The sequence below is a fragment of the Carya illinoinensis genome, chromosome 5 (assembly GCF_018687715.1).
Source record: "Carya illinoinensis cultivar Pawnee chromosome 5, C.illinoinensisPawnee_v1, whole genome shotgun sequence".
Taxonomy (NCBI): Eukaryota; Viridiplantae; Streptophyta; class Magnoliopsida; order Fagales; family Juglandaceae; genus Carya; species Carya illinoinensis.
In genome coordinates this window covers 36,756,371-36,900,549 of record NC_056756.1, presented here as the reverse complement: position 1 = coordinate 36,900,549, position 144,179 = coordinate 36,756,371, and the positions used below count along the sequence as shown (strand labels likewise).

General features: G+C 37.2%; 3 protein-coding genes across 3 annotated transcripts; 2 read left to right on the top strand and 1 right to left on the bottom strand.

The window, feature by feature from the left end:
• Nucleotides 1–23,088: 23,088 nt before the first annotated feature.
• On the bottom strand, nucleotides 23,089–24,604 carry LOC122310308. The gene is made up of 2 exons (XM_043124203.1): nucleotides 24,317–24,604; nucleotides 23,089–23,352 (listed from the first exon to the last, which is right to left on the bottom strand). Exons 1-2 carry the CDS (start codon nucleotides 24,602–24,604, stop codon nucleotides 23,089–23,091), a joined length of 552 nt encoding a protein of 183 aa, XP_042980137.1.
• A 15,453-nt stretch (nucleotides 24,605–40,057) lies between these two features.
• On the top strand, nucleotides 40,058–72,429 carry LOC122308820 (protein ESMERALDA 1). Its single transcript, XM_043122067.1, has 10 exons — nucleotides 40,058–40,697; nucleotides 41,539–41,608; nucleotides 44,369–44,436; nucleotides 44,532–44,620; nucleotides 46,478–46,675; nucleotides 61,749–61,953; nucleotides 62,069–62,236; nucleotides 70,608–70,775; nucleotides 70,863–71,053; nucleotides 71,667–72,429. Exons 1-10 carry the CDS (start codon nucleotides 40,329–40,331, stop codon nucleotides 71,812–71,814), a joined length of 1,674 nt encoding a protein of 557 aa, XP_042978001.1. The 5' UTR covers nucleotides 40,058–40,328; the 3' UTR covers nucleotides 71,815–72,429.
• A 15,997-nt stretch (nucleotides 72,430–88,426) lies between these two features.
• On the top strand, nucleotides 88,427–98,372 carry LOC122311972 (phytanoyl-CoA dioxygenase). Its single transcript, XM_043126775.1, has 9 exons — nucleotides 88,427–88,589; nucleotides 88,674–88,795; nucleotides 88,902–88,962; nucleotides 89,327–89,395; nucleotides 89,537–89,655; nucleotides 96,387–96,534; nucleotides 96,634–96,778; nucleotides 96,887–96,973; nucleotides 98,150–98,372. Exons 1-9 carry the CDS (start codon nucleotides 88,535–88,537, stop codon nucleotides 98,190–98,192), a joined length of 849 nt encoding a protein of 282 aa, XP_042982709.1. The 5' UTR covers nucleotides 88,427–88,534; the 3' UTR covers nucleotides 98,193–98,372.
• Nucleotides 98,373–144,179: the final 45,807 nt, after the last annotated feature.

Sequence of the window (144,179 nt, the reverse complement as noted above, 5' to 3'; positions counted from 1 at the left end):
TTTGTAAGAGAATCATCAAAAGTCTCATTGCGTATCCCTAAAAGAGATCAAATTAGAAAGTTTTAGCCATGAGCCAGAAACATCACCAAATAAAACAAATTAGTTCATGACTGGCCAATGCTATGAATATTGTTGCGTTTGGAATTGAAAAGGGAGACTGAAACACCTTTGGATTACTGCAGAGGATCAAGAAATCCTAAAACAAAGTATGAGATTGCAGATTTGTCGCTGATGAAGACAACCTCATGGCCATGGGGCATGGGTGTCGTCGCTGCCGATGGGTTTGAGATCACCCAGTTTCCAAAATCGTAGTGTTAATATTCAATGGGGCATGGGTGTTGACACTGCTGATGGGCGAGGGAAATTTGAATTTCTTGAAATAGGCGTGAGAGGAAAATTTGAATTTCCTGAAATTTTGAGACAACAGTGCAGTTGCCAATTTTGAGGCGCTAGTTTTTGTTTTGATAACAATATCTTGAGGGAAATTACAGACTATTTGTATATGTAAGCCTTAATATAAAATTACCTTTTCGCCGTCCCTTTTTTCTAATTTCTTGACTAATATTAGTTCTTTCATCTAAATATTACAATCTTATTTGTAATAGTGTAATTGAAATGTTAATATAATATTTTTTTCATATTATATATAATTATATTATATAATATATCTAATAATACTTTATTATATATTATATATAAGATAATATTATTATAATGTTATGTTAATATTAAATATATATATATATATGATAATGTTATTATAATCTTAAACATAAATATTTAATTGATCATATGCTTTAAATATAATATATATTAATAACATTTTATCGCTTAATAAATTATCAATATATTCCTTTTAATAATTATATTAGTAAATTAGTAATACTAATATACATTAGTATATAATGTATATTGATTACAATCTATACTTTATGGTCTTATACAACACTCTATTACTATTAGTAATATACTTTAAGTGTATATATAAATTATTATATAAATCACTATATTAATACTATATCACTTATGATACTATTGACTATAGTGATATAGTAATATTATTATTATTAATGATAAAATACACTATCAACACAAACTTTTCAACACTGTACTATATTGCCAACCAAATTGTGGCCACCTAGCCAACAAATATATAGAACATGACCACCAGACCTTAAACAAACTCTTAATTCCAGGTTTTAAATAATAAAATGTAGTTAGATTATTACAGAAACAGACCCAAGTATAACACAGATATATAGAACTTGAACAGTAAAGCTTAATGTATGAAATGTAATTCACTTAAATTTACTAGAACCATTTGTTTGTCAAAAACTAAGTTAAGCCTGACTTTTTTCAGGAAATAAACCCTTATAATAACGCCCACTAAACTCTACTAAAGTATAGAAAATAAAGAAGATTCTCAAATGTTTCCTAAGTACAAATTTATTAAAATGTAAACCTAACATTTGAATAGTAGGTGGAAGGCTTAGCAAAGTGGCATTGTAGGTTGGCGTGAGGTTGCCAAGTGTTACTTCTATCTTCTTCCTTGCAAACACTCTCCGATGAAATTCCCTCAACTTTGGCTTCTACCAAACTCTCTTTTTCTTCTTCTTCTTCTTATTTATTTATTTATTTTTAATTTTTTAATTTTTTAATTTATTTCATTTCTTCCCATCTTTGGCAAAGTGGCATTATTTCTTGAAATTCCCTTAAAATAACTTTAGCTTCAAGTTATAATGTATAAAATGTAATTCACTCAAATTTACTAGAACCATTAATTTATTTGTCCAAAACTAAATTAAGCCAGCCTTTATCAAGAAATATAACAATGAAATTAAAGCCCACTAAGCTCTACTTATAGAAAATAAAGAAGATTCTTAAATTTTTCCAAAGTACAAATTTATTAAAATGTAAACTAACTTTTGAATTTGAAGCCCATATACCTAGCAAAGTGGCCGCATTGTAGGTTGGCGTGAGACTACCAAGTGTTACTTCTATTTTCTTTCTTGCAAACTAGAGGTGCAGAACAGTTCCCTCTCCTTTTTCTGGTCTAAAACCTGGAATTCGGTTACATCCGAGCAGTTATCCGCCTGGATTACACTCGAGCGGGTAAGATAAACCCAGATTCGGTTACGAATCCAGTCTTGAGACCCAGTTATCAATCACCAGATCCGGGTAATTTTTTTTAAAGTCTTAAAGTCTTTAAAAAAATTGGATTAAATTTGGTTATAATTTGGATATCTGGGTTTTAAGTCAAAATTCAAAAAAAAATCTAAATATCCGGTTACAATCTAGAGATCCGGATTGAATCTGGTTATATACTCCAAGCTTATTATTGTAAAATATTAATATTTTCTTCTTGTTCTTAATTTTTTTTAAAATAAAAATTAAAAAAATAATTGAAGGCTTTTTATTAAAAAAAATTATGAAGTCCTTTAAAGCTCACAGTCTTACGTACTACTCTTCCAATTGGATTACAACTCTAGAACCCTTGCCATTAAACATTTTCAGCCAAATTATCCTTCAAATATATATCCCCACGGGCCCATAGATCTTCCCCATTAACATAGCTAGGGCTACCGAATGTTTTGGCATTTCACAGATTGTGCATTACGTTCCCAAAGTTTAACGCCTCCACACATCGCTTGAACACCAGCCTTCCTCCCTCCACACATCGCTTGAACACCATCTCCTCCTCCACATAGCAATGTCCCCACACTGCAGTTAAAAAACACCAGCCTTCCTCCCTTAAACTCACTGCAATTCGCTTGAACACCAACTGACCACATTGTCCTCTGTTTTGCACCCTCAAAACAGAGCACTTCAACGACAATTCAGACCTACAGCCACGGCCCACGTCGCCACCAGCAACTGCAGTAGAAGGCGCCACTGAACACCTCTCCACCAGCAAATGATACCATACGTAAGATTATCTAACTCATTATTCCCTTTACTTTAACCATTACCATACATGATGTCCCTGCAATTTAACCATTATTCCGAACGGTATTATAATACAAACGCATATTAACTCTTGTTAAATCGTTATAATATAGCCCCAAAATAGTATTTGTTAAACGTATTTGTTAGAAATTACTTAAACGTACGTAAAAAGATCCTAAAAACAAACGTAGTCTAATAAAGATTTTATTTTTTCTTTGTATTTTCTTTTGTTAAAATATTGCATGGCATTCCTGTAAAGGGTTTCTCAATAGGTATAAAGGACTCATGTCCAAGTGCCTGTTCTTCACTTTATCCCACAAAGAACCACTGATGGGTAAATCCTATTGATTTTGAAACAACAGATATTATAGAAAAACAACTCAATATGAACTAATGGTTTACTTTGAACCAAAGGTAAAAATCTAGAGGTTGTTATGTAATTCCCAGAGAAAATAAATAACATTTCTAAGACGTGAATTAGCAATTTTGAAAGAAAATAATAATGTTAAAATTTATCACCGTAAGCATTATTGACTTGTTTACTCTTGTGGTTGTAATAGTGTTAAAATTTATTGGCTTCTACATTATTGGCTTGTTTATTCTTATGGTTGGTTTCTTAGCATAACCCTCCATACACTGGTTATATGCAAATTTATGCTTCTGATTATGTGCAAATTTAAGTTTTATTTTGCTTTACTCATACAATTAAATTATATTCCATACTATATTTTAAGTTATATATTGATGATCTTGCATTCTCATAGGTTTATGTTTACAGTATTATAATATAGTTAAGTTATGGACAAAAGTTGGATGAAAAAACCTCGACATACAAAAGAGTATGTCGATGGTGTCAATGAGTTTTTGAAGTTGACTGAATTGCGAAAATTAATAAACACATTCGTGCATGCACAAGTGAGCACCCCACATATGTTTAGTTCATATCAGTCAACCTTATTTTGGAATTTTTGGACCCTCATTTGAATTTATATTCAGGCTTCAGGACAAAATCAAAACGAGAATGAAGAGGAAGAGAAAGATGAAGAAGAGGAAAATGCTGAAGAGGAAGAAGATCAAGAGGAAGATGAAGACGAGGAAGAGAACGATGAGCACAATGATTGAGGGTCAGGATTATAAGTTAGACTATAATTGAGACTATATTTATGGTATTTGTCATATATTGGCGTTTACTCTGTTTAATGGTATTTGCAACTTTCCTTAATTAAGACTAAATTTATGGTTATGACATATATCGATGTTTGCTCGTTTTGCTAAGTTGGAATTAGGACAGATTATAAAAGGATAAGTGCTAGATTATGCATTAGTTTTACTACTCTTTTTGGAAGTTGTGAATCTTATTATGATGTTTAACATATTTTGTCATAAAGTTCACAAACGCCACATTTTAAAAAAAAATTAGAATAAATACGAGATCTATATTAAAAGATTAAATTTTTAATAATAGACTATTTTTTTTAAAAGGAATATTGTACAACACTTGCACAATTTTTAAAAGGAATGCACAATACTTACATTACTGTATTATACATTACTTATTAAATATTAAAGGAAAGAAATTGAACGGCGTCACATTAAGATCTTGACGCGCGAACTCTCTTCTTTAGTTCTATTTAGCCTCCCTCCCTCCAGAACTGGAATGTGATATATGGCATTTACAAGTAGGGCATCCTAGAAATTCAACTAAGATTTTGTGGGTATTTTCGTATCATTTAAATAAGTTTTTTTTATTATTTATTTTACTATCAATAAATTTATAATAGCCTTCATCGCTGACGCTATATATTATTACCAGCGTCACAATAAATACTTCGGCGCATTTATCAATTACCGGCATTTTATTGATCAATTTTCAACATTTGGTAAACGCCGCCAATGCTATTTAATTATTACCTACGTAACAATATAAATGTCGAAAAATTACTTATTTACCAACATAAAATTAATCAATGGCCTGCATTTGTTCAAACGAAATAAATGCCAAAACACTCAATACTTTATCGGCATAAACTCTATCAATTGTCGGGGTTTTGTGAAACGCCACTGATGCTATATATTATTACCGGCACTATGTTAAAGATGCTGGCAAACACGGTTAATATAACGGCGTATAATTAATAAAGTATTAGCGTTTGTGTAAACGCCACCAAAAATATATATTATTATCTGCGTAACAATCTAAATGTTGGGAAACTACTAATTTCCCGGCACATAATTGCTATCTTGGTGGCGTTGTTATAAATGCCACTAAACCTATACATTATTATCGGCGTAAAAATTTAAACGCCGGGAATCTCAATAATTTACAGGCAGAAACATTAAGCACCGGTAAATTTTTATATCTACCGGCGCATAAACAAACGCCGCCAATTTTACTTTTTTTTGTAGTGGGAAGAACACTCATCTCCACTAACACCATCTAGCTCAAATCTCCCAACCACGGTGTGTTATATTTTTTAAAAATTTGTTGGACTATGTTGGGTTGATATCCATGGATTTTGTACATGAATAACTTGTGTAATAACATGTTAGGGCATACCGTCAACTTCTCTAAGCTTTAGAAATTAAATGCACATGTACGGTTACTATGGAGAACTTCCTACATGGTCACCAGCTCTAATGCAACAGCCAGATGACTACCAATATCCATGTAATATTCAAGAGGTGATACAATTGTATTCTTGAATTTTTGTAAATTTTTGGTTTTATTTTTAAGATTAATGTCATATGTTTTTTAAAAAAATTTCTTCTTCTTTTAGTACAATGCTGGTTACCCAACTCCTGTTATGACTACTAGATCCGCCGCAAGCGAAAGAGGTGATATAGAAGACTTGTCTCCCAATTGGGCTGAAACTGATATCCCATCTACCTCCGCTAGAGTTAAAGAAAGCAACAAAGATAGAGCAGATTCTATGGAAACTAAGGATGAAATTGCTGAGACAGCTCAATTAGATGATGGAGTTGGTGCTGACCCGTCATCTGAGCATTCTACAACATATAATCCGAATGAATTCCCACAGGGTTGTGTATTGAAGGTGCAGAGTTTTCTTCAAAATTAGCTAGGTACGTGTAGGGAAGAATGTCTTGAATATATATGTAAGAGGTGTACGTAAGTGAATTAAATGGGAGTGCTTAAGTGCGTACCAGAATGCAAATTTGGTTGTATTTAGTGTTAAAAGGTCCTCATGAATTTGAGTCAGTCAAAGGTCCATGGATTGGTTGTATTTTGTAATGCAGGATTAGAGTTTTGAATAGCCCTATATGTTTTTCACTAAGTAAATAAATGAAAAAATCGGGCTGATTATTTTGGTGCTAAACCATAACTCTTGCTGACCCGTTGGGAGAAATTCTAACAATTAGATGATTTAAATTCTTGAAGATTTCTATCTTGTGCTAGCAGGCTTGTTATTTACAAGATAATAGACAATAAGGCAAGACACAATAGACAAGTTTACACAGGATGGTTACATTTGAATTAATATAACTTATTTCCAGCCTTGTTATTATACGCAGGATGCATGGAACTTGTAATAAAATACAAGTTGGCGTTTTTCAGCCATATAATTTACCAAAACTGAATGGTAAGTATTACATGTTTTGATATTAATAATTTACCAAAACGTCTTATTTCAGCTTCACGTACAACAGCCACCAACTCCTTCAGTAACTCCTCATTTCTATTGGATAGTACGAACTCGAATTCATCTACTCTTTTACGCAAATCAATAATGATCTTTTCAATATCATTGAGTTTTTTCTTCAGCTCTTTCTCCTTGCTGGAAAATTTAGTGTGAGTTTCTGGACAGTCCGACATCTTGTATTCATGGCCCTCTACCCATTTGAAATACTTACAATATGGTAATCCCTGTGATTTTATACACATTTCTTGCAAAAATGTTAGATGAACATCAAAAAAATAATTTAACTAAATATGAATTTAGTTACCTCTTTGTTGTACTTTGGACAACCTAAGAAGGGTCGTCCTGAATTATTTTGAATATTTAAGTATCTCAGTTGGGCTTCAATCTCACAGAAGCATAATGGATGACCTCTTTTTTGTTTGGCAAAAGAGGAAGAAGACGTTGTCGTCGATGATGACATATTCTTATATTAATCCAATATCACGAAAAGTGTTGTCAGAAAAATAGAACAACCATTGCCCTTATGATTAATTGATTAAGGTCATGCATCTATGAAAGAAAGTTTCCCAACTGGTAAAGCTACATGGGAAGAAAGCTTAAATACATTAAAATGTTGTCCCAGCTGGAATTTTCCATCTTTTAGCAAAAAGCTTTACATGTAACTAAGATCTTATATGATCTTAATGCCATGCATCTAATAGAAATGGGCTTCAAAATCTTACTAGTTGGGAAAAAATAAAGATTATTCTACAAAAAATTCATGACATTTCATAAACTTGGGTTAAGTTTCATTTAGAAGATCATATATGTGTGTGTGTGTGAGAGAGAGAGAGAGACAGATATTTCAGGAAATTAATTTTCAAACCAAAAACTAAAAGAGCTCACAAGTTATGATTAATTGACAAAATTTGTGCCATTGTCTTTTTTTGAATGTTCTTCGTGATCATGTTTAGCAGTAGGAATTAAGCAGCATATAATTCCTACATCCAGACCCCTTGCCAGCCTGGTTCATGTGTTAACTAAAAAGGAATGGAAAATTGGAAATCTGTATAAGTTCATGCATCTAATCGTCCCCTACTTATCAAGCCAAATTAGCAGCTAATGGTTAGGGAACAGAGAAAGGCTTCAAGCTTTGAAATTAAAAAGGGTTGATTGGTCAACAAGCAAATCACCAATTTTCAATTAACTCAATAAACCAACTACAATCTACAAAGACTGGGTGGTGTTCCATCATTTTCAAGCTATCTCCAGAGACCCATAAACTAGTTCTTCAATTTAAAAAAAATTGAGATATAGTTCTTCAATCATATCACACAGCATCATAAACTGGTGATTAAAAGATGATGAATAAGTATTTTCTACAAAAATACAGAGCATTCTAAATGGTGGTAAATAGAACATGAAATAAAAATAATAAGAAAGTGTTGCCCTTTTCTATATTAGCATTTTGTACAGAGACCCATTCTACTGTTATTTTCAAACTAAATATTATTAACAATGCTCTTGCAATCTAGTGATTTTTGGAATATGCAAACAATACAGGCCCACTAGATTGGTCTTGCCCACACGAAAATCGATTCATGAGTTAAAGATTTTTGGAATATGCAAACAATACAGACCCACTAGATTGGTCTTGCCCACACGAAAATCGGTTTAGGAGTTAAAGATTTTCGAAATATGCAAACAATACAGACCCACTAGATTGGTCTTGCCCACACTAAAATCAATTCAGGAGTTAAAGATTTTCAGAATCGTTTATTCAAAAATCTACTAGGATTTGAAGAAATGCAAAAGAAGATGAAGAATAAACAATACCTGAACAATGTAATGGCTTTTGGAATCGACGACGAGAGAAGTGTGAAGGAAGGGGAAGATTTTGTCACACCTGAGTCAGCCGTCGTCTAGCTTCTGCTATGAACTATGCTTGCCCTAATTTCATCCGGCTTCTGTACGTGAAGGAAGGGGGGAAGGCAGAATGAGGAAAGGGGAAATACACGAATAAAAAATGCTAGGAAGGGCTTAATGAAACGCAACGCACCTTTTCATTAATTTGGCCACTTGGACGCGTGTACGCGGAGAGTACGTCACGTCGTGTGCAAATAGCATTTTTGTTTTTAGTTTCTGTTTCTTTTGGCTTGGATTTTTTCTTCAATTTTAGTTTTTAGTTCATCATTTGCTGGGAAGCTGCTTCTCAATTTTGAACGATCGGCGTTGCTCTTCAACATTTTCTTTCTGTAGTGTTTTGTTTCTTTTTTTCCGCAGTTTTCATTTTTTTTCTCTTCGACTTATTTTTATTTTCTGGGCTTTCGTTTCTCGTCTCACATGGTAGGGTCTTCCTCATTAATTTTTTGGGTTTTACTTTGTCGGCTAGGGGGTGAGACGAGTGAGGCAGTTTTGTTTTTTTTTTTGGTTTCCCTTAGACTTTGTCTTTCAGTTCTTCACGTGGACGGCAATTTTATTTTCCATTCAGACTCATTTTCATTTTGCTGGTTTTTCTTTAGTTTTCTTTCTTTGGGACACGAAAGTTTCTTCTCCATTTTTATCCGGCTGGTGTTTATTTTTTTTCATTCATTTTTCGTTTACCGTGCTTGTTATTCATTTTATTCTTGCTCTTTTCTCTTTTGGTTGGACAACGTTAGCTTTCATCTCATTTAAGTATTTTCTCTTAGATTTTATAATGGCTCAACTTAAATTAATTTTTGTTACTAGAAATGTCATGTGTAGCTAATTTTTGAAATTTGGGTTGTGAAATGAGACTTGATTTGTTTTGGGTTATAGTTTAATACAATATTTTGTTGATAAATATTGATTTTACAATATTACTAGTCAGACTTGAATTGAAAATAAATTGCAACTCTTGCTCTTAATTTGTTGTTGACATAAGGCACAACAAAAGTTTGAAAATTATCGAGGCTTCTCTCAGTTGATTGTAAATGTGTGTTTGGCTAGCATAGTAGAGAATCCCTTAGGGAAATATTGTAAAACTTGAGCACAAATTTTTATCTTCTGTTTATTAATGCATTGGTTGGATTGTTAATCGAGAAAATTATCTAGGAACCCAAACAAAAAGAGTCTCGTACCCAACCCAAGTGTTTGTTAATTTACCCTTTTGATTAGAAACTCTAATTCCAGTTTTGATTAAATTTTTGCGGAAATTGAATTCATAATTTTTTTTCTTAACTCATCTTCAATATTTTTCACATTGTATTTCACTTTTTTTTTATTTTCATCTCTCATAGTCGATACATTTTTTTTATATAACAAAAATTTCACAACTGCTTTGATAACACTTCGTTCATGTGAAATACGATCCTGGACTTATCCTTGATACAACTTGACACTTTTACACTTGGAAGCACATTTGAGACCGAGTCAAGTTTTTGTGGTGTTGAGAGTGGGGTCTTCTACACAGCTACATTCTCCCAGACTGGGAGATGTGGAGGGCTTAGTAGATTTGGCCCTCTCAGATCTGGCCGCCACCTTCAAACTCAACCCCCCAACATGTCCAACCTTATCTTTGAATTTTCCATCTTCAACAACTTGGTGAAGGAGGGCAAGTTGGACCTTGAAGTCGCGGCTGCCCTTAATCTGGCATATGATGCGGGCAAGGAGATTCGCCCGCATGCGGTGGGAGATCATGCCCCTTTCCCACCTGAGAGTGTTCACAAAGGGACAGTGAATACTCACCCTACTAAAGGGATGGATAGAGCTCCTGCCCAGACAGGAGACTTGGGTGGCGTGATCGGGGGCTCGCCACCTTGACATGAAGATAGGGGTGATGAGATAGATACTACTCCCTCGTTGCTTAGCAGTAGTGATTACCTCTCACTTCCTCCTCCCTTGGCCCCAATTTTGGTAGAGATACTGAATCCCTCATTCTTAAGGGATTGGGTGGTGCATTGGGAGAAGACGCCCAACTACTTGATACCGACTTGGCGTACACTAGGACATTCCTCCCACCTATAAGCTTTAAGGATCCCCTAGAAGGGATGGCAGACTCAATGCCAAGGATCAGCCAGACTTTTCTACCTGGGGATACTCCTAACCCCGAAGAGATCTTAGACGGGGAGGTTATTGGTGGTGCCTTTTCTTCCTCTACCAACGCCCAAACTGAAGCCACTGCCCAAATTGCCAGCCACTTGAAGGATTGACTTTCTGAGATATCAATAATTGACTTGTTCTTTCTCTTTCCAAGTTCGCATGCAGTTTCTTACTTAAGCGCACTTTTTTTTTCTTTTTTACTTTCACAGGGCATTAATGGTTTAGCGGCATGGATCTTGGTGGACTGGGCCAGTCTTGAGAAGGAGGTCAGAGAGCGGCAAAAACTATGCTATGTCGCCAAGCTTGCTTACAAGAAATGGTGGGCAGACTGGTAAAAAATGGAGGCTCTGGCGGAGAGGTAGAAGGAGTTGAAGGAACTGCTAGAGCAATCGGGAGGCTACTCCCACTCCTTGCACGGCGACATGAAGATTCTAGAGGGTGAAGTCCTTGATCTCCGTGACGCCTTTTGCTGTGCCTAAGAGGTGAAGGCTAAGGACGACTTCACCTTAAGGCTTCTTCAATCAAAAATGGATTCTGCCAAGTCCCAACTTGCTAACGCTCGGAGAGGCTTCGAATCAGACCTCGCCCACCTTAACTCTGAGCTGCTTGCCTGCAACGAGGAGTTGGGTTCAACCCGCGAGGAGTTAGACCGCTTGCAACAACATAGCAAAGGGCTAGCTCAAGAGCTGGAGGTTACTGTGGAGAAAAATCGTCGCTCCGCTCTCGATCTTTTGAAGGCACGGGAGGCCTTAGAAGAACTCCAGAGGCGCCATCAGCAATACAAGGACTACTCAAGGATTTAGACAAGGAGCTTAGGAAGTCCAACCTGGCTTTCCTTGCTAAGGACCGAGAAGAGGGAGGAACTAGCTGCTACCCAAGTGTAAATTGCCCATTTGCACGACCAACTAGTCCTAGCCCCTGCTACTAGGGATCGTGCCTTCGCTTATGGTTATGGTGCTGACATCTTGAGGCTAAGGTCCCGCCTTCTGACCGACCCTGGTACAGACCTCAATTTTTTCTTTTGTGTGTCGATGATGCTCGTGACAGGTGCCTTAGGAAAGGGTGTGGTCTAATGACCGCTGCACCCCTTTTTCATGGCACCGTAAGCTGCTAAAGCTTGCCATAGGTATTTTAAGGGTGGCATGGTCCGGTAACCCCTGTGCCCTTTTTTTTTCATGACACCACAAGCTACAAAGACTTGTCATAGGTGTTTAGGGTGGCATGGTCTGGTGACCTCCACACCCTTTTTTCATGACACTGCAAGCTACCAGGTTTTGTCATAGGTGTTTAAAGGTGGCGTGGTCTGGTGACCTCTGGGCCCTTTTTTTGTGGCACCGTAAGCTACTAAGACTTGTCATATGTGTTTAAGGGTGGCATGGTCTGGTGACCTCCACACCCTTTTTTCATAGCGCATTCACTTAACTTTGTACAAATTCGTGCCTACATGTACTTACTTTTACCAGGAAACCACCAATAAAACAAATAGATGCAAATGCTACTGAAAACATGGGTAAATAAACGTAATAATGTCAACAAAAGGACATAAAATGAAAGTAAACAGAATCATTACAAATATTACTGATAAAATTTCCTAAAGTGCTTTGCATTCCACGGGTGTGGCAAGTCCTTCCCTTGGTTGTCTTTCAAATGGTACGATCCAGATCTGTTATTTGTGATTACCAAGTAAGGTCCTTCCCATCTTCAAAACCAAATCCCCTACCTTAAAAGGACTGGGTTTTACCCTTTTGTTGAAGTATTGTCTGGCCTTAGCTTTTTCCTGTAGCATTTTGGCTTCCGCTCTTTCCCTTTCTTCCTCCACTAAATCGAGGTACTCCTTTATTTTCTTATCATTTTGGGCGACTGAGAAGTGGCTCATTCGATAACTTGGGAGTTCTACCTCAACTGGGGGAACCGCCTCACACCCATATGCCAATACGAATGGGGACTCCCCTATTGAAATTTTTGCTAATGTCCTGTAGGCCATAAATTAGTGCCCATTATCTTACACTATGCTTTGTGGAATCCCGAACCTACAAACCACGTTTATCCACAAAAACCTTGTCACAGCCTTGCTTATCACGCTTGCAAGTGGCTCAGCCTCTGCCCACTTTGTGGAAAAATTAACAGCGACCACCATGAACTTTACTCCGCCTCTCCCTATTGGAAACAGTCCAACTAGATCGATGCCCCATTACACGAAGGGTCATGGTGCTGTCATAGATGTTAGTCCCTCTAGAAGGGCATGTGGTACCAGCGCGTACGTCTGGCACTTGACACACTTTTTAGTGAATTCCCAAGCATCTCTTAACGTGTTAGGCCACTAGTATGCTGCTCTTATTACCTTCCTGGCTAAATTTTTTCCACCAGAATGGTTTCTACATATCCCTTCATGTATTTCTGCTAAGACATACCGCGCTTCTTGTGGGGAAATACACGATAATAATGGGGTTGAAAATCCCCTTTTATAAAGAACTCCATCAATGAGCATGAACCTTGCTACCTTTCTCCTTACCCTCCTTGCTTCCTCCTTCTTCTCTGGTAACTTCCATTCATCTAGGTACTAGACCATACTATTCACCCAATCTAGGATATTGGACCCCAAGACGCCTACTTCTCTTCCAATAGTCAGGATCTCAACGACTTTTCTTTCTACTTGCCACAAGAAGGGTGCCTCCTCCATTCCTGACGTCGTGCACACCAATCTGTCAGCCACTTCATTATTGGTATTTGGGTTATATTAAAATATGAGAAGAGATCGCGTGCCTCCCAATTTCATGCTAAATATTTCTTCAATTTCTCCCCTTTTGTAGCGTATAAGCCCAAATTTTGATTCACGACTACATACGAGTCTAACTTTGCCTCTATCTCAGTTGCCCCTATCTTGGTGGCTATAGAGAGCTTCCCATGAGTGCTTCATATTCGGCTCCATTGTTGGTTACCTTAAATGCCAACTCCGGCATGTAGTGTCGTTCTCTATCGTCTGGGCTTAGTAAACGAATCCTCAGGCCTCCGCCCGCCTGGCAGGATGAACCATCTATGAAGAGTACCCATGGCTTTCCCATTAGAGCCACCGTGTCTTCTTGGGGAAAACCCGAAAACTCTACCACAAAGTCTACCGGCGCTTGACCCTTTACCGCCATTTTCGGTATATACTCTAAATTGAATTCACTCAATTCAATCAACTACCCTACCAGTCTTCCTGAGCTGTCAGGTTTTCTCAGAGTTTTTGCCAATGGGCCCTCTGTGAGCACCTTTATCGTGTGGGCTTGAAAGTATGTGCGGAGTCTTATTGCCACTGTTACCAAGGCGAAGGCTAACATCTCGACCTGATGGTACCTTATTTCTGCTCCTCTGAGAGCCCGACTTATGTAATACACAGAGTGTTGGGCGACTCCTTCATCTTTTACCAGGACAGCAGACACTGCGTGTGGGGAAACTGCTAAGTAGACACAAAGCTCATTGTCATTCTTTGGTTGCTTCAGGAGTAGTGGGATGGCCAGGTGCTGATTCAATTTTTCAGAAGCCTCATCACACTCTTCTTTCCAGGAATATGCCTTGCGTAGTATTCAGAAAAAAAAAAAAAAAAAAAAAAAAAAAAAAAAAAAAAGGCATTTATTTGTTAACCTGGCTATGAATCTACTCAGGGTGGCTCCCATGCCACCAAACATTGAGTTTCGTTCAAATTTCTTGGCAGTTTCATATTAAGTATAGCTCCTATCTTATTTGGAGAGGCCTCAATTCCTCTTTTAAATGCAATGAATCCCAAGAAATTTCTTGATTCAACTCTGAAAGTACATTTTACAAGGTTCAATCTCATTTTGTAACGACATAAGATCCCAATCGCCTCTTGTAGGTCTTCAAGGTGCCTGGCAGGTTCCTTATGTTTTACTAATAGGTCGTCCACTTATACCTCCATGGACTTCCCAATCTGCTCCTTGAACATGCAATTAACTAACCTTTGGTAGGTTGCCCCTGCATTTTTCAATCTAAATGACATAACCTGGTAGCAATACAACCCTCGATCCATTATAAATTATGTTTTCTCCTCATCCGTTGCATGTATTCTTATCTGGTTGTAACCAAAGCAGGCATCCATGAAACTCAGCATAGGGTGTCCCGCCATTGCATCCACAATAATGTCGATGCATGGTAAAGGAAAACTGTCATTTGGGCAGGCTTTATTTAGGTCCGTGAAGTCCATGCACATTCTCTACTTCCCATTCGCCTTTTTCACCAACACAACATTAGATAACCACTCTGGGTAATGAGTTTCCTTAACGAAGCCGGTAGCTAATAACCTCTCCATTTTCTCACGGTGGCATACTTCTCTGCACTGAATAACCTCATTTTCTGGCATATCGCCTTGTGGGTGGAATCCACACACAAGCGGTGTTCAATGATGTTGTTGTCTATGCCAGGCATGTCTTCATGACTCCATGCAAACAAATCTATGTGTTCTATTAGCAGCTGCTTCAGGGCTTCTCTATCCTTCGGTGGCACTTGAGACCCAATTTGTGTGGTGGTCCCGAGGCGGTTAGGATACAGCGTCACAAGTTCCAAGTACTCATTAGTCTAGGCATATTGCTACTTCTACTCGTCTCTAACGTCCACGCCTTTTTCCACAACCACCGCCAAAGGTGGTGGAAAGGGTGATACTAGCGCTTCATTCTATCCTGCTACAACATAAACTTTGCTTCGACTATCTCTTAACTCTTGTACATAACATTCCCATGCTAGAGCTTATTCACCTCGCAACTCTATGACCTCGCTATCCGTTGAGAACTTCATCTTAATGTGGTATGTGGATGTCACTACCCTAAGATGGTTGAGTGTTGGTCTTCCCAATATTGCATTGTAGGAGGATGGAGCCTTTACAATCAAGAAATCGGTCATGGTGGTGGCTATCCCCCAGTCCCCGCGGTTACAAGGAGTGTGATAGCCCCAATAGGTTGTATTGTATCTCCAGAGAAACCCTTCAGTGGTGTTGGGGAGGGCCTCAACTTATTGGCACTGATACCCATTTTGACGAACGCTTCCCAGAATTATATATCTATAGAGCTCCCGTTGTCGATTAGCAGCCGCCTGGTTGTGTAGTTTGCTATCACAAGGGTGACCACTAAAGCATTATCATGCAAATACAACACTCATTTCCTGTCCTCCTCCCCAAAAGACACTATCATCTGGTTACTAAGCCTCTGGTGCTTAGGGGCTTTGTTTGTCACATATACTTCTTCATACCTTGCCTATGTGCATACACCATCCTACTAGATATGGATACGCCTCCCCCAACAAAACCCCCTGCTATTTTCTGAATCTCTCTTATGGGTGTCCTATTCTTATCGCCCTTTAAGGGTGCCCTATCCCTATCATTTCGGTAGTCCTTAGTTTGGTATTGTCATTGTTGCTCAGGGCTGCTACTCCTCCTAGTATCCCACCAAAACTCCTAGCATCTCCTGGGTTTTGAGCGTTCTGCTACTATTCACTCCAACTCCCCCATTCCTGCCAAGTCAATTACTCTTTTCTTCATAATTGTGTAGTCCTCAGTCTAGTGTGATCATGTCTGGTGGTACTTGCAGTAGCGACTGCCTGCCTTAAGTTCATGTCGATCTTTACTCTCCTTTTCTTCTTCCCGTACATTTAAATTGTTATGCATCAATCTGGGGAAATGAGCTGGTTGCCTTTCTTTCCTCCTTACTTGCTGACTTGCACTAGTTTTTTTGTCAACCTGTATGCTCCTTCATTCGACCTTGTTGTCCTCTTTTTGTGAATCCACTAAAGCCTGAAGTGTGTCTTTGGCATTAACGAAGTCATTCGCCCTATCCATGAACTCCATAAGGTTGGAATGAGTCTTTCTAGCTAGTTATGCCATAAAGGGATTTCGTGGCCAAATTCCTCCTAGGAGTGCGGAGAGGGTAATTTTTTCATTCTGGTCGTCTGTTGTTAACCTTTCTTTGTTGAAGCGGGCAAGGTAGGTCTTCAAGTTCTCATCTTCTTTTTGTTTTGTTGTTAGCAGATAGGCGGCTGGGCGTCGACACCTCCTGCTGGGCATAAACTGGGTTAAAAATTGTTTAGCCAACTCCTCAAAACTGCTTATTGACCTTGGTTTAAGTCGAACCACCCTTTTGCTGTTTTCTTTAGGATCAAAGGAAAAGCTCGGCACACAATCTCCCCTGAAAAACCATGGAGCGTGATGTGGGTCTTGAAGTTTTTTGAATGGTCTACTAGATTTTTGGACGCATCATACATGTCTATCTAGGGTACCTTGAATTTTGGCCAAAGCGGCATGGCCATAATCTATTTGCTATATGGTAGATCAATTTGGTTTAGCAAGCATTCTATCAAGGAAGGTCCCCCCCCCCCCAAAATTCTCCTCGCCATCTCCTTGTACTTTCCCACTAGTTCTTTCAATTCATCGTGCATCTTCTTCTTTTTCGCCCTCCCTAGGCTTGACTCTGCATTACACTGCACCTCTCCCTTACTTTGCTCACTATGACTAGGTACAGCACCGCTATGACTGGGTGCGGTGGTGTCATCAGATTCACCATTCTTCCATCGCAAATCATCGTTTTCCTTCTTTAGGATTTCCATGGCCTCTAATGCATTCTTCAATTTTTCCTCAATTGCAGCTAGCCACGCTTCTATGGTTGTTGGCAGTGTATCCATCTCTTGGTTTGCTAAGAAATGGGTTACAGTTCGCATGTGAGAACCACATTGGTCTATAACAAAAGACCCAATTCAGATCCCATAGACGGCGCCACTATTAAGGACGTGTCCCACCACCACCTATGCAACTGTTTACCTACAAATGGTAAAAGAACTCTGGTGGGGTGCACCTAAGAATACTCCAATGCTTAAGTCAGTACATATCTCTTGAAAGTATATAATTCAGCTTAACTTCGTTCTTGGGAGTTACTTGGTATATATAGGGGAAATCGGTTGGCTAGATCATCCTTATACAAGATCATTATTCTGTGATGCTTATCCTGCACTGAGTTTATCCTTACGTAACTAAAGTATATTTGTGCATGAAACTTATCTCTTCCTGATAAGATGGGGTGTAGTATGCAGATTAATTATGCCCAAAGAATAACGTGGTAGTTATAACACAACTTTGGGGTGTCGATTTCACAGGAAGACAAATTAAAAGAATAGCAGAAGAAACAATGAAACTAAATAAAAATATTAAATGATTAATGGAGAAGAAAGATTAATTTTAAATGTAAATTAAAGTGAAGCAAAGTTACTAACGAAAAAAGTAATCAAATTGATAAACAGTAGAGTGTCGGGAGGTATAGATTTATAAGCCAAAATTAAACCAAATGTAACTATTTGAAAAATCATTCACCACTTTTAAAATACGTAAATTATTATCTCTATTGAGAAAATTCAACGACGACAATATATTTAGGGAGCAATATTGTAGCAAAAAATTAAATCAATATAGATAAATAATTGGTTCAAACATAATCAAAAAACCAATTCATTCAATAGAAAAAGCTTGACTGAATCCATAAACAGAATAAATTTTATGATTATTCGGAAAAGAAAACATCAACGATGAATTGAGAATAATAAAACAAAAGAGTTTTAGTAATTGAAAATCAAATACATAAATTAAAAATAAATTAAAAATATCATCTAATGTGCAAGTTCATTCCTAACCCTACTTGAGAATTTAGCTACCCATAAATATAATGAACAACAAAAATCTCAAGAGAAGAATGAAGTGAATGGCAGCCATGGAAGTGATTTTCTCTTCTCTTTAAATTTGCATCTTGTGCCTCTCCTCGTATTCTATGTCGTGCTAATGATATGCTTATATAGGGTAGGAAAGAAACCCTACTATCTTCATAATTTCTGCATAAAAAAATCGCCTAAATTTTAGGACACAACTTGATAGCCACGTATTTGTTTCAAGAGTTCGAATTTGGAAATCCTTATTATAGAAAAATTTATAGCCCTTTAATATATCTTTCTAATATATCAAGAATCATATCAATCCGATATGTGAGTAAAACATTACAGTCAAAATACTAAAGTATGTCCAGACTGTTTCCTAGTAAATTTCGAATTTGAACTTCTTGCAATTTCCTTTTCTGATTTTTTTTCTTTTTTTTCTTGATCCAAATTGCTCTCAAACCCCATGAATCTCCTCCTTTGAATTTGACTAGGCTTTGACTTGCTCTTTTATAAACTCTGAAATTAAACATAAAAAACTGCTTAGGAATATTCCAACGTAAATAGAAATTCAATTCAAGAATAAACATTAATTCCTATGATTTTTATTCACATGTTAGCATTTTAATCCAATAATAGGGTATTTAGAGTGCACTTTCACGCACTCATCACAAGATCCTTGTTGGGCCTTTCAATTCAAGCCTCTTTATAGAGGACCTTCATATTGGGCTTTAATACGAAATGTGGCCTCCAAGTAGGCCTGGATTTTTTGAAGAGAATCAATATCCTATTGGCTGCTCAACGTTCAACTTGTGTCCACAAAACACATCTCAAACTCGATCAAGAGCATTGATCTTAACCCTAATCGCATTCTTAACATTCCTCTAGAAGAATCTCACTCATTCCTTCTATTAACAATTGTATCAATGGACTTGATTTAGTTTATCCGAAAGAATGTTTGCATAATCGATTCTCTCAACTCCTTTAGGCTTCAGTGAATGGATCAACATCTATGTCAAAAGGACTTAGATTAATGAGAGTTGAACTACATCATGCATGGTTAGACTGATATCAAAAGTCCCATCCAAGAAAGGTGGCAAGCTCCTACTCCAAACACACCCAGTAACTTTGATGTAGTGCGCGATCAGGAGCAACTTCTCATGATGACAGTAACCATTTGCGACAAAGTGAAGGCAGTCCCCTCATGCATGCATTGACAATAAAATGAAATCCAGTTCACCTTACTCATCAAGGACATTGTAGTAGGACTCAAGCATTTCACACCCTGACCAGTCAGTCCAAAAAGTACACAAAAGGGCCAATTTCTCAACACACAACCTGGCCACTTCATTTTCTTAATTCCAAGGATCCAGACGGAACCATTCCCATTCGGAACGTCTCACCTCACATCAAAAATTTGTATCCACTTATTTATAATAAAAAATAGTAGAAGGTTAGCAATTAATAGGTCAAATGGACGAATGATGCAAAGATCTAGATAAAATAGGGTGTTTTGATATAGGCCAGAGTCTTGGATTTACCTGTGCTTGGTTAACTGATTAGACTGGATATTAATAATTGGTTACTTATGTTGTCGATGGGTTGTTGGTTTGTAGATGCTTATTTTTTATAGGATTATTTTACAAATAAGTCCAACATGTTAACTTTGCAATAATTATTGGGTGCTAGTTACATCTTCTCATAGGATGCCATGTCAATTTAAATTAATGTTTATATATACAATTTTAATTATATGACATGTAGTGATATGATAAGATCAGTATCACACAGAATGTCTAGTAGTTTTCTGATAACTTGTGCCGGTCTTCTTGAAAAATACTTTTTGACATTTTAGTGCAATGGAGGAGAGCCACCTTGAATAGAAAGTTTTCATATCTCTATTGTGGAGGTTTACCATTATCTTGAATTCTCATGTTAGACTTTAGGAATGCCCATTGAAAGGCAGACAAGTTTAGAAACTTTGAAACAACCATATCCAATATGGTCATCTTTTTTCAAAACTACATATATGTTTTATATACACTAGACAGAAGCCCATCTCATAAACCCTAAAGCCCCATGAACGCGCACCTAGAACCATATTTTCTTTAAAACCACATCCAGCATTCCTCGTACCAAAACTCCAAAAGAAACCCTAAAGCTTAAGTCTCTATCCACAAGGCAGAGATGACAAAGTGTTTAATTCTGACCTTCAACTGTGTCCTGGTCAAGAAAACATGTTAGGTTGTTGTACTGGGATTGTAGATGTAATCGAATGGGTGTGATGGAATGTAACTGTAATTACAATGCTGAGTAATCAAAGTGGATAAGAGCTGTTTGTGAAAATGACCCAAAGGGAGTCACAAGATTGTATTGATAATAGGGTTCTTCAAGGGAATCCCTAAACCGGCATACATTCAGACTTCAATAAAATTCCATAGTGATTCTCCCTTCTACTCATGTTATTTTTCATATACTCGAAAACACTACTAACTTGTAACTAACTCCCTAAGCTGATAAACTGACTTGGTAGACACAAAAGAAAATAACAGTAGCCTAAATGCAACATTTTGGTGCTTTTAGTCCTGAATGTTGCATGTTACAAGACAATACCCAGACCCTCACTACTAAATAAAACGTTGTGTATTACACTTCATAAGCCACAATCCAGCCTTTACTTAAACTCTCAGTTTTATTTAAACTTCAAAACAATGTGCTTAACTCAATCCAACAACGACCATCATTTCCAGTTCCTTTCTTCCTTCTTTCATTCAGCTCCTAGGATCTCCACTTCAGTTCTCATTTTCCCTTCTCAACTGTTGTCTTCACTTCTAGGGTTTACTTCCTCTACTGGAAACATGACAAAAACTCCCTCTCTTCAAAGCACCTTGCCCACAAGGTATGGGTGAAGGGCTTGAAGCCTCCATAGTATCTCCCAACTACTCTCTTCCTTTAGAAGTCCACACCATTTTACGAGCACTTCAGTCATTGCTCTGTCTCCTTGCTTCTTCATACGTTGCTCCAAAATTTATTCAAGCTCGGGCTAGATCTCTCCCATGGGCTATGTGGGAGGAAGATTAGGGAGAACTGAAATATGTGAGCCCAGTTTCCATTTGAGACACAAGATGTGAAATGTCAAGTGTATCTTAGGGCTTTCGGGTAGTTTCAAGCAATAAGCAACTGATCCAATTCTCTCTTCAACTTGTGTAGTACCTGGGGGCTAGCTTTAGATTGTGTCTCAGAGCTAGGGTTTTCTGTTGATACGGGTGGAGCTTTAGGTAAACCCAATCTCCCTTCTCAAACTCTCTCTTTGTTCTCTACTTATCTGCATAATGCTTCATTCTATGTTGAGCTTCTATCAAATTCTATTTCAGTAAGTTGATTATTTGATCCTTGTTGCATATAAGTTGGTCTGCTACCTCATTAGAAATTGTACTGGGAATATATGATAAAAGGGTGGGTGGTGGGTAGCCATAGATAGCTTCAAATGGGGTTATCTTAGTAGTTGTGTAGTAGGTAGTGTTATACCACCACTCAGCCATAGGGAGCTATTGAGACCAAACCTTGGGCCTAGATCCTGTGTAGCACCTTAGATAACCTTACATACACTAATTTAGGGCTTCAATTTGGCCATCTAATTGAGGATGATAAGCTGAACTGAAGTCAAGGGAGGAGCCTTGAGAGTGGAATATGGCTTTCCAAAATGTACTCAAAAAAATTGGGTCCCTATTTGACACCACTGACCTAGGGAACCTGTGTAGCTTAAACACATGTTTCATGAACTCCTCAACTACAACTTGGGCAGTATAGGGATGGACCAAGGTCATGAAATGGCCATACTTGGTAAAACGGCCTATCACCACAAAAATTACACTAAACGCCTTTGAAACTGGTAACCCTTCCACAAAGTCAAGCAATATGTTAGTCTAGGGTTGGTTTGGAATAGGTAGGGGTTGGAACAGCCCCACTAAATGTATAGTTTCATATTTCATGGCCTGGCACATATCACATTTCTTCACCAATCATTTAATGTCCCTCTTCATTCCCCTCCAGTAGAAATCACGTTTGGCTCTCTAATATGTCTTCAAATGACCATAATGTCCTACCTAAGGGTTATTATGAAAAAATTGCAACATTTTTCCTTTAAAATCAAAATCCTTAGCCAAAACAATCCACCCCTTTTTAGAATCAACCATTGGTTCAATGAGAAACCCCTTGGACTGTCCTGGTTGGACTAGAGTTGGTTTAACAGCGCAATTAGCTCACCAAAATTTTAATAACTCTGTTTCAACTCCTCCTCCATAAAAGGAGTAGGAAATTAGATTATAGCAAAACATGTAGCCCGTTGTAACTCTTCAATCTTCATCTTTTGGGAGAGTGCATCAACCACTCTATTCTCCTTCCCCTTTTTGTATTCGATAGAAAAATCATAGCCCATTAACTTGGCTACCCCTTTTTGTTGAGACTCTGTGCCTACCAGTTGCTCAAGTAGGAACTTAAGTACTTCTTGGTCTATCTTCACCACAAAGGATTGGCCAAGTACATATGTTCTCCACTTGTGTACAACTATCACAAGAGCTAAAAGCTCATTTTCATTCACTCCACTCCTTTAAGTGCCTTTCCTTTAAGTGCATGGCTCAAATAGGAAATTGGTTGTCCCGATTGCATTCACACCACTCCAAGTCCCATGCCACAAGCATTACATTTAATGGTGAAGGGCCTGTTGAAATATGGAAGTTTTAACACCAAGGGCTGTGAATGCAACCTATTTAATTTCCCCAAATGCCCTATTTGCCTCCGAACTCCAAGAAAAAGAATTCTTTTTCAGCAAGTTTGTCAAGGGGTCTGCTATAATTCCATAGCCATTTATAAACTTCCAATAGTATCCAGTTAGCCCTATGGATCCCTGTAGAGACTTCACATTTTTAGGCTCAAGCCACTCCAACATGGTAGCAATCTTAGAAACATCATCCATTACACCTTCAGAATTAATGATATGGCCTAAATGGTCAATTTCTTCAACTATAAACTGACATTTTCACCTTTTGGCGAACAAAAAATGTTGCAGCATAGTTAAAACCTATTTCAAGTGCTCCAAATGTTCACCTCAAGACTTACTGTACACCAATATGTTATAAAAAAATACGAGTACAAATTTTCTTAGATAGGTTTTGAATACATCATTCATCAACCCTTAGAAGGTGGCCAGGGCATTAGTTAGGCCAAATGGCATTACTAAGAACCTGTAATGCCCTTCATGGGTTTGGAAAGCTATCTTAGGTATGTCATAAGCTACTACCTTGACTTGCCACTACCTTGACTTGGTCATATCCTGACCTTAGGTCAAGTTTAGAGAAAATAACTGAACCAAACAATTCATCCAACAGTTCATCCATTATAGGAATAGGGAATTTTTCCTTAACTATTTATTTATTTAGTGCCTTGTAATCAACACAAAGCCTCCAACTTCCGTCAGCCTAACGAACCAGTAAAACAGGTGAGGAAAAAGGACTAGTGCTTGGCCTTATTACCTCTTATCTAAGTAATTCTATCACAATTTTTTCTATCTCTAATTTTTAGTAATAGGGGTATCGGTATGGCCTGCTTGCAGTGGGTTGGAGTATCCTCCTTGAGGAAAATTTTGTAGTCATGTGCAGGGGTGGCAGTAACCCGTTAGGCTCATTAAACACTTCTTCAAATTCACCCAATAGTTTAGCAACATCATCATCCACATTTTTCAAACTCTACCCTTTCTCTTCTTCAGTCACAATTTGTAATAAAATTCTGTTACCCTTAGCCATAGTGGCTTTAAGTAGCTTGTGGCCATCCTCTACCACAAATGGGTTTTTTCCATCAAATGCAAAACTCATTAATAACTTCAAAAAATCCCAAGTTATAGGGCACAATGTCTCTAACCATTAGATCCCTAAAACAATATCACATCCAACTAGGTCTAGTAAATGAAGGGATGGTTGAAATAAAGTAGCTTGCACCTTTAGCTTTACTATTTTGTATAATCCTCCACCCTTAAGGCATTGGCCATTAGCCACCTTCACCCTTAATGTAATAGAAGAATCCACTCGCAGCTTCCATTTTGGAATCAAAGTTGAGTCTATGAAGTTGTGTGAGCTACCTAAATCCACCAGTATCACCAACTGTTCACCCATAATACTTCTCGTCAACCTCATTGGTCTAACAGTAGGAGTGCCAGCAATGACAGCCAAAGAGATCTCTGGTTCTTCCACACTATCAAGAGGTCTTGTCACTTTTTCCTTCTCCATATTTTCCCCAAACTACTTGCAATCATCCTCTTATATTAATTCATCCTTACCTTGTAAAAGGTAGATTCTAGGGTTTTTGCAATTATGTGCTGGGCTCCACTTCTTGTCGCAGTGGTAGCACATCCCCTTCCTCTGCTTCTCATCCATTTGAGTGAATGTGATCTTCATTGTAGGAATTGAGGATCTTTGCCACTTGTTATAAACTACTGAATAGGTACTGTGAGAAGAACTCCCTCCAACAAATGCACTTGTCTTTTCCACCACTATTTTTCTACTTCTTTTTGTACTCAATAGGTATTCCTCTTGTATCTTGGCTAATCCATATGCTACGTTTAAATTGATAGGATTCAACATCCTAATGGGAAGGCAAATTTCATCCTTTAACTTGCTAAGGAAGCAACTCAACTTATGCACATCCAAAAGCCCTCTCAAACGATTGGAAAGAGCCTCGAATTGTGCCTTGTATGCTGCAACAAAGCTGGTATGCTTTAACCGAGTGAGTGCCTTCATGGGATCATCATAAGCAATTGGACCAAAGCGAATAAGCAACGATCTCGAAAGTGCCCCCTCTAAAAAGTCTTGGTACGACACGAGAGCCTTGCCCTCTATGTGATAAGAGGCCATGAGCATTATGTGGTTGATGGGAGTCTGATAGAAGTCAAAATACTGATTGGCCTTGAAAATCTATGCTACTGGATTGTCACCTTGAAAGTGGGGAAACTCAATACACACACCTCTGAGATTACCCCTTCTGTTATCATGTTGGTCCTAGTCCATGTTGAGATCATCATGAGACTCGCGGTGGTGGTGGGAACGAGAAGCTAGTATGGTACACATCATATCATTCTTCAGTTGCATACTAGCCTTCATGTCGTCAATGGTCTGTTGCTGATGTTCAACTTGTTGTTGGAGAGCCTCATGTTGTTGGTGTTTCGATCTGGTATTTTCTGACATAGGATCGTTAGGTTACTGATACCAATTGTTAGGTTGTTGTGCTAGGATTATGGATCTAATCGAATGGGTGTGATGGAATTAATGTAACTGTAATTACAGTGCTGTGTAATTAGAGTGGACGATAGGTGTTTGTGAAAAGGACTCAAAGGGAGTCACAAGCTTGTATTGATCATAGGGTGCTTCAAGCGAATCCCTAAACCTTCGTACATTCATACTTCAATAAAATTCCATATTGATTCTCCTTTCTACTCATGTTATTTTTCATATATTCGAAACACTACTAACTTGTAACTAACTCCCTAAGGCTGATAAACTGACTTGACATACTCAAATAAAAATAACAGTAACCTAAGTGCACCGTTTTGGTGTTTTTAGTCCCAAAAGCTGCGTGTTACAAGACAAGAACCAGACCTCCACTACTAAATAAAACGTTGCGTATTACACTTCATAAGCCATAACCCAGGCTTTACTTAAACTCTCCGTTTTATTTAAACTTCAAAACAATGTGTTTAACTTGATCCAGCATGGACGTTGTTTCCAATTCATTTCTTCCTTCTTTACTTTTGTTCGCAAGATCTCCACTTTAGTTCTCATTTTCCTTTCTCATCTCTTGTCTTCACATCTAGGGTTTACTTCCTCTACTCGATCCTTAACAAAACCCTCCCCCTTTCAAAACCATAGTCGACATTCTTCTCCCAGAAAAGAAGTGTTCAGATTAAATAGAGTTGTAGTGGAGTTTGAAGAGCACAATAATGTCGTGGATTTTAATTGAATAGGTTTTGTATATTTAATGTGTGATGGGTGTATGAAGCTTGTAAGCTTTGTGAATGTGCAGTGTATGTATAAATGGAATAGGCAGATTTCATGTGTTGGGTGTATTGATTTGGATTGTGTTCTAATTGATCCTATCAGTTTTGCATAGAAGTTTCATCAAGTACAATTATAGGCTAATGGTTTCCTGAGACGGCAAAAGATAAGTACATAATTTCTTGTTGTTGATACAAAACTACCTAGGCAAAAGTTGAGTAAACAAGGAATATTTATTCAGATGATAAAAAAATGATGTGAACTTATTGAGTAAAGATTTATTATTAAAAGAAGGGTAGAAAGTGAAGGGGAGGAGGTCAGAATTTTCTTTGAGATTTTATTCAAACTTTGGGATATAGTGCAGGAGGTCATCATGTCATATGTGAACAAAGATTGTGGGATGCTATCCCCATTTTTTTATTTTTTTTATTTTTTGCAAGAATATATTTAAAGAGATGCCTCACATTGTTAACATCGCATAATTTGATTTATAACAAAAGTTTAAGATTGAATTCAATTTTAAATCAATTCTTGCCACATCAAATGTGTGGAATGTATGTTTTCACACCATCTTACAAGTATAGTTTTTAATTTTTTTATATTCGGAAGTCAATTTGGAAAATGCTCCTTCCAAATTGTTGAAATGACAAGACTTAAACTGTAATATAATTTAATTTTAAATCTCTATTTCAAATCGAAATTTGTCATGTAGGTAGTATGGAGGATGTTTCTACACACCAACTTATGAGTAGAAAAGCCTTTTTTTAGTTTATCTTTGGAATACTGTAAGGGGTAAATATACCAAGTCCAAGATAGAGGCCAAGTCTATTAGAAGGCCACCATCAAAATACAAGAGGGAGAAAAGGACAAAAGTAAGAAAAGAAGAGACAGAGTGGACCAGATAAGAAAAAAAGTCAGACATGCAAGAGAGAAATGACAGAAAAAAGGAGAAGGTAAAGAAAAGGGTCAGACACGTAGTGAAGTCAGATAAGATAAAAGGGACGAAGTGACATAAAGCCAGGTTCTTCACCTACCACTAATAGAAACTCAATAAAAGGGATCAGATTGGCTGAAGAAAGAGGGAATCTGGGCGACTGTTATGGGAACAGAGAGATGGCTGCTTCTTCAACCTCCAGACAAAATCATTTTAGCTTCTCTAGGGGAAAGGGTTCAAACCCCATTTGTATGGTGAGTTACGAGAGACTGTAAAATACTCCTATTATAGTGTATTTGCCCCCCAAACTATCCATGGACGTAGTCCTTGTGCTAAATTCATGGGCCACCACTCATGTCTTCGGCAATTTCTGCCACCAATGTGGCACCCTCGACCCCAAGGTGAGTCCGTATGGTGTTCATCGCCACCGAAATCGTGTGGTGTTCCTCACCATCATGTGATTTTCATCACCACCAAGATCATGTGGTGTTCCTCACCATCGTGTGGTGTTCATCGCCACCAAGATCATGTGGTGTTCCTCACCATCGTGTGGTGTCCATCACCAACGAGATCGAGTAACCTTCCTCGCCACCAAGCCCACCACTACGATCCCGACCAGGTGTCCCTTGGCCTAAACTTCCTTAATTATGATGGGTCACTCAGCCATAACCACTCCTAGCCACCACCAAGCTCATTGGCATTTTTTATAGCCCGCCACCATTACGGAGGGCAACGGGACCCTAGCAACTCACTGCACGAGAAATAACCTTGTTGCCTAGGAGACACAACACCACTGTAACCCATGGCTGAACAACCACCCCACCATGACAGCCCAACCACATGCACCCTACATGGGAATATGCAACGTCCTCACCTTCCTCAACCTAAAAGCCGTGAGGAACTCGGGAGCACTTCACTGTGCACCCAACAACCATGCATGGAGGGCACAATGCCAGCCACCCTTCATGAAAGGCAATCTCTTGCCCGCCATGAAGCTTCCTCGCCCACAAAGTCTACTCACAAGTATCGGGCAACGTGCATAGGCAGGCAACCATCTAGACATGAATAGGTAAGTCTTTGCCCATCCCGACGAGACATGGGTTCCTCCCCATACAAGTCTTTATAGAGGGCAACCTCCACGGCACGTTGCACATTGCATGGCTCATGCAACATGCACCACCCACCACCACCTGCCTCCGTCAAAAAGCATAGTGCACTCAGACCCAACTTCCAGGCATAAAGAGTCTCTAGCCACAGCTTGACCAACCAAGTTTCTTGGCCACATATAGAGAGTGGGTCAATCGATATTGACTAAATCGCTCTGTGTCGACACCTTAAACCTTCACCACACTCAAATGAATGGCTCAGTTTTGCAAAGTCTCTAACTTATAATTCAAATTATCTACACTAACTCGTTTTGTTTTCTATGGAAATCCCCAGAATCGCGGTTGATCTCTAACTCCTATCGTAGCATCGTGGTCAAGCTTCATCTCCCACCCTAGTAGTGTTGTCGAGCTCTATCTCCCGCCTCAACAGCATGGTTGAGCTCCGCCTCTCGTCGCAGTAATGCAGTAGAACTCTGTCTCCTGCCCTATCAGTCCAATTGAGTTATGTCTCCTACCACAGCAGCTAGGATCAAGCTCTATCTCCCATCACAATAGTGTAGTCGAGCTTTGTCTTCCACCCCAATAACACGGTCGAGCTTTGTCTCCATCACAGCAAGGTAGTCTAGATCTGTCTCTCACCCCAATAGCGTTGTTGAGCTCTATCCCTCCCTACTAGTGCAGTCAACCACACCTGTCCTAAGTGTCCCATCCCTCCTTGACTCAACGCAATTGAGCATATCTCCTTCCAAAGCAGCTAAATCGATGCTCCGTACTCGCACCGATGAACAACTGAGGGAATACCTCTCCTAAGTGTCGCATCCCTCATCGCCTCAACGGGGTCAAGCACATTTCCCACCCAAGCAACTAAGTCGATGCTCTGCGCTCACACCCAAAAAACAAATGAGGGAATATCTTTTCTAAGTGTCCCATCTCTCCTTACACCAAGCGTGGTTATCTAAGTTGATGCTTTGCGCTCATACCAGCGAATAACGGATGGACCATCTCTCCTAAGTGTCTCATCTCTACTCGCCACCCAGCACAATCAAGGACATCTACCTCCTAGTTATCTAAGTCAATGCTCTGCCTTTGCACCATCGACCAACAGAGGGAACACCTCTCCTAAGTGTTCCATCTCTCCTTACCTCAAAGTAGTCGAGTCACCTCCCACCTAGCAACTTCTCCAACAAACGTTGAACGGTGACACTTGTGCTATAACCATCGCCAGTGAGTTACCTTGAAGAACTAGCTTCTAAGCTTCACAACCACCTCACACAGTTTTCTTTAGGAATGAATTTGTCAAGCTTGGCAATCGCCTAAGATGGACCTAGGGGTCGACGAGCTCCCTGACCACCTAAGCACGAGTTGTCGAAAACAAACTCTAACATCAACACTAAAATAAAAACATCAAAGAATGACTTGCATCAGGGGCAAGAAATATACTACCACCAACAATAGCAAAAACAATTACAAAAGCATGCACACTCTTTGCTAATAATAAACATTCAGATGGTTATGTCTTCAAAGGCCCTTATTACAAGTCTTCTTGAGCTCTGCAGTCGAGCCATCTCCTACCTATCTCTCAAAGCTGAGTTCCGCTTGGAGACCTTCATCGCTTAACACAAATAAATAGAAAATCAAGGTCTAGGTCCCAGAATTAATTTTTCTATAAGTTTTCACAGGCTATCTCTATCACAATTTGTCTTAAATATTCTAAAGGTTTTCTTGTTGAACAAATGGGCATTAAGAATCTCTAGCATAGTATAAGGGCTATATACACCAACCCAGTCCATTATAAGACCATCATCAAAATACAAGAGGGGGGAAAGGACAAAAGAAAGAAAGAAAAAGACAAGGAGGGGATAATATAAGAGGGGTAACTCAGACATGCAAGAGAAAAATGATAGGAAAAATGAGAAAATAGAGAAAAGGGTCAATCACGAAATGAAGTTAGAAGGGATAAAAGGGATGAAGTGATATAAAGCCAGATTCTTCACCTATCAATGACTGAGGCTCAATAAAATAGATCAAACCAACTAAAGAAAAGGGGAATCTGGGTGACTAATACGGGAAGAGAGAGAAGGCTTCTTCTTTGACCTCTATACACGTAAATATGTATGTTTCATTCTCTGTTTATATTTGTTATATCTATTTTAATCTATTTGCTTATATGGTTGCACGTACGGACACCGTACCATTGCTCCAAACCACCCTCGTGGGCTTCAAACGATACCAATCAGGACTCAGCTTGCCACCTCAAGCTAGAGATGATCATTCCTCCCATTCGGATCTATGGGGGCAATTTACATCCTTAAGAACTAGAACTGCACCGCCCTCATGGACCGTGGTGGCTAGGGTGGTTGGTGGTCACAGTTAGTTGTCCTTCTTCTTCTTCTTTTTAAGAAAAATTTTTTAATATAAAAAAGCTACTTTTTATTCTTTCAAAGAAATTTTTTTAAATTAAGGTTAATACTTGGTAGTTTATGGTTGGACCACACGTTTTTTGACAATGTTTTAATACTTGGTAGTTTATGGTTGGACCACACGTTTTTTGACAATGTTGAGGACAAAATAATTAACAAAAGCCTTAAGTCAGTTGGGATGCATTGCATGCATGCACTGGACAACATGGATGAAATGGCAATTTAAGAACAAATGTTTCAACGTTTCCATGGCTGAATTGCAAAGTTTGTTTTGTCTCGCCTTCTCGTGACAAAAGACAAATTAAAAGACTTCAAAATATATGAAAATTTCAAACTTTGGCATTAAGGAAATCGAGGCCCTCTTTAATTACATTAAAACCTCTCAAGTAGTCTTATATATAAAGAATTTATATCAAATGGTATTATATTTACAATACGAAAAAATCTATTCATCATCAATTTTCTCGTCATCCTCTCACCGTTTCATAATATGGCATTAGATAATAGGTTTACAAGTAAAATATAAACAAATATTCTTCAATAATTTAATATCACATCAATGAGAGGATGATGAGAATTAATATGATGAGTAGCATTATACTTACAGTACATTATTCATGTTATACTGTTAATCTTAAGTGAGCTATGGCAAAAAATTTGTATGACCAAATTTACTGATAAGATTCCCTACAAATTAAGCTGGAGGAAACTTCTTTTAACCCATCTATATTCCCAAGTTAGGATTAAATTCCTCTTTAAGCATATACTAATATGACTTCGATCCCCATAAATGATAGATGATAGATACTGATCAGGAAGCCATGAACATGCTTCAAGTTTAAAAGATGATTATTGGAATGTTATCAAGTAGGAAACGCTACCTTATTTGCCAAGTTACTCGAGAACCCCATATGCTTGCAAAGTAAGACTTTCTTTGTTTTCCTTTTCCCCCCTTCAAAACAATGAAACCATGAGAGATATAAAATTATAAATAGTAGAGATCGATCAAGACCTCTTTAATAGACTAAAAAAAAGTATTTGCTACGAGTTATTTCCGATGAGAATTGACTCATTTTGATAATAAATGATCATTTTCATGGCTAAATAACTTGTAGCAAAGAAGCGTCTTTTTTTTTGTAGCAAGAGTTTTTGTCTAAATTCTAATACTTAAATATAATGTGAAATAGATAAACGCAAAATAGTCTTATGTGGAACAATTGAATAAATTTAATAAAACCTAATATTAATAAATCTCAATTAGTCAACACAAGATCAAATTCGAAGTTTTACAAGTTATAACCACAATTATCAAGTAAATATATAAATAAATCATTTTTCTTTGACTCGGGACTATACCTCATTAAAAGGGAGCTTTTGTGGAAAGCCTCTAGAGAGTCTCTTGAGAGAGCTTGTCAGATTTGTGGGGTATAAGGGTGACAATATGTGACATGACCTATTAACCCAACACGAATATGACACAATAATAGAGAGTTTGGGTTTAGTCTTACGAGCTCGAGTCTAATTGAGTTGACCTGTTAAGACACGATAGTTTAACAGGTTAATAATGGATCAACCCATTATGACTTGTTAAAAAAGTTAAAGTTACAATTATACCCTAATACCTAAAAGTAACATTTTTAGAATTTTAATTTCAATATTTTTATTATTTAGATTGTTATTTTGGACTTATTGTTGGTTTTATAATTTTTTATAGATATTGTGATTTTAACATTTATATAAATTATACTAAATTTAATTAGGTCAAACCAATTAATTTTAGGTCTATTCAATCCATTTACATAAACGAGTTGACACGACTCATTATATTAATAGGTCGTGTTAGGGTTTGATATTTTGACATAATAAATTTAATGGGTCGGGTTTGGGTTTACCCATATAGTATAATATATATGCCTTGAAATGACACAAACACGACTCATTAACATGATTTGACACCCCTACTAGGAGACTTGCTTCTTATATAGAGGTCTATTTTGTTGGAGTGATTAAGTCTGACTTGTTTTATGAAGCTTTTTCCTTTTAGCAGTCTAAGTCTCTTTCCTTTTAGGAGTCTAAATTAACTTGTCTTATTTCTTTTTGACTTTATCTTTTAGCTTAATTTTTGGCTTTATCTCGAGACTAAATAATTATAGGCCGGCTGCTGATTTGATTCCTATAGTAAAATCTTTAACAAAATACATAAACCTTTTCAAATCACCACTTAATTTGCAATTGTCTCTAAACTATTATTGTTTACAATCAACTCACAAACTAACAAAAAATTGCATCCCATCCCCTAAAAAAGTTGTCAAAAATACCATTGATTACGAAAATTGGAAAAAAAGAAAACACACACACACACGAAGAGTTAAAAACTTGAAAAAATATGAAAGGTATGTTTACAAAAACTATTAAAAAATAATTTAGAAAATATAAATAAAAAACAAGAATAATTTCTAAACAAAAAATAAAAAACTGAAAAAATATATTTAATTTTTCATTTTATATTTTTATATTATTTTTTAAAAACTATTTTAATTTGATAAAAAATGATTATCAATTTTTTTTGCTTTTATCGTTTTAAGGGAAAAGGGATACATACAATTTTCTTGATAGTTTGAAGATGATTGTTGAAGTAGTTGATAATTTGAAGATGATTACAAACTTGGGCGTAGTACTTTGAGAGATATTTGCCTACTTCTCTCTAATATCTTGTTCATTGTAAGAACTTATACCTCATAATCAATTAAACAACAGAGGAAAAATAATAGGAATAGTTTTGCAAAATTAAGACAAGTTAAAAGGACTAACATTAATGGTTTAGCTAAATTTTTAGATAAAGTTGGGCTTATATGCCACCTTTTGATTTTTGACTACCCATTAACACGTTGAATCCTATATTGGAATAACCATCTTACTCTATAATTTTTTAAAATTCTTTCTCTAGCTTTTAAATGCCTTTTTTTTTTTTTATTTGTTTTGTTAAATACATTTTTATCTTAATTTTTGTAATTTTCAATAACTTGTACATCAAAATATATAACTTCATTCTCAAACACAAAGGATTAAAATATGTACAAAATCAACTTCATACTTATATCCAGCAACCCAAAAATCAAAATATATAAAAACCTAGAAATTGTAAGAAAATGAGAAGTGAAAATGTTATTGTTTGGGTAGGGAGAGAAAATAACATAAAGAATTTAGATGGTTAAATTACTGTAACTCATAACTCAGATGACTTATACTTGGGTATTCCAATGTAGACTAGTTCTTCTACATCTCAAATAAATTTTAGAAAGTCATGCATATGGTTAAACCAATTCTAGTGCTCTAATGTCAACATAGAATCAACAAGTAAATGTTATTTTTTTTTTCTTCCATAAGTAAACTGTATTTAATTAAGTTTAGGCTCCGTTTGGATGTTGAGTTGAGATTCATTTTGTTCTTTATTAATAGTAGTGAGTTGAGATGGTGGAGTAAATTTTGTGGAGACCAACAAAGATGAGTTTAGATGTGTTTAGATGTTAAGATGAATTTATATGTATTTATGGAAAGTTGAAAACTATTGTGGGTCATGCATGTAAAAAGATATTGAGTTGAAAAATATTATGGGTCTTATGTGTAAAGAGGTTTTGAGTTGATATGAGTTTAATAATTTGAAAATTGAGTATTTAGATATTAAACTCAGCTTAAAATTAAACTAAACTTAATTAATCTCAATTGAATTTAAGTTCCAAACGGGACCTTAATTTAGATGATATTTGGTTAAAATTAACACAAAACATATTTTTCGAAAATAAAATTTAAAATCTAATTATTAAAATTGGTTCCAGAAGTTAGAAATGCAACTAAAGTCAAAATTAACGCAAATTAGGGATTCAGGACAAGATGGAGAACATGTGATTGGCTATTTTGGTGCATGGTCGGTTGGGTTTTTAATTTTGTTTTCATTGGTATTATTATTAAATAATTTTAATATAAGAAAATGTAAAATGTATAGACATTTTTTCACCAAAATATATATATATATCTATTTATTCGTCTTAGGGCATGACGGGTCAATAAATTATTAATTTTTCTCAAGGAATAATAATTATTAATTAGAAGAAAACATGTTAAGATACAAAGCAAGTGAGCACAACCCGAACAAACGACATCTCCATTCCCCTGCCATTACGGCACGTCTGCCTCCTTTTATTCTTAATTTTCAATTAAATTTGGTATCTAGCCTTGGCTGTTACTACAAGTCTAAAGTTGAGCTTTGTCATACCTGGAAAGTGGAAACCTTTAAAAAAAGTCTTCAGAAATACCTTATTCTATTTAGATGCCTAATTTGTTTGAACTAGAAAAAAATTTCCCGTATTTATTACATTTTGATTGAGACTATTTAGGCATAAATTGAGCAGTTAATATATAAGTGTTATTTGAAAGTCTTTACACTATACACTATTTACATTGTATAATTTAATTTATAAGATTTATATTTTAAAATTTATTTTTCAAATCAAATTATATAACGTAAATTATGTGTGGTGTAAAGGTATTTAAATATAATTTTTTTTAAAGTTCTATCAGTATCTTTTATTCACGATGACATTTTGTTAGAGTAATAGCAATGGTGTAGCCAAATGCAAATGCAAATGCAAATCAGTATTTAGCTAGCAATTCCATTAAATGTACTTTATTGGATTAGCCAAATGTAATTGTTTTCCTTATATTTCTATATATTTGGAGATGCACTATTTAGCTCTATAATTTATTTTATTACTTTTTTCTCTTTCCACTCTCTCTCTCTCTCTCTCTCTCTCTCTCTCTCTCTCTCTACGTAACCCTACCAGCTCTCACTCGATCTTGTGACGACATTGGTAAGATTTTCTCCCATTATTTGGATTTCTTCATTCTCTCTCTTTAGCCGAGTGAAGCTTTCATATTTCTCGCTCCCAAAATTCTTAATCATGTGATCATTTCTGGGTTTCTGGTTTCCCACAAAGATACTACATTTCCTTCATCGGCATAGCTATTCATCACTATTGCTGCTGCACTTGCTTGTGGGTCCTCTATTGGTGAATCTAGGGTAAACAAAGCTCTGTGTGTGTGCGTGTGTGTTTTGCTGGTGGATTTTTATTACTATGATTTTAGGATGTTTCAATTATTGTTGTAGTTTTGCTTAATCTAGATTAGGGTTTTGATTGCAGGGATTATTTTAGGGTTTTGATTTGTTTTTTTTTTTTTTTTCAAAACTGAGATTAGTTGGTAGTTTACCTTTGTTGTTGTGGTTCACTTTTAAGGAGCTCAGCTATCATGGTTTGCCATATGTGGTCTTATTTTCTTAAAATGCCATATGTGGTCTTCATGTAGCAATTTTAGTCATGGTTTCCATGCGTGTAGCAGTACCTTTATCACAATGTTAAGAGAATTAAATGCTTTAGCAGAATCATGGTCTCCATGATTTGCTTGGACTTGTTGGGTTGTTGTTTATAATTTGCTTTTTGCTTTCCTAATCCTCTATTATAATTTGTTGTTTTAATTGGCAATGTGACTATTAATAATATAGTGGTAAATAGGGGTGTAAAAAAAAAGGGTAAACCAGTAAACCGGACCGGACCAGATCGAACTGGTGGGTTTGGTTCGGTCCAGTATTAGTTTTATTTTTCTTAAAACCGGTCAAAATCGGTCCGGTTCTGGTTATTCTTTTTTTAAGACCGGACTAGTTCATATATATGTAGGAATTTATCTTGAATGTCAACAATAAAAGATAAAACATGTGATTTTAACCGAGTTTTACCTTTTCCTTTAACACCATGGATAATTCCCCATAGTCTCTTATCCTTTATGTAAGTTTATAACTTTTCGTATATCCTAGAGGGCTACATCAACAAATGCAAACCACAACCCAAATCCACCGCATCCTTTCATTCCCTTTAGCAGGTGAGTGACACCTCAGTCACAGATAAGGCTGACGGGTCCCGGCATCTTTGTTGAGGGTGGTTCGGTGTTGGTCCTCCCTTCAATGAACTGTATTTTTGTAAGGGAGTTTTTTGCAATCTCTGTTGACACAGAAAGAGTCGCTGGATTCCAGCGAGTCTACTTCGAGCACTTCGGCATCCACATTAGCATGTCTCGTGAGCCCTATCAACAGTTCATTTCGCATATTTTTATTTTCCTTAAATCGCCTCCCAAAGCTTTTTGCATAAACACTTGACAGAATGAAGCCCTTTAGCTTGGGAAGCCCTTGCATCTGAAGTCGAATGTTTGATATCATTATGGGTCAGCTAGTGCGCTTTTGGATGGAATTGAAGGCTTTTGAGATTTTGCTAGAAACATGGAGGTCTTCATTAAAAATTGTGGAGAGGAGTATAAGAGTTTGGAGATATGTAGTGATGGGTTGTAGTGGTATAGAATGATTGATGGCTATGGTGGAAGCAATATTAAGGTGGGGAGAAATTTAGATTTCATAAAACACTTGCGCGAAAGAAACAGAGCATTCATGGTTCAACGATGCTCCAACGAGTGTGGTAGGTATTTAACTTTCACTTAATATGGTGGAGAAGGCCGGCAAAGTATTGTAGTCATTCCTAAAGGATATGAAGGTTTGGGTTGGGAGAAGTTTACTGCAGAATTACGCAGAGCCGCGGATATATTTTTTGCTAATGGGTCAAGGAAGGAAAACCAGAAAAAGAATGAGAACATCAACTTGGAGGTGAATCATAAAGACCTAAGTAAATCCACGGTGGCGAAGCGATCATATGCGGCAGCTTTGAAGATGGTTCATGCTTCAGGAGCTCAAAGTGGGGGGAAAGGTGAAAATGGTTTGCAGATCATGCAAGCTCAGAACTAGCTTGTCATGATGCATAATTTTTTAAAGGAGTTGGAAACCCAACTTGTCAGGTTGAAGACATCGATACAAAAATAGATCTGTTTTCAGTCGGAGGCAACAGGGTTGTAAGAAACAAGACTAAGATAGGCTCGAATCCTTTAACTCAGATAAAGGAAAACAAAAAATCAAATTTGGCCCATCCCTATAACCAGATCCAGGAGAGTGTGGCGGGTTAAAAAGAAATTTGGGTTATTTGAAGTGGGTTCTACGCCAGGTATCGGCGTGGAGATATCAGTAATGAAATGCCATTTGCCTTAGGTAACACAGGATAGACCGATAGTCGGTGTTATACCCTTGGTTATTGAAAAAACTATGGCTCCCTCGTTGGAGTTGAAGAAAAATGGTGTACTTCCAGGTACAGGATTTGAATATGGGTTTGACATTGGTGTCTAATGTGGAGGAATGTCTAGAGTTGGGAATACAATTGGATGTTGTGTCCAGGATAATGTTGCTCCTTGAGTCTCTCTTCTACTAATTGCGGATTGGATTCTGCCTAAAGTTATCGAGATTCATTAGTTGGTAGGAATTTCACATTGAGGATGTGAAAACCAATTTAAAGAACTAATTACACCGATAGAGGCAAGCCACACGCTTGAAACCAAATTAAGTTTCAAGAAAAGAAGAGAGCTTCAGCGTCTTTTTTGGACAATCAACTATGACGCTAAGGGTAGTAGCTCAACTAAAGGGAAGTCTAAAGGGAGGGGGTTGTGAAGATGGGAAACAAGGGGTTGGGGTTGGGTTTTTGAGTAGAGTTTTAGTTCTACAAGAAACAAGGGGTTGGGGTTGGACTTGGTGCATTTTGGGTTGTTTTTCAGGAGTTTTTTGGGTCATTAGTTACTCTAATATGTGCTAGGTGTTTTCTTGGTTTTTTGGGTCATTAGAGACTCTCTAATATGTGTTAGGTGTTTTCTTGTATACATTTTAGTGTATTTTTTTTTTTCCTCAGCAAGTAGGATATTTATAGATAAATTAACGGATATAAGATATAAGTTCGATGGGGTGTGAGTCCCCCACAATCTTTCCAAAATCAACACATATTAAAACACAAAAAAGAAAAAACAAAACAAGTGACCGGAACCAAACAAATGGCTCCCACCTGATTCCTACAAGGGAAGACCGATTGGTGATGGTTTTAACATAGTCTGATGAACCGACTATAAAATTGTAGCTAGAAGCTGCAGTACAGAGGGGTGTGTCTCAACCTGTTGGTCTGGACTGGTCAGAAGGAACTATCACATCTACTTTCATTCGATTTTGGATTAGAGAAAGCTGGAACATAGTGTAGCAACCAACAAATTGCCTGCAGAGGGCCAACACTGGCAGTACAACTAGATAGAGAAAAACAGTCGGATCTGGAAGGTCCGAAGGCGCTGGTCCTGAACCTGCCGCGTGTGGCAGTAGAAAACTCCTTGCAACACGGCAGCGAGTGGATCTCACTCGCGGCATAAGTCGCATGTGAGCATAACGTGCTGCACAAAAGAGTGGATTTCTTCTGCTAACAGGACGATCAGTACCTGGGGAAGCTGGCTGAGGGGCGCGTGTCAGCCTTTTATCACTAGAAGACAGTAGTATCGGCAAATGATGGTGCTAACGGAAAAATACAAAAAGACTTAGGGAAGGTGGGTGGAGCCGAAGCACCAATCCCCCTCCCCCAGTGAGTAGTGACAAAAACTGAGCGGGACAATGGGAAGGTTTTTATGGGAGAGAGAGCAGATGGAAAAGCTAGCGAATCTTAAGGTTATAGCTTATTTGTGCACGGTAGCATGCATTTAGTGTACTTGATTACTCATATTAATATATATAATATTTCTATTTATAAAAAAAAAAATTTTATAACTTTCTTATTTAAAATTTGGGTTTATGGCAAATTCAGTACATCGATTTTGTCGACTTGTCAAAAAATATTTTTGATTTTTTAATCCATAGAAATTATACTTTGAGAATTTTAAAATTTTACAATTTGTATATTCCATCCATTAATCATTGGTCATTTGAAGGAAACTTTTACCGCGTGGCAAACGTGCTGTGAAGGGTTTAATGAAGTATTCTTAAATTTAATCATCTCGTTAAATTATATTAATTTTTAAACTTATTATTTATAAATATTTTTAACTAAATATTTCTAGAATTCTTAATATTGAGATTTACCATAAAAGGAAAGATAAAAATTTTGTACTGAGTGGCCAATCAGATAAAAACAATTAATTAATATTGATGGGATTCAAATAACTAAAATTCTTTAAAACATAAAAACAGATTTGGGGTTAAACCTCGAAATTCACCACGAATTGTCAATGTGACGCGAAATTCAATGAAACAGAATGCAATTACAAAATCTGGACAAAACCGCCTGCAAATGCACTATGCAAAGAAGAAGTCATTTCTCAAAATTTTTCCTGCCCAAAAGGAAAATACTTTCCTTCCAAACAAACACCATCCCTCTTCATCAAACTTCACAGCACGTGCAACCCCAACTCTCTCTCTTTTCAAACCATACAAACGTTCCCTTCTCTCTGTCTCTGCCGTTTGTTCTCTCTCTAAGCATACCGAAGGTCAGAGGAAGAGAGAGAGAGAGAGAGCAAGCAAGCCAGATCATATGACGACGTCGTAGAGAGAGAGAAGGATGCACGCATACAACAGGCTACCGAGCAGTGGTCACAACACACCGTCCCCGCCCGCGTCGCCGCTCAGGTCACCCCGGTACCGCCGGTCGAAGGCGGGGAGGTTCGGCCCGGCCCAGCTCCAGCCTGGTCGCACACTGCCACAGCGCCTCGCCTGGCTGCTCCTCTCCGTCCTCCTCCGCCGCCAGGGCATCTTCCTATTTGCCCCTCTCATCTATATCTCGGGTATGCTCCTCTATATGGGTTCTGTCTCCTTCGACGTCGTTCCTGTTATCTCGCATCGCCCCGCGCCCGGCTCCGTCTACCGGAGTCCCCAGCTTTATTCTAAGCTCCGACCCGACATGGACTCCGACAACTCATCTGCCGATGCGGTACGTTTTCAATGCTACTTCTGTTATTTAATCTGAATTGTGATGCGTTTGTTGGGTTTTTGGATGTGGGTACCATTTCGTGTGCGAAACCATTTAGTGATTTATGGGGAGCTAGATGTGGGTCGGGTTGGTATATTGCTTTTGTGGGTTAGTTCTGGCGAATCATTGGGATTTGTGAAGTGGGCCGGTTTGATTTCCTGGTTTTCCGTTGGTATACGGCATTACACTTTGTTTGTTAAATTCATTGCTCAGAATTGTACAGCTTCCGATCAGTTATTACATGTACGGTTGTAATTGTATCATTTAGTGAATCATTTATTCGCTTTGAGTTCAGTTATTTCATATAAATCGAGAAACCTATGTCTTATTTCATTGCTGCACTTCAAACTGTTATGGCTGGGATTACTGGGTTAGAATATGAATCTGAACTGGGGAAATCTGAAGGATAATATTCTGGTATAATCTTGTGTCCAGTCATGTATCCATTTTTTTCCATCTAGCGAGATATACCTCGAGTATATAGTAATCCCTGGAGAGAAAACATCCATAGCCATTCCTTGTATCGGCTTTATGTGATGGTTATATTTCATTCCGAGATCATTTGAATAAACATACAATTAATCATTTACTGAGGGGTTCTCATCCATATGTTGACCTATACCATGATCCATTGCTGGAATAATGGCTTATTTCAAAACGTGATGGTGATTCCTGATCAACATCAGTCTCTCTTTGCCATATTGTTATTAGATATTATTCAGTCTATAGATTCTTTTCACAATTTCAGAATACATTGCTTGTGTGCTACTTAATGCTGAAATAAGCCATCACATCTCATTAGATATCAACTATATGGAAACATGCTTATAAAGGTGGCGGGTGGAGACCATGTACTAACAAGTCTTCAGGAGGTATGGAACAGTATTATAAGTTTACTCTGGAAAGTTCATGATGATCTATGCATACAGGCTTTCATTTTTTACTTGATTTATAAAAGGCACTATATTTCTTCTTTTATTTTTTTTTATCAGCAAATAAGTATTTTATTAAAAAGCAGTATACTTCTATAGCCATTCTATATCATATTTAAAGTTGATGCTTTCTGGTTGTTAGTGCTGCCTTTGGTGATATGTTCAACTTTCCATCTCTGCAATCTTTCTTTCTAATTAATCTCTTCCATTTGAGAAATATCAATGCACTTTCCTGTTCTCATATTGCTTTTATTCACTATTTTCATGTGATCCTTTTGAAGTGAATATTACAATCCTGATATAAAAAGAAATTTCAAGCATTCATTGTCTATCTGGAATTCAGAATGCAACTGTTGTGGATGCAATAATTTTTCTTTTGTTTATATGATTGCTACCCACCATCACACTGTATGAATATTGTCTCCATGCACCAGCCCATCATGGTTGGTGCAAACTTTTGCTATTGCACTGCTTTCATTAGCACTATTGGCAGCATATCCCACTGCTTTCATTATCGCTTCTGCTATTGTGACTGTTTTGACTTCCATCTTGGACAGATCTTCATTTTATTTATTTTTAGTTGTATCAGTAAAGAAACCCTCATTATTTTTTTTTTTGATAAGTGTAACCCTCATTATTATTAGAACTGAAAACACTTTTGGCTGTGGATTTTTATTTTTTTTAAACAAAAAGTTTATTGAAAAATGCTAAAGCAGATCAAACTACACAGGATGTATGCAAGAGGAACACTTGATTAGAAAAAGAGAAAGATATAAGTTAATCATGATGACTCATCACATTTAAACCTATAGTGGCTGCCCAGAGAAGTAGAGTATTGAAGAACAAAAACTCAAGTTTTTCCACTGTCCGCTAGCGGTCTTCAAAATTTCTAATTTTCTATGGTTCATTTCCCTCCACATGCACCACATTAGACAGATAGGAGAAATCTTCAACATTGCGTGCTGCCATCTAACTCTCTACAGTTTGCAAAGAGTGCTGCTAACCTTCCTAACATAACCAAACCCATCCCAACTTTATTAAGAAGGTCATTCTGCGAGGCACTTGCCACCTCATAGTGGGAATGAGGTGATCTACAAATTTCATGCTATTTCTGCACATACAGCAGGATTCAGCCACTATGATATGGCACTTCCTTAAGGTTATCCATGGTGAGGATCTTTTGTAAGGAGGTTGTCCAAGCGAAAAAAGCTAGTATTAGAGGCAACCTAGCTCACCAAATACTCCTCCAAGGGAAAGAGTTTCTATCATGAGGTATAAGGATTTGATAGAAGAACAAACTATAAACTTATTTTCCTTGGACGGGGTCTAATGTGTTCTACCTACAGCTCCTAGTGATAATCTCGTAGAGCACAAGAACTAATAATAATAAAAAATCTCATAGAGCACAAGAAGTTGAAATTTTTTGTGAAGGTATCAACCTTAAGATCATGAACTGCTCTTAAAGAAACTGACATTCCATTAGGTGGCACTGCTAGAGAATTCCAGTAGGTCTGCCACTAAAGCTTCATGCACTCGTGCAATACTATGCATCTCTAAGAAATCTTCCTTGAGGGCCTTGTCTCCACACCATAAGTCGTGCCAATGACCTAATCATATAGCCATCATCAACCTCAAGTCTAGTTTGACTGGAAAAAATCTCCCATCCCCTTCTGATATTTTTCCACAATCTCACACTCTGTGACTCGTGTACCTTATTCAAACACCCCTTTATCCAGTCACAACCAGGCTTGGAATCCACCACGTATTTTAACAAGGCCTCTCACTCATGTTGGTAATGCCAAAGCCACTTCCCTAGTAAGGCATGATTAAACAAAAGGAAATTTCAAATTTCCAAACCTCTATCAGAAAGTGTAGAGCACACCTTAGCCCAATTTACTGAATAATAGCTGAACTCATTACCTAGCCCACCCCATAAAAAACATTTTATAGTTTCTCTATTCGGTCACACTAGTAGGGGAGGGGAACATGGATTGGAAGTGTGTAGGCAAATTGGAGAAAATACCCATGATCAAGGTTATTCTGCCACCTTTAGACAAATACATCCTCTTCCAACCTGTCAATCTGCATTCAATCTTTTCAATCACGCCATCCGCAATAGACATGGTCTTAAATGAGGCTTTTAAAGGAAGACCGAGATGTATCATAGGCAAAGAAGATACCATGCACCCCAATATGTTAGCTAGACTATTCATATTAGAGACATTTCCTACAAAAATTAGCTCTAACTTGGCCAAATTCTCTTTCAACTCAGAGGCAGGTTCCAAGCATAAAAAACTAGAAAAGGGTCCTCAAAGAGTATATGTAGCCCGATTCGCCCTGCTAAATATCAGAGTATCATTGGCAAACAATAGGTGAGAAATGTTAAGTACTACAAGATTAAATCCCCACAGAAAAGCCAGAAAGAAAACCTCCATCAACAGTAGCTGTTATCACTCTATGAAAATAACAAAAAGTAAAAGAGATAGCAGATCATCTTGTCTTGATCATGCCAACTTCTCTGGATACATGTATACAAAATCCTGTATTCTTTGTTTCTATCCCCTGCCTATTCAATATTTGCAATATGCTTACATGTATCATATATGTTTGCATAAAAGTATATATGCTTGAATAAGGCAGTCCTATAAGCTGGATGCAATTTTCAATTTGAATCTGTGATTGTTGTGTACATTGTTATAGGTTTACCTGATACAAATGGTTACATTTATGTTGAGGCGAATGGTGGCCTGAATCAGCAAAGGACGTCGGTTGGTTTTACTTCATTTTAGCTTCTTTATATAAGGACTGCTTATTTGACAATCATTCTGACTCATTTTTCTACATGGTTGTTGATTCTTTGTAGATATGCAATGCAGTTTCTGTGGCAGGATACCTTAATGCAACCCTTGTAATCCCCAATTTTCATTTTCATAGCATTTGGAGAGATCCTAGGTTTGTCAGCAATTATGTTTCTTTGATGTTTGCTTGTGTGTACTGGGTGCCTGATATGCAGTTGTAGTAATTAAGTATAATTTCTCATATATAAATCTAAATTTTGAATGGAGTTGGATTAAAAATTGAATATGCAACCACCGTATCATTCTTTAATAGGTACTTTGATGAATTGGGTTCCAGTAAGCAGTCAAATGGTCCGAGTATGTTTGGAATCAGTTACTACTTTGCAAATTGCAAATAATGTAGTATATGTGGTATAGATTTTCAGTTTTGGTCAATACTTTAAGAAGGCACTTGAATAACAGTATTATGAGTTTTCGGTCTGCACTCTTTACAAGGCTCTAGCACAAGAGCAACCATCTCAATTTCCTTGGAAAAGGCTTTGGAAACACAAGGCACCTCTCAAAACGGCTTTCTTTGTGTGGACTGCTTCCTTGGGTAAGATCCTCACAACGGATAATTTGAGAAAACGAAGGGTGATCATCATGGATTGGTGTTGTATGTGCAAGAAGGGGGGTGAATCCGTAGACCATCTGTTATTACATTGTGAGGTTGCTCGAGGGTTATGGAATGAGGTTTTCTATTGATTAGACTTGGGTTGGGTTATGTCGGAAACAGGTAGTGGCGGTACTTGCTAGTTGGATAGGTCTAAGAGGCAACAACCAGATCAAGGCAATTTGGAAGATGATTCCGATATGCATTATGTGGTGCGTGTGGCAGGAGCGCAATGAACGGACATTTGAAGATAAAGAGAGATCAATGGAGGAGCTAAAAGTTTTCTTTTTTAGAACTCTTTGTACTTGGGCTGTTGCTGTTAATTTTAATGGCCAAAATTTTCATGACTTCCTTATCTCTACTGCTCCTACGTAATTTAGGACATTCTTTGTACTGAACGTGGCTTTTTGCCTATTCTTTTATTAATATACTCTATTACTTCTCTAAAAAAAAATAACAGTATTATGATGGACGTGGTTATTGAATAACTGTATTATGATGGAATCAGTTACCTTTTTAAACTCTTATCCTTTGATTCACTTATCTATGGGCACTATTGTTTGTTTGATATCTATTCAAATACATTAGACTTAACTGGTTTGATGCTTATAGTGTCATCTTCTCTCACTTCTGGCTATAAGTTAATGAGGAGGGTTTAAAGGTGGAAAAGAAAGGCCCTCTATTGGTAGATGGCAAGGGTATCTTGATTAGAATTCAATACCATTTATAATGCATATTAATGTCATGTGAGTTGTTTCGTCGGTGATAATGTAATCCCCATGTTGAATATTATTTTAAGTTGGTGGCTTTAATTGTACATGAGTAATGATAGTAATAAGACTGATGTTTTGGTATATTTTAGCTATGTTGTGCAATCCTTCATTTTTTATTTTTCTTTTTGGTTTTATAAGGAGTTATTTTGTGCAATGTAAACTACTTTACTAGTCTAATAGCAGCTCTTTAGAGTTAAATATATAGTGAGATATGGATTTTGCAGTTCCTTTTCTGTGCTTTTGCTTGCCCATTTCGACAAATATCATAGCGTGACTCTTACTATCGTGACGTACTCTATGAATCCACAGATGACTTTGTCCTTGGTAATCCATTGGATTAATGAACTTGAAGAGTTAAAAAACTTCTGGTGGAAGATTGTTTTTTGGGTTTTTGAACAGTTTGTGGATGAGAGTAGTCATTATGTTTTTGGTTTTGAGCAGTTCATGACGATCGTGCTCACTATATATTGTTAAGTCATCCATTCAATATCACAGTTTGTTCCTCAGGACATCTATGGCTCCATTTTACATTTTGTTTTAATATTCTAATGTAAACTAGCTTATACTTTAGGTTTTCCTTGAACAGCAAATTCAGAGACATTTATGATGAAGATTATTTCATCAGTACACTGGAAAATGATGTGCGAGTGGTTAACAAGATTCCAGCATACATAATGGAACGGTTTGACCAGAACATGAGCAATGTTTACAACTTCAGAATAAAAGCTTGGTCACCCATTCAGTATTATAGAGATGCAGTGCTCCCAAGGTTACTTGAAGAAAAGTGAGTTAAAGTATCAAAATTTCTGTCTACTCTCTCTCTCTCTCTCTTTTATTATCGCTGAAAGGTTTGTTTAAACAATGGAACTTTATCGTTTCCTATATTAGTATTAAAAGAATATGATTTTCTGAGTTGTATATGTATGCTGCGCTGTTGGTGTAATTAACCCCCCACCCCCCACCCTTTTCCCATAGGGATGCCACCTCATAACATTAAATAGCACTAGATAAAGAGATCCATAAATTATAATACTTCAAACTTAAATTCAACTAATGCCGGGACAACCAATCCATACCCAAAATCATATCAAATCCAACCATGCCAAACACAATCGAGTTGATGGAAGAAGTTTCCCTTGAACTTCTATTAGATAGTCCCCAAGTACGGAATTGCAAATAAAATTTTTTGATAAGTAAACGATAGTATTAATAAGAATAGGCATAGCCCAAGTACACAAGGAGGTATACAAGAGATAACACGTATCTAATTCGCTAAGTAGGACAAAAGAAAATCATGTACATTTAGGCCATTGAAATCTATGGCAATGGCCCATTGAAACAAAGTACTGAAAAAAAACAGACGCAGCTCCCCTAGTGTGCGCTCCTTCTCTTCGAAGGTCCTCTCGTTACGCTCTCGCCATAAGCACCACATAATGCAGATAGGGACCATCTTCCAAATAGCTTTGATTTGTGAAGTACCTCCCGGCATCACCCAACTCGCCAAAAGCCCAACCACTGAAGCCGGCATCACCCAACCTAACCCTACACGACTGAAAATTTCGCACCACAGAGACCTGGCTGTCTCACAGTGTAATAAGAGATGGTCCACTGTCTCACCGGCTTTCTTACACATACAACACCAATCTAAAATGATTATCCTTCGCTTCCTCAAGTTATCAGTGGTCAAAATTTTACCCAGGGCTGCTGTCCATGTGAAAAACAGTGCTTTAGGAGGCGCCTTGTTCCTCCACAGTCTTTTCCATGGGAATTGAGGATTCGGTGGAGCTGTAAGGGCCTTATAAAATGAGCGAACTGAAAAAATACCCTTACCCGCTGGTATCCACCATAATTTGTCGACTTGCAGTCTATTTGGTTTCTTGGAGTATAGCAAACGAAAAAAGGCCTCAAAATTGTCTATTTCCCAATCTTGTGCTGCTCTAGTGAAGGTCACATTCCATTGAACTTGATCTCCTGAGAGGGTCATGAGATCCGCCACCGCTGCTTCTTGGTCACTTGCCACTCGAAAAGCTAAAGGAAAGGAATCCTTTAGTGCCACCTCCCCACACCAAACATCCTTCCAAAATTTTATACGCGTTCCTTCCCCCACCACCAAACTAGTACGGTTAGCAAAAGCCCTCCATCCTCGTCTTATATGCCTCCAAATCCCCACACCAATTGGCCCATTGCCCTCTCTAGTACACCAACCTCCCCAAGACCGACCATATTTACAATCAACTACTAGTTTCCAAAGAGCGTCCGGTTCACATTGTATCTCCATAACCATTTTCCCAAGAGAGCTTGATTAAACAATCTCAAGTTCTTTATCCCTAGTCCACTTGAGTGAATTGGTCTACACACCTTGTCCCAACCGACTAGATGGAACTTAAATTCTTCCCCCATCCCACTCCATAGAAAGTCTCGGTATAGTTTTTCAAGCCGCGCTGCCACACCTGCTGGGATAGGAAATAGAGATAAAAAATAAGTTGGTAAGTTAGAAAGAGTGCTTTTGATAAGGGTCACTCTCCCTCCTTTTGACAAATATAATCTTTTCCATCCTGCCAATCTTCGTTCTATCTTCTCAATAACTGTGTCCCAAATCGTTAAGGCTCTTGAAGCAGCCCCCAACGGTAAGCCCAGATAAGTCATTGGGAAAGAAGCCACTTTGCACCCAAGTATGCCCGCTAACTGCCGAGTATTACTTAAACTACCAACCGGTACCATCTCTGACTTATCAAAGTTCACTCTCAGCCCTGATACTGCCTCAAAGCACAGAAGGAGCGCCTTCAGAGAACTAAGTTGGTCCTGCTCTGCCTCGCAGAAAATTAAAGTATCATCGGCGAAAAGCAAGTGTGAAATTGAAACAGTGCCCCTATTTAAATCCCCCAGTGAAAAACCTGCCAGAAGACCATTGTTAACTAGGGCCGTTAACATCTTGCTCAGTGCTTCCATAATGATAACAAAGAGAAGTGGTGACAACGGATCTCCCTGTCTTAACCCCCGGGAACTATTAAAGAAACCTTCTGGGTTGCCATTGATCAGAACTGAAAATCTGGCCGTTGAGATACACCATCTGATCCACATACACCATTCCTCTCCAAAACCACATCTCTTCAATAAATAAAGGAGGAAATCCCAATTTACATGGTCATATGCCTTCTCCATATCTAACTTGCAAATGATCCCTACACATCCAGATTTTAATCTACTATCCAGACATTCATTGGCTATTAAGACAGAATCTAGAATTTGACGGCCCTTTACAAAAGCATTTTGTGGTTTTGAGATTATTTTAGCCAAGGTCACCCCTAACCTGTTTGCAAGCACCTTTGAGATGATTTTGTAAACCCCATTTATGAGGCTAATGGGTCTAAAGTCTTTCACCTCTGATGCCCCTGTCTTCTTCGGCATTAAGGCAATGAAAGTAGCATTCAAACTTTTCTGGAATTTTCCTCCCACATATAATTCTTGGAACACATTCATAATATCCTCTTTCACAACCTCCCAGCAAGTTTGAAAGAATCCTATTGAGAAACCATCTGGTCTTGGTGCTTTATCTTTTGCCATTCTTCTGATTACTTCAATTACCTCATTTTCCTCAAAAGCTCTTTCCAACCATGACGCAGTTTGTGGCTCAATAGAATCAAAACTGAGTCCATCCAAATTTGGCCTCCATCTCTCTTTTTCTGTAAAAAGTTGTTCATAGAAACTTACCACATGTTCCTTAATCATTGAAGCCTCCGTACATTCACTATCATTAATCTGCAGCATCTCAATAGTGTTGTTTCTCCTATGAGAGTTGGCCACTCTATGGAAAAATTTTGTGCTTCGGTCCCCTTCTTTCAGCCACAATGCTCTTGACTTCTGACGCCAAGAAATTTCTTCCAGAGATAATACTTTCTCTATTTCTGAGTTCAACTCTGCCTTGCGCGAAATCTCCTCTGGGGTAAGAACTCTAACTTCCATGAACCTCTCTATACTCTGTAGTTCCTCCAGCATGGTTTTCTTTTGTTCCCCCAAGTCTCCGAAGGTATGAGAATTCCAAAGCTTTAAGTCAGTCTTTAAAGCTTTTAGTTTACCTGCAAGTATGTGAGAGGGACTACCAAAAACTTGATATGATGTCCACCAAAGCCTTACCCTTTCCACAAAACCCTCACTCTTAAGCCACATATTTTCAAATTTGAAATAACGCCGACCGCCTTGAATGCCTCCTCCATCTAGTAAAATGGGGAAGTGATCGGACCCCACTTGTGGCAATCTCTTCTGCCACACCTCTGTAAACTTACTTTCCCACTCCGGCGAAATGAGGAAACGGTCTAAGCGAGACCACGTTTGGCTATTGGACCAGGTAAAAGGGCCTCCTGTAAGTGGAAGATCTATCAAGTTCAAGTCAAAAATGCAATCTGAGAACTCTGACATAGCTGAGCGAAGATGGTTATCTCCAGATCTTTCACTAGGGAATCTTATAATGTTGAAATCACCACCAATGCACCATGGGAGGTCCCACCAAGTGTGTAATTCAGCAAGTTCATCCCATAATTGTTTTCTGATATTATCAACATTTGGTCCATAGATACCTGCAAAAGCCCACATAAAGTTATCTTCCACCATCTTAAATGATCAAGCCACTGTGTAATCTCCTATATACTCCTCCATTTTTTCCATCACTCTTTTATCCCACATCACAAGAATACCGCCAGAGGCCCCATTTGAAGCCAGATACACCCAGTCTACATACGAACAGCTCCACACACTTCTCACAATTTTTCGGTTCACCAATTTCAGTTTTGTTTCTTGAAAACAAACGATGTCTGCCCTCCATTCCCGAAGCAAAAATTTTATGCGCTGGCGCTTATTAAACTCATTTAGCCCACGCACATTCCAAGACAAAATTTTAGGCTTCATAAAGAAACAGCGGTGCCCTTCCCTTTAGATCTATCCCGACTTGAACTACCTTCATTTAAGGACCAGTTAAGTCTCTTGAGTTCCCTCTGTTTCTTAGATCCCATCTTTTTATCAATCATGTGCCCCGCCTCAATAGCCGTAAGGAGTGCTAAAAATTGTTCTTCATATCCTACATACTTCAATCCCACCACATGTTGAATATCTTTTACCTTATTGAACACCCAAGTTGATGTATCAAAATCACCAGGTAACTCACAATTCAAAGGGAATGGAGTTCTGTCCCCATTCTCAATTTCGTCATCCAACGAATTGCAGCCTTCCCATTCAACCACAGAGTTCATTTTATTTATCTCTTGAGACTCTGGTACCACCGAGATGTCAGTATTCTCCGCTAAGTTGCTTTGATGAAAGCCCACGATGCTGTCTTCCACACGCTCCATGTTCTGCTCAACTCCATTTTCCTCAATAAAATCCAAATGCTCCACCGTGACAGGTAACTCTTTCTGGTCAGCTTTGGTTTCCGTTGATGGAGTCGGCAACTTCTGTGTACAGATCTTGGGGAAAAACATGGACAGATGGTCTCGTACTGCACAGACCTCCTCACGTGACGGTAATAATTGTTGCTCCATCATCACCGGCATTTTCTGGTTCACCTTCAGAGATTCCACCGTCGCCGGAGCTACACGAACAATCCCCCCCGAAAAACGCGTCGGATCCAGTCCAGGAAGTTCTCCGGAGTCGACTAAGGTGTTTTCCGACGCCTGTCCCTTCGCCGTCGCCGTCTGTCCCTTTGCCGTCGCCGTCTGTCCCTTCACCGGCACAGGTGGCCTCGATAACGCAACGTCCACCGCGTCCGTGACCTGCGCTCGGGGCCTCCAGAGCTTTGCGTTAGGCAAAGGCCTCTGGGCTTCGCTTGGGCTGGGCCCGTTACTCGGGCTGGGCCCGTTACTTAAGCTTTTAGAGGCCTGCCCATTTACCCACCCGTTAGGTGCCCTTCCATTTAAAACAGCCGGATTAAATCCTTCCACTACGGGCTGTTTGTCCTTCGAAGAACATAGGGCCCCCACTCCCTTCCAGAGCCCATCTTCTGGGCCTACAGGCCCTACACCCAGGTCCCCTCCATCTGACCCGTCCTCAACTAGTTTCTTTAAACAGTTTAATTTAAGTTGGAGATCTTCCAACTGAATCTGCATGTCGGTCATTACCCGAAGATAAGTTTCTTTATTTAAGCCAACAGTTTCCTTTTCACCCCCATCACGTCCCTGCAAATCTTCCGAAATGGTCTTCCTCCCTAGCTGCCTACCACCTGCTACTCTGTCATCTGGCCCGGCCTGTTGAAGCGACAGGACCTTACCATTCTTTTGCTGCAAAGCCTCCTTGTATGACCGTGAGGGCCACTGTGGATGCTCCGATAACGTTGCTGCCGGTGTCGCCCGTGTGAGACCACCGTCTTGCTCCATCTCTTTCAATGTCTCCACCATTTTTCTCCAACCCAAACCTTCAAAATCTTCAGGGATAAAAATGCAGTTCCTACGTCCACCCCCATAATACTCTACCAACGCCATGAAGACCCCCTGCAAATTTGAGCACCTCTGTGCTATGAATCCCCTGTCACCCACTCTATGGCCTGCATAGAACTCCGTCTTCCTTTCTTTTACACAGTCGTCCAGAGCTTTGGAGAACCACCTAGCAGTGGTTAGCTCTAGTCTCATCTTCTTTACCAACTTCCATCCTTTTTCCGTGACTACAACCCATCGACCTTCCCTCGACACCACAAAAGATTTCTGTTCTATCACTAAAGTCTTTGAGAAACCCATGAATCTAAAAACTTATTCAAACTCGCATGATTGAAAACATCACCAAGAAGAAAAAAAAAAAATTGCAAATAAAATGCTCTGCCATTGGCATAGCAATAGACAAAGCATATTCAAGTCTTCCACTCAAACATGCTTAAGTACTTGCTACACACTGCCCAATTACTTTTGATTATACTGTTCAGCACTCACCTGAAGATTCTCTTCTATGATAACTGCCCTATGGACAAATTAAGCTAAGTTCCTTATCTTGAGTGCGATGATGCTGTTGAAAATCCTCTGATTCAGTCCCCCTCATACTTCTGTGTCTTCAGAGACCCATAGAATCAGGTATGTGAAAAGCGTGAAAGCTCAATAAACTTTGAGGCATATTACTGCATGGTTATATGCCCCTGCTTCAAATCAGCAAACTCTTGGGCTTTGGCCTCTCTAGCAGCCTAGGTGAAGAAGTGGTAAAAGAAACCTTGCCCAAGTAATTGGTAATTCTCCACCCAACTCCTATTGACAGTTCTCTTGTGGAAGTCCACCACATATTAGCCACATTAGCGAGATTGAAGCGCTAAACTCCACCTTTTGCTCATCTATGCAATTGAGCACCTTGAGTATTTTCTCCATCTACCCAATCCAATTCTCGACATCCATAACATCAGACTTTCCATCAAAGGTTGGGGGATGTATTTTTTTATTTATTTTTGATAACTATCAAAGGCCCGGGGGATGTTAACGACTGAACTACCAAAAGTGTATCCCCATAGCATTCCTAGCACCCATGACTTGACTGTTGGCAATGGCCTCAAAGAAGCATGTAGTCGAGACAACAAGGGAGTCTGAGTTCTCTAGAACCCTCTTGTTGTTCACATGGTGAGAGTCTTGAGGATTCGTTGTGATATGCCTACTCCAGGTTGTGGGTGCCATTTCTGAAGTGTGTTTCAGTGAAACAAACATTTAAAAATAAAGCACGAGTCCTATACAAATTCTAAAGCATGCAGGGCACACCCTTGTTCTAAAAAGTATTTTCTCTCCTCTTAATATGAATCTACAAATTCTCTTAAACTTGAGTTTTGGTACCAAACTTGTAACACCTCCTTCCATTAGGGTTGGTCATAATATCAACTAGCACCAAGTATAAGGGATCAATAATTACAATTTGATAAAAAAAAGGATCAATAATTAGAATACCTCAAAAATAACTGAAAACTCTTACTAAAAACATGTTATATGATTTAGCAAACTCGATTAAGATGAAACTATCAAAATATCCATAATAACATCATAATCAAAGCCTGACAGCCATGTGTCAAACACTTATTATAGCTCGACTAAGTTTTGGCCTGCCATCTCATCCTCATCATCAGTACCTGGGACATTTAAAACCCAAAAGCAAAATAAGTCAAATTCTCTATAAGTAAAACACATCATACATTAAGTAAGATTAGAACAAGTTTATTTTCAATTAACATATAAGTATTTTATAAGATCATTTATTATATCATAAACCTTTTGCTTTAATCTCGGGTGGCCAACAAACATTTACACCGTGTATAAGTGCAGGTGATCACAAGGGCTGGGGTTTTGTTCTGATGGCCGAAGGTTGAACTGCCTCTATGATATGGACATCTCTCGATAAACTAGGTTCACTTGGATGAACCATTCCAGCAGACCATACAAGACTGTGGCACACACCCCTATAGCTCTGGTGCCACTGCACATCAATCATTAGGCCAAGAAAATATTTCAAAACCTGTCCATGCATTCTTAGTTACTTGCTTTTATTTTCTTTTGATTTGCTTTCTTTGTTTCCATCTGGTTTTCATAAGGTATCATAAGTATTTGTAATGTTTTTGTTGCATTTCACAATGAGGAAGCATGCATTTAAAATCATTTACATTCAAACTTTTTTTACATAGTATTGCATGCATAAAGAGGGTTACCAAAGGAAGTCTATTTAACATCTTAATACGTATAACAATTTTTAGAACAACATCGCATTCACATTTTAAAGAAAGGATGGTTATGATCAGATCTGCCTATCTTGCTTTCTCACCTGCTAAATGTCAACTCTTCTTTTGCAACAGAAGAAAAATATTCGCAAGCATTACTAGCAAACCTTTTTACTGATGCTAAGGTTCAAATTCCTTTTTATAGATGTTTTTTTTAATGAAACCCAATCTGGTTTCCTTTAGTTGACCATTGTATTATCGACGGAAATAACTCACTTGCACATTGATGTTTACATCATACTCAGTGGGTTGGCTTGCTTCCAATTTAGTAAGCAACTTGTTATATGCATCCTAATGCGTTAAACCTAACATGACTCATCACCAACCATTCTCTCTTTCTCTTTTCCCTTTTTTTTTTTAATTTAATTTTTTTTTTATTGGTAAACTAATTTTTATTGATCATAAGATATTAAGAATAGGCAAATGCTTCAGGCATCATTTGGATGTTGAGCTAAGTTGAGTTGAGTTATTTATGAATAGTAGTGAATTGAGATTGTGGAGAGTTTTGTGGGGCTCATCTAAGATGAGTTTAGATGTTTTTATGGGAAGTTGAAAAAGGTTGTGGGAATTGAGGGTAAAGAGTTGAAAAAGATTGTGGATTCCACGTGTAAAGAGGTCTTGAGTTGAGTGATGTTTAGTGGTTTGGTAGTTGTGTGTTTGGATGTTGGGCTAGACTTAAATTTGAACTCAACTCAGATGAACTCAGCGGCTTCCATGTTCCAAGCGTAGCCTTAGTTGCCTTAGTTGAATATGAATTTGCTTTATTGATCATAAGAGATTATCTGATTGAATTTGAATTTGCTTTACAAAATTTTATTGATCATAAAGGCAAAATATCTAAAAATAAGCTCAATGGGGGCTTGGCATTCATGTATGTAAATCTTCTAGGAGTCTCCCTTTTTCCCTAATTGTAGCTGTGGCAATATTTCCATCTATAGGGACTTGGGCAGAATTGCACAGCAGTCCCAATTAGGCAGGTTTTTATCCCATATGAATGTCTTAATGAATCCAATATGGAAGGTTCTAACTCAAATCAACGCTTAAAGGCAATCAACACTAAAATAATCAAGCAGCAGCTGTGAGTCAATATTCAAACAAAACATAGAATTCCGATATGCCAATTTAGGTTTCTAACTGCTTGGATACTGGGCTGTGTTAGGTGGTGATTACCAAATTTACTATGTGAACTACTGAGTTTTCTATATTTAGGGAAGATTTTATTTTATTTTATTTTTATAAGTAAGTCATCCTTAATTAATCCCCACTAAGGAGTCTACTGGGGAAGAACTAATATTGCTATATTCATCCAATCAAGATGACATACTCAACATGCGGCCGAGGCTTCAACTTTCTAGTTTTTGGAGCTGTATGATTGTTGTCAATCCAAATAATACCTATACAAATAGGTTCTATTTAGTTTTAATCTTGTAGTGGTGAGTTAGTGTTTGTTCTTAGGGAGATATGGGTACTACGAAGTAGGTAGTTATTGAATCTAAAGTTTTTGAAGTAGCGAGGGATGGGAGGTTTATATTCTTAACTGAGAAAGGATGGAAGATGGTGAAAGAGATTAGGCTGGGGTTAGGTAAGGTAAGGTGGTTCATCAAAGCCTTGGAGGACTGCTTGAAGGTTGGGAGGAAGGAGTTCTATTATGCACATAGAGAAGGAGATAGGGGCCATGTTGTTTAGCGACGCCATAACTCAAGAGGTAGCTTCATGGCTTTGATGAAGTATGGTTGGGGTGCGTATAGGAATTTCTTATTCATACCAGAGGATAGAGAGGGAAGGGGTTGGAGGATGTTGGTGGAGGTTATGTGGGAGGCTGGTAGTGCAGGTGATTTGGTGTTCCAGCCACCACAACAACCACCATTTCGGTTGTACAAGGAGGCTCTGCTTCCCCAAGGAAGTGTCAGGGGTCTCCATAACTCTGACACTGTGGCATGCTCGAGAGAAGGGTTAGGACTGCAAAGGAGTTTTGTTGCTTCTGTAGGAGTCCAAGCAAGAGAGAAAGTTGGCAGAGTGGATGTCGGTCTGAATGAGGAAAATGAGTTGCGTGTTTTGAAGGAGATGAAATGTTAGATAGATAAGTTGCAAGACAACATTAGTTGGATGTTAAGGTGTGTAGAGAAGAAACAAGAGATGAGCTTGGGTTTGGGTGTGGTCTGTGGCCCAAGAGAGGTTCAAATGAAGGGTGTGGTTGTGTTGGGCAAGGCTAAGGTGAATGGGCCTCAAAAAGGGATGAAGAATTGCAGGGGCCTTGAAGGAGAGACGGATTGGAAGGGGAAAAAGGTGGCTTATGGGCCGAGCCAAATTTGGCAGGAGAAAGGCCCGATTTCGAACTTATTGGGGGTGAGGGTGGAGCCTGAAATTACTGTACTGGGCCCGAGTCTTACACAGACAGGGACGATGGCTTGTGGCGACATGGGTGGTGGTTTGTCGGAGGTGGTACAACCGCCGGAAGTGGAGATGGGGGAAATCATGGATGCAAGAGGCCTCAAACTGTGCATTTCTGAATAGGAAGACTAGGGTGTGGCTCAGTGCGATCTTTTACTGCCATAGAAAGTTCCGGCGAGCATTGGGACACCTTTGGATTTTTTGGGTTAGGCTTAGTTTAGGTGGTGTGATGCTTTTATGGCTTACGGTGAGTCCTTGGAGGGAGTACGAGTAGATACTCTAGCTGTTTAGCAAAGTGGGGGCTCGTCGGATAAGGGGGAGTCAGATGGGGAAGGCCAGTTGATGCTCTACGACCCTTGTAGTTACTCAAACGAGGGGGAGGAGTCAGCAGGAGAGGATCCTACCCCTATAAGTATGATCCCTCCTACTATTGCTTCATATTGGGTATTGAAAAAGGTAGAAGAATTGCAAGGTTGTTTGGGGATTTTGTGTGAGGGCTACGAAGATTAGTTTAAGGCATTGATTATAGCCATTGAGGTAGGACAACATGGTGCAGGGTCCAAAAAAAATAGGGAGTTGAAGAGGTTGACTTGATCCATTAGTTATGATGGAAATGAGGGGAGTGCAAGTCGTGGTGGAAATAAGGGGAGGGCTGGAACTGTTGTTAAATGAAGCCAAAAATTCTGAGTTGGAATGTTTGGGGGCTGAACAAGATTAATAAATGCCTTCAAATAAGAGCCTTATTGAGGCAATGGACGGTGGATATCATTTGCTTGCAGGAAACAAAGTTGAAGATTATTAATAGAAGAATTATTCGGAGCATATGGAGTTGTCAATATGTAGATTGGACATACTTACCTTCGAAAGGGGCCTTGGGTGGAGTTTTGGATATGTGGGATAAGAGGGTGGTGGATAACACTGAAGAGCTTGTGGGAGAATACTTAGTGGGGTGTTTTTTTAAAAATATAGATGATGGTTTCTTATGGGCTTTTGCTGGGGTATATGGTCCTAACTTGGATGGTGAGAGGCGGTTGCTCTGGGATGAGCTGGCTGGCCTAAGTGTTTAGTGGGAGGCTCCTTGGCGTATTGGTGGGGATTTTAATGTGATAAGATTTTCCAGCGAAATATCAGGGGAGGGACAACAAAATCAAGCTATGGTGGATTTCTTGAATTTCATATTTGAGCTAGATCTGATGGACACTTGGTCTAATAACCGAACGTGGTCAAGATTGGACAAATTTCTCATTTCTCCCTCGTGGGAGCTACAATACCTAGAATTAAGCCAGAAAAGGCTCCTAAGGATATGCTTTGATCACTTTCCTGTAATGTTAAGACTGTGGTGGTATTCAAGGGGGTAGAAGGCCATTCAAGTTTGAGAATATCTAGTTAAAAACGGATGGGTTTGTAGACTTGATTAGACAATGGTGGAATTCATACTTATTTGGGGGCAATCCGAGCAATATTTTGGCCTACAAGCTGAAAGCTTTGAAGAAGGATTTGAAGATATGGAATGAACAGGTATTTGGAGATGTAACGTCATAGAAGAAGAGCTTATTTCAAGAACTACAAAGCTTGGAGGGTCTAGAGGATGAGAACAACAGAAAAGATCGAGTAGTTTCTGAACTTGAACGGTTGACCCTTATGGAGGAGATCTCATGGAGGCAAGAGTCTCTAACTTTGTGGCTTTGGGAGGGGGATAAATGCACAAAGTTTTTCATTGAGTTGCTAATGCACATAGGCGGTTTAATTCCATTGAGTCCATGAACATAGAGGTTGGTGCTTCCTCCGATCAAGTTATAAAGGAACACGTGGCTGGCCATTTTGAACATTTGGTCGGGAACCTCATGCATGGAAGCCTACTATTGATGGGTTAGTCTTTGAGGCTATTGATCAAAATAGTGCGGCTTGGTTGGAGAGACCATTTGAAGCGGAAGAGGTACATCAATTTATCCAGAAAATGAATAAGGATAAAGCTCCAGGGCCGGGCGGCTTCACTATGGCTTTTTTTTCAGACTTGTTGAGAAGTGGTGAGGGAGGATGTATTGCTGGTTTTTCAGGAGTTTTACACTACTGGCAAATTTGAGAAAAGTTTAAATGCTACTTTTATTGCTCTAGTCCCTAAAAACAGTGATGCAAGAGAGGTCCAAGACTATAGGCCGATTAGTCTTGTGGGCAGTGTGTATAAGATACTTTCAAAAGTTCTTGCTAATCGGATGAGCACGGTCATGACAAAGATTATTTCTAAGTCACAAAATGCCTTTGTGAGAGGGAGACAAATCTTGGACTCGATTCTTATAACTAATGAATGCTTGGATAGTAGGCAAGTTGGGAACTCTAGGTATTATTTGCAAATTAGATATGGAGAAGGCATATGATCATGTTAATTGGGATTTTGTGATATATATGCTAGGGAGATGTGGTTTCGGAGAAAGATGGAGGAAATGGATGAGGCACTGTGTGTCAACAGCTTGTTTCTCGGTTCTAGTAAATGGAGATCCAGTGGGCTTTTTTAATAGTTCAAGAGGACTAAGTTAAGGTGATCTATTATCACCCCTCTTGTTTGTTCTAGTGATGGAGGCGCTAAGTAAAATGGTGTCGGCTGCAATAGAGAGTGGGTTTTTCTTAGGTTTCTCTGTGGGAGATATCCGTGGCTTTACCGTTATTTCTCACCTTTTGTTTGCAGATGACACCTTGCTATTTTGTGAGGCAAATGCAGGGCATATCCAATCTTTGAAAGCCATGTTACTTTGTTTTGAAGCAGCATCCGGGTTGAAGATTAACCTTGCTAAGATGGAGATGGTCGTGGTTGGTGATGTAAACAACATTAGGGGGTTCACTAACATTTTGGGTTGTGTGGTTTCTTCTCTGCCTTTGAAGTTCCTTGGTCTTCCGTTGGGAGCTCCTTTCAAAGCTAAGTCAATTTGGGAGGTGGTGCTGGAAAAATTTGAGCGGAAGCTGGCTGGGTGGAAAAGGTTGTATTTATCTAAAGGGGGGCGGATCACACTTATCAAGAGCACTTTGTCAAACCTTCCAACATACTACCTTTCTTTATTTTCCCTCCCCAATAGCATTGCATTGAGAATGGAGAAAATTCAGCATGATTTTTTTGTGGAGTGGAATAGGTGATGAGTTTAAATTCCACCTAGTGGGGTGGGACAAGGTTTGCTCTCCTTTGAGAGACGGTGGTTTGGGGGTTCGTAATGTGAGGGATTTCAATAAGGCTCTATTAGGTAAATGGTTGTGGCGTTATAACTATGAGAGGGGAGCCTTATGGAAACGGTTGATTGACACGAAGTATGGTAGTGAACGCCCGCCCCCCGGGGGGGGGGGGGGGGGGGGGCTGGTGTTCTAAAGAGGGTAGGAGGGCTTATGGAGTGGGGCTGGAAGTATATACAGAAAGGCACTTCTTTGTTAGTAATACTCGATTGTGTGTGGAGGATAGTAGTAGGATCAGCTTTTGGAAGGATGTGAGACACGGCCTTGAAGGAAGTTTATCCCACAATTTTCAGTATTGCAAGGGAAAAAGAAGCTATGGTGGCTGATTTGCGGGTAATCAATCAAGATTCTCAGGAGTGGAACATTAGCCTCAATAGGGATGCCCATGACTGGGAAGTGATTGTTTGGGTGGAGTTTTTGAACTTGCTGTACAACACTTCTATTGCTACCACAACTAAAGACTTGCTGGAATGGAGACCCTCTAGGAAAGGGAAGTTCTCGGTATGCTCCTTTTATGACTCTATTACCTTACAACAAAGGCACAACTTCCCTTAGAAGAACATCTGGAGGAGTAAAGCACCAACCAAGGTTGCATTCTTTGCCTGGACAACAGCTCTAGGGAAGATTTTGACCATAGATAATCTTAGACGACATGGCCTTATAATCACAAATTCGGTGCTGTTTGTGCAAAAATAGTGATGAAATAGTGGACCATCTACTTTTACATTGTGATTTTACTCGAGATGTTTGGAACTACTTTTTCAGCAGACTGGGAATAGCATGGGTAATGACGGGCAAAGTGGTTGAATTGTTAGCCAGCTGGAGAGGGATCACTGGGACACCTTAGATTGCAGACGTGTGGAAAATGGTTCCTTTATGTATTTTTTGGTGTATATGGTGTGAAAGAAATGAGAGGCTTTTTGAGTATAATGAGCGATCATTGAATGAGTTTAGGAGTTTCTTTTGGAAGACTTTGTTTTTGTGGGCCATCTCTTTAGATTTGAATGGTCTCAGCTTCCATGATTTCCTTGTAACTATTTCTAGTTCTTAAATAGGTATAGTCCCATGTATACTTTCAGTGTACCTGGGATTTGCTTATCTTTATATCAATGAGATAACTTATTACTTATCAAAATTTTTTTTGTAAAATCTAACCTGAATACTACCTTATCAGTGGTAAGTAACAATTGATTGATGAATACTGAATGTTGGAGATCCATTACTTATCATTTGTGTGTTTAAAGCGATCTGCTACTGTTACTGCAGTGATTATTTCATCATGAATCAATGTATGATATAATACATGACAGTGAAGTGTTTGTGAATTGGAACTATCTATTTTTATTTTTTGGTTTGAAATTCTTCTTTAATATCTCAAGTTTGGTGTTGATACATGGAAAAGTCAATGCCATTGCATGGCCTAGCACATACTCATGTATTGCAAGCAATGGTGTATCTTTTTCAATACATGAATACAGGATGAAATTAGTACTGCACAAAATTAAGTGTCAACTTTTTCTTTTGAATAAAACAGGGTTATAAGGATTTCTCCTTTTGCAAATCGATTGTCATTTGATGCTCCTCCAGCTGTTCAACGGCTTAGATGCATGGCAAATTATGAAGCTTTAAGGTTTTCAAGCCCTATATTAACATTAGGAGAAAGCTTGGTTGCAAGAATGAAGGAACGCAGTGCAAATAATGGTGGCAAATACGTTTCTGTGCATCTTCGTTTTGAGGAGGTCAGATTCAATTAAATAGAAATGTGGTATCTTGAAATGTTTGGTTATGACAATTGGTGTTGAGATTATCATTGAGTTTTACTGCAGGTTCTATTATTAATTCTCACATGTGCAGGATATGGTTGCTTTCTCTTGCTGCGTCTTCGATGGTGGAGAGGAAGAAAGCGCAAACATGAGGGCAGCAAGGGAAAGAGGTTGGAAAGGGAAATTTACAAAACCTGGTCGAGTTATACGTCCTGGAGCAATCAGGATCAATGGAAAATGTCCACTTACTCCTTTAGAGGTAATATCATTTGCTATAGTTCCATTGCATGTAATTGTGCATAGACTTGGACTTCTTCTTCTTCTTTTTTATTTGCACGGGGTGTTTGGGACAAAGTCCCAACTAATCCCAAGGTGCAAAGGCCCTCAATTAGGAGTTTCCCTTAAGTGCATGGGTAATTTGATTGTTCGAGTCTTGTGCTTGCTGCTAGTCCAAAAATAAAGTTATATATGATTGTTTAATTTATGATCGTTTGCCTACTTCAAGGTTTTATTTATCTATTTAATTTATGATTGTTTACCTACATCATGTCCAAACTTTACTGTATCACTTTTGTTTATATAGAGAAGCAGACAGTACCCTAATTTTATTAATGAGCCCTCAGTTATGCAGAGGAATATCTTTTGTAACAAAGAGTTTGGGGATTTAACTCTCTCTCTCTCTCTCTCTCTCTCTCTCTCTCTCTCTCTCACTCTATGTTTGTTGTTACGTCTTCCACTCCTAGCGCTTCTTGCTAGGAATAATCTTTAATCTATCTCAGAGTCATCTAGTTCGTATTTTTCTTCTTGTTCTATTAGTTAGCTTTATTGGGGATTGGTGGTTTTAGCCTTTTTGATGGGATCGTGCCGGAAGTTTCTCATTGATCAAAAGCTATTGAGTTGAAATGTGAAAATTATCAGTGGCAGAGAATCATGTAGAGCAGTCCTAGGGTCATTAAATTGATTTTCATTGATGTTGTTGCTATGGACCGGTTGGAATTGGAAGTGGGGACTTGCAGAGCGTTGGTTGGCTCCTCTGAGTTCTTTAAAACTCGTAGAAAGGGGAACCAAATGTTGGTGGTTCAGAGATGCCATAATAGTTATGGTTGGCTCTTGATGTTGTTAGAGTTTGGGAATGATAAGAGGCACAGTTTGATTGTGGTGCTAGAAGGGTCGAAGGGTGAGTGGTGGAGGGGGTTTGTAGAAGTGCTTAGGTAGGCTATTTCTTCCTCTGTTTTGGTCGAGAAAAACAGAGTACAGAAGAAGGTAGCTTCTTATTCTCATTTGGAAGCGCAATGGAAGGGGTCTTTCGTGGAGGTTTTGATGAAGCCACCACTGAGGCTGGTGGGCAGTAGGGAGGTTCGTGGGGTGTCTGGTGGGAAGGTTTTGCAGCCATCTTTGAAGTCGAAGCAGTAGTTGGTTCATATTCCTAAGGGTGATGGTCAGCTTTCCAAGGAGTTGTTAGGGATAGGAGAGGATATTTCGTTAAAGGCCATGCAAGAAATATTGTTGAACATGAAGACTAAAGTGGAGTTTATGTTGAAGAGGATTGAGTTGGGCATAGGCCTGGGCCTTTTGGGCTTAGAGGTTTTAAAAAATGGATCTGTAGATAAGCTAAAGAGTGTGAAGGCTAGTGGGCTGGACTTTGGTGTGGGTAGTAAGAAGGCTGAGGACTTGAAGGGAAAATCTAAAGTGGATGGTTTGAGCTTGGGTAAAAGCTTGAAACGGGTGTGGAGAGTTAAGGCTCGTACCGATATTTCGGATTTATCAGGAATATTGGTCACTTTTTCAACCATTCCAGAGCCGAATCTTGTTCCGAGGATTCCAGATCTGGCATAGAAAAGTTCGCTGGTCACTGGCAACTCCTTTGGTGGTACGTTGGATCTGATTTTGTAGTCAGAAGTGGAAGATGGTGAGATTGTTGTACTGAATGTCATTTGTGAAGTGTCGAATGGAGGGGAACTCAATCTGATCATGTCTCTGGCTCGTTAAGGGTGTACATCTGTTGGGTTTTTCGGTGGGAAATGCTAATAATGGTACCATCATAATTTCTCATCTCTTTTTTGCAAATGACACTCTTTATCTTTTGTGTTGCTAATTGTGGGCAAATTCAAACCTTAAGGGCCATGTTATTATGTTTTGAAGCTGTTTCAAGCCTTAAGGTGAATTTGGGAAAGTCAGAGATGGTTCTGGTGGGGGATGTGTTGAATATTAACTGTTTGGCTGTAAAGTTGCTTCTCTACCTATGAAATATCTTGGTCTTCCGTTGGGGGCGTCTTTCAAGGCTAAGAATATTTGGGACAGGGTGGTAGAAAAGATTGAGAAAAGATTGGTGGGATGGAAGGTGCTATACTTATCACATGGGGGTAGAATTACTCTCATCAAAAGTACTATTTCCAACCTTCCAACTTCTTATCTTTATTTATTCCCATTGCCTACAAGAGTGGCAAACTGGATTGAGAAATTATTTCGTGCATTTCTGTGGGGTGGAGTGGGAGAGGAGAATAAATTTCATCTTGTGAGCTGGAATAGAGTTTGCTTTCCTAATCCAAATGGAGGTTTGGGGCTTTGAAAGTTGAGTAGTTTCAATAAAGCTTTGTTGGGGAAGTGGCTGTGGAGGTATCAATTGGAAGGGGAATCATTGTGAAAGGAGGTTATTGATCGGAAATATGGGAGTGATTGAGAGTTGGTGTTCTAAGGAGGTTAGGGGGACGTAAGGCGTGAGTCTTTGGAAATTCATTAGAAAGGGGTGGGAGGATTTCGTTAAACATGTTAATTTTGTTGTTGGAGAGGTTCAAGGATCCGTTTTTGGTTTGATGTTTGGTGTGGTGAGCGTGCTCTTGTTAGAGTGCTTCGGCTATTTTTCATATGGTAGCTAATCGGCATGCATCCATTTCAGTTTTGTTGATCTGTTCTAATGGATTATTGCAGTGGGATGTTTGTTTTATTAGAGCTGTTAAGGATTGGGAACTTGATGAGGTTGCGGATTTTTTTCAGCTGCTTGTATTCTCTGGGTATTGGAGGTAATGAGAGGGACAGAATGTTATGGAAGCATACGGGGAGTAAAAAGTTTTTGGTTCGGGTCATATTATAAGGTGTTGACTGTTCAACATTGCACTTCTTTTCTGTGGAAGCGTATTTGAAGGTCTTATGTGCTGTCCAAAGTCGCTTTTTTTATATGGACAGCATCGCTTGGGAAAATTTTGATGATCGATAATTTCAGGAAGCGTGGCTTGGTTGTTATGGAGTGGTGCTTCATGTGTAAGAAACATGGCGAATCAGTGGATAATTTACTTCTACATTCTGAGGTGGCTAAGGCTTTGTGGGATGGTGTTTTTTGTAGAGCTGGGCTGGCTTGTGTAATGCCTATGAAAGTAGTGGATTTACTTGCATGTTGGAATGAGCTTCATAGTTGTCCTCAAGTGGCTGCTGCGTGGAAGATGGTTCCTTTGTGTCTTATGTGGTGTATTTGGTGGGAAAGGAATGACCAGTGCTTTAATAATGAGTGTACGGTAGAGGAAATCTGGAAATTTTTTGTGTTCTTTACTTCAATGGTTTTCTGCTATTGTGCTTAATGGAGGGTCTGCTAATGAATTTTTGTTTTCGTTTTCTGTTTCTAGAATGTACTTACGTGTTTCTTTTGTATACTTCCTTTGTATATGGGCTTCGCCTATTTAATTCAATGAATAAAAGTGTCTTTCTTACTTACCAAAAAAAAGAAAAAAAAAATCACAAAACCAAACTCTTAAAAAAGGGGGGTGGAAAAACCCCTAAGACTTGGCACTTCTATTATTCCAGAAACAACTCATTTTAGGTAGAGAAACAAACATCCAAGAAAAAGAAAACAACCATCTATTAAAAAACTGCCCTTTGAACATTAAACTACCACATCACTGAACCATACAAGCAAAAGCAAAAAAATATACATTCTTTAAAACCTTTTTTACATCTCAGGTAAGGACATCTTGCTTTTCCTGAAGTAATGGTTCCTTTAACTCACCAAGGAAGGCTGTTACAATCGTTATACTCTGCTGCATTACTGGCTGCACCAGACTTGGCCAAACAATCTCTGATTGAGTTCACCTCGGAAAAAACGTAAGAGGAACTTAACACATCGTTTGGATAGTGAGATGAGATGAGATGATTTTAGATGAAAGTTGAATAAAATGTTGTTAGAATACTATTTTTTAATATTATTATTGTTTTGAGATTTGAAAAAATTGAATTGTTTATTATATTTTGTATGGGAATTTGAAAAAGTTGTAATGATGAGATGAGATGTGATAAAACACTTTTACTATCCAAACGGGGCCCTCGAGGAACTTAACACAAACCCATTTTGGCCTCAAGAATTTCATCCCAAACATTCAATAGATCCCAGTGCACCTTACCACCACCATTTAGCCAATCAATTATCAATTAAGTATCTAATTCTATTTTCACAAAAGGGTGATTTAATCCAAGACAGGGTTATGACCCATCATCCAGGATTGCTTTTGAGTGCAGCCCTAGTATTAGATCCCCCCATCAATAAAAAGAAAGTAGCCATAAAATGTCCATTCAAGTTTTGGATAATGCCACCACCACCATCAGGCCCCAAATCACCAAGTGAACTCCCATCAACATTCATCTTCACATAACCGAATGAATGCTCGAGTTGTTTAAAACAATAGGCTTTGATTTTTTGCATGTAGTAGATGATACACCCAATTGTCTCCATGAAACATCCCTAATTTGTTGGAGTGAGGATATTTGGGAGATCACATCTTCTAGAAAAACCTTGATTTTTCTTCCTTAATACTCTATTCTTACTCCATAACTGATTTTCCATTCTGGCTGCACATCATCTCAACCAAAGACACCAAGAAATTAGTGATGATAAAAGAACAATCACAAGACCAAATTTGAACCTGTTGATGCTTTGTAAATCAAAAAATTAGCCCTTTGTAGCCAATACTGATTTTCAATGCTTCCGATACCCAACAAATCAGCAAAGTGGCTCAACATCTGCTTTACTAGTGGACTAAAACTAATAACGTGATCGACTGATTTGAGAGCAGGAATATCACACCAGTCACACATTTCGATGCTAGAGGAATAAACAGCTGCTGAATGTTAACATCAAATGGTAAATTTTGACTGGAAACATTTCTGCAAGAAAACTGAAATTTTCTTGGGATTATACTTATTCCATACCAAGTATGCCAACTTACTACATTACCCTGATCCTTAATACACGTCCAGGCAGATTTAGTAGATAATAAACCAACCTTGTCAGCTTTCCATATTGATATATCTCAACCACTTCTCAGAGGAACTGGCATGAAATTGAGCTGGCTAGCTAAGTCATTTGCCTGCAAATTCTATATTCTAGCCATATCCCAGGTTTTCACATAAGCAAGCATTAGCTTTTCTTCTTGCACCCCCTTCAACCTTTTCTCCCAGAACACCATGCCCAGACCAATCTTCATATCATAAATTAATAATTCCATCTCTGATTACCCAAGCACTCCCTCTTTCCACTTCTTGTAAAAGTGACAAAATATATTGAAATCAGAATGTTATTTCCATTACTTTCTGTGCATGCTAGTGATCTCTATTTATGATACAAGGGAAATATCCAAGAAGGAAAGAATTTCCTAGAATAAGAGCAGGAAATCTGCCTAACTAATTTACAGGAAAACTTTCCCGGCTGGTGCAATTACTGTTGTTTTACCTGTTAAAATTTTTTTTACAGGAAAACAGAAACTTTCTAAATAGAAACTTCCTAAACAATATCTACCATAAATTACTCCACTAATACAATATCTCAATATCTACCATAAATTACTCCACTAATACAATATCTCAATATCTACCACTAATTACTCCATCTCCATATTTATCAGGATTTCCACATCTATCCCCAAAGACTTGAATCTCGCCAAGAAGATCCTACCGATCAAAAAGATATTTAGCTCTAAAAAGGTTTTCCCACAGATTTCTCATGAAGAAATTTCCATGTGAAGTTCATAAGCAGTGCCTTCACCTTGTGAAGACTTCCAAGCCCCAAACCTTCATCTTCCACTGGTTTTCTAGCTTTCCCCCAAGTTATCCACTTCTTTTTAACTTTTCCAGCCCTATCCCGCCAGAAAGAAATAAGAAAAAGTCTCTGAATGTCCAATAAAACTTTCGTAGGAATATTCAGCACAGAAAGTAATTGTAAAGGCATGCTAGACAACTCATGCTTAATAAGCACTAATTTCCCTCCATTTGAAAGCAACCTAGCTTTCCAGCTAGCTAACTTTCCTTTAATCCTCATCAAGAAAGGGTCCGGCATTGCAGATTTTAGCCTTCCGTAATGAGTCTGCACTCCTAAATAGGTTCGAGGCAAAAAGGACCCTGAAATTCACTTTCTTGAAAAACAATCATTTTCCTTGCTGCAGAAGCTCTAGAAGGAAAAAAGACTGCACACCTAGATTTATGGACCAATTGATCCGACATCCTTTCATATTCCTTCAATACATCATGTGGCTTTCAAGTAATTTTTAAACCCATTCACAACGATAACAGGGTCATCTGCGTACATAAGAGATGAGCAACTCCAGAGCATCCTCAGGAAGCAACAAATCTCACCATTCTGCAGTTATAGAAAGCTTCATTTAACATTCAACTCAGCACTTCCTCAGCAAGAGTTGATAAATTTCTTAAATTGATTGCCCAAATCTGGATAAATTCATCTGTCTAATCATTCTGTTATTGCATAGAAATTAGTTAGGTAAAATGGAGGCTGTCAATGAGTGCGAAATGTTTTTTTGATTAGAAATGAGTACATAGAAGGTTGCAAGCAGGGCAGTTCAGCATGATTATTTTGAAATTGAGTTTGAGCTTGACTTAATTATACAAAATAAGCCCTTGCTCAGCTTGAGACTCAATTAAAACTTGAACCAAGTCCTATAGAGTATTCGATTCGACTCGTCTCCTTTATTATTAATTTTTAATATTTTCTGATTTTAAGAAATAAAAACCTAAAATGAAGTTCTAGAAGATCAAAATAACAGAAATTTGATTTATTATTCAATATATACAATCAATTATGCAAAATTACAAACAAAAGTATAAATACAATTCATATAATCACAATTAATCTACAAATACAATCAAATGGACTTTATCATGTAGACAAAAGACAGCAACTCTAAGGAACTGAACCTTCCAGACATCAGGTAGTAGTACTAATGTTGCCAGGATAAACGCATGGGTGTGCTCACACTTACACAGTCATATACACATTTGCAAATCTAGTTTTACAGCAATTCCTTTGCTGCATCTTATAATTTCTTGTGCTACCATTTTGGAGCTTTAAATTGAATGAAATAACAGTTGCAGAAAGTTTGCTAAAGATTTTAATCCAATATTAAGAGCATTTGTCTGGATTATAGTAATGATTAGAGTGTATTTTTATTCTTTATTTTTAAAAAAAGACATACGAAAATAAGAGTAATGCTATATATAGTCATGCAGTACGCAAACATTGTGCATTCGCTTTAAAAAAATGTGGAATCCACTATTAAAAATTTAATTTTAATAGTGAGGTTTGGGTTCTATTTCTTTCTTCTATTCTGAATATTCCTTAATCAGTCAACTAGGGTGTCTTGTTTAATATATTCTTTGTGGAACTTCGTAAGTTTAATGAGGCTCTCTTTGGATTTGTTTTAAAATCAAAACAATAATCATCAAAGTTGCAATTGTCTGAAATTTTTCTCTACTTTTTGCTATTCTTTTATGTCCTATCTGTTTATGCATATGATCTAATTTTATTTTTTTTTTAATCGGTAAATTTTATTTATCGCAAGAATAGGCAAAAAACCCAAGTACAGGATCTCATTTTCTGATGGTTGAAGCATTTTTAAAAAGCTCTTTTTGTTTTTCATTTTATATTATTGTATTGCACATTGCGCTTTTGCCTTTATTTTTCACAAATTGATCATTCCATAAAAATATTGACTAGCGTTCTGCTAGGTAGCATTAAATCCACATCAGGCACCTCTTACAATAGACGTACATTATTGCCACATCAGCATCTCTTCAAAAAATAAAATACAAAAAGAAGAGAAAAATTAAAATTTTGAAGAAAAAAGAGTGATGCCCTTCCCTTTTCTGTACACCCCAGTAGCGACCAGTCCACAAGGGAGATCCCTTCCCCCCATGGAATCCACTCCTCATGGAGTGAATTGCACCAAATGTAAATTACCAAAGTTGAAAACCAAAGAAGATTTTGAACACAGCAAACCATACAGAAAATTTTAGTGACATACCCTTTTTAATTGCTAAATTGTCCAACAACTCAGGATGTTTTCATTTTGAGTGTCTTAATCATGTTGTGATTATATATCTTCTTGTGCTCTCAAAAGCCATAGATAATATGACCATAACGGCTGGATAGATTGATTGAAGAATAGCGAAGGTTGTCTCACTAACTGATTGGATTTGCTCTTACATATTGTGATATTTTGTGGTGTTCCTTGTGCTACAGATGCTAAGCACATAAGATACTTTGTTCAATGCTCTGATGAGCTTTTCTTTTAAATTATTTTTTTATTACATTTAGGTTGTATAAATGTTTGTATGTACTTCTTCTTGTGTTTCATTAGGTAGGCTTGATGCTTAGGGGAATGGGCTTTGATAGAAGCACTTACATCTACTTGGCATCTGGAAAGATATACAATGCTGAAAAAAATATGGCCCCGCTATTAGAGATGTTCCCAAATTTGCAAACTAAAGATATGCTGGCATCAAATGAGGAACTTGCCGCATTTAAGGTATGAACAATTTGTTGTCTTTGTGTTTCCTTCCATCTTGGTGGCCGACTTTAATGTCATTGTTTTGACTCGAGCTAGTTCTTCTAGAATTATTCTTCCAGGATGGCTGCTATAGACTACACTGTTTGTCTCCATAGTGAGGTTTTTGTGACAACTCAAGGTGGAAACTTCCCCCATTTTCTGATGGGCCACCGGCGATACTTGTATGGTGGACACTCGAAGACAATCAGGCCCGACAAGCGAAAGTTAGCATTACTCTTTGATAATCCAAATATTGGGTATGTACCATTTCTCCTTGCTAATAATTTCAGCACATTTCATATAGAATGAAATGGCTTAAAGGAGGCAATATTTGTTATAAATTCACTCCAAAGATAGAGCTTCCAGATTTAGATTTTTAGCTGAAATGTATTGACAAGGACCAAAATGAACAGAATCATCATAGTTTAGGATATATTTTGGGCAAGTAAGAGGCCTTTAAATTTTTACAGTTATTCAGGACATGCATACTTCTTTAGACAGCAAAGGTGATTTTTTATTCATCATCTTAATAGATCCACATAACATTATTGTAAGTATCTTAAATTCAGTAGGACGGCTGATCTCCAAGGTACTAGTTTGAGCAGCTTTTTCCTTTTTCTTTCCTCTTTTTTCCCTTAAATTATGATTTTGGCTAAGATTGGAGATCAGACATACTTGATTGCTGTAAAAACATTTTGTGTGGTCGTTTCTTCTATGTTAGCAGTTTCAACTTGCTTTGTGTGGTTCTGTTCAGTTTGGTGTTGTCACTTGTCAGTAAGGGCTTTGCCTGTATTGGTTTCTTTCATTGAGTAGAACTCTTCAAAAAAGAGACAGTATCTGATTGAATATCTTTCTTTGTTTTGTTCCCAGATGGAAAAGTTTCAAGCGCCAGATGTTGAACATGCGGTCTCATAGCGATTCCAAGGGATATGAACTCAAAAGGCCAAGTGACTCGATATATACCTTTCCATGCCCAGATTGCATGTGCCGTACAAACAAATCAGAAGCAACTACCTGATCTGATTGGATAGAGAGCTATGTTGCGTGTTTTGTGTACCTGACTTTCTGAGCACATCTTGCTGCTGATCTCCTTTTTCCGTGTTGTAATTCTTTCATTTTTTCCCCTTTCCACATGGCGAGAGGGCATACTCTTCAATTTTGGGAGATTCAAACATTTTGCTGGAGGTTACATTGACCTGATTACTTCCCGGGATTGGCTTGTGCGGGGACTCGCATCTTTTTGTATATGATGCCAGAGGAGAACATAGAACGGACATTCTTCCCATTGCAGGAGTTTCCCCGGCATAAACACTGAGCATTGTTTTATATCTTTTTCACATCTTAAGTTGCAGCTGCTGTATCTAACGAAGCTGTGAAGCGACACATCACGTTCCTACACACCCTGATTTTGTCATGTTTGTACATTATTTGATCTGCATTTGTAGACCTTTAGACACAGGTTGAAGTTTCTGTTGTACATTTGTTAGGAATCAGAATACTGATTCTTTCTGTTCCAAAAGATGTAGCTCTTCCTTCGTTTTTTTTTTTCTTTTTTTGGCCCCTGTATTTTGAAGCTGCCTCTTGTTAGAAACGATTCTTCCATTTCATCAAGCTCTCATTGGTTTTATTTTCACTTTTGTATGCAAGGTCACATATGTAATATAGTTGTATGTAATCGTTCTGCACCTAAGTTGTGCCATTACTCTACGCTTAAGTAATTCCTGCTTCTCTATTTGAGGCTTAAATATAACTAAGTAGAATTGTCTCAACCGATACGAACTAAAGCTAATAGATTGTTCTCAAGTATGATTAAAAACCTTTTTAAGAATATCAGTATCAGCAGGGATTTAGATTTCCCTTTAGATTTCTTTTAGAGTTTGATAATGAATTCTAAGAAATCTGCGTAAATGGTCTTCAATGAATTTATTGTCTTCTGCTTCAAACTTAATAATAAAACTATATTCATTTTAACTCGAATTGTGTTCATTTTAAATGTAAGTATTTTGGTCATTTTATATTATGTTAACAAATAAAATGATTAAAATATCAAACGTCACACACTAAATGGATATTATCCAATTCACTTAAAATTAAGATAATCGTCAGTAATCCGGAAATATATTAAATGTTGAATCTAGGTTTGAGAGATCTTGTCCCTCTAATGGTCACATCTATCACCTAAATATTATAGCTAATGGGTCTACCAAGGATTGAGCCTAGGGGAATCGGTAATTTGCCCAAATATCCTTGTGGGTAAGCAGTATACCATTACCATAATATAATTATGTGATATTATCTTTATCTATTCTATAATAAAAGAGCGACTTTAGATTCTACCCAATAAGAATTTATGTAATGACTTAGACCAAAATGTCTCTTTGCAGATTTCATATTGGACCGAAATGATTCGACCAAAGTAACCCTGCTACAGTTCCTGGGTTGGCCGAAGTGCCCATGCTACATATTTGAACAGACTACAATACCTATACAACAAATTGAATTAGATAGAAACACCCATGATCCAAATCCAACCAGCAGATGACAATTAGAAATCTCCAAAACTCTCAGGAACCATCTTCATCTTTAACTTCTCTCTTTCCCCACTTCGATCTACCCTTTTCTTGTTTTTCATTCTTATATTCTTGGAGAGCCATTTTATTCGTCGACCATGGTGCGACCCACTACAAAGATGGACGACTGCTTCGACATGATTAGATTTGACCACGATGAGACTTATGGCAACGATAGAGACGAAAATATAGAGAAACAATCAAAATATTTTCACTTTCACACCAAAGACCCCCGACGTTGTTGTTGCTGTGGGTTGTAGATGGAGATTTCTAATGGGTATTTTTGCTGTCGGCTTGATAGTTTTGAGATGGAGACTATTTGTGGGTATTTGTACCTTCAGCTTGATGGTTTTGATATGAAGATTTCTGGTGGGAATATATGCCTTGGACTCGATGGTTTTGAGATAAGAGATTTATGGTTGTGGCTCTATTGTTGTCGTGGTTCTGAGATGGGGTGCAAGCACATTTGCTCACCCTAGGCTTCGAGCAATTTATGTTTGCCCCTAGAGTGTGAGCACTTGCCTTGCTAGGGGATGAGCAATTCTTTAGTATTGTCACTCGCTCGGGGTTCGAGCTCTTAACTCGCCCTCTTGGATGCGAGGACTTTTGCTCACACCGAGCAAAGTGCTTGCCACTAAATTCAATATGTTGTTGCTCGCTTGGGGTAGCAAGCACTTTTGCACATGCCGGACGAGCACTTTTGACAATATCACTTCATTTTATATTTTCAAATGCTTGCCCTTGAGAGTGACACTTCCTGAGATGGGCTCTTTTGCTCGCCCTTCACGAGGAGCACTTTAATCGCTGGGAGGCAAGTTGTTGTTGCTAGCCTTAGATCAAGCATATACTTAGCAACGACTCTATGGTTTGAAGCATGATGAGGAGTCTTCAGTGTCATCCTTTGATAGCTCCTCATGCGTGTGGTAGAAGTACCTATCCTCATCCAAGTCATAATAGGCGTTCACTCGCTCCTCAATCGCCCTCCATTGCTCAATTTCAGCACTTTCAACTTCTGGAACCCTTTCTTCTTGGTCGTGTACATGACTCGCCGAAGAATCAGACATCTCTAATGTATCAGTGGAAGGGAGAGCAGGATACAGTCGCTCTTGCTTTGCCTGGCATAACTTTACTACCTGACTGGACTTGGGTTAATCATGTGTAGTGAGGCTGGTGGAGCTATTCTGGCATCCAAGCCAATGGGTCCTAGTCTCACCAATCCATCTAGTGGGGTCAAAAGGTTGACGCTCTTCATGGGGTAGGGCTCTCCTTGTCCTAATGTTGCCTCTCCCATCGTAATCTAACATTTGAGTTCAATGATACTCAAGTCTTTCCTGCAGGGTCCACTAGGTATCAACCATATGGTTCAGTCTTCTTCTTCGGCGCACGACTCTAAGTCTCCAAACTCGACTAGGTGTCATGGAGAATCGTTGTGCAACTCTTTCATTTTCGACCACGATGATGCTATAAATAACAAGGGAGTTTAGGTTACACGCACGAAAAGAAATGGATTCCATGAGTGCATGAATAAATGCAGATGCTATGATGCGATTCGATGCTACACAAGTTACAATCCAAACAAGAGAAGATACATGGAAAATGTTGTGGATTCCTTGGAATTCAGCTGGAAGTTCTAGTCTATATGCAACTGATCCTAGTTTTACCAGTATTTTGTACAGTCTCACATATCTCAAACTTAGCTTACCCTTCTTCCCGAATCAAACTACCCATTTCATTGGTGATACTTTGAGGTAGACCCAATCACCAACTTTGAGCTCATTGCTCCTCCTTCGATGTTCGGTATAACTCTTTTGTCTATCTTGAGTAGCCTTCATCCTTTCTTGTATTAACAAAATTTGCTTCTTAATTTCTTGCCGAATCTCCGTATCATAAATTTTTCCTTCTCCCACTTCATCCCAGTATAAGGGAGATCTGCGTTTCATTCCATACAAAGTTTCGTATGGCGCTATCTAAATGGTGGCTTGGAAGCTATTATTGTAAGCAAATTCTATTAGTGGCAAGTGCATTTTCGAGTCGCCCTTCCCTTAGAGGACATATTCTCTCAACGTGTCTTCTAGAGTATGGATTATTCGTTCAATTTGCCCATCAGTTTGAGGATGATAGGCAGTACTAAATTTCAACTTGGTGCCCATTGCGTCCTGAAGACCTTACCAAAACGAGAGGTAAAATGCGTATCCCTATATGATACGATTGTCTTCGAAACTCCATGCAGTCATAGTATTTCTGCCACGAACAACCGGATTACTTCTCCATAGGGTCAGTATTCTTTACCGGTAAAATGCAAGCACTTTTTGTTAAGAGATCGACCATGACCCAAATAGAGTTATTACCCGTTGAGGTCCTTGGTAATCCAACCACCTTTTTTGCCTCATATTTAGATTCTTTTGGATGAATAAGTACTTAAGACTCTTATGGTTGATATAGATCTCGCAAGTTTCTCCATACAAGTAGTGTCTCCAAATCTTCAAGGTGAAAACTACAGCGGCTAGTTCTAAGTTGTGGGAGTGGTAGTTTTGCTCATGGTTCTTCAGCTGATGTGAACGTAGGCAACAACTCATTCTTCTTACATGAGCACACATCCAAGCCTTGATTTAGACGTGTTGTTGTATACCATGTAAGGCTTATGTGGTTCAGGAAGTGCTAACACCAGTGCGGTTTTGAGCCTTTCCTTGAGCCCGAGAAAGCTTTGCTCACATTTCTCCTTCCAAACATACTTGACATTCTTCTTGGTTAGGGCAATGAGTTGTTGTGATAGCTTAGAGAAATCCTCTACGAATCTCCAGTAGTAATCGGCTAATCCTAGGAAACTCCAGATCTCATGCACATTTGCCAGACGCTTCTAATTCACTACAGCTTCGATCTTGCTTGGATCAACCACTAGTCCTTCGCTTGAGATTACATGCCCTAAAATTTCACCTCCTTAAGCCAAAATTCACACTTGCTGAACTTGGCATACAATCTATGCTTCTTTAATCTTTCCAATGCCAAGCGGATATGTTACTTATGCTCCTCCTTACTTCTAGAGTAGATCAGTATGTCATCAAACAATATGACAATAAAGCTATCCAGGTAGGGCCTGAATACCATGTTCATCATATCCATGAATGCGGCAGGAGCATTAGTTAAACCAAAGGGCATTACTAGGAACTCGTAGTGCGCATATCTGGATCAAAACGCCGACATAGGGATATCCTATTCTCTAATTTTGAGCTGATGGTACCTCGATCTTAAGTCTATATTCAAGAACACCGATGCTATATTCAAGAACACTGATGCTCCTTGCAATTGATCTAATAGGTCATCGATACACGGTAACAAATACTTTTTCTTTATTGTTACCTTTTTCAATTCCCTATAATCAATACACATTCTTGATGACCAATCCTTCTTCTTCACGAATAGAACTGGCGCATTCCAAGGTAACGAACTATGGGGAATAAATCCTTTCTCCAGAAGTTCCTTTAATTCCTTTAACTCTAAAGGGGTCATACGGTAGGGGGCTTTATGAATAGAGGTTATAGTAGGTTCCAGCTCTGTTATGAATTTTGTTTCTCTTTCGGGGGGTAAACTTGGTAGGTCGTCAATGAAAACCTAAGGGGTATCCCCTAAATGGAATCTTTTGCTATGAATGTCAAATAGGCCAAAGCACCACCAACGATGCACTTTCTTCTTTGCAAAGTCGAGATCAGGGAGGGGTAGCCTTCACGGTTCCTCCCGTATAACGGATCTGACCAACTTTTGGTGGATAAAAAATAATCTACTTACTTCAGCAATCTATCCTAGATAATGCTTGGATAACCAGTCCATCCCTACTATCACTTTGAACCCCAATAAATTGAAGATGATCAAGTTCACTTCCATAAACGTTCCACTTAGGCTCAACAGGCAGTTCTTAAGGACTCAGGTATAGGTGACAGTACTTCCATCAGGAATCGAGACTACTATTGCTTGAGGTAATGATTTGGTCAATAGGTTACACGTTCCTACAAACATAGCTGACACAAAGGACCTCGTAGTGCCAGAGTCAAACAAGGCACATGTCGTATAATTGTATAATGTGATCTTACCTAAGCGCATTCAACTACCATATACTTAGTAGCTAAATTAGAAGAGCAAATTTCTACAAAAAAATGGTATTAAGAAAAATACTAGTGATAACTCTTGCTTCTTCATAATCTGGTACCTCCTTGTTTATTTCACCAGGGGTAATAGCGTAGACGTGAGCTTGGGTGGGTGGCCTCTAATTTGGTCTGTGGTTAGGAGCATTCCTTCCACCTTGTAAATTCTATGGGCACTCTTGAATTATGTGTCCTGGCTGTTTGCATCAGAAACATATCCTTAAACCTACTCAACATTCTCCACCGTGGATTTTCCCACACTTCTTAAAGGTAGTAGGTGGGGTTGGCATGATGCATTTGCTCTTGTTGGCTCCTTGTATTATCCTCATTTTGGCATTATTTCCTCCTATAGAGAAGGGAGAAGCCCTCTTCTATTCTAGGCTAATATGGGCTGCAATGCTTCGTTGCTTTGCTTCCGTTATAGCGACCACATTAACCAACTCCTAGAAGTTATTAATGTGAAACCTGACTAGCAGTCCTCCTTGAAACTTTTGTGCCTGCATCTTCTCGGTGGCGATCATGTGTGGAGAGAACCTGCCTAGCTCCATGAACTTTGCAATGTATTGTTCGACCATGAAGCTTCCTTGCACTAGTGTGGCAAATTCTTGGGCCTTATATTGTTTCATAGATTTCAGAAAGAATCAATTGTCAAACTCCTCCTTGAACCTTTCCCAGGTCAAAGCAGGGATGTCGCCTAGTTCTCTTATCAGCAGCTATCTTTTGGTATCCCACCAGATACCGGCCTCCCCTTGCAGCAGATGCCCTACATATTGCACCTTCTATTTCTCAATATAGCCACTAATCTCGAAGGTCTTGTCGAAGATCAAGTAGCCACTTGTTGGCCTTCATGCGTCATTTGATTCCTTGAAATTAGGGTATCTATATATCATAGACTTCTCATGCGAGCAGCCTTTGTTTTTCACCTGCTCTTGCCTTTTTACCGGCTTGCTCGATTGTTGTTGGTTCTGCCTCAAGATAATCTCTTGTTGTTGTTTCATTGTTTTCGTCATCTGCTGAGTTGCATCTTCCAAGTTGTGCCCTCCATCCAATGGGTGTTCTTGTTCTCTACAAGCATTGGATCCTTCAGTGTTTCTTTCCCTTCTGTCATGTGACATTTTGCTTCAATCGTCAAAATCCTGAAAGGCACGTATATCAGATCCAACTCTAGCTTCAAGATTCAAGCCTATCCAAACTAAAGATTCAAACCTACACTCTGACATATCATTCCTAAGGACATGTGGCTTTACCCAGAGATGTAATTGCTATGATACTATCATGTGATACCCCCAAAATTACTGCTTGGGATGTAACAAAGACTTGGAGTGTTGGGATATGTAAGACATAGTTACATATCCCCATTAATGATAATTAATATGTAATGCATCCTAGTATATAACTAGGAGTATGCAAAAATTATGGTTGTATAAGGGTGACTAAAATAACATTCATACTAGAATGAACAAAACATCTCAGGTCCGGCTCCAAAATGAAGAGTTAGTATTACGAACATCCGAATCAAAACTAATCTCTACTCTAGGTCTGGCTCCTCCTCAACCAATTGTATCCATTGGTCCATCTTGGTCGATCTTCTTCGGTCCTAATACAACTTTTAACATTTTGGAGGGAATGGTAGTAGGACTACTATAGTGAGATTCCTTAAAATCTCAATAAGTTAACAACCAACGTGCACAAAGATAAATTATGCATGACAGATGATACATATGACATGTATGCATGCAGGGAAATATGTATTATTCTCCCATCCAGCTTTTCAAAATTTCTTTCTAGTCACACGAAAAACATTGTGATACACATTTTCTTACAGAGAAAATTTTTCAATTCATCTTTAAAAAAGATAACCTTTCATCATCATTAAAGCCATTATCAACATTAACATTAATATCATAACGTATGGTATAATCAATATTCCCCATATGCATTGTGACTACCTGCTAGTGATCGTAGTATAACTCATGCTGAAACTACTTTATCTATAGACTGGTTCTAATGCATTGGTAACATAACACTTCATCATAACATTATTATCATAACATCATAACATCATACATATGCACCCACCAACCTTAGGTATCATAAATTTGACTTCGCTCCTGTATTCTATAAAAAGAATTCATTCGAAATTCGTTGATTGTTTTTCATCAACCCAAGGGTTACTACTCAATTTTTACTGATTCCAGGGGTTATTTGTCATTTCATGCCATTCTTGAAAATATTTTTCAAAACATGTGCTCATAAAGTATGCTTTATGTGAAAATGACAATTTCATATGATATGCCAAAATGGCAGAAATTACAGATGTCATGTAAGCAAGTAACCAATACTCAACGTATCATATAACATGATGTTTCATGTTTAAAATGACATTTATATCATGAATGTGGTATTTATCAATAAATCATAAATATATTATCAAAGTGTAAGTTAGAGGCTAAAGTTACAATCTTTCCGGAGTCAGAGAATCGATGCGGCTGTAATAAAAGTTATTTTCTGTTAGAATTTGAAATACTAAGGAATATGTTCATAATTAAAAGGGTTCAAAAAATGGTATTTACAAAACTGCCCTTAAACATTCTAAAATTGCCACTAAGGCTCTAAATTTTTACTATTTGCAATCAAGTCCTAAAATTCACCAAATTCCACAAACCATATATTTTCTATATTCTAAAATCATTTATGCCCTTAGAATTGCAAGATTCAAGTTACAACTATTCCAAACATACCCAACCTGTGGCATGCATCTCATAAGGCCTATATATAATTTCAAGTTTAAAACCTCTATGGATGCATGTGTGCTCAAATCTCATCAAGTGGCAACTACAAATATAACCTTAGGGAAAATTTAAAAACTTACCTTTAGGTCATAAGAATTCATCCCAACACTTAAGCATGAATTGAGGCCAAATTACCACTAAACCATCCATTAAGCATATGCATGATGTTTCTAGCTTTTCTTTTAACAAGAAATGTTTTAAAACCTAACTAAATCATACATTTCCATTATTATACCAGTCAGAAGACTTTTATAAATGCTTATTATTCAAGCATAAGAAATTTAAGCAAAACTCCACAAATGAAACTTAAATCAAGTAAAACTAATGCATGCTAGATGATCAACAAAAGTTATGAATTTATAACCTATCATGGCATGCTTTCAACCTCAGATTTAAACCTTCAAAGTTTATTCCAAGACATTAGTGAATCATAGAAACCCATATTAAGACATGCTATGGCTAAAAATTCAACTCAAAGCAATTTCTTCCATCAAAATACCAATCTAACCTGGTTTACATCTTTCATGCTAAACCTTAATTAAACTCAATCAAAATCTCATTTTCATGCGAAAAATTAAAACCTAACTTGTCATTATAATACTTAACAAAAGATGGGGCAAGAGAACTTAGAAAATCGTGGCCCTTTGAGCTCCCAAACACAACTCACTTCAAGAACACTCTCCAATCCACTCGGTTTCACTATATTCTCCCACTAAGAGGGAATGACTCTCAAGAATGCTAGAGGAGTACTTTGAGGAGTGGTGTGAGGAAGTGAGGGATGAATGTGGTTATTTATAGGGTTCATTGGAGGGGTGAGGGGTGAGAGACACGGCAATGGTGAAGCTTGGGATTGGTGGAGGTGGGCGGTGGAGTGCGGATATGCAAAAATCCAACTTTTTTCATCATTGTGCAAGTGAATAGTGTAATATAACTTCATGATTTCATCAAGGCCAAGTGTCTATGGGTGCAGGGGCTGGCTTGGTTCAGAAATAATAGCAAATAAATCAAAACACAAGCTTGACTAGTTTTTGCTTATTTGTTTGCCTCATCTTCTTCGTCTGTTTTGCATGTATGATGAACTTCATTTGAAGCATTTTCAGGTGAAGATAGAAGACTTGATTGGCTACCATGTGATCATACATAAGCAGATAATGGAAGGGAAACAAAGAGATGAGGGTAGCTGAGTGACATGCGAAACTTACTACCATTGCCAATTGGTTTGGCATTTCTTTGGGAAATAAATGGTCAACAAGCTCATGAGTGCTTTGAGGGGCCTCTTAGGGATTGGGGCAGGGGTGGTGGCATGTGGAGGTGACTCTATAAGGAGCAGAAAATCCATGAAGAAACTAAGGGTGTTCAATTATGACTCAACTACACCTCCAAAGGAATTAGTTGGGTTTCGGTTTGGTCTCTTGGAGCCATTTCACCTAATGTCAAGTATAAACCTTGAGTGATGTGGTGATGTGTGAATAATGAAATCGCTCTTGAAAATTTGGTGGAAATGGCATGGGCTAGGGACTAGTTTGATGAAGTGCATAGGGTGGTGCACCTAGGTGCCAATTGGTGGTTATTTGTGCATTGACATGACTTGGTTCCAATTGACATGTGTTGGGTCCATTCTAACCTTCTAGGTTAGTCTAAGAACAATTAAAATTAATAATAAAAATCAAAAATTTCAAATCATAAATCTGAAAGAAAATAATTTACAGAAAACTATGCAAAAATCATGTGTCATACCACTATTCATGTGTGAGATAAATAGTGCTTCTTAACTCAAGTTAAAAGCTTAACCAAGGTTGGGTAGGAACCCTAGGGGCATGTGATTCATCTTGGTCTTAAGGGAAACCAAGAATATGGTGTTTGTGGGCCTCATTTGGAAGGATGAAATAAAATGCAAGGCTTGTTGGGCCATTTGTGTATGTCTTGGATGTGGGCTTTGGTGTGGGTTATTATATGAACCTTATGTCTAGATTTGTGAAGCTTACCTATGGACTCAAAGGTTTACTAAGTTGGGTCCCAATCTTAGGTCGTTTTTAGGTTGGGCCAATGGCCTTTGTTCTGATTAAGTTAGGCCCAACAGCTTCATTCACATCACATGTTGGGCCTAATTTCTTAGGTTCTTCAAGAAAGTTCTAGAATCGTATAATTCTTAAATGGGTCTAGGGCTTATGGTACCTATTATCAGCCCATCTCATTCTTAGTAAATTAGGGCCTTAAAAAAACACACTTGGGCTATTCATACATCCATCCAATACTTATCCTTTTAGCTTAACCTATCAATATGCCATGTGTCATATCACTATTAGCCTCTTGGTAGTCATCCTAAGAAAAATATAATAACATTAAAAACACTAAGGTCTTCCAATAATTCTAACTAATCCCAAAGTGTGAATCTCAAGCCAACTAAAAAATAATACAAAATAAAATAAAAATAATCATATCTTAAACTAGTTAGGATCTTAAGAACATCCACATCCCCAACCCTAAAATTTTTCCTATATTTTATATAAAAAGTACACTCTCTATAAAAAACCCTACATCCAATTCCTTATCATTTCTTTATTCTATTAAAATAATATTCTTCTATTATTTCTTTATTACTTTTTTCTCTCACTTCCATTTCCATTCTTAACCATTAACTCTTTTGTTTTATTCTCTTCTTTTCAAATATCACATTCTAAATTTATTTATAAATATTTATACAATTTTTTTTCTCCAGATACAATATTATTTTTCAAACCAACATTAGTATTAAAAATAATACTTTAATAAAATATGTACATTTTCCAATGAGATTATGTTTTTTAATTTGATTTTGTCTACATATACTTGAGTAATATTTTATTTCCATTTGTCTAACGGTAACACATTTTCATTTTCATATAATGGTAATATTGTTTTCCAGTTTCTCTAATGGCACCATGCATCCGCATATTATCTTGAAAATTTTTGTCATTTTTCTAACAATAACATTCTTTGTCCTCTCCCTATCAATGGTAATATTTCTTGTCCTTTTTCTCACGGTAACATTTTTAATTCCTGCCTCCAACAGTAATATGCTTTGTCTTTCTCCAATGATAACTTGTTTTGTCTTTTTTCTAACGGTAACATGTTTTTATCTTATATGTAACAATAACTTTTTACTTTATAAATCTGCATTATGCTAGCATTCACATTCTCATAAACCCAAGTCTCATTTGATTTAAGAACTGAAATTCAACATTCCCCCTTAATCTCCAATTCCCTTTCATCAAATGGCTCGTTTCTTCTTTCGTAAATTGCTCACATACTTGTCATCTGAAGATGAGCTGGAGGCTGTTCTTAACGCCGAGGTTGATGGAGAGTTATTGAGGTGTCGTGGCAATCGCTAATGTTGTAAGTTTATTTGGCGTGATCATATTCAAGGACACGAGTGCCTATTCTACGATTATTTCGCAGAAAATATAATATATCCCTCGAACCTATTTTGAAGGAGAGTTCGGATGAGTCATCCCTTGTTTTTCTGTATTCTAAATGAGGTAGAGGCTTACAAGCCGTACTTCATCCATAAAAGAGATAATGTCGGAATACTCGGGTTATTTTCTATGCAAAAGATAGCAGCAGCGCTTAAAATGCTGGCGTATGGGTTTGCTGTAGATTTTATGGATAAATACATACATATTAGTGAAAGTACTGCAATGGAGAGCCTAAAGAAATTTTGCAAGACAATGGTAAGTGTTTTTTCAGTAGAATATTTGTGGTCTCCAAATGCCGATGATATTGCTTGATTGCTTGTGGATGGTGAATAACGGGGATTCCCAGAATTGCTCAGAAGCATGGATTGCATGCATTGGAAGTGAAAAAATTGTCTCGTTGCTTGGAAAAGTATGTACTCCGGCCACATCTGTGAGCCAATTATTATTTTAAAAACAGTTGTTTTATATGTTCTTTGAATATGTCATGCATTTTTTGGTATGCCCAATTCACATAATAATATTAATTTGCTAGAGATATCTTTTATTTTCACGAAACTTGCCCAAGGGCGTGCTCTTGTAGTCAATTACACAATAAACGACAACGAGTACACTATGGAGTACTACCTTGCGGATGATATTTATCCCAAGTGGGCAATATTTGTGAAGATGATTCCACAACCCCAAGGAAATAAGAAGAAAAGTTTTACCATAACACAAGAATCCACAAGAAAAGATTTTCGAGCGTGCATTTTGGATACTTCAACAACGATTTGCAATCGTCTGTGGACCTTCTCAAATTTTTAAAGTCAATGAGCTAATACATATAATGAAAGCATGTGTTATTCTACATAACATGATCATTGAGGACAAGCATGATGATAGTGGGGGTCCGAACATGGAATACGATTAAGTTGGTGATCAAATTCCAGAACTGTTGTGCAATCCAACCTCAGAATTTATAAAATTCATTCAGCCCCATCATGAAATTAGAGACAGTTCGGCACATCATTAGCTACAAGCATATTTAATTGAACATTAATGGGAGATTTATTCCCAATAGTAGAAGGGAATTTCCTATTGTTCGATTCTTTATCTTTTCATTAGTAGTGACTATGTATTCCTATTTCAACATCTATCCAATTTAACATGCTTGCATTATCTGTAATATTTTCATTATATGTTTTCTTTAGTCTAAAGGGTCATGTAATATCGAAATTAATGACAACTAACATCTATCCATTTTAACTTGCCTTCATTGCGTACTTGTTAAACGTACAAATTATAAAATACAACAAGTGCCAGTTATAGAAATAATAAAAATACAAGTTATACAAATGTCCTTTGTGAAAAAAGAATAAATTACAAAAAATGTGGTAATCATCCATCCAAACTAGCTCATCTTGCCAAGATCTCACACTGAAGTTACTGGAAATATACCCCCTGAATGTTAGGCAATGTACTCACATCGAGCAACATTATTTGCTCCTCCTACTCCGATTGGGCAATTTCCACCTTCTCTTTCTCCAACTGAAGTCTCTTATCCTCTTGTCTACTTTTATTTTCCTCTCTCTCTCTCTCTCTCTCTCTCTCTCTCTCTCTCTCTCTCTCTCTCATATGCCATCTTCCCAGCCTTGAGTCGAAGAAGCTCTTTCTCTTGATCACTTGACTCCTCCATAAGAGTAAACTTATGCTTGCTTAGCTTCAGAATTTCATCTGATGACATTCCTTGAGCCTTACGCTTTCCTTTCTCAGATTTTCTTCCAATTGGCCTATCCAATTAGATGACATCATTCTCCACAACATTCTCGGCCTCTGTACCACTAATTGAATCAGGTGCAACTACTGAGGTATGCGAATATGTCGAGGACATCGTCTACCTTAGGTTCATCTCGTCCTTTGTGCCACACTGCCTCTATTTTGGTTGGTCCTTCAACAGCTCGCAACAATGTTCGAACTGAAAGAAAGTTTTCTCAAGTGATTGGTAAATGATCTTCGCTTTGTCGAACTTCCAATTGAAGCATAAAATGAAATAATTAAGATCAATCAAAGGTAAGGAAACATAACGCATAAATATCATGATAAGAGTAAATAGTAATATAAAAGTGAAGGCTTATACCTTGTCTTGCTCAGTCATGCCATTTTGATTCAAGGATTTAACTTGGGTGAGTCAAGCACAAAATTTGCTCGTTGTCTTTTGAATGGCAAAGCATTGATAGGTTAAGGACCCAACAGTCTGCTTATTTGTATTTTCTTTGTACTCATTGAAGTATTGACTAATTGTTTCCCAAAGTTGGGCATGTTTTTGGTCCGTTCTTTGGATGACATCAATGCTACTATTCATCCATGCAACGACATGTAATTTTTCTTCTTCGAGTGTGAAGTTTGCACCCTTGGCTATTTTTTTTTTAGAGTGAGGCTCTACTTGGGGTGAGAGGACGGGTGGAGAGTTATCTAAAGTGACGGGAGATTGTTCACTTTGACCACCATAAATGTGGTTAAATCGTGACGGGAATGAGAGGGATACTTACATGAGAACTACTTTGTCGAGAGAAACCAAACAAAATCGTTCGTGGTTGACGAATGCAATGTCGGAGAAGAGGGCAACAGTAAGTGGAGAGAGAGGGATAGGATGGGACCAACAACCGAAAGGGATGAGGAAAGGGATTGGGGATGTATAGTGGTTCCCCAATATGGGGAGACCACTGTTGCACCCCTAAAAGAAAACCCTAAAATAGGGATTCGAATGGGAGGGCATTTTTCCCATCCTCCTTAGAGTTTCTCCCAAATTTTGGGAAGAATAGTGTTATAAGCATCCAAATGCGGATGCTCTTAGGTGCTAAACTCAAGTCCTAAAGTGATTTTTAAGTTGGGTGTTATAGTACCAACCTCTCAATCACTTTCTCTATCACCACTTCCCCTCGATACAAGACAAACTATTTTACTATTAATGATGTTTTAGAAGAGTGAATTAGAGATCTACAAGTTATGGTGTGTCTAATTACAAATTAGTACTTGAGTTCTTACTATTTTCTTCTTACAAATTGAGATTTATGTCTTCAATTTTTTTTAAAATTTATATTTAAACTTTAAAAAACACGCAATTAGATACGATAATCAATCTCTTATTAGAAAACTAATGTGAGATTGCCACGTGTCATTAGTGTGCCATGTTCCCGTCATTGATTTGCTGACATGACATATTGATGTCACATGTTAGATAGTCAAAGACTAACATGAGGCATTAGCATGCCGTGCACCAATCTTTTGTTAGTTTTCTATCAAGAGATTGGCGCAGATACTTTATTAATTTTTTTTTTTGAAAATTTGGTATTAATTTTACAAAAGTTGAAAATCTAGGTTTCGATTTTTACAATATAAAAACTCAACTACTAATTATCTAAAAAGTCGTATTTGTTGTATAATTTATTAATCTCTTTTTATTTTGAGTGCATTTTTTGGTAGGAATGTGGAGACTTTTATACACTCCACTCGCAAGATGTCAAGACTCAAGGATGCCCAACTTTTGAAAAAAAGATGCACCACGCATGATTATTTAGACCTAAATTAAAATACTATAATATAAGTCATAAGCCCTAAAATCCTTTAACCCTAGTTATTTAAGACTACCTCAGCCATAGCCTCGGTCCCATCTAGAGAGATGATTGGAAATTTGACGGAATTTGGTTGGCGGCGGCCGAACAACTACTTAAAGCATCTTCATTAGTTTGGCTAAAGTTGAAAGATGGTTAAAATTTAGATAATCTGTGCCAAAATGACCTTACATTGGATTGGGCATCTCTAAAATAATTTAGATTTTAGTTATAGTATTTTACCAAATATAACTAACTGCGGTTGCTTTATCAAACATTAAAATACTAGTTTCTCGTTCTAAGCAAATAAATTAAATTAATTAGAATATAGTTAACATTTAATATTTAGAATATAATTATTATTAACATTTACTAATATTTTTTAATGTTAATTTAATTAGAATATGATTATTATTAATATTTAATTGGTAGAATTACAAAGTGTGATAAAAATAAATTATATAAAAAATTAAATTAATAATATTTTTTTATTATATAGAGAATAAATAGATAATTTAATGTGGAGATTAAATTTATATGAAATAGAAAAATGTGAATTCATGTGATATTACACCAAGTCGTGATTGAAACTAAATTATATTGTATTACTCATGCAATAATCTAGAGCCTTAAAAAACGCAAGAGGGTAGCAAAATTAAAAATAAGTGCGACAATGATAATAAATTTATATAAAAGTAAATCTATAAATTGACATGATTTGAAATGATATATTTAATTTATTTTATAATAAAATTAATTTTATAATTTAAAATATTACACAAGTTACGTTAATTTATAAATTTATTTTTGTAAAATTTTTTTTATGACTAAAGCATTTCTTAAAATTAAACTATCAATTCTAACCCTGTTTCATTTATTTTACGTTTGAAAAAACTTATTTTGAAGTTTAACCATGGAAGCTTATTTTTGAATTTCAAAGTAAAAAGTAAAATTCAAAATTCATCAATAAAATTAATTAAATAGTTGCTATTCCATATCTTCCCTGCACTTTCTCGGCATCCAAACATCATATTTCCGCATTTGACCAAACTATGCTGAATAATAATAATAATAATTACTCGTAGTCATAAGGAAGGATATTCAACAAAATACGGGAATCATTAATATTCACATACGGGGACCATCGGCTCAGTTTCACAGTTTGATCGCCAAGGCACAGACACAGACACACACCATGGGAATCATCGGAAACCTCAGTCCCGAGCAGCTCCAATCCTTCGACTCTCAAGGTCACCAAAACCAGTTAACCGAACCCTGAAAAGCTTTTCTCGTACTGTTCAACAACTTGTAATGTTTTTATTTTTCTTGTACAGGTTTTATTGTGATCGAATCGTTTGCGAGCCCCGAAGAAATGGACGCCATGAGAAAGAGAATGGATAAGTTGCTGGATGAGTTTGACTGCTCCACCGCCTCAATTTTCTCCACCAGGAACCAGGTTTTTATTCAAAATTGATTCAGCTTCTGACTTTCAAATTGGTATCGTGTTATTTTCGAATTATGGGATATCAAACGAAACTGTATTTGGGTTCTTTTCTTTTCAGCAACAGTTGACCGACAATTACTTCTTCGAAAGTGCCGAGAATATTTCTTTCTTCTTCGAGGGTATGCATGTACTTGTTAATCTTGAGCTACTTATTAATAGAATTATAATTTTCCTGCCTTTATAAATCCTGAAGGACCTGCCTTGTATTAATTTCCTTTTGTCTGTCTGAGAATATTGCAAAGAAAGTCTTGTAGTCTGGCTTATGACGTTGGGTATTCTGTAATGGTTCAAAAAGTAGATCCTAATATTTTAGTGAGAGAGGTTCATGTGTTGGTTGATGAATTGCTGCTTTATAAAAATCTATTGGAAATTGCATTTGCGTTTTTCTATTTTTAATTTGGTAAGAGCGTATGACTACTTTTGGTGTTTATGAGATGCCATCGATAGAGTGCTGTGCTCATTGATACTTATAACTTTTGTCAGAGAAAGCTTTTGCAGCTGATGGAAATTTAAAGCAACCCAAAAAACTTTCCATCAACAAAGCTGGCCATGGTTAGTTGTGAGGCATTGTGACTTCCACTACTTAGGAATTTTTTTGTGAGGGTTTTTTTTTACATATTTTCTCTATTAAAGTTTCCTGCACACTTTTCATTGACAAGCAATCTTGTAACGAACTTGGGTATATATATGCAGCATTACATGAGATTGACCCAGTATTTAAAAAGTTCTCGTGCTCTGAGAAACTTTCAAGTTTGTTATTCTCCTTGGATTACAAGAGGCCAGTGATCATTCAGTCCATGTACATTTTCAAGGTATTCCTTCTTCTTTTTCAATGATTTGTCGTTTCTTTGACATAATGTCCTTATGAAAACTCATTTGCTTAGCTGAGATATTGGGAAGGCTTAATTCATAGAAAGACATTTCAGTTCAATATTAACTCTCACAGTGGCTTGAGTGTAACACATTGTGTTTATTAAATGTTGATGGAATTTTTCAAAGATGATTTTAGATGTATGCTACCTGTAAAAGAAGATGCACTTAAACTAAGCATGAAAAAAAGATTTGCCCTCTTTGTGCAAGCATTTTGACGATAAGGCATTGAATACATTATTCACCTATCAAAAAAGGTATTGAATAAATTAATGATGATATGTTATTCTAAGTGAATACTTAGCATCATCATTGAAATTGGAGATGCACCTTGATACTCACATATGTACATACATCTTTTTTCAAAGATGATTTTAGATGTATGCCACCTGTAAAAGAAGATGCACTTAAACTAAGCATGAGAAAGATGTGCCCTCTCTGTGCAAGCATTTTGACAATAAGGTATTGAATACATGATTCACCTATCAAAAAAAGTATTGAATACATTAATGATGATATGTTATTCTAAGTGAATGCTTTGCATTATTGAAATTGGAGATGCACCTTGATACTCACATATGTACATACATCTATGTGTATAAGTGTATTTTAATTATATAGGAAAGAGGGAAAAGGTTTGATTTTTAAAAATTACCGTAATTCTTCTATACACTTTTTTTGGACTTGGGGTTTAGAGAATTTATGGATTTATGGTTTAGGATTTGTAAGGTAAAAAAGGTTTGACGAATAGTGCCAAAATAGTTATTTCTTGGGGTCAAACGTGTTTTTTATGCCAGCAGCAAGATTTGGTATTTCAAGGTTATTCAAAAGGTTTAATTGATAGGGTAAAGAGAAAAGGATTTGATCGCCCCGGGGGGGGGGGGGGGGGGGGGGGGGGGGGGGGGGGGTTGGCGGGTTGGTTGCTGTTACCAGCATGTGAACTGTACTTGTGAATGGTAATTTGAATAGTACACCGAGAAGGAGGAAAAGAAAAAGAAAAAGATAAAGAAAGCACGCTAAACATGCCTTGTAAAAATCGAAGTAAAATCTTATTGCTCAACCTTAATTTGTTTCAGTACAAGGGGCACACTTATGCCTCTAATCTACAATTTTAAGAGGACTAGAACTTCTATTTTGACCAGTACACAAACTCCTTATTTGAATGGACCATTATATAAAAGCCAATAAACTAAAAAAAGACTTAAGGCACCAAATAGCATAAAATTAAGGTAAAAGACCAATATATAGAAGCCAATAAACTAAAAAAAAAAAAAGACTGAATTATTTAAAAAAAAAATCTAAAAAGGCTTACCTTGACACTAGAAAAACCAAATAGATCATAAACTTAAGGGATTGGTGATTTATTTTTTATTTTTTATTTTTTATTTTTCCATTTCGGGGGTAGTTTTTTCATTTCATGCTTTTTCCATCCAACTTAACAGCTGAATTGTATAGGGTCACAAATTGAAACTAGAACTTCAAAATAAGGGGCGAGTTTAGTGGGGCATGTGAGAATGTAGTAGTAGTTTAATGGAGCAAAGTATATTATCTTAAAATAAACTGCTAATGTTATATTTAAATATCATGGAAAACCTGGCCTGGTGTCATATGTTGGTTTATCTTAAAATAAATTGCCAAGAGTCTGATGGCCTGATGATGGTTCTCCAAATGGAAAACTTAGGTTCGAAACCCCCCACCCACCTTGTATATAAAAAAAACTATCATGGTGTCTTGTTCTGGGGCCAAAAAGGCTTTTTGCTTGGTTTTTGCTTAATCATAGTGTGACGCCCCCAAACTTCGTTAGGGATTTGACGGAGCTTGAAGCGTCCGGACTTGTAACACAATGTCACATATCTCCATTCGTGATAGTTAGAGATGTAGTGCGCATAATATGCACATAACAATATGTAGTATTTACGGTGAATGATTTTTTTTTAGCAATACACAATGCACCATAATTTCTATATCCCAAAACATAATCATATTTCATAAATTCACATATCCAAAAGTTATAACATCGGTTTGAATTGAAAAAAGGTACTAGAGACAGCGCTTCATAATGCAAACGTGAAATACTACTAAACTAAATCTCTGAGCTACGCACATAACTCGGCTATAATGTCCAAAATCCTATCCAGAAAATAGAGTATTGATGCTATCAGCTCTACGTCATCTCTCTGTGGCCTATTCGACCTTGACCAGTTGATTGTGCACTGATTCTCTAGGTCCTAACACATCGTTTACCATTTCAGGGGAATGTTAGTTAGGACTACCAAGCGAGTCTTTTACAAATCTCAACAAGTAAGCTACTAAGCTACCAACAATATATATATGCATGCATGATAGTAAAACTAACATGTATGCATCAAGACATAGACTTGACCATACATGACGTGACTTGTAAATAACATGAATGAACATAACGTGACTTGACTTGTATGTGGCATGACTTGACATGGACATCAACTGACTTGACATGAACGTGGCAATACTTGACATAAACATGACCTGACTTGACATGAACCTGACCTTGTTACATACACATGGCTGTTTAACGTGAAATTGCGGATGCTCCACAACTCCCCAATGGCCATGTGCTCCTACCGGACCGCATCACATCAAAGGATTTGCGCTAGCTGTGAGTACATCATGATAACTGAACTGACACAGCTATTAAACGTGTAGTTGGCACCACCTGCTTTGGGTGCTTTGCTTCGCTCCAATAACCAATTACTTAGGTCTCATTCGAAGTCTGTTGACTGTCTTTTTTCAACCAAAGGGATTTCACATCCAATTTAAACACTCCAGTGTGGATAAGGGAGTTTCACTAGGATAATTATCATTCTAGCACTTGGGATCATGATAAAGTAAAGGACTCTTGCATGACTTAGACATAACTCATTACATACTCATGTAACAGATGACATGAAATTCATGACATGTAACAAATCACATGTAATAGATGACATGGCATTCGTGTAACAAATAAACGTATAATAGGTGACATGACATTAATGTAACATATAAATGTGTAACAGATAAATTGATAACATTGTATATTATCACAGTTACAATAAGCATAAATGACATGAATATAATACTAGCAATCTTACCACCATATGTACATAAATACATTGAGAGTAAGTTAGAGACTAACTTACTGTTATGACGCGTAACGTAAAACAAAGTGTAAATGAGTGCGAATTGAAATGAGATACTTTTCTAAGATTAGAATATCTCATGAAATTCTTATAAACATAAAACTTACTAATTTATAGCTAAAATTGCAAAGTTACCCCTCTACTTGTGGGAAATTACAATTTTGCCCCCAAAATAAGTATTTTGCATATGAACTCTAAAACTTACTAAAATTTACCTTCCTCATGTAAATTTTATCCTAAATCCAAGTATCAAATTAGAAAAATTTAAAACAAATCGAAACTGTCTCAAACAATCCTAGGCCAATTCACCCTTAGGCCAAAAACTACACTTTTGTTGCTACTTAACCATCCAATATACCACCATGCTTAAACCGAATGTAATGACACTCAAAAATCACATCCTATGTTCTAAAATCATGCTAAGACATCAAAACACACATTTCATAAAAACTTAAAGTCATCATATCAAGGAAAATGCCAAAACATCAAGATTAGGTCAAAATGAACCAACTCTTGATGTTCTTGGTCAAACAGTTTTAAATCAACTCCAAGGACTCCAACAGTCTATAAACACTCTCCTATCATGTTCATCATTCAAACCTAAGTGATAGCATGCTTGACTAAACGACTAAAAATCACTAAATACAACCTAACACAATTGGTTTGCATGAAAACTATAAAACCGTTTATAGCATGCTTTGGACTTAGAAACGAAGTCACTAGATCTTTGATTTTTATGCAATAAATCTTCAAATAACAAAGTCATATACCTCATATTCAAGTTCTAACTAGATCTAAGCATTAAAACTAGCATGTCATGGAAAAAATTTCATCCAAACAAAGCATCACACCCGAGAGTCTCTCAATTGAGTTTAAACCAAACTCTTGCATGTTCATCAACAATCCATCAAAGATATAAACCATAACTCTTCGAAAGTAAACTCTTAACACATGATCAAAGCCTCAAGAACAATATATACGAAAACCAAAGCCATAGGATCAAGTTTCTAGAACCAAAATCACAACCTAAGCCAAAACAGAAACTGTTTTGAGCCAGTCGTTTTTTATCACTTTGAAATCATACAAAATTCTTTTATAAAAATAATAACATGCTTTGAATCCAATCCTAACTTGCATATAAACATGTTAATTCTTTACCATAGGAAGATCTACCCATCATTTCTCCAAAAACTTCACAAAACTTTCAAAGTTCCACACAAACATCAAAACTATCACCAACGAGACCTTTGCATCATCATACTTAACTTTCACCAATCAAAACTTCATGAAAAATTTTCCAACACATACTCAAGTAAACTGGACTCAAAATAAAACAAAATACAGGAAGATTGAGCCACTGAAAATACTCACAAAGGGCCTGGAATGGAGAATGAGCTAAGTGTGGAGGCAAAAAGGCAAGGGGCGTGGGGTATAGATGGAGGCTGACATGGTGGGTGGATGGATGACCCTTGGATGGGAGGGTGGCAGCTAAAAAGGTAGAGAAAAGGGGGCTGCACAGCAGCTGATTTTCTGCTGCTGTTCTGGCTGAGTGATGGGGGACTGATGGGGGTGGTTTTCACTTTGCCATCAAGCCACTATTTGTGGTCAATCATGAGGTGGCATGACACCCTAAGTATGGCCGTGTAAGAGTGGGGAAGCTTGTCCAAGAAGCTTGGCCAAAAGGGGTGGTTTCGGTGGGACTAACCAAATGGGGTCTTGTTTGGGGTTTAGATAGGGTTTCAGTTATTGCTTGGCTCAAATCAAACTTTTCTTGGTTAAATGAAATTAACAAGATGTAAGGGAGTGGTTAAGGGTGTAAGAGTGTGTTATTTAGTGGTTAATTGCATGAGAAAGTGATTTAACTAAGTGATAAAACACTTAATCAAAACCGAGTGGTTTAGGGTTTGGAAACCAAATTTAGGGTTTTGGTTGGATTGCAATGGTTTGGGAATTCATTAGGGTTGAAACCGTCTTTTGGTTGACCAAATAGTGTTTTGGTTGGATGGAATAGTATTTGGTGTAAGAGGCATGGTGGCATCGCTTGAATCACACACTCAATTTCATCACATTTGTCCTTTACATGTGTCATAGAGTTTCCAAATGGATGGCTAGGATTGTGCCATGTGCCAACCAAAAAGTAATCCTAGTGATCCTTGGTGAATTTGGATATCCTACATGGCGATTTGATAGTTGTTTGAGCAAGTTGCTACATGGCACTCTCCTGGGTATTACTATTCACCCGAAAAATCTCGAAACTTTTTTTTGCACCATATAATCCTAAATATTTCTGTGAGTATAATGATGCAATTTGTTTCGTGAAATTCTACTCCTAAGTGCCTTAGTTAAATGGAAAGGCACTATTTAAAAAAAAAAAAAAAATAGAAAGGCACTCCTGTCCACTATTCATCCTAGAAATTCAAAATTTTTTATTTTACCATAAAATCCTAATATTTATCTGAGTCTAGTGGTGCAATTTGTTTCGCAAACTTATACCCCTAAGTGCCTTAATTAAGTTAAAGGCAACTCCTTCACCATAGTGGATTGGGATCCGTCTACACTAATGGACTAAAACTTAATCGATCGCTTGATTCGTGAAATCCTTTTGGGATTTCATGAAATTTTAAAGGTCTAAAGAAGTTCACCTATTGCATTTCTTTTGGGTCATTACACATAGGCTTCTAATGGGGGGATGTTTCAGGTCAAAATATGATATAGACTACCTATATAAAAAAAAATATGATATAGACACGGAATTAGGAGTTGATGGTGTAAACGGCTCTTTAGGTATAGATATTGTCATTGCTCATTTCATATTATTGGCTTTTAAATCATTGGACATTCTCTCTTATCAAGTTTCAATATTGCTTCAAAATATGCAATGCACACTGTTGATGAGTAAATTGCTCTTTAGGCATAGATATGCTCATTACACTTGTTGTGTATTATTATTGTTATTATTATTATTTTTTATCAATGAACAATCTATCTTATCAAGATCTAATATTGCATAAATAAGTTTACATGACCCTTTTAGAGCATGGAGTGTGTAAAAATATGTCTGGGTTCAGTCTGGTAATCTTATTTTGTTTCAATCTTAGTTGCAAACTATGTGCTTATGCAATGGCACTTTCTATTCCTTCCTCTGTTTCATATGAATTCTTCACATGCTCATGATTTGTGACTTTTTCCCCTTGTTATTTTTATAATTGCAGCTATGTTGAATAGAAAAAATTTTCCCCTTGTTTATGTTTTTTGTTCTACATTTTATTTTTCTAGTGAATGGACAAATGTTTACAGGAATATAGTTTAGAAGCCAGGCTCATGTCCCAAACCTACATTTTATGTTCCCCTGTATCGTACCTAACACGATAATAGTAATAATAGGTTTGGATATGTTACACGGACTAACACCACGACAAACTAAGGCTACATTCTTAGTTCTCGATACATTTTTTTTATTTTTATATCACCACACCATATCTAGAATTCTTAACCTGGTATTTTATTTGCAGCAACCAGGTATCGGTGGTGAAGTAGTGCCACACCAGGATAACTCGTTTCTTTTTACTGAACCACCAACTTGTACGGGGCTATGGCTTGCTCTTGAAGATGCGACAACAATAAATGGTTGCCTTTGGGCTATTCCTGGATCTCAGAAGAGTATAAACTTGCATCCATCTAGCCTTTTCCCTCTATGAAACAGGAAAAATTGGTATGTTTGGTGTGATCTAACTTTCTTCTATGCTGTGTGTTTTCCAGATGGACTTGTTAGAAGGATGATTAGAGGTGAACAGGGGGTTTCCTTTGACCGGCCTTCTCCAACATATAACCAAAAAGATTTTGTGCCAATTGAAGTTAAAGCTGGGTCTTTGGTTGTGATTCATGGTGATCTTATTCATCAAAGGTTGGTAGAAGAAATACCTTTTGTAGCTCTTTCTGAAACAATGAGGAAGAGTTTATTTGGTAGCAAGATGGCCTCAAAACTTGCTTTTTCCTTATGTTTGCATTGCAGTTTTGAGAACCAGTCCTTACAATCCAGGCATGCCTACAGCTGGCATGTGGTGGATACTGATGGCTGCAAATGGGCCCCTGATAATTGGTAAGCATCCAAGAATTTTGATAAGTATTTATTATGTTAGACTATAAATTAAATGATTAAATTCCCTCCTTTCTATTAGCTTAGTTTTTTAGATATAACATTGTATAAGAGTAGAGATCTTAAGTTTGAATCCCTCCCGACTTCACACTGTTCTCATTTTAATCATTATTCCTTGTCTTGGGCTCATTTATTTATGGGTAGCCTGACCCACACATGATTGGGGTGTTGGAATATAAATTAAATGATTAAGTTCATCTCTTCTTCCCATTAATTAAGGTTTTGGGACAAGTGGTGATATAAAACCGTATTCATATTTATCAATGGCTTCTCCAATCCACACACAGCACCGGTTCATAATGTATGAATCTAGATTTGAACTTACTCAATATACTTCCTTATGATTTTTTCCTGAACTTGTCTGAATGCTCCATCTGTCTTTAACTTTCATCTGGTCAATTGATCTGATTTTCTTATTATCAAAGCCTCTATTAGGATTTCTGAGTTCTTTATCTTTGGCTTTGATGGGAGAGAGAGAAAGAAGGGGTGGGGTTGAATAACCTTAATTAGTTTTATCCTGATTTGTTTCTTTGTGTTTCATTGTATCCATTTTATTAGTGAATTCAATATACCTCTTTCTACTAGCTTAAGTTTTTGGGACAAATAGTGATTGAACATTATATTTAAGCAGAGGTCTGAGTTTGAACTTTGACTCCACACTTCATTCCCATTTAATTTAATATTTCACTTTTTAAACCCACTTTTAAGGGGAGTTTGGCCCACACACGATGGGTTTGTTAGAATGTAATTTAAATATATTGGTCTTGCTACCTAGAGGAAAACATAGGCAGAAAAGTTGTATTGAAGAACTTGTGTTCATGTTCTGATGCTAGAAATGTTCTTGAAAATTCTTCTTCCCATTGGACTATTCGTACCTCTATGGAGAGAGTTATTGCATTGTCGGTGACATGCTTTCCTTAAACTGTCTCGAGAAAAGAAAAAACTTCAGTTATGCCCTCCACTCCCGTTCTATTTTCCTTTCCTCCTCAATCGACCTGGTTACCAAGACAGGTGACCTTGTTGGATTTTGAAAGGTTCTGAATGATAAAATTCCACATTTCTCTATCTTGAACTGCTTTATTCTAAACAAGAAATATTGATCTTAAATTTCTTTTTCAGGATCAGAAGAAAAGTGGAGCCAGAGCCCCTCTTTGTATCTTAATATGGCCAGACAATTCATCAAGAGTCTGTTTTACAAATGACCTACTTTTGCATCTCTTTTATATACCTTCCATCGTGAATAATCTTATAACATGTATGTAATACTTATGATTTATGCTTGTCTTGAAATAAATTGAGGTTATAATGGTTGGTTGTTAGAAAAGTAGAATTTTAACCCTAAGATTTTTCTTGGTAGAGATGGTCAACTGTTTGGTCTTATTTATGCTTCCTTTTTGAATGGCTAGACTTCGCCGACTCAATGCTTAGGCCAATTAGGCAATTGCCTAATGTCACGGACTTAGAATTTCCAAGTTATTAGTGTGGCTTTAGATGAGTGTTTTTTTTTCAAACCCTCTAAATAAGCCTTCCCGAGTCCAGTCAATTTTAAAGTCAGTATTTTAAATGCCATCGATTTGGACAATGTACACTCAAATTTTAAACTTTAGTTGCAATGTATAGTCCCTCCATGTGCTTTTAAAGGTTAAAATGTAAAAAAGTTGCACCTCAATCCCTCAACAATCACAACATATAAAGGCCTCAGAGTAGGTACATTTTACAAAAACACTTTAATAACAATTGTCAACTGTCAACTTCTAACCCCAAACTATGACTTTTTAACAATTTAAATAATCAGTTTTGATCTTACCATTAGGCCACATTTCATATTTTTTACCAATTTCTTAATAGGGGGAAATCTGTGTGTTAATCTTTTTACTCCTGAAATTGTATAATTTGGATAGGGACGTCGGATGGTCATGAAATTGTATAACTTGGATTAGGGGCCATGCCTCGCATCCTACCTTGCCAACCCAAGGTAGGGCCCCTTTCTTGTCAGATGCAGGTTGCGAGGCATCTGCCAGCATTTTGAAACTTGATAGGGCCCTGGCTTGCTCGAGATATAACCTGTCGGACCCGTATCTATAATATATATATAAATATATACAAATAGATTTATGATGAAATGATGTTCTCTCTCCTTCAATTGATATGAATTTTTGTGATATCCATATGACAAAGATAAAATTAGAGTGTATGGGATCAAATATTGCTTAGGAATGATAAGTTTTTGATGTTTATAATATTCCATTAAGGTTAGAATTGTATTAATGACTAATCTTTTTAGAGTATAAGTTATATGGTTTGATTTTTCTATTGGGGTGTTATATATGGAATCAGAGCCTATCTCAACTAGAAATGTGAGATTTAAGTCGTGCCACCTACGATGGATTAGCCCAATGTGAACAACGGGAACTTAAAGAGGGTGTATTGTGATACCTCATATGATAATGATAAGGGTAGGTTGTGTATAAAATCTCACTTTGCTTGGGAAAGAGAAGTTTTTGCTCTTTATAATGTTCTAATGAGGCTCTAATTGTATCATTAACTAGTCGTTTTGGAGTCTAAGCCAAGTAGTTTGGGCATTCCAATGGGGTGTTACACTTTTTCCTAGCCGTTGTCTCCATTTTCTCTCTCATTTCTCTTCTTCCCTCTTCCTTCCTAGGCACCATCCCCTCTTCTCCCTTTCCCAATACAAGAGAATACAGTTGGAAGATGAAGGATAATGTATTGCTACACGAGCATGTAGCTTTTTCTCAATGGCAAACGTCATTCTAGTTTTTGGTTTTTCAACTTGTTCATCATCATCGTCATGATCATTAGTGCCCTTTGCCTCTACTTTTATGTTGGATTTGTTTCTTTATCCTTTATAAAATGGTTGAGATCAGCATATATGTTCTAGCCACTAGTTGTGAAATCATCGGGCTTAAAGTGTAATACCCTTATTATCATGATAGTCTTGATTAGTTGTGTGTGATGTACCTCTAATATTCTTCTCACTTTGTGCACTATTAGGTGTGACACACCTCGTGTAAAAGTTTAGGCGAGGTTCTATGATGCCAAGGGTGTTGGCCTGACAGTCAACACCCAGGGTTTGATTGGGTAAGACGTGCCTCATCTAGATGGAAGTGCATGTGTGGGTCATGGATATAAGATCGTAGGGGAAAAGATAAAGGTTTAGTTGGTAACTAGAACTTTCAGTACTAGAGTCTAAAACACATTTAAAAAAAACATTATCGTAATTTCTTATCAATATCAATTCAAATTACATACAACCCAAAATGGTACGTTCATCGCCTAATAGGCAATAGACCGAATACAGTGGTTGCCCCTTTTCAAAGGCTAAGTGCAACCCAAAATAATGCTTGGGGTCCACGACAGAGACAAGCACTGTCTGGTTTGGCTCCTCCTCCTCAAGCATCTCTCCTAGTAGGGTTGTACAGGAATCGATCCCGCTGACCGCCGCCGACGCCAACCGACTGCCACCACACGGAACCGGCAGGGAACCGGTCGGCCGTCGGTATTATTTATGCAAAACCGTAGTCGGTCGGTTCGGCAGCGGTTCACCCCCCTAAAAACCGTTGAACCGGCCGACTATTTATATTTATATTTTTTTAAAAAATATACTTATCTAAACGGTGCCATTTCACTCATTTAAATGGAAAAACACCATTTAAAGCCTGTGCGTTAAAAACATCACTTATGGAACGGCGCCGTTTAACTTAAACTTAAGTGAAACGGCGTCGTTTTAGGACTCAGTATTTGAAAAAAATAATAAAAGGAATGGCGCCGTTTAACCCTAGGGTTAACACAGCGCCCGTACCCTTTCTCTTCTTCCCCGTTTCTCTTCTTTAACTTCTTTAACACATCAATGTCGCCGCCGCCCCCCTCCTCTCTCTCTCGCTTTCTCTCTATCTCTCTCTCTCTCTCTCAAAAATCTCAGTCACCGCGGCTTCATCGCCCTCTCTCGCTCTCTCCCTCAGCAACTGATGACGCCGACGAACCGACCGGAGTTACACCGAGACCGAGGACGACGGTTTCCTCCCCATTCTCCGGTCGGTTTCGGTCGAGATTTGTGTCGTTTTTCCACGTCGGTGGGGTTTCGGTTTGACGCCGAAACCGACGCCGACGCATCGGTTTACACCCCTATCTCCTAGTTCTAATTCTACATCACAGTCTATTGTTTCGATAGTGAAACCATAGGTAGTTAGGTAGTTATGACAACACTGCTAATGAGAGATAATGCTCCTAAAAATGTAATGAACATTTTGGGTAAATAGGAAGGGGCATATGCATACATGCCTTAGCAATGAATCATCCTCATGGACATAGACTCATGAGTTTGTAAAACATAGTGAGGAATCACCCTTTTAGTTAAATCATTAAGCGTGGAGAGGAATCACCCTATAAAAAAAAAAAAAATACCTTAAATCTTCAGATAATATTTAGGAGAGGAACCACCCATCGCTCCAGTAGGTCAAGTCCATTGGTCATGTTGGTTTACTGGTACCACAGCCAACACATAGACGCCCATCACATAAATATTTTCACACAGACATATCATCACACAAACATTTCGTGAGACAGACATTTCATCCATAGATGGGCAAACAAGGGATGAGTTGCTCCACCTCCCAACATCGGGGAAATCCCTTCCACCCATTTGTCCTAGTGCAAGCCAAATTGCTTGTACCTAAACGTAGATCGAATTCTCACATAAAGACAATAAGTTGCACAGGGGAACATCTACCCAACCAATTAACTCAAAGACACAAACACGTGATATTTCAGGGGATTCTGCATCCCGACTATCAAGTTTGGCCAAATACAATACCGCCCCACCCCAATGATTTACAGGGAATCCCTCTACTTGTTTGAAACTTGTGGAAATGTCTCGCATGAATGGGCATCGGGAACTCCGTCCCATCCCATGAAGGTTAAAGCATGGTTCACCGTACTCACACAGAGATATAGATATTTATGATGGGATCATGCTGCAATGAAGATAGAAAACACATTAAGTCTCGGAAAGCAAGAAATATAAGATAAACATAATGCTTTGAAAATAGATTTATTTATGTTCAGAAAGGGGAAAGGTTACAGAAATGTAAATTCTTCTTACAAAGAACATTCACCCCATATTCCCTACGCATGTCTTAGAAGCTAACCTACTTTAGAACATTGGGCTTGTTATTCATTAGCATAGCTCCCTTCCTTGTTCCCTTGGTTGCTTTCGGGTAACGAGATCGCAAGTGTGTAAGATCTTTGACTCCAAGCATGCTTGAATAAGAGTCTTTTGGCCTCAACTGTTGTACTGCAGGATGATAGAGACAGACGTTTAGGACATGGTCCTCACTTTCTTATGGTTTGCTAACTCATTTTCCTATCCTTGAGTGAGGATCTTCCATGTGACAGGTTCAGATATGATTTTTCGAGTTGTAATCCCTCTAGCAGGCCCACTTTGGATGCAACCCTTCAATTGGAGTATGGACTTCTGCTTACGACACTTCCACGTTTCTAAGCTTCTTACGCTTTGTTTCGGAAAGCTCCCATGTCTGGTTGTTCTATCATAGATCGTACTTGCCCTAAGATAGTAGCTTTGGCCTATCACAGCCACTGGCATCTTCAGCTTCTTGTTCTCACCTTCATGGAGGGCGACTTTTCTAGCTCACCTACCAAGGAATGAGACACTCATCTCCACCTCGCATTGGGGATGTATCTGCGAATAGGTCCACAAGGTGCTTACTTGCCCACATGTTAGACTAGTTATACTTTACAGCACTTGCAACAATTTTATTTGCCACACCAATAGAGTGTCCCTCATCTTTTCCTTCCCCTCAACTCTATTGGTGGTCTATCCCCTTTGGTTGGCGGGGCCTTCACATCCTTCCCTCCTTACAGGGAATTTCATCCTTGAAATTCAGTGAGGGTTCTCTCTTGCTCTATCCTTCCAAGAGAGGGACCTTAGATGTAGGATCCTTTGATACCTCCGGTCGTCTTTGATTCCAAATGGGACTTTCCCTTGTATGGGTTTGTAGACCAACCTTCACCATTTGCGAGAGGGACATGCGATGACTCTTCATGTCTCCTTCACCTACTCCTTTTGGTTTGCCCGCCAGTTGTGCTCTCTCGTATCCTAGCTTCCTTGTTAGATTTGGTCCCATAGAACATTGGGTGTGATGCCCCAAGATTTTGCTTGGATTCGGATTTATATCTGAAGTGTTGGAATATGCAATACAAAATTACCTGCCCCTATTCATGACAAATAAAGATGCAATGCACCTAACATGAATCTAATAGTATGTAATATTCACAACAAATATTTTCTTTTTCTTTGATCAATACTATGCACCAACTAAAGATATCTCAAATACATAAAGCATAATCCATACATATTGAAATGCTAAACATTCATAATTACAATAAGAGTCTCAAAAGGGAGCAGAGCTCTATTGTTACATAAGCAAAATTCTTGGCTAGTTCATTGAGCAACTTGCGTAACTTGACCAATGATGTCATAATATTGTCCAAAAATTTAACCAAGGAGGTCATAAGCTCTGTGTCACATTGGTGCCGCCTAATTAACCACCTCTAGTCTACTAGGCTTCGCTCCTTTTCTTGGTCTTGATACATCTCCTACCAAGCAGGAGGAATGGTAGTTGGAACTACCATAATAAGATTTGAGTACAAATCCTAGCAAGTTAACATAGAAATTCCTCATAGGTAATGCATGCATGATAGTAAAGGCATGAATGCATAATTGAAGTTATATATAACTTGACGTATAACGTGGTATAAATTGACATGACTTGAACTGAAATTTGAACTGATCTTGAAACTTGACGTGACATGAGCTTAATCTGAATAATATGAACTTGCACTGAAACGTGAACCAAACTTGACACTTGTCATGACATGAACTTGATCTAAATAACATGAACTTGAACTGAAACATGGATAGAACATGAACTTGAAACATGACTGAACGTGAATTTAAACATAGCATGAACGTGAAATACATAAACTTGGAATCTTGTTCATTAAGCATAATAAATAAAAGTTACCATATGGGTGCTACATAGGTTCCCTTGAGCCATGTGTTCCTACTGAATACTAAATCACAACACATTTGCATCAATTGTTAGTGCGTTAATATACGCTCTAGTTCACAAGTATCTGCACTTGTTATGGACACATGCATACATGCTACTTCATAGGTATTTGCATCTGTTGTGGACACGTACTATATGTATCTCGTGTCAAGTATCTGGACCGACATGACTACTTATAACATGAAATTGAAATGTGGGCTGCACCATTGGCATTAGTTCATGCTGCTACTCTGGTGACCAGTTAATTATGTCTCATTCACAGCTCGTTGATCTTTACCTTGTCAATCCAGAAAATTTCATACTAGTTTAGACACTCCAATGTGAACAAAAGATTTCCACCAGGATATTACCTCATCTTAGCACTTAAGGTCGTGATGTATGTAAATAGACTTGACACGACTTGAAAGGTTATTCTTGAGATACACAAACTATAGTTGAGACAAAACGTGAAATGAAATGAAAGGACAAAAGTCCTAGTGTAACGTAACATGATATGAATGTAAGACAAAACACATGACGTACTATGGAACAAAAAAAATATTTTATTGCATGACATAATGTGTAACAGACGATGATTCATAACATGGCATAACATGTAATATACAATATTTTGTAATATGACATAATGTGTAACATACAATATTTTGTAACATGGAATAACATGTAACAGAAAATATTACTTGATATGACATACGTGTAATAGATAACATTACATAACATGAATACTTATAACATATAACAATACATGACATAATAAATTGTTTAATAAACAAGGATTGTTTATAATAGATAATCATGAAGTGACATGGCATAATATGGCATATATGATAACATACATACATAAACTGTAATTCCTTTATCTATCACATACAGTAATTTGATAGTAAGTTAATAGCTAACTTACAATGATCATTGCATCTTATGAGACAAAGCACTAAACACAAGAAAGTGTAAGTATGAGTTCTAAAACATGAATAATGCTAAATTAGAATAAAATTACAATTTTACCATCTACATGTGAGAAAATGATCATTTTATCCTTAACTTAAGAATTTCACATCCTAACTCAAAAAATCACCAAAGAAATGTAAATTTTGTCATAAACTCAAATATCAACTTAGAAAAAATTAAAACCAAACACAACAATGAAAAACATCGTAAAGCCAAAATTTTCAAAAACCACATCTCTTAATTTTTGTTGCAATTTCCTCTAACTTCAAAATTCATGATCAAACCGAAATATTGCAACAAAAATCCTCATATCTTAAGCTTAAAAACATGCTTATAACATCCATAAAAAATCTGCTTCTCATAAATACAAAACATTTTAGTAAAAATATCCAAACTTCTTAACTAAAATACAAACCATTGAATGACAAGGTTTTGACATATTTCAAAACATCTTCAAGGAGCTCCAAAAATTCAAAACTTTCTTCTAACATGTTCATAACACATTCCTAAAAACCAAGATGTTTTGAATCAACACATAAACGTCACCAAAAATCACAAAATCTCACCTAAAGTACTCGACTCAAACAATTATTCAAAAAAAGATTTGTTTCTCAACTTTGCTTTGATCAAACACTTGATCAGAGACATACTATGATGATATCTTTAAACCAAAACATCATATAATTTAAAAATGTGTCCTAAAGTAGATCTAAGCGTTAAACATAAAATCACATGGCTATAAAATAAACCAAAACATGGATCTAACTGAAAACATCAAACTTTTGACTTAACTAAGTATTCTCTTGCATAAAAATTCATATTATTGCAAATAACACTAAAAATATTCAAACTATCTAACATGTAGGTAAAAGGCTTAGGATCATCAAACAAAATTATCAACGCCATTGGATTAAGATTAAACCACAAAAGATTCAAACTTTCTTAAAACATAAGTTGTTTTTCTTCTTCCAGTTTCTAGATTTCTAGATCTAAAAAACTCTTTCATCAAAAGTTTTAATCATGCAAAGAATCTCCAACAAACATTCATATAAACATGCTAAAAATACTCTATAAAATTTCTGGACCAAGATTTATCCATTAGCTTGGTTAAAGACTCCAAAATATAACACACTATCCAGTTTATTACCCAAAATACAACACACTATCCAGTTTTTCCTTTAACTTTTGACCGATCAAATGTCCATAAATTCAAACAAATAAGGTACCCATAGAAACTAAACTCAAAGACAAATAACTTTCATAAGAAAATCATCCTAAGAAAATACTTACAAGGGCTTCTAAAAGGCATACAAAAAGGCTTAGAAAACTACCCAAGAGAGTTTCTAAGTGTTCTCTCCAAGAACGGAAATGAAAATGGGTGAAATAAGTGAAAGGATGACTTACACGCCTAATACACTTCTTAAACGTGAAGTTTGTGCTTGAGTGACACCTTGATGGGTGGTGATTAGGTCACAAAAATGTGCAAATAGTGAGTAGAAATGGGTTGTTGTTGTTGTTGTTGTTGCTGTGTAAAAGGGAAAGTGTGAGATGGACTTTTCTCTCACATCAAGGGACTATTTGGGGCTGTCATGGGCATAAGTTGGTTTTTCATCTATGGGGAAAACTTTCCTCAATAAACTTTGCCAAAGTTGTCAAAATTTGTGAACCTTTATGGGCCTTAAAGAAGTGGGCTTTATTTGAGATTTAAAAATAGTTTGGTTACGGTTTGAGATGTTATTAAGGTCAAATCTAATTTTTCTTGATTCAATAAAATTTTCAATGTTTAAAGGGTTGGATGATAATGTCATACATGAATTTGAGAAATTAATAGCATCTGAAAGTGATTTAATCAAGTGATTAAATACAATATTAGAAATTAGATCAAATAGGGTTTGGAGGCCAGCTTTAGGGATTGAGAAAATAGTTTAGGGTTTTGGTTTTTAACCAAACTTTTGTGATTTCAATTGGATTCCAACCATTTAGGATTTCACTAGGGTTGAAACTCTCTTTAGTTTGGCACAATTTGGATGATTGGATAGAATAGGATTTTGCTTAAATGGTATGATCTCACACCTTAATTTTCTTCACATTTCTATCTCATGGTTCCTCTTGGTACCAAGTGTCCAATAATATTCACCAAATATAGCTAAGATCTTTCTCAGTGTCCAAATAAAATTCTATAACCTAATTGGGACATTCCTCATTGTGATTTTGAAAACACTACACTTGGTATTACTATTAAGGTTACTATTCACTCCAGGAAAAGTAAAAATAAACATTATACGATAAAATCCTAAACATACACACTAAACTAACTGTGCAATTCTTTTATCGAAATTCAACCTCGAAGTGTCTTGAAATAAACAAAAATGAAATTGGTATGCCATAAAATTCTAAATAATTTACTGAGTCTAATGGCGCAGACTATATCACATTCTAACACTTATAACTACCTTAGGTTCCTAAATCCTATAGAAATTCTACCATTGAACTTTTAGCTGGCTATTGCATTGGGGAATCCTCACCATCCTCCTCATCTTGCTCGTCACGTGTCGACATCTTTCTCTTCTCCATGTGTAGCGCCATGGTGGTGCCATCATGATGTAGCATCTCTATTATTAGAGATCTAGTCCTTCAAGTACTTTCTTTGTCTTGGCGATGCTCCTCTTCTAACCTCTTTCACTTTGCCTTTAATCTCTCCCTCTTGCATCATTCCTCTAGTTATCGGCACATAATCTCATGTGGCATTTATGCGTTTTGGGCCATTCTTTTCTCTCTTACCATGTCAATACTTCTGGAAGTTCTTGACAATGTATTCAAAGAGGGTGGGTTAGAGGCTTATTTATAGACACACCTTTACGTTAAATTGTTTGAATTACCCTCGTATCGTGCGTTACAGCTCATCTTTACAAGAATAAATGCAAAAAATGCTCCTGCATGACCCGCTCACTTCCCCAACTGAGCTCCTCATTTCCCCAACTGAGCTCCTCATTTCATATGTCTCCCCGCTGTACTTTTATCAATGGTACAACTTTAGATCATAATATTTCCTCTTTCCAATCAATTATTCATATCGGATTCTCCTTGTAAGTGAGATTTGGTTGTAATGGAACCAGATTTGGTCCAATAACCAGAGGCTACTGGTTACTAAAACTCTTTCTCAACGAGGAAACGTGGAACACATTGTGTATTCCTTCAGAATCTATGGATAATGCCACTTGGTATGCTACTGGCAACTCTTCCCATTATTTGGTATGGTCCAATATAACTTGGGCTTAGCTGCCTCTTTAGCCTATACCTCCTAACACCCTGCATAGGTAATACCTCGATGTACATCCTGTCACCATCTTCAATGTAGATTTTTTGCCTACTTTGAGATGTGACCATCCTTACACGTATGACCTTGACCTGGCTAGTTATCTTTTGGAAGATTTTTGGCCAATCACCTTGGCTTCCCCTACCTCATCCCAGCATAATCTTGACTCACACTTCCTTCCATACAATGCCTTGTAAGGGGCTATCTGAATGGTTGTCTGATAACTATTATTATACACAAATTTAACAAGTGGGTAAGTGGGAAATGCCTCTCCTAGGGTCCTTCAAAATTCATCGCGCAGTCTCTCTCAAGAGTCCTTATTGTCCTTTTTGAGGCCCTATTTGGTTACACAGATAAGATGAGATGTTTTGAATAGTAATGAATAAAATATTGTTATAATATAATTTCTTAATATTAGTTTTGTATTGGAATTTGAAAATTTTAAATTGTTTATTAAATTTTGTATGAGGATTTGAAAAAGTTGTAATGATGAGATGAGATTTTTAGTTTTGGTTGATAGGCACTTCTAAACTTCAGTTTGGTACTCATCCCCTTGTGTAAACTTTTCAAAAGTGGGAGGTGAACCTTGAATATTGATCCGATACTATAGTCTTAGGGACTTCGTGTAACCTAACGATCTCTATTAGCTGTGTGAGTTTACTCTAAGAAGTGAGCACTCTTAGTCAATTGATATACGATCACCTATATGGCATACTTCCCACTGGGGGTCCTAGGTAATCCAATCATGAAATCTATGGTGACATCTTGCCACCTCCATTCAGGACTAGGTAAAGGCTATAGGTTCCCTGTCGGCCTTTGGTGCTTCGCCTTTACCCTTCGACATGCGGCACAACTTTCAATAAAGTGGACGACATCTCATTTCATTAATTTCCACCATAATTCTTTCTTAAGATCTCGTTAAATCTTTGTTCCTCCAGGGTGTATTGCGTATGGTGAGGAATGTGCTTCGCCCAGTATCCATCCTAAAACCTCCTAATTAGCCGAAACCACTTTCCTCCCTTTGAAAAATAGGGTCCCATCTTCGCATAAGCTGAAGTGCATAGGTCTATCGTTGCAAACTCTTTGTTGAATCTTCTACAATTTTGGATCTCTTGCCGGTCCTTTAGCTAGTCGAAATAATGTATCTAGACCCACTGTAGGGCAGTAAGAACCTCTTTTAATGGTTGATCATCTAAGAGTGAGTCCACCTCCGAGTGTACTCGTGTGTCTCCTGCCCTTGACTTACTACTTAGGGCATTGGTGACTAAGTTAGCCCATCCCGGGTAGTACTTAATTTAACACTAGTAGTTGTTGATGGCCTCCAACCATATTTGTTGTCTCATGTTAAGTTCTTATAAATGAAGAGGTGTTTTAAACTCTTGTGATCAGTATACACCTCGCATTCTTCACCATATAGGTAGTGCCACCATATCTTCAAGGTAAACAGTGTCGCCACTAACTCCACATCATGAGTTGGGTAGTTCCTCTCATGATCCTTCAATTGTCAGGACGGATATGCTACCACCCTACCTTCCTGCATCAACAGGCAACTTAGGTCTTACTTCGATGTGTCACTAAATACTACAAACTATTTATGAGGCACTTATAAGTTTAACATAGGTCAACCTTCTCTTTAACTCCTCAAAGCTTTGTTCTCACTTGTCAATCCAGGTGAACTTCACATTCTTCCTAGTTATCGCCGTTAGTGAACTACATAACCTAGAGAATCCTTCCACAAACCTCAATAATAGATTGCCAATCCTAGGAAACTCCTCACCTCTTGTATAGAGGTAGGTCACTGCCATTCAACTATTGTTTAAATCTTACTCGGAATCGAGGTGACTCATTCCCTAGAAATCACATGCCAAAACTTGCATTTGCTAAGTTTGGTGAACAACCGATGGTCCTTAATCATCTCCAACACCACTCTAAGATGGTTCTCATGCTCCTTGGCATCACCAAAATGCACCAAGATATCGTCTATGAAGACTACTACAAATAGGATTAGAAATGGCCAGAACCTAATCTATTTGTAATGACCATGCCTAGTCTAGAAAGCTATTTTTGGTACGTCGCCCTCTTTAATTCTCAATTGGTGATATCTTGATCTAGGGATTGTAGAGAACATTACTGCTCCTTGTAATTGGTCAAATAGATAATCTATCCTTGGCAATGTGTACCTATTCTTTATGGTCATCTTATTTAGTTTTCAATAGTCAATGTACATCTTAAGGGTTCTATCTCTCTTTTTCACGAATAGTACTAGTGCTCCCAGGGTGATATCCTTAGCAATGACTCTTTAGCTCTTTCAACTCTGATGGGGCCATTCAAGATCAAAACCCCTAACTTAATATAGGGTTTTAGATTGAAACCTTACACTAATTTAGGGTTTAAATCCAAAACCCTAGTTTTATATACAAAAATTCACACAATTCATACAACAATGAACAAACAACCCAATCTCCACAACACACAATTCACAATCCCATCTTCCATAACTCAAACAAAACTAACAAAAAAAAAAGACAAAAAATTAAAAGGACTCGGGATACTTACATCAACGATAATAGAGAAATCACTCTACCTAGTCAATGTGCAAGCTGATTCACTAGATTCAAATCATTTGACACAGGAAATCACTCAACTTGGTCAACATAGCTGAAGAAAACACACATGATCAATTTGGAGAATCAATGTCCTCGGTCAACCGACTCGAAAACACCACACATAATACACCCGAGTAACCTCTCTACCCACTTATCAAGTGAGGCCAATATGAAAAGTTCCACCTTGATAAATTTGGGGACTATCTCTACCCATATGAATGGCATAGTGAATTCTCTACCCGTCCATAATGATTTACACATGGTAAGACTCGTGTACCCATAAATCACATTCACCACCAATCCACACCATTCAAACTTATCATCCTAAAATCACAATATAAAGATAATCTATAAATATAATGAAGAAGACGTATTTTATGTATAAAAGGGGGAGGAGTTATAGAATATTCAAAACCTAATCTCAAAACCATACTCACAAACATTTACTCCACATTCCCATTGTAGTGTAAAGAAGCTAACCTACCTGAACAATATTAAGATACTATGGTGGCTTTGGTGCTGCTCTCTCTCTCTCTCTCTCTCTCTCTCTCTCTCTCTCTCTCTCTCTCTCTCTCTCTCATCCAGTTGCTTTATTTGAAGAGTCCGACTCCAAAGAAAATCCAATACTTTATGATTTCAAAAGTGAGATTTTGTCCATTGTCCAAAGCCTTTTATTGGCAGGACCATTGTGTGTCTTTTTGAGCTTTTCATGACTATAGATATGCTTGAATAGGAGCCATCTTATATCAGCCATCCATTCATCCCCTAGACATGAAGAATTTTAGAGGCCGTGTGACTGATGGGACAAGGCACACTTATTCTTGTGGCTTGCCTTGGGTCCAATCCTGCAGTCCTTCCCCTAATAAGAGTCTCCCACGTGGCATTGGACCCTACTTCTGAGATCAAATAATATAGTTTGCAAGTCTGTAATCTTTTCTTCCTAGACTTACTATAGATGTGATTTCTTAGATGGAGTATGGGCCTCTGTAATCTTTTATTCATTTGCACAATCATCAGCATTAGGTACTTTTGACTTTGCTCTAGAAATCTTCTGATCCCATTCGAATCACATTGATGGTTCTTTGTTAACTCTGGGGATTCTACTCCATTTTATATACTTTAGAGTGGACATGAGAATTCCACTAAGGTAATCCGCCATCCTAGCATTAGGCTCGTGAAAAAAAAAAAAATTAATTACATGCTTAACTCTTGCTTCAGAACAAATATTCATGCTTCATGATAGATGGCAACATAATATGACATGTATGTTTCAGATATCATTGGGAGCTTCAAACAATAACATGGATCACTAACATAACATTTATTATTTAACATACTAGCATAAACCAGGAGTAAGTTAGAAGCTAACTTATAGGCTTCTCTTAAAACAGAAAATTTTCCACAGCCTAAATACATACACACTAAGCTTAGGGACTATTTAATTTACCATTAAAACTCATCAAAACTTCTAAACATCCAAAAATAGAAATTTGCAAACAACCACTTTATTTTTTCTAGACATGGCAATTTAACCCCTAAACTTTCCATTTACAAGTTCAAACAAACAAAAATTGTAATCACCCTTCAAGTAATAAAAATTTAAATTTTATAAAATTTAACTCAACTACTCATCAATTAATAAAACACATGCTAACTGAAAATTCTGTCTCATACAACTTCACAAAGCCGACCATTTTCTTCATGAAAAACCTTCCAATAATTTTTTAACTTATTCATCCAACACCTATAAAAATATAAGGAAGAAAACTTGCTTATCAAAGGAAGAGGCTCTTAGCTTGGGGTTGAGAACTCCTCTTCAACACACACTTGCACTCTCTCGGTTTGTGACTCAAAAATGAGTTGTTCTTGTAAAATGTAAAACCTAAAGGAATACAAAGAGACAACATGAAGCATGACAGAGAAGAAACCCTAGTAGGGCAAAATTCAAAGATGGAAGAATCTTCTGGAAGAAGAAAATGAATTAATTGAATATGCTGTCTATCTATACAGTAACTAAATGCAAGTATTTAAAGTAGTACATGGGTAAATAAAATACATGTGACTTACACATTACACAAATATGAATAAAAGAATTAAAGAATAAAATTAATTCCTAATACCCCCTTTCAAAATAGAGAGTATATAGAATGGACTCCCATCTTGGAAACTAAGTGATAAAATTGGTGAAAACCAAGGGGTTTGGTTAACACATTAACAAGTTGATGACCATAAGCCAAATGAAAAATCTTGATAACTCCAGCTTGTATTTTTTCTCGAATAAAGTGACAATCTAGCTCAATGTGCTTTGTTTTTTTATTGAAGACTGGATTGGAAGCAATGTGTAGTGCAGCTTGATTATAAAAAAAAAAGTTGAGTACTATGAATATGGGAAACTTGAAAATCAAATAAGAGAGTTAGAAACCAAATGATATCACAAGTGGTAGAAGCCATTGATCTATACTTAGCCTCGGTAAAAGATCTAGAAACAATGGTCTGTTTCTTTGTCTTCCAAGAAACCAATGAATCCCCAAGAAAAACACAATAACCACTTGTAGATCCCCAACTATTAGGAAAAAGGCCCAATCAGAATCAACAAAGGCTTTGAGAGATAATGAATTGGTAGCTAGGAAGAAAAGACCATGACCAGGAGTGCCTTTGATATACTATAAAATTCTGTGTAAATGGGGCTGTCTAGGCTGAACCATGTATTGGCTAAGTCTATTAATAGAATAACACAGGTTTGACTGAGTTAATGTGATGTAAAGAAGTTGACCTACAAGTCTTCTATAAACTGTAGTGTTAGTCAACAAGTCTCCCACATCCTTACTCAATTTAATATTTTGTTCCATGGGAAAGGCAACAGGTTTAGAAGCAAGCAAACCAGCATCTTGAAAAATCTCCAAAGAATATTTTTTTTTTTTACCATAAAGAAATACCAGCAGGAGATCGAGCCACTTCCAAAGCAAAGAAATATTTAAGCTTACCAAGGTCCTTAAGCTTAAACTTCTCATCAAGCTAGGACTTTAAAAGCTCAACATATTTCATATCATTACTAGCTATGAGAATATCACCAACATAGACAAGAAGATCAATAAAAGATGAACCTTAGTCTTAGTAAAAAGGGAATAATTGCCCCCACCCATATTGAGTACAGAAGCTGAGAACTTGGAGAACCATTGCTATGAGACCTGTTTTAAACCATAAAGTGATTTGTTCAACTTGCAAACTTGGGACCCTTCTTTAACATGAAAACCAGGAGGTAGAACCATGTAGACTTCATCAGATAGGTCCCCATGCAAAAAGGCATCATTAACATCAAGCTGTATAAGATGCCAGCCTTTCATAGCAGCAATGGCCACAAGAGTTCTAACATTAGCGATTTTAGCAACAGGTGAAAAGATTTCAGAATAATCAAATCCTTCAGTTTGGGTATAACCCTTAGCTATTAACCTTGCCTTATATCTTTTAATGGAACCATCAGCATGATACTTAATCTTATAAACCCATTTGCAATCGCTGGGCTTCTTATTAGGAGGTAAAGAAGTAACAATCCAGGTATTATTAATTTCTAGATCTACAATCTTAGCTGATATGGCATCTCTCCAATAAGAGTGCTTGACAACTTGATAATAAACTCTGGTTCAATATCGGCAAAAATGGACATAACAAAAGATTTATGTGAATGAGAAATATTAATATAAGATAGAAAATTGAAGATATCATATTTAGGAGAAGAAGACAAAAGGGAAGAAGAACCTAATGAAGAAGAAATTGTTGAATGATCTGATATAGAGTGTGTAGAAGAGGAGTTACAATGAAATTTTTGCAAATAACAAGGTACCTTTCTGATTCTAGAAGATCTTCTAGAAGGGTCAAAAGGTAATGGTACAGTGACAGAAAATGGGGAGGAAGAAGTCTGAACAGATGAATCATTTGAATGAGAAGGTGAAGAGGAATTTAGAGGTAAATTAGTAGAAGGTGCTGCTGAAGGCATAGTTAAAGAATCTAAAGTTGAATATTCAATAGGATAGAAGAAAAATCAGTCGTATTTTGAGTTGTAAATGGAAAAATATGTTCATGGAAAACAATATTTATATAAAAGATTGATTAGTTTTTGAATTAAGAAATTTGTAACCTTTTATGCCAAAAGGATAACCAAGCAAAATACAAATTTGAACCTTAGGATCAAATTTGGTTCGAGATCTTTGTTAAGTTGGAGCAAAAAAAAGGCAACCAAAAGTTCTTAGATGATAATAAGAAGAAGTTTTGAACAAAAGCTCAAAATGAGACTTTTGTTTTAAAAGAGGAGTAGGAAGCCTATTAATTAGATAAGTTGCTGTTAAAAATACATCACTCCAAAAATGAATAGGCATATGAGACTGAATCATCATTGTTCTAGCTATATTAAGAATGTGTTGATGACGAGGTCCATAAGACAACCATGTTCTTTTCTCAAAAAATTCCTTTGGTCTGTAAGAGAGCTCTCAAACGGTTAACGGGGTTCTCTGAAAGCTCTTTCCCATTTAAATATTTAGGGGTGCCTATTATTTTAGGGCATCTCAAGGATGTTCACTTAGAGGAGATGGTTAATAAAGTCTGGAATAAAATAAGTGGTTGGAAGATGAAGATTCTATCTGCGGGAGGCCGTCTTATTCTACTGAGGCATGTCCTTTCGAGCATGGCTTTACATTTGCTTGTTGTTTACAGGTTCCACAATCAGTTATTAAAGCTTTACATCGTATGATGAGCATCTTTTTTTGGGGTGAGGTGAATGGAAAAGGAATAAAAAAAAATGGGTGACATGGGACAATATCTGTAAACCAATTGAGGAAGGTGGCTTGGGTTTGCGCAATTTAGATGACATGTAAAAAGCCTTGCACATGAGGTTTGGATGGAATTTAATTCAAGGTAATTCTTTATGGGCTCATTTTTTAAGGAAAAATATGTAGAATTCTCTCCTTGGATCCTCATTGATATGAAAAAGGGAGCGAGGTTTTGGAAAATGATTGTGAAGAGTTTTCCTGGTGTTCTTAATAATTCTAAGTGGCGTATTAGGGATGATAATATTCTATTTTGGTATGATAAATGGAGGTTTGGGGGTCCTTTAATTGATGATTTTCAAATGGTGGGTTGTTCATTGCTTAAAGTAAAAGATTGCAAGATGTCTAATAGTTGGGATGCAGAGAAGCTGATCAGTTTAGTGGGCCAAGAGAATGTGGATGACATTCTTGAGACTTTAGTTGGTTGTAAGAGGGGGTTCGATGTGTTGATTTGGACAAAGCATGAGAGAGGCTATTTTTCTACTAAATTGTATTTGCATACGAGGTTCAAGTATGGAATAACATTCTTGGATGTGGCATAAGCTGCTTCCTCTGAAAATTTCAATTACTATGTGGAAAGCATGGAACATGGTCTTGAGTGTTGATGATCGTCTTTGACGTATTTGTGTTCCAATAGTTTCTCAGTGCGATTGTTGTGATGAAGGTAATTATGAAGATGTGGCATTATTGTAGCTCAACCCTTGCTTTTCCTCTTGGTCATAATTGGCTGGAAACGGTGGTGGCCTGGTTTTGCCTTGCGTCTACCTCTTTTCAAGTGGGGCTCATTGTTGGCTTTTTACCTTCTATTATTATTTGTCATCTTTGGCGCAGAAGATGCGTTACCCGTATGAAGGGTAGACTAGGGTCTTTCAGTTCGGTTTGGCATGCTATAAAGCATTGGATGGATTTGGTGTGTCATGACATTAATAAGGTTACTAAGAGTTCTAGGTAGGATTCTTAGGTGGTGGTTTTCATGGTGGAATAGAAGGAGATGTGGAATATGGTATTTGGAGGAATTTTGGGAGGAGATTCTTGTTTTTAGTGATTCTATGGTTTGTGTTGTTTAGCATGTTTTTAGGGAGGGAAATGAAGCTATAGATTGGTTAGCTCAGAGTGGTGTGGCTGGTCTTATCATGGAATGGAATGGTGTTAGGGATGTGCCTGGACTTCTTAGAGGGATAATTCGCTTGGATAAACTGAGAATTCCATCTTTGCATTGTTGTTAGAGTAGTATACTATCTTCCTTCATGTGGCATCGTTGATATGTTGGTTTGGTAAGTGTTTATTTAGCTTATATTTTTTGTTTAGTGCTAATGTTCATATTTGTAGGTTTGTTTGGTCTTTTTGTGAATTTTATGTATTCCTTGGTTTTTGGTTGTTTGGTTATAGGCTTTTAGGTTCTTTTGATGCCTGGTTTTTGGGTCTTTCTTGTTTATTTTGTAACCCCATGTGTCTGTCTGTAACCACGATTTTCCTTCATCATAAGTGATGGCTATTAATAAAATTGGGAGATGGTCACTCTTGGACGTGTGACCTTTTCTCTTTTTTTTTTTTTAAAAAAAAAAAAAAGAATGTGTTGATGTTTTATCTCTACAACAAAGTTTTGTTGAGAAGTCTCAACACAACTATGCTAATGTATTATGCCCCTTTAGAGTGCAAAAAATAATTCTATAACATGATTAGTGCTAAGTGATTTTATTTTTAAATGAAATTGTGTTTTAACCATTTTATAAAAAACTCTAAAAAATGTGAAACTTCATATTTATGTTTAAGAAGATAAAGCTATGTAGCATGAGTTGAATCATCAACAATAGTCAAAAAATTATTTGTAACCTTCATCAGTAGGTAAAAAATATGGACCCCAAATATCACAATGAACAAAATCAAAATGAGCATCAGATAAATGAGTATTATTAGGAAAAAGTAATTTCCTTTGTTTAGCTAAAGGACAAATCATGCAAGAATTGCATGGAACAATCAATTTAGGAACAAAATTATTCACAAACAACATCCTAGAATTAGAAAGATGACTAAGTATATTATGCCAAAGCTCACGATTAGAGCATTTGGAAGTAATGGAGCAAACATATGTAGATATTGTTTCAAGTAAATAAGCAGTATATGTACTAGTAGTAGAATTAGAAAGGCCTGATTGTTGCTTATAAAGGCCTCAATGCAATCTACCCACTCCAATCAGCCTCCAACAAATCAGTTCCTGTATTAGACAAATGTTAGAGGAAAACAAAAAGTAGCAAGTTAGTGACTGTGTTAACTTGCTAATAGAAATCAAGTTGAGTTTGAAGGTTGAAACATATAGAACATCATGTAAGATAAGATGTTCAGAAATGAAAACAGAGCCAATATGTGTAACAGACACAGATTGAGTATTAGGAAGCTTCACAGAAGCATTAATAGAACTGGTAATAGAAGTAAAACAATCAATGGAAGGAACCATATGATTAGTGGCTCCAATATCAAGAATCCAAGAATTGAAATCAAATGTAGTGGATTGAGCAATAGAAAAAACAAAGTGAGTATTATTATGAGGAAAAATAATACCAAAAAAATTATTCAAAACAATTGACGGAGTTTAAGAGAAACATGGTTTAAGATCCGAGATATCACCATATTGTTATATCGGAGCCATGGAGAAAGTAGATCGAGAATCAGTCAGATTCGAAGGTTTGGGAAGAGATCCATCAACGAATCCAAGCTTGTTCTTTGTCAAGAGGGCCATAGATATCGAACGGGACCACACATGGTAGTTCTCACTAAGAAGAGGCTGATTGACCAAAAGGACACCAGGACTATCGCTAGGATGAAGAAAATAAGGAGAAAAAGCATCCTCGGATATGGATTTGTGAGATGGTGCCATGGAAGCGATTCAATAAAGGATGTATAATACCATGTAAAATGTAAAACCTAAAGGAATACAAAGAGACAAAATGAAGCATGATAGAGAAGAAACCCTAGTAGAGCAAAAGTTGAAGATGGAAGAATCTTCTAGAAGAAGAAAATGAATTAGTTGAATATGCTGTCTACATGTACAGTAACTAAAGTCAAGTATTTATAGTAGTACATGAGTAAATAAAATACATGTGACTAACACGTAATACAAAGATGAATAAAAGAATTAAAGAATAAAATTAATTCCTGATAGTTCTCATTTGCTCTTGTGTAAGCAAGAACTAAAGTAAGTGTGTGTGTGCATGTGAGAGAGAGAGAGAGAGAGAGAGAGAGAGAGAGAGAGAGAGAGAGAGAGAGAGAGAGAGGAAAACTAGAGAAAATGGAAGTGAATATGAGTGTGAGAAAGCTAGAGGAGAGAAACCTTTCTTTTCCTTTACCTAGTTGCACACTAAGGGCTTTGTTTTGACTTTGTGTGTGTAGGACTTGACTTAGGCTAGCATGTGGGACATGATAGGACTGAAAAGAGAGGGGAGAGGTCCTTAGAGTGAAGGGCATGTCTTGACATGGAGGGGTTGCTTGTGAGTTTGGGCTTGTGTATGTGTGTGAATCAAGCAACTGGTGGTGAGGAAGTGGGTTGGTTTTGAAATGAATTTCCCTCGCCCCGGGGGAAGGGGGGGGGGGGGGGGGGGGGGTGGTGTTGGGGTGGGAGTTGACCAGAATTGGTACATGGGTCATCAAGTCAAGGCATGGCTTTTGTAAGAGAGCTAAGGGCCTTGTAAGAGAGGAATGGATCAAGTCAAGGCATGGCTTTTGTAAGAGAGCTAAGGGCCTTGTAAGAGAGGAATGGGTCACGATGGTTTTAGTTGGTGTGTGAGAGAAACGCGTAAGGAGACGGAGAGAGGTATGGATGGGGGACAAGACGAAGAATTCGAGGTGAGGGGACACTTTTTGGGGTAGATCTGGACATGTAAGAGTTGTATGGGCATGTGAGAGGAGCATGGATTTAACTTGTCTTGCACACAACCCACTTACACATGATTTGTACTATGCTTGACTTGTGTAAATGAAGATCAAATGGAGGGTGGTGATGGTGCCATGTGAAAAGTGAGATTCCCTAGAATTTTCCAGCTGACTTGGGTGTCCTACTTGGCATGTTGACAATTGGTTAATGATGTGGCACACTAAATGCCATGTGGCGCTCTCCAATTGGCCGACTTGGCACTTGAAAATCATGAAAATTTTTATTGCACCATAAATTCTAACGAATTCAATAATGCAATTCTTTTTGTCTAATTATGATTCTAAATGCCTCAAAAAATCCAAATAGCTACACTTTCTCTTTGTCGATCATAATTCGAATTTGTTTTGAAACTGATTTCCTAACTAGGTTTAAATCCCTAGATGTTTCCTAAATTTTCATGGCATAACGGTCCAACTTGAAGAAATTCTATTAGTCTAATTTCTTTCGGGGCATTATGTCCTTGACTAGTATTTGTCCTTTGACGGTTGCTCACCTTTGCTCGTAGCACACCTTTTGCTGCAGACCATCCTTTTCCAAAACTACCAACCTCTTCAGCTCTTTGTTCTCTCCCGAGTATGGTCAACACAATCCTTGCTCGCTTGTTGTAGGGTGAAAAGTCATTTATCACCCAATACTAGGATGTGTCTACTAGGCTTTCTACGTAATGTTGCCCACCCTACTTTGGACTAACTGCACTTTGCCTGACTGCAGCATCATCTTCCAATAGCACCTTTGGTCAAGGCATTGGGTGATAAAATTTTGGGTCCGATAAAATTTTGGTCAAGGCAGCTTGGACGAGAAAAGAACAATGTATCTCTGTATTATGGACAGGAATCTGCTGATGTGATTTTTTCTCCTGAAAGTACTGAAGTCACCACCCATCTGTGAGTCTTTCTGCCATTGCTGCTCTATGCATACTGAAACGGAGCTGTTCCTTGAAAATTGCAAGTACCAAAGTTGAGTAAAATTCACACCAAGTCCTAAATTCCAAAAATCTTGCACAATTAAATAAGTCCATATACTACAGCTAGCCCCAACAGGAAGTAAGTAATGCAGCGTTTGCTGCTTTCATTTTCCCAACAATATCACAAAGGTTGCTTTTCTTTCAATTGTTTACTATTAACTTATTCATTGAACTTTCAATATGCATTCAATTCCCTTTTGGGTATAACTCTTAACAAAGGTGATTAGCATTACACGGAGTACAAAAGACGAAGATCATATTATATGCGGACCTCAAAAAGCGCACTGCGGTTTAGAAGATCAGGTTCACACGTCTTCTTTTCTTGTTTAACTTGAGCATTTGTCCTCCCCGTCACTGTAGATCATGAAATCCAAAACAAAGCAAATTCCACTTTATATCTCAAATTAAGATCACTAAATTACAAATGGCAAAACAGATCGAAGAACTTGGCTAACTCGGGCCGGACTGTCAGCCGAAGACATTTCATTTCTATTTGTAAGAATCAAACATCAAATTAATCTTTGTTTTTCATGAAAACAGAAGCAAACAATTGTGATGAGTATTCAATGTTCTAGACATAGTAATGTGGTGCAATAAAAATCTCTTATTTGATCACTTTTCTTATATTTTCTGATCATAATTAAAATCCGTTTGATCCTCTTACCTAATTCATGATTTACTTCTAGCTAGAACCATGATAATTTCATCTTAACTGGATTGCTACCACCAAATTGTTCTTCTGCATGGAAAGTGTGATGCCATTTCACGCCGGCGTTTCAGCTGCCGCTCTCTCGCTTTATGATTTTGAAACCAGTAGAAAACATTCTTCCCTTCAGTCTTTCCAAACCGTCCAAGATATGCTGCAATTAATCTGAGGTATTTGTTCAACGGTAGGAGTTCGTGTTCCACTTTTATATAACCCTTCTAGGAATAGGAGCTGATCCGAAGTTGGATTCCACCGCGTGAAGTACTCCTCGTCAACGGCTTGGAATCAAAAGTACTTGTCCTGGTTAATTTGATCACTTATACAAGCTGTAGGATAACAAAAACCATTCATGAACATCAAGTCATCAATGATATATAAGAAAAAAACCATTCATGAACATCAAGCTGTAGGATAATAATACTTGCTGCAACTAAGGACACTAAGTGATAATAAATAAGAAAAAAAATTATGGGATACCTCGATGGCAATTTGATTTTGGGTAGCAAAGATTGGTGAAAGTAGCTTAATTCTCTGAATTCTAAAATAATTCTCAAGTGCCGTGGTGTCATATATCTATTATATATATATAGATGATCCTTCTCTCTAAATATTCAGTAATTTCTGTTCATAAATTGATTCATGATCAGGGATCGTTATTATGTCGAATGATTTGTGGTTGCTGAGTTTGATGTCCTCGTACAGGTACTGATTACTGTATTTGAAGCGTCGTCATTACATATTTTTGAAAATTTATATAGGTATGTGTGTATTGAAGGCTAGCTTGACCCACTACAAGAAATTAGGGTTTCTGCAGCGCTTAAACTCGTTGCAAATAAGCGTCTAAACTGCTGCATATACTCAATTCCAGTGTTTTTAACTTCCTTGCACGATTGCCGTTATTATAGCGTCTTTTTTGCCTCAAATAGCGATAAAAAAAATTCCACTGCATTAACTCCTATTAGCAGCGATTTTTTTTCCTTGGTAGTACGTCCAAAAGCGTTGTAATTATCCACTGCGAAATAAAGATATAACGCTGAGAAAAATTAATTACAGCACTCAGAAATCCTTGCAAATTATACCAAAATCGCTGCAATAAATAATTATATTTCCAGCGAAGTTTTTTAAAATTGTTGCAATTTCCTTTTTCCAGCGTTCTACGAATGTTGAAAATATATCCCAAATCGCTGCAATTTTACAAAAAACTGTTGTAACTGTTATCAGCCAACTATCGAAAATCGTTGTTAAAGTATAACTCCAGCAGATTGAAGCGTTGTAATTACTTACTAATCGCTGCAAAAAAATTGGATATTACAGCGATATATTTCAAAAGTGTTGGAAATAAGAGATTCTAGTGTACTGTAGATGCCGGAATAAAAATGAAAAGCGCTGCAATGAATTTAAACTGTTGCAATTGTCGTCATCGCTCTATGGAAAATCGTTGTTAAAGCGAAATAGCAGCATTAAGAAGCGCTGGAATTCGCTTAAAAAGTGCTAGAATTAAACCTGAATGTCCAGCGATTAACTTAGAAACTCCTGGAATTGATAGTTTAATTGCAGCGATTCCTTTTAAAACTGCTGCAATTAAAGCTTTATTTCCAGCAATTATCATAAAAAGTGCTGGAATTGATTTTTGAATTACAGCGATTTATTACAAAACTGCTGCAATTAAACTATCTCTTCCAGCGAGTTATTTACAAAGTGCTGGAATTGATTGTTGTAATTGCAGCGGTTTCAGCACAAAAATGCTGCAATTAAACTATCTATTCCAGCGATTTATTTAAAAAGTGCTGGTATTAATTGATATACTTGCAGCGATTTTTTTAAAAATTGCTGTAATTAATATAAAATTGCAGTGATTGATGATAGAAGTGCTGCAGTTAATTGGCTCAATTGCAGCGATGTTTTTAAAAATGTGTTGCAAATATAATGTTGCAGCGTAGGAAAGATGCTGATAATAGAACAGAAAAGCGCTGGAATTGGATAAAGTGTTGCACATGTGGTTACCATCATTTTACGAACTGTTGTTAAAGTATTATTCCAGCATTATCAATCGTTGCGGATACTAAAAATATCGCTGGAATAGAATTTATTGAGGTTTTTTTTTTTTTTCTTTTTTTTTTTCGGATGCCGCTTGTTATGCTGGTTTTATATAAATAACCATCATTAATGCAGACATATGTGATCTGAAATATGTTTCTTATTTATCCTGTTCATGTCAATCACTAACCACATGCAGACATCAATTCTTGACTTGGCCCGAAATAATCAAATAACTATTTAACTTCAATAATTTCAGTCATTTAATGCATGTTAATTCATCTGCATCACCACAAGTTTCCAAGATCATACATGAAACGATCACACCTATTTATATAGCACTTATAGCAAATCAAACACCTAATTAAGAAATAGGAAACATTTATGGAAAATCTGCTTGCACTTTCATTATAAATCTAACATTTTGATCGAATATTATAAATCATTCACATTCATACTTCTAAACCCAGTGGGAAATTCACATTAGTTTTGGGCTATATACATTGCGGGTGGACCAATTTCTTCCTACAACTTACAAACTACACATTTGATTAAAACACATGAAATCCAGAATTTCCCAACTGAAATGCTCCTCTATAGACTAAAATTACTTCATGTCATCTATAGTATAATGGGCACCTGAGCTTCGTGGCATGGGTAGAACAGCTTCAACACGTCTGCATCATGTGGGGGATGATTCATCCTCTAATCATTTTATCCGCCTTTCAATCTCTCCAACCCCTAACTGTCAATGAATGTCAATAGCTATGTTACTTAAACCGATTAATTTATTCAGAGCAAACATTCCATTTAAACAAAAAAATGGATTTTATTTGAAAACTAACTTTAATGTTCCTTCATCATCGCCAAATAATTTAATGGCAAACATAAAGTATGCTAAACAACACCCTGTCATCAATGTCTAAACTGTCATTGAAGGCAAAACACTCTTCACAATGCCCATAGCAATTTTGGCTTATAAAGCTTCCTGTAATTACATAGACTGTAAAGATGATGTGTATGATACTTCACCCAAGTTCTATATACTTTGGTTGTGATTTACAACCAGTCTATGTATATATATATGCATCTGAAACTAATTTTTAATCTACAAGCAATTACATGTGTATACATGCAGTACTCACATTTTAACAGTATAGCTGTACAGATTTATGTTAAAATTAGCTATGTTGATTATCTTCAGCATTGATTTCATTTGCAATCAATTTTTCTTCTACACTGCTGAACCCAAATCGTTCTAGTAAATACACCTGCACAGCTAAGGTCTCTATTTTGCTGTATGGCAATACACCTGCACAGAACAACAATCTATTTTGCTGTATGGCAATACACCTGCACAGCTATCTATTTTCCTTCACCCAGGAAAATATTTCCTGCACAGCAAGGCCTAAGTACATTTTACACCATAATTTATATCCTAATACTACTTACTGGGACAACTCTTAAGCTTTTGCAATAATGGTACAAACAAACCAAAAGATTGAATCTAAAGTCAGGTTACAGTTCCTTTCTCCATGCATTAATATTGAGTAGCATAATGGCTAGACAATCACAATTCCCATAGCTAGAAAGTAAACAAGCCCTGTTGATATAAACATGTAATAGAGCAAATGACACCATACTGCTGTTAATTTAAGTCAACAGGTGGCTTATGAGCGATGGAAGGAAAAAGAGGTTTGTTTATGTCTTGCCATGGATTGCTAATCCTCTTACAGTATTTTCATTTCATTTAGTTGTATGTGGCTTTGTTTTTTCATTGTCATGTTATTTCTGCAAGTGGGTATTTTTTCCATGGACATGGCTTATTCTACTAGTTTCAATCTACATGCATATAAGGACATACTCATTGAGGTATACGACCAAATGACCATTTTACAACCCAATTGACTTGCAAAACCAAGTTACTTGAAGATTCATTCAATGTGCATGCCATGTTTCTGGCGTGCATCCAATATTATTATTGTAGATAACTTAGATAATCAAAATGTTTATGTGATGTTGGTGGATCTTAAGGCACCTTACTATGTTTGTTAATACCAAAATTTCTGCTGCTGCCGCATCAAACAATCTGTGAATGAATAGGTTTTGACTTGTCATGCACGATACTGCTTAACTTATACCATATTCTGACTATAAACACTAAGAATAGTCCTTCACTGAACCCTAATAATACATGCTGAAAACAAACTGTCTATTTAATCTAAAAGTCTCCAACAAAATATGAAAACTTAAATGATAATTTAATCTGCATTTGGTGAGATGCTAACATTTTTTACAACATAATTCTTCATCTTACATTGCAATTAAGTGTAAACCAATAACCCATAAAAGTATTAATAAATCTGATCCATCAGTTTAGGTAAGATCCCAAAAATGATTGGAAATAACATATGCGTCATTTTGTGTGCATCTGTAGAGTTCTACCTTAAATTTAAAGTTTGATTTATAATCTTCTGTCATACATTAAATGAATATATTAAGAAATTAGGGTTATAGTATATATTTTTTACTATTATCAACAAAATCAGCAACACATATGCATACAAACATAACACAAACTTGCACACATGTAAGTTTTCACCCACATTCAGCCCCCCCAAATTCACTTCTCTGGGTCTGATCCATTGGCATTTAGCAAAAATATCATAAAGACCCATTGGTGAGAAACAGAGGATTATGTGGTTGAATTCTGGTAAAAAAAACCCAAAACCGAGTACACTCTGATTTACTTTGTAATTGCAGGCTTAAAAGGAAAAAAAAAAAATAACCTATAGAGAGCATGCATATATAACTCTGTATACAATAACATTAAACAGAGCCCAAGGGGCTGGATCTTATTTCCAGCCTTATGATGCTATTGATGACCAGTGGCCCACATATCAGTTATAAGTTTGTTTATACAGTCTACCTGCACAATAGGTAGGGATGATCGACATGCTAATGAAATTGTCCAGCAAATAAATTACTCAACCACAGAAATTATGTTATAAAAGCTCGTCCTTATACGTTATCCTCAAAGCCTTTAATATTACCTCTTAAGATATTTCACATCTATCAAACCAAACAGCTAAATGCATCTTAAGTCTCAATTGAATGTGGAGAAAAATGGAACAGCTACTTCTAGTCTAACCTGGCCTGAGTGTACTGGTCAATTGTCCACATGTAGAGTCCTTCTACTTGCAAGCGGTGTTCATGACTGACTACTTAAATTTGTTGGTCATATATATATATTAATCATCCAACATTGGTGGATGATTAATCATCCACCAATGTTGGAGGACGAAGTTCTGCGTCTAGAGAAGATTGGAAGACATGGCAAGTTCCATGAGAAGCTGAGCTCTCAAGGCCTTACCATAGTTCAAGATTTCTAATCCTGTTGTCTGTTGTCGACAATCAAAGGCTTAGAGAGGTACCTCCACAATGTATATATATAAATGGTTTTTATATCAAGCATTTATATGAAAACAGAGGTTACTAAAAATATGCAAAAACTCGGAATATTAATCTTAATTCCTACTTCCACATAATTCTAAAACATTTTCATTATTTTTCTATTTACTGTTTTTGGAACAGTTTTTGGGTCCTGGAATGTCTGAGAAAATGTGGGAAGTATCCATAAGGCACTCTAGGACTTGTGTTTTGGGAAACAAACAGTACAGTTTCCAGGGAACTAATAATTATGGGTGATCAGCTGTATGTTTTTTCCTTTCTTTACTGGATTCGCAAATATTAGTAACATGTTTTTCTATGACCCTTAACTTGAATGCTAGAAACATAAACTGTCCAAACTTAGGATTTATCTGAAACCTAGGCATCATTGTTCAACATATCATAGAAACATAACAACACACCAAGCTTATGAACAAGCATCAGAATGATTGATTATAGATGAAAGCAAATGGTCACCCACATTAAGCTGGTGTGCATCCATGATGGCGGTCCAACTACTCCATCAATAATAACAGCTCCTGCAATTGTTTGAACGGTTTCATACAGCCTGTTAGTTTATCATAAAATGTAATATAAATATAACCACAATAACTATAGTGGGAATAGGCACAATTGTTGTGTAAATTAAAAGTATGAGAAGGGATCAAGCAATTACATAACTTCTATAGAGTCTTCATCTCCTGCACGGATAATAAGAACCTTCTCTTCATGGCTGTTCAAGCTGCTACAATTCTAGTAAAGCCCACATTCAAGCAGAAAATTCCGTACACAAAAAATCCCCCCACTGCCCAAATGCCTCCCACAATAACCACAACTCAAAAATAATCCTCTTTAAAGCCATTTATATATATAAATGTTTTCATTTATAATTTGGCCACCCACCATCTCCCACGACCAAAAATATGCCCAAAATATTCAAAATAGACTACTAGCATGCTCACTAAGTCTCTCCACGAGACTGGATAGCTTGGAGAGACTCAGGGTTACTTTGGAAATTCCGAAAAAATGATTGCATCAAAGCATCAGTAGCATTTTGCCTCTCAAGAAGAACTTGCATTTGACCCATCACTTCATCAAGCTTCATCTTGTAATGGTCAGCATCTTTCTTGTAATTCTTAGCATCTGTCTTGTGTTTTTCAATTAAGGCTTGATACTCTCTTTCTTTTTGGGTGTTTCGTTGTCTTGTCGACTCCGGAATGACCATCTCTCCTAGCCCCCTCACGTATCCTGGTCTATGCCCAAGCACCTCTCTAAATACACTTGCTGCTGCCTCATCGTTGCGTTGCTCAGGCTCTAGACCATCCATCTTCCTGACCATCTCATTTTGCACGTGTAATATTTAAAATGGGTTTTGTTAATACCAAGGTTTGAGAGGTGATCCTTACAGTTTCAACGATAAATGGTCGTACCATCCTTGATGCAACAAACAATAGCAAGAAATACATATACTCACATAAGTGTTTTCAGTTGCTGCGGTGACAAATTTACCATTCTTCTTTGACCAGTGACTCTCCTTATAGAACTCCACCAAATTCGCAGAAGTAGCCCGCTACAAATGTCCATGATTGTAGCAGGTAAGACGTTCTATCAGTTACATTAAATATTACAGCATATTTATTCAAAAGGAACGACCAATCAAGACGAGGACCCCTACTATGGTCAAACCACACCATGACCAATGTGAAATCAGCTAATAGACTATACCTTCTCCTCCATTAGCCTAACAAAAGATTTGCGGCCTGCAGTGTGGTTAATGGTTTGCACCTTTCTATTCTCTCGATTTTGTCTTGCAATTTTCTGCATTACGTGACACCCAATATCAGCTTACACAAATTGCACACTAAGGATAGACTAATTACATTCTAACAGATTGATATATCTTTAACTAATATATACCTTGAATTCCTCGGTTCCCCACCTCTCACACAACTTAGCCCAGACTTCCAAGCCAACCATCGTACTCCCAGCAGCCAATGCTTCCTCGTGACTACCGTATGATTCATACTTTTTGTGTAATTCATGGTGGAATGCATTGAACCGCTTACGCAACTGCTTCCTGATGGCCAGTCTATGATTCTCCCGATCCCAATCTAAAACGAAGTCACCCTGCATGGATGAACATCCACGTTATTTTGAACTTGTGTTGTGTACACCCACTACCTTTTCTCAAACTAAAAGGCAATATCTCTTACTCTGACACGGTCAATCAACTCGTCCTTCTGTGCCTGCGGCACATTAGTCCATCTTGCATAGCTCATGTCGCAATTCTGTTTTATTAGTTGTGTTACCCATGCCGTGAACATCGTTGCGTTCGAACAGCACGGTGCTGTTTCACCGTCATTGATCTTCAAAATCACGGGGCCATACTTTCTCAACTTCTCGAACTCAAGACACTTAGCTGGCCCACGTCTCCGTTTGGGCTGTTCTTCGTTTGCGTTGGGCATCGTGGGGATAGTCAAATTTGTATTTTCAGCAAACAAAAATTCAGTATAAGTCTGAATATAAAAACTTTTTTATGTACACTTATATGAGTAATATTTTGAGAAAAGAACCACAATAATTATTGTACCGGTATTGTCTCCGTTAGGTGGGGGTTCTCTTACAGGTGAGGGTGCTCTACGCGTCTCAGGTGGGGGTTCTCTAATCGGCTCAGGTGGGGGCAATGGATTGGGACATGGTGGCTCCCATGGATGACTGGGAGGTTGCGTTGAGTCATCTGAACCTGATTGATCAGCCTCTGAGTGGCTGTGGTATGAAGCGATTTTTGCTCCTCGTGGTCCCCGCATTCTACTCTGGTAAGGTGCAAATCGTCTTGCACGAATACCTCGTCTATACCCTCTTCCTCGAGCACTTTCTCCCATCGCAAAACCTGCATTCGTACGACCCACCATTTGAGTAACAAATATGTGTTACTCAATAAATATAAATCATAGCACAAACATATATATGAAAAACATAACTCGAATACCCAGTTATTATTTGACTAAACTCTACTGCAGATGATTGTAGGATTTTTTGTGCAATACACCTATATATCAACCCCTTTATATTTCTAACATTATCAAGGTAGTGATGCATTCACTTATTCATGGTCTTTCTTTTTTTCCCCAAATGATGAAATAAGAACAGCATGCATGCAAACATCTAGGTGGAATACCTGGTTTTATCAAGTACTTAATCATCAAAACCAAAAATATCATATGTATAGTTAATGTTAACTCCTAATTTTGAACTTAGACATCACAAGCTCATTGAGTTTTAACAACACTTTTTCCAGTTAAAATTGTCAAATGTTCCCAACCAATGTATGAGTCAATATGGATAAATAGAGCCAACCAATTTGCACACCGGGATTAGCTATCATTACAACTATATGCATAATGGGGGCATTCAAGATATATAGATTGAACAATACATTGATTAAGAAATGCTTCATTACTTGACCCAAATTTCTCAAGTAAAACTAACTGTTGCCCCTTGTTGAAACGAACATATGTCAAATGTTTTTCTTTGTTATATATAATATTCACATACTCTTTATGTCTAAGATAAACGATGGCAAGAAAGTGCGTCAACAAATGGGCTGCTTGTCTAAGATGACCTAGACTCGTCGTCTGTGGATAGGTCATCCTCATCTAAATATTCCCCATCATCAGAAGCATAGCCGGAACCAGAAGCAATCATGTCATCGTCAATAAAGTCTGTTACACATATGTTTTGACCAGCCGGACTGGTCACTTCTTGTGCATCAATGAACATAGGTTCGACATCATTCCTATTCAATGGAGTGGACATTGGACATTCTTCACACTGTAATGGTTCATAATCATATGATGCCTCATTTTCTTGATAGACATCATCATCACTTGATGATCCATCAATATCTCCTAACACCCTCGGGACTGGTGGAATGTCGTATACATTCCTATTCATGTACTTCTGCACCACAAACCATCTCCCTTTCGCCCTTATATCTCTAATGTAGAAACACTGGGAAGCCTGGCATGCCAACACAAATGGTTCATCCTTATACCAAGTCCTGTCCATGTTGATACTGGTCATATGGTTATCAACTCGTACCCCTCGTCTTGTATCACCCACGTCAAACCAATCACACATGAACAAGTACACCCGACGCCAACTCATGTAGTGTAACTCCATGATATCAGTAATAACACCATAGAAGTCAACATTATTAGTACTTTCATCCCCAATTACCAACACCCCTGAATTTTGTGTCCGCCGCCGAAATTCACGTTGTCTCGTATGGAACCTTTTGCCATTTATAATGCACGCAACATATGATGCAACGTTCCGTTCAGGCCCGCAAGCTAACGCATACAGATCAGCTGTCACATCAAGTGGGTTGGTTATACGCTGGTCTTGAACCTATAACAATATTGAAAAATAGTCATTACTTATAGTTTCTTGAACAGTGGGAAAAAAGGCCCAAGTTCATCTAACTAGGGAGGCAGCAAGCTAACTTACACGTTTCTTCAACCAAGCTGGGAACTCAGTTTGATGTGTTCGATCGACACAATTTGGGCTATGCGCTTTACATTTTTCATAGTGCTCCCTGCATTAGGCGTATGCAAAATCGTTCAGCTTTATACCTAAGTTACTTCCTATGGACATACAACATAAATGGGTTGCTCCATAAAATCATAAAAGAACGTTTGAATATGAGAGATAATGGATGCTTACTCTAGGTAGGGACCAATCTTAGCGCAGTTGTTGAGGACGTACCAGGTTGCTTCTGTTAGAAGTTTATCTGATAATTGAAAGTTGGAAGCTATACCCATAGGACGAACTTTCTGGTTGAAAATTTTGAATCCATCTATATTCTCGGGATCTCCACCATCAATGTTGCGGTCCGTTCGAGTAAACTTCATCTCAATATCTTGGAGATACATTGAGCAAAAAGTCAAGCATTCGATGTGAATGTAGGCTTCGGCTATTGAGCCTTCTGGGCGGGCTTTATTCTTAACATACCGCTTGAACTTGCCGAGATACCTCTCAAATGGATACATCCACCTGTATTGTACTGGACCCCCAAGTATGGCCTCACGGGGTAAGTGGACAGCTAAGTGGACCATGACATCGAAAAAAGATGGAGGAAATATCATCTCCAATTTGCAAAGAGTTGTGACGATATCAGTTTGGAGCTGGGATAGTCGGCTAACATCCAAGGTTCGAGCACACAACTCCTTAAAGAACGTGCACAGTTCAATCAAAGGCAAGGCAATATCAGTCCGTAAAAACCCCGCAACGGCAATAGGAAGTAGTCTTTGCATGAAAACATGACAGTCATGGCTTTTCAATCCTGAGATTTTGCAATCACGTACTGAAACACAATGCGAGATGTTCGAAGCAAATCCATCTGGGAATTTCACATCAGCCAACCATTCACAAAATTTCTTCTTTTCATATCCTGGTAATGTGTACAATGCATGTGGCATTGTAACACGTTCACCTTCATACTTCAAATGTAATTCTTTTCTAAAGCCCAAGATCTCCAGGTCACGTCGAGAATTGATATTATCCTTAGTTCTACCAGGGATGTTCATTAAAGTATAGAATATGTTATCGAATATATTCTTTTCAATATGCATGACATCTAGATTATGTCGAAGATGCAGGGTTGACCAATACAGTAGCTTAAAGAAAATGCTATACTTAGTCCAGTTCAACTCTTCAGTAGTGCGCTTCCTTTTTCGACGAGATTTACCAAATTGCACATCCCCAAGCATCTGTAGTTGAGCTACAATATCAGCTCCTTCTAAAACTCTTGGTGGTATGCGATAATCTTCTTTACCATTGAACAAATGTTTTCTCAATCTCCACATGTAATCTTGTGGCAAGAAACGCCGATGTCCCATGTAACAAAATTTTTGGCCATACGTCAACCAATTGGAGTCTGTGCCTTCGTTACAAGATGGACATGCCAATTTTACCTTTGTTGACCAACCAGAAAGATTCCCATACGTTGGAAAGTCATTGATTGTCCACATTAAAACAGCATGCAACTTGAATGTTTCCTTTGTGGAGGCATCATACGTAGGTACCCCATGTTCCCAAAATTCAAGCAGCTCATCAACTAACGGTTGCAAGTAAACATCAATATCATTACCTGCAGATTTTGGCCCTGGAATAATGAGGGATGTCATAAAGAATTGGTCCTTCATACACAACCACGGTGGCAAGTTATACGGAACCAAGATTACTGGCCAAATGCTATACGGTTTAGCCATATTGTTGAAGGGATTGAAACCGTCACTTGCCAAACCAAGCCTTACATTGCGAGCATCCTGAACAAACCAACTATGTTCATCATCAAATCTCTTCCATGACTCTGAGTCTGCAGGATGTCTCATACTAGCATTGTCATTTGGCTGATGCTCTTTATGCCATCTCATATCTCCAGCTATCTGTGCAGACATGAAGAGATGTTGCAATCTTGGCTTCAAAGGAAAATGCCGCAAAACCTTTTTGGGTATAAGACGTGTCCTGTGTGTATTAGGCATCCACCTTGAAGCCTTACAAATAGGACATTCATTAAGATCTGAATTTTCCTTCCAGAATAAGATGCAGTCATTGGGACATGCATGAATTTTGTGGTAATTGAAACCCAAACCCCTAACCAATGACCTTGACTCCACATATGAATTTGGCAATTCAGCATCAGGAAATGCAGACATCAATAGGTTAATTAGCATATCAAAGGACTTTATTGACCATCCACCGACTGTCTTAATGTGTAACAACTTCACAATAAATGACGGTTTTGAGAACTTTGTACAACCAGCAAAAAGTGGACGACGGGCATCCTCTAGTAACTGATCAAAAGATGAACTTGGATAAGGATCTAGTACTGATCCACCAGTTGGCAATGGATTGTGATGATCTTGGGGAACATCAACGAATGTGCTTGCCCGAACGTCATCTAACATATGGTCCATGTCATCAATGTACTCGTCAGCATAATCAGCAACACAATCATCGTCGGGATCATTGAAACTCCGGGTTTCCTCCTCCCCATGAAAGATCCACTGGGTATAATTTGGATTGATCCCTTTAATGAACAAGTGAGACTCCACATCATAGATAGGTAAGAATATCATATTACAACATGAACGGCATGGACACCGAATGCGATCACTTCCTCGGGAATGGTTTCGTGCAAGGGTGAGGAAAGTGTTAACCCCCTCTGCGTATGCAGGCGATCGAAATCTATCGGTCAAGTTCATCCAGCTTTTGTCCATCTAAAATTCGTGGAAAAAACAATATATTAGTGATGCGGATAATAGTGATCACTAAAGCTATAGGGAGGATGGGTGAAGAAATTGAGAAAGTGTATTGGCTAACAAACAAATAAGAAGCCGAGGCGGGGCAACAGGTAATGGAGCTCAAGAGAAGATGGAGAAAACGATACTAACCAGAGTTGTATATTGCAGATCGTTGTGGAATGATGAAGGTAGTGTTGAACAGGAAATTGTGTTTAAGCCAGAAGTATTGAAGTGCTGCAGAATATGTTATCATGTTAAAAATGGTCACCCATATGTGATATTTGTTAGTATAGGGCAGACTATTGCATATAAAGATGCTAACTAGAAGGTCCACCTACACAATATTTGGTACGATTTATTGAAGGTTATGGAATAATGTAGTTGGTATAGTAGTCGTTGCATTATGAATTGCGTAATAATCATATTTTATTGACTTATAAATGACGATGCTTGGGTAGTAATAGGGAAGTTGTGAGAAGGAAGGACGGTTCTCTCGATGTGGTTGCATTGTTTAATGGTGTGACGAGTAAGGACTATTGTATATCTAAATTTAAAATGAACCATTGTTTTCATGGACATGCATTTTCCCTGCATTGATCATGGATAGGTAGATGGCAGGAGGTAACCATAAGATCAGACGAGGCTAACCAATTTTGGAGGAGTTACCAAAATTTATAGTAATAGTGGGGGGAGGGTTTTTCATACAACCAATTGTTGAAAATGTATTCACTACATTTTCTTCTAAAAAAACCAATATGGTGATATACTTCAATTCCTAGACGTTGCTATTGGACCTATAAACCAACATGAGAAGTTGCATTGTGACCTACCGACATTACCATTACTCCTAATTTTACGTGTATATACTCTAAATGGTGCTTCACTTAATAATAAAGCCTCACGAATCGAAGTTCAGAAAACATAGAATGTAATTGGAATTTCATTCTAATCATTTCACTAAGAGTAATGTATTGCAAAACCCATGCTTCAAAACCAAGTGAAACCTCAATTGACATGATGCCAACCATGAAACATATCTTCGTGTACAAACTTACACACCATAATACCAAGTCTTCAAGTATACACGTGAATCTTACCACAATTATGAAAACATTATCAATATTCAAGCAAAATATTTAAGTCATCATAGCATTATGTATTCCCCTTGTGTATTTAAAACTTAGTAATACAAAGTAAGACGAATTAGTTCTTGGAATGTTTATTTTGAAGACATGGTTGCCAAACTATGTTTTAAAACTAAGTGCTTTGCATAAAAGTAACATATACATGTAAAGGTGGCCATGCTTCAACAAGTATGCTTGGCCAAGACAAGCAACGCACAATTGAATCACACAAATGTAGCTTGTTACTCAAATATAAAAAAATATGAAAGTCAATAAAATTGATGTCATGGATTTATGTATAGTGTAATTACCTCAAAAGGGCCCACAAAAGTAATTGTAATTACTTGCCTGCTCTCAAATTCTTGAAACCTTGGTCACCTCATCCTTTAACAAGGCCTAATTGTAGACATTATCATTTGTTTAGTACACAGCTAATTGTAAGCAATAATCAAAGAGGAAAGAAAATGCCATTATATATTTCGAATAATCTAATTTTAATACAACAAACAAATATATAGACAGTAATATTAAAGATAGGAAAGAGAAAAAAATTCTGCTAAGATGTGGTTGGCCAACCAAAAAATCTAAATGAATTGAATTTGGTGAGATTGTTGAGAGTTTTTAAGTTTAATAATGGACAACTTCCAGTCAAAAACAACTTCAGGAATTAGGGTAGTGTTTTTGTGCTATGGAACAAAAACAGAAAAAAAAAAAAAAAAAAAAAAAAAAACAACAACCCAACAATCAGGTATGGAAAGCCCACGTCCAAAACAACACATTAAGAGGGATACGAACTGCTCCAATCACTTCATGAGAAGTGATTTAACAGTATGGACACAATTTTCTTCCCACTTGAAACCCAAAACAACCAATCTAAGACAACTATAAATCAAATCACAATACATGCAAAGGGAGAAAAACAACGGTGGCAAAGGAGCAGTTCCACTATTACCACATTAAACCAAAATATAACAGTAGCATATAGATTGGATTGAGTTACTGGAGTTCACAAAATACTAACAGCAACATATACAATCCAACATATAACAGCATCAGATGAATAAAAAAAAGCCCAGGAATTCCACCCACTTCTCATATATAACTCCTCCATTAAATATTTCACCCTTGGTTTTGTAACCCACTCAAACCAATGAAACCATAAACCATCCATGCTGCTATATTCTCATACTACCATAAACCTCCCTGCCCCCTTTCCCAACCAAACAGCATGCTCAGTAATGGAAACAGAGTCAAAATAATTACATCTTATTGACATGCTCAATAATGGAAACAAACAAAGTAATGGAAACAAAGTAATGGAACTAGCAAAATTTCTAGTGTATTTAAAATTTCACTTCACCAAGCCTTATATGCGCTAGTTAAGACCTAAAAAACTTCAAGTCAATGATATATAGATTAGTTTACACGAGAAAACATGCATGTAAGTGCTGGTTTTTGTAAAGAAAAACCTTTTTGGTCATAGAATGTGTTTGGTCATAGAATGTGTTTGGTTTAAAATCATAGTATCAAACTTCTAAACCTGTCCATGGTTGTTGCAGAATTGTTGACTATCAACCCAATCTGTAGGTTGGGTTCAATAATATATGTCAAGCAAGGGTGATAACAAGATTGGTATTAAAAAAAGATTAGATTGTCTATATAATAAAAGAAAGAGTTTGGACCCTACCCCATCAGACATCAAGACATTGCTACACTAAGTCTCCAACTGAAATGTCCCTCTATTTACCATTCTAGGTGAAAATTACATATTACATATTGCATTTTTCTATGTCTATGACCTTGCTACACATAATTACTCGAATACTCAATGTGCCCTAGAAGCGATATTTGGGGACAATCACAAATGCCCCTGCTGCATATCCAATGGAGACTATACATCTGAAAATTAAAAAGTTTAAGATTCTGGGTATGGCAAGACAGCTGACTCGTATGCATAGCTGTACATTGCACCCACCTGCTGTCAGGTAGGATAGAGCTGCACAGAAATTTCACATTTTCATGGGCACACGCTAGGCCACATCTCACCTGAATGTTTTAAAATAACCTAGTCCGAACTATCAATTCAAACTACTTTTAGTAATTTTTTTAGACCGAAAAAGATGCAAACCTCGGTTATATAGCATTTATGGTATAAGCTAGATATGGCGACAGACAGCTACCTAGGGTAACTGAAGGAGTCAGTAGAGTTCTGATGATTACATGGGATTGAGTAGAATAAAACATGTCAATAATTATCACCATGGATGGTTCTTCCATATGTATGCGAGTATCAAGGGGTAGCTAGCATTGCTAAAGTGAGAAAGTGGTTAAGGTTGGACAAACATTTGGGACATCATGTAATTGCCATAAACTGGTAATGATATACAGTTTTGGAACACTATCAAACGTGAAAAAAAAACATGGCTGTACATGGGACGTGCCATGTTTTAGACTTGATTATGGTCAAGGCCTAATTGATCTAGTCACAAAGTTTTGGTGACCATGTCAAATCAAAAACCTGGGCAAAGACAATTGAAAAAAAGAATGATTACATTTTTTTTACACATTAGGAAAAGTGCTGGAATTCTTTTTTTCCCAATCTTTTATTAGGATTCTTAAACTTGAGAAAAAGCAAAAAGTATTATATATATATATATATATATAGAAAGAACAAGCATTTCTATAGTAAATTAGAGGCTGATTAGTATGATATGAAAGTGGTTTTTCATATCAAACTTCTGGTTTAGGTTGATAAGACTACAAAGGTCAGGACATAAAATGGTATTCAAATTTTCTTACAGTTATCTTTTCAAATTACAGTAATTGATAACTGTAGATCTGGGACCAAAAACTGCAATTGTTGGATTGATGATGGGGATCATCAAACGATGGAAATAATATAATTCCAACAAGCTAGTTATGGTACAATAAGTAGGTTTGAGAGATGGAAAATAGATGCATAATGGCTTGATCATTTAGGTTGTGAGTTGAGCAGCTCAACAATGCCCAACATTACAATGTCAAAAATCTAAGGGGTTATTTTTTAATTTCCCTTTTAAGTCTATGACCATTTTATTTTCCCATTTGCTACTAATATAATAAAGCCTTTCCCCTACTTATAGGATTTAAATGAGGAAATACTTTTTTCCCACACAGAAACCCGAAAGGCTTTACTCATTTCATTAATTATCTTCTTTGATCACGGGAATCAATTTGGAAGTTCATTTAAAATCCATGCAATAACAGGATTATTTTAGGAAAAACTAGAGATTGTAATAGCGATAAAAAAAGTATGAATTCTAAGTTAACTTGAAAGGAAGACAATTTTTGAGCCTTTCTAGAATGAAGTCTCGCTCTGATGCATATATGACAGATTGGTATAATTAGAGTTCTCGAGTCATGATTGCCAAAACTAGAGGATTTTAGGTTCTGTTAGTGGAGGTCCAAGTTAAGAGTGTCAATATTGCTCTTAATACTAATCTCAGCTCTAAGGAAAGACCCGAGATTATTTTTTAATAATGGGTGGAGGCTGATACATCCAATACATGAATGTATAGGAAGAAACAAATTCACAATAATCTGCTTATTGCATGGAAGCTCTTCTAATATACTACATAGAAATTTTCAGAAATTATGCAGTCATATGAATAATATTATTCGTCCCTGGAGTGTGGCAGCTTCTTACTGTAGGGGATTTCTAAGTGATCTGCATAATAAGTATGCAAAAAGATGGCAAGACAAATAGTTTGTCTTGCCATCTAACTCATGCGTAATTACATAAATTAAGCTTTTGAGTTTGATTCCCCACAAGCATTAATATCAATTCAAATTAACTGTATGAAAAGAGATTAGATCACAAAAAACCAAGAAAAAGAACAGAAAATGAAAGTCAAGAGTCATGGTAATAGGCAAATGACAGCAACCAACTACCCCCAAAACAAACCCACCATACAAATGCACAGAAAAGAACCACAACTAGATGCACAAAACAGAACCACAACTGTAATGTGCACTAAAATCCCAGAGCACATCCAACAAATCAACACAACAGATACAGTTTGTAGATCAAGCTATCACAAAGGCTAGTAGAATGCAGAAAATAGTAGAGGAAGGCCACTTCTCTGCAATTAATATTATCGATATAATATATAGTAATTTGAAATAGGAAACTACTATTAAACAAATGTAGAGGAACATATAAGGAATGACATTCATTGCTCCAAAAAAAAAAAAAAGAGAAATGCACTAAAGTTAATGTATAAATAGCAATGGAATTCCAGCTCATCTTATAAGTGTATAATAGGAAGCACTTTACTCAACACATTCATTCCTCAAATATTATTCAGCTACGGGAAAAGGTGGCAGAAACTCTACTGCATGGGAGTTTTTAGTGATCATCATAAAAAGTCCCAAATTATTGGCTAAGGGTTTGGTGATCCTTGCCTTTAAGGCATTCGTATACTTCTAATCCTAGGCATAAAAAAATAGACGAGGCCTTTAGCAGTAAACCAAAACCCTTTGTCCCTACCCCAAATAAAATCACATAGTATATATGTAAAATCTTCCAGCTTCAAAAACAAAAACAATGGTACAACAAAACAAAATAAAAAGGAGATGTTGAGAGAGTGAGAGAAGGATGATTGAAGTTAGGGAATCCATTACTACTGGTTTTTCATAATACCAACCACATGTTTCACAACTTTCCAAGATAACCCCTACTACAAGCTCTGAAAATATCAAGGTCCAGCCTTCTCAGAGCTGTTAGGAGATATTCGTGTGTGTGAGAAACGTCTAAAATGCACTATAACACCAACAGTAAATGCAGATATAAAGGGTGCTGTTTTCGTGCTTACAAACTTCAAGCTTTCTGGTTAAAACCATGGGAAATTAGTCTACAAGAAAACAGCATTAGCAGGCATGAACTTTCATTAATATATCATCACAGTACAGTTTCATCAAATTAGCTATGTGTTTTGATATAATGTATAGAATGGTTGGTAGGCACTGGAAAAGTCAGGTACAGTCCAAGAAATTAGGTGTTTCTTTAGTATATTCCCTATGTACATGGGCTTCGCCTATTAAGATGGTTGAATAAAAAACATTTTTGCAAAGCAATTAAGCAAATCCAACATAGACTGTCATCAGACGCTGCATAGTTGTTGTGTTGAAAGTATAATAGGAAAGCAAAAAATGGCTATTAGCAATTTATGGTTTTTTGGGTATGAGGCAATCCGCTTATTGCATGATTCAACAATCTTGTGCTTCCATATAAATGGTATATATATATATATATATATACTAGTAAGGACAAAGAAAAATGAACATTAGACCAGTTGGAGTTCACTAGCAACCGAGAAATGTCTATTTATACAGCAAAATTATACCAAAAAATTCAAAAAGGGCCATCATTTACTGAAGTCCAGATGGTTAGTTCATGATTGATTATCCACAGGTCACATAAGTTTTGGAACTTATAAGCCATTCTACAAGTCAATGGTACAGTAGCTAAGCTTTTAGTCTAATTTTTATATTTTCACTTTGGTGCTCATCAGCCTTAAACATGTCAGAGACAAATATTCGGGAGCATGACTATTAGCTTCCGCCAATGATGATGGTTAATTGCAGAAATGGGAGAGGGGACATTGTGTGCAAATATTATTTATATGATGTTTGCATACACACAGAAAATACAACTGTTGATATACACTTATAGTTTATTTAACAGAACAAATAAGAAACAAGAAAAAGCTCATACAATTCAAACTTTGAATTACAACACAGAGCATACAACGAAACTTCACCAAGGGATAGGGAAACAAATAACCGGAAAGTCAGCTAGTTCAGTTTTAAAAGCGTATGCAGAAGTTGCATGGCAACTCCTTGGCCCAATGGAGTACTAAAAATTACATTTAATGATTAGGTACTGACAGAAAAGAAAATTATTTGTTGCAAAAATTTAAGTCCATATCAAAGTGCTAGATGTCTAAAAATAATTGAGGAGGTCTTCAATTTATTGGAAAAGAAATGTTTGGACATGCTAATCACTGTTTAAAACTAGTAAATGCAACAGTTACCCCCCCAACAAATAAAATTGTTGCAAAAATGTAGCTGAATTTATTCAGAGCTTGGAGATGAATGATGTTCACCCCAGCTACCCTAGATATAAAATGTGCAAAGTGACAATGAGTTTAATCAAAAAATTAGTTTATGCACCAGACAAGTTGTAATGTTAATTTACTCAGACGTTGGTTATAGACCACTTCATGTAAATATGAAACGAGGTTAGTTTAAGTATAGCAAAAATGTGCAAGCTACACTTAAACTATGTGTGCTGTCCCTAACAGATAAGTGGGTACAGTTTATTAATGATTGAGTAGGCATTTTTTTTTCTAATTGAAATTTTATTTGCTTGTACCTTTTTCATGTATCTGCCAGAGCATTGGAATCAGGACGTTATAAGGCGGTGTTTTCCATATTCCTACTGTATGTGTTGTTTCTGTAGATTTTACATTTGCTAGTTTTTGCTGTGAATCTTCACGTGAACATTGAAATCCAACTTTTCCTTAAAAAAAATTATTCTGTAACTTGATAGACAACACAAGTGTTGGCGTATTGTTGTTCTGCTAAAGCTTTAGATAATAACTTGCCCATGCCTGTTAACTAAATATATAACTTTAACATCCAATGTATTTAAGGTTTGATGATGGAATATTGTCGTTATTTCTCAATAGCCTTTACAATATTTTTCTAGTTTGTTTTCATTAAGTTCTAAGACGGAAAGTTTTGCTGACTTAAATTAAGTTTGCTGGTCTAAATGAAAGTGCGTAATACACTAATATCTCAATTAGAGTTACACCTTGCATGCACATCATTTTAATCTAGGCTTATCTTTCATAAAGCTTTTGTTTGTCTTGCAATATATTGGACATGATCTCAATTAAAACAAGAATGAAAATTATGGCTAAGAAAGCAGGAGGTTTTATGCTCTGTGAGTTAAATGCATTTACTTGGTCAATTCTGAACATATTTTTTTTTTTTGAAACTTTTTAATTGCTATGTGCCTGATCTCTTAGTCAAGTATACAATGAGTTTTTGCCTTAAGGCACGTAAACCATCTTTCCCAAAACCCAGAGGTACACTTTCCCAAAACCCAAGGTCACACATGGCTTCTTCTTTTGTAGACTGCATTCTCCGGATGGTTTTTTTCTTACTATGTAATCTCTTTTTGTCTCTCACTGAGACTCCACATGTCCACAGATCACCATGTTTACATTCATTATTCATAGATTGGGAGAAGAGAAAGACTTAGTGAAAAGTTCACCCACGGTAGGTTTAGCTACAAGAAGTTCTATTTGCTTAATGCTATAATTATCTAATACACACAACTGATTGAGGAATCCAAACACAAGAGGCAGATACACAACCATTATACCTCAAACAAACGCACACGCACATCTGTTTCACTTCATCCAAATAATACAAGTGTCCAGATAAAAATGACAACTTTTCTAATGCAATCTACTCGTAAAGGGGTTTCATAAATTCAAAAGAAATCAGGAGATACCTGGAGCCTCCTTTGATTTGGCTTGAGAACAGAGGACTGATAACTTCGGACTAGAAATGGAGGCGCTGGATTCGTCCAAAATAGCGAAGGTGGAAACGTAGTCCTTGCGTTTTTCCAAACGAAAAGCTTATCCAAATATTGCTGGAAGGTCGTGTGCACACTAGGGTTTAGGATTGGGAGATCAAAAACTGCAATTGAGTTCGGGAGGAGCACGAATGGGAGAAACCGAATGGGAGAAACCGAATGGGAGGAACACGAATGTGCCTAGAGGTGGAGGAGCTCAAGCCACTCTCCAACGCGATAACTTTGTCTTCGTTGGGGTGGATTGAGCTGCGAACTGTGTTGGTGGGTTTCAATCGAAGTGCAGAATTAGGTTGCTAAACTCTATCGGACTGAGCAAACATGAGGAAAAGAAAGTTGGGGGGAAATTAAAAGTGAAATAGATGTTTGGTGCGACAGTCTCAAATGAAGCGAAGAACACAGCGTTGCTAAAATTAAAACCTAACCCCGACGTCCAAAATCGTTGTAATAACTAAAATAATCGCTGCAATTTTGACAGTGAACAGGGATTTTCTGTTACAGCGAATATTTTCATTGCAAAAGATATTCAATCGTTGCAGAAAGTCAAAAATTAAAATTATTGTTTAAAAACATTACAGCGTACCTAAATTGCTGCTTTTAATATATTATTACAGCGACTTTTTTTCCAACAGCTATAAAAGCGCTGCAAAAACCCTGATTTCTTGTAGTGACCCTCTATTGGTTTCATGAAGATGATGATCATAAAAATAAGTATTAATGCAATTACTCCATTAATATCTGTGCGTGCGGGTGCGGGTGCACAAAATAGTGCCTAAGCTAGAAAATGGTAAGGTTTTTCTTTTTTCCTTATTCTTGCTAACATTAGAAAAGTAAGCACATCATAGGAGAATTGACGAATTAGGCATCTATTGTCACGTCCCAATTTTTTTAAGTATCGGAGGCGAATCTATTTGACGTTATAATGGTAACTTAAATGACAAATAGAGTAAATGAATTAAAAGAACCTCCATATATAATAAATTGAATTCAAATCATCAAATCATACTACAAGGAATATGGCTATTTGCAGAGATTCTAAGATCGTTGCAAAACAAATTGTTGCAAATAATGCCAATTAATTTGCAACGTGTTTAATTTCACTGGTAAATTCCAGCGCAAAATTGCAAAAATCTGATGGAGAATGTACTGTACAAGTTTTTGCAGTGACTTTACACCTATTGCGACA

Bases quoted from the DNA above. Each gene is read 5' to 3' on its own strand.
- LOC122310308 (XM_043124203.1), bottom strand. From the start codon at position 24,604: ATGGAGAAGGAAAAAGTGACAAGACCTCTTGATAGTGTGGAAGAACCA. The intron at 23,353-24,316 runs GTGCAAGCTACT...TGAAAATGTCAG, and splicing joins ACAAAATAGTAAAGCTAAAG to TTTATAGTTGAAGAAATTGA.
- LOC122308820 (XM_043122067.1), top strand. From the start codon at position 40,329: ATGCACGCATACAACAGGCTACCGAGCAGTGGTCACAACACACCGTCC. The intron at 41,609-44,368 runs GTATGGAACAGT...ACATTGTTATAG, and splicing joins TACTAACAAGTCTTCAGGAG to GTTTACCTGATACAAATGGT. The intron at 44,437-44,531 runs GTTGGTTTTACT...GATTCTTTGTAG, and splicing joins TGAATCAGCAAAGGACGTCG to ATATGCAATGCAGTTTCTGT.
- LOC122311972 (XM_043126775.1), top strand. From the start codon at position 88,535: ATGGGAATCATCGGAAACCTCAGTCCCGAGCAGCTCCAATCCTTCGAC. The intron at 88,590-88,673 runs GTCACCAAAACC...TTTCTTGTACAG, and splicing joins CCAATCCTTCGACTCTCAAG to GTTTTATTGTGATCGAATCG. The intron at 88,963-89,326 runs GTATGCATGTAC...AACTTTTGTCAG, and splicing joins TATTTCTTTCTTCTTCGAGG to AGAAAGCTTTTGCAGCTGAT.